General features: G+C 37.0%; 1 long non-coding RNA gene across 1 annotated transcript; it reads left to right on the forward strand.

The window, feature by feature from the left end:
- The first annotated feature begins 12,289 nt into the window (after positions 1-12,289).
- On the forward strand, positions 12,290-67,014 carry LOC147828423 (uncharacterized). The gene is made up of 5 exons (XR_015450830.1): positions 12,290-12,371; positions 19,926-20,013; positions 37,571-37,681; positions 50,142-50,324; positions 61,056-67,014. It is a non-coding gene; the product is annotated as an uncharacterized LOC147828423 (long non-coding RNA).
- Positions 67,015-144,179: the final 77,165 nt, after the last annotated feature.

Consider the following 144,179-nt stretch of genomic DNA (forward strand, 5'->3'; position numbering starts at 1 on the left):
ACATATAATGATTTTACTTTTACCTTGCCATTCCTAGGCTATTTGTTTCTTTATATTGCCAGACTATTTTGGTTTGGGCCTGTGTTTCAGTTTAATGGACAGATGAAGAGTAAGTGTATCTGCCCTTGTTCCCCACCTTAGGAAGAAAGCATTGTATCTTCTCCATTCATTTAAGGCATTTTTGCTGGAAGTATGGAGTACATATCTTATCTGTTGAGAAGGTTCTGTTCTACTTCTAGTCTCCTGATAGCTTGTACCATGAACAGCTGCAGAATTTAGTCCAATACTTTTTCTGCAACTACTATGATAGAATCATATGGCTTTTTCTTTTTGGATTTTCCAATGCTGAACCAACACTGCCATCCCTATAACAGAAACACTTTCTACATACTGCCAGATCTGACTTCTAATAGTTTGCTTTGCTAAACAAATTTTTATCTATGTTCATACTTTTTTCTTCTATTATCTTTATCCAGTTTTAGGATTAGTACAATGTTGATTTCCTAAAATGAGGGGAGAAGTGTTCCTTCTCTTTTATGTTTAAATGTTCAATATAATTCATCAGTTAAAATGTATATGAGCCTGTTGTCATATAGATAGGTTTTCAAGCTAGGAATATACTTTCTTTAATAGGTACTATTTAAATTTTATATTTCCCCCAGAGTCAGTTCCATTAATTTGTCTTCCAAGGTACTTCTTAGAAGTTGTCAAATTTACTTCAAAAAAGATTTTTGTAATATGTTTTCTATATCCTTTTAAATTCTGTAAAATCTATGGTAATGTCCTCTAAATCTTGATATTGTAATTTAAAATAATGTATAATTAATATTGTGTAATAGAAAGGAAAGGTCTAAAGGACTAGGGAAAGTGGGAGGGGTGGGGGAAAGGAAAGAAGGGAAAAGAAAAAATATGAGAAAAGGGAAAGAAATGGAAACAAGGTCTTTGCAAATAGGGAAGAGTGGAGGGGTGAAGGGAGGGCAGGGGAAGGGGAAAAAATAAGAATCAAGAGACTCATGTAAAGGTACAAGATCTCAATGACGAATGTAAATGTATTTTATACCTAAAATGTACCAATAAACTTAATGGGAAAAATATTACAGGATAAAACTGAAATTTAAAAAAATGTGAAAAAGATAATCTCTGCTTCATTCTCAATGTCTTTCTTAAAAAAATTAAAACAAAGTTGAGAGGTTTGCTTTTCTTTAGAGTTGTAATATGTTTTCTAAAATCTTTTTGTTTTAAAGTAATTCTGGCTGATAAACCAAAATTCTAACATTTGGGTACTGTATGCATTATTTTGGCCACTGAATAACCTCAGAAAAAAAAATATTTTGGTAACTGATCTGTAGGGAAAATGAAGTGATTGCCATTTTTACATTTCTCTTTGGATTTCCCAAACAAGCCTTCCAATACCAAGTGAAGGTACTTTGGAAAGCAGTGCTGTGATGTTAATTTAAAGAATATTACGGCTTTTCTCACTCAGATCCAGTGTCCCTGAAGGAAAGCCTTCTACTCACCTCTCTTGATCATAGATGTAGCTGTGCTTAATGGTCTCAGGATTCCTTCTTATAGGAAGAAGGCTTATCTCATCAACCAGTGGACTAAATTAGATGTAAAAATTTACTCTCAGTTTAATAAAAAAGATATCAACTTAACTTATACATGTTCATTCTAATGTAAAGTGATTCAGCATCTTAATAAAATTAGAAACAATCTGAAAGGTTGTTCAAAGGTGAGAAGTTAAGAATTTTAAAAAAGCAGTATTTTATGATCTTTACCCAAATTTCATAGCAAAATGCTTGCCAAACTGTATGAATCTAAGTAAATCCCCTTGGTGTTAAGAGTTTTAGTCAGCACATGCCCAAACCATTTGCATCCTAGGAAACAAATGCAGAGCACATGTTCTGAAACATGTTTATGTGAGAGTAGCCTGGGCTCCAGAGCCAAGAATCTGAAACTTGGCCTGGAAACAACCAAGGGTTAAAAATGTCTACATACAGAAATGTAACATTTGTCTTTAATGTCTAAGTTTGTTCCTTAAAACAATGTGAAATGGTTTAATGAATGAAAGAAACATGCCAGTTTCCAGTACTAAGTCACAGCAGTTTGGCTGCATGTGTTCAACCATGTGACAGATTTTATAAAATAGAAAATATTGTTACAATTTCAACAGTAACTAAAGCCATAAGGCAAGGTTTCTGGTTTCAGTCATGGCTTAATGATCAGGGTAATGGGCCAAATGCTTAAAAGAAAACAAAGTAAAACAAAAAAAAAGTTCATAGCTATGGAAATGTTATCTGTTCTAATTAACCCCCAAAGTAAGAAACATTAAAAAGTATTCAGAAGATTAAAAGTATATCTCTCTTAAGTTTGATAGAAGGGTTGATGGTGAGATTTATTTATAACAGAAATGCTATATTTAGGCTATTTGGGAAACATTATGATACAGTAAAAAAACCACATTATTGGGTGTATTGAAATCTCAAAGAATCTAGTTGTGTAGGTACATGAGTAAAATTAATATTTGAGAAAAGGAAACCTTTTTCCACCTTAATCATTCATTAGGTGTGAAATAAATAATCTTGCAGATAAAATTTTGCATTGTATCATCAGACATATTTAAATTTGTAGTTTGGGTAAAACATTGCTAATAAACCTAAAATCACAGCTTCATTTTTCATTCAGTAAGCCACATGTGTTGTGATCCATGAATGGTATCCTTAGTTCTGAGTGGTCTTTTTAAAAATTAAGTGAGCAACACTGGAGAGGACAGATATGGAGTCAGGAAGACTTGGATGCTATTCTAGCTGAATTGTGTACCGCTTCTGTGAATATGGGCAAATAATTTGACCCTGAAGCCTCACTTTTCTCCCCTGAAAATGGGATTATACTACCAATCCCTTTTGAGATTGAAGCAGGAAGATCAAATTAATGTTCCAAGCATTCAGTGCTCAGTGTTAGTTTAGTTACCTTCCTGATGACTATGGTAAGATGGGATGATTAAAAACAAAGTAGGTCAAGGGGCACACATTGCTTAATGGAAATTCCTGGCAATGTCTGCGCACTTGCTGGACAGTGAACTCTGGGGAGCTATGGCCAGGGTGAAGGGTGGGCACACCTGGCCTCTCCCTTCTTCTTCTACCACGCTACGCCACGCTCCCTCAGTTTCCTCCTTGCTGGTTCAATTCTCAGTGGCCCCAACTTTCTGTTCTTCCAAGGAACTCAAAACAAACTAAACAAAAATAGATTGAGGCTACATTAGAAGAGACAAACTTTGCTCTAAACCCTAGTGATGCCAGATTCAATCTAATTATATTGTACAAATTCAATATGATTTTCCCTTTAATTTAAAATTAAATTATTCTGTCAAGACATGTCTATTTATATTAAAAATGTTTATAGCCAGTGGAACTATTCAATTTTTCATGTTTATTTTAACATGGTAATGGGTTTCTCTGCAATCCACAGAAAATACCATTTTTCATTTTCACATAGAATAATGAAAAATAGTTATTCAGAAATTTACTAAGCACAAGTGGCACATTTTCCAAGTAGTTATACTTAGTTAATTACCTAAAGCAATTTATTGGAAATATAGAAATGTGGATTACAATAAAAGGTGTAACTACACCAAACTCTTTACTAATATTAATATCAACCTCTGAAGAAAAATATATATTTTTTCTTCAACATTTATGTGGCTCATGAGGGCTATAATATAGATGCCAAGATTCACAAGTATGGAATACTTTGACTGCCCTGCTGAGACTGTTTTCCAGTCAAACAGTGTGTTAGATAAATAAAAAGCAAAAGTGTGATTTTAAAGATAATTCTCAAAGTGTAGATGCCGGGGATCTGCAATTCCCATAAGGAATAACTGTCTTGAAAAATTTATACCCTTTTCTGCTTTTGCTGAATGGAGTATATTGTGAACAAGTAACCTGTCTCTCAGAATTTTGTCACCTATGTTACCAGCTGGTCCCAATCAATGTAAAAATGAAAATCCAAAGCACAAACCATCCATGTGTTCATAAAGATGCAGAGCAGTTCTCAAGCTGTTATTAAGAGCTAGCCATGTGTTAGGTGTCAAAGAAATGAAGGTGAATATCTGAAGAGAGTAGGTTATACCAAAGTTTTCTTTGAGGGAACACAAAAATGAAAACCCTAATGTAGTTCAGCCAAGGCAGGATGTTTGCCTGGGAAAGAGTGATAGTTGGATAATCTGTCTGTGCTGACTGGGACATGGCCTGTATGGTTTGCACAAAAAGGCTGATGGATCTGATAATGCAGTTGTCAAGAAGCCTCTCTAGTTTCCTCTGATGCTTCCACACTGTTCCAGTTCCTGTACTGGGAATGAAACTGCACCTACAAAAGCCTCATTATGTTTTTTTCTTTACTTGGTCTCTGGAGTTGCTTATCATTCAACTCTTACAAACATTTCAATCTAGGAAGAAATAACAAAATGTCAGTCCTCTGTAGGGGAAAATTGCCTTTGGTTCCATGGCCTTATGGATCTTGCATTTGCTTTCTGTCTGAAAAAAAAGAAGACTGTAATAACTGTATTGTAATAACAAGGGTAGGGGTGGGTGTTGGGGATCATTTTCTAATAAAGCTGACTCTGTATACAATTATAATATTCTCCCCTTCACATTAACCCTAAACCAAACAAAAACACTTCTGAGAATTCCAGCCCATAAAACATACCAAAATTGTTTCAGTCACTTCTTATTTTATTGACTCATATACAAACATGAAAGAGTGACATGCCTGAGAAAATTGTTAAATACCGGGAAGGTATAACAAAATTTAAAATCTAGCATGACAGGCTTGTTTATAATGCACTAGATAATTTAAATTAGTGCCAGTGGTTTTAAGCTTTTCTCTATGGAAAAGAAAATGGCCACTATGATAGTTGAGTCAGTTACCCCACTGTGATATTGGGTCAACTTCAGTAGGAAATGCCCAACCAAATTTGATCAGCATAGTTCTGAGTGTGGCTGAGGGATTTACTAAAGACAGAAGACATACCCTAGGGTGGCTTGTTACCTCAATGGTATGAAGGAGAAACCTTTACCTTTGATGTCATCTCCTGGCTTCCAGCATAGATACTTTGGGATCCTGATATGGACTTGCACGAGGCTCTGCCATGAACTCTAGACCTTCCACTGGATTCCTCAGCTCTCCAGCACACAGACAGATATTCTACATTCTTCCACACCTGACTCTTTGGGTGGCCACTGTAAACCAATCTTGTAAATTTTTATATATTAGATAATCTTGCATTACATGTGTTTCTCTAGTGAGCACTGACTGATACAGCCATTAAAATGGCTCTCAGCAATAAAAGAGATTAATTGCTTATAGTATATGCTTTTTCAGTTTCATATTGATTAAGAATTTGATCTCTGGACTTCAAAAGCCTGGAAATGAACTCCTTTTCACCATGAAACAGCCAAATGACCTTGGGTAAGTTATCTATCTTTTCCAAACCAGAGTTTTATTAACTCTTAAAATAATAAAAACTCTGTGGTAAACAGCTAAAACAGTCCCAGTGACCCACACCTCCTAGAATTCATACTTGTGTAACTATCTCTCCTGGAGGGTAGGTTGGACTAAGGGACTTTGTTCTTAGCAATAGAACAAGGTGATAAGTCAAGGGATCACACCCAAGTTTAGCCTGTATAGATTTCACTTGCTCCCTGGGAACACACTTTTGTTCATTCTCAAACCCTTTGTTCTAAGGGGAATAAGCTGCAGTGTTGGGCACAACCCTGCCAAGAGGCATGTGTGGCATGTCTCTGGCAAATCGGTGGAACCTCCAATAGCCACATGAGTGAGTGTGGAAGCAGATTACCTGAGGGTTGCTAGTAATCAGGAACCTGAGCCTGAAGCACCCAGCTTAACTATGCTTAGTTTTCCCAGTTGACAGAAACTGAGAAATCATAAATGTTATTGGTTTATGCTGCCTAGTTTGGAAGTGATTTGTTACACAGCAATTGATAACGAACACAAACTGGGATAATAACTTTGTAGGAAGATGTGGTAATTAAGTGTGATAATATACGAACAGAGCTTATTATAGAACGTGGTTCATAGCACAGTCACTAGAAATGACAGTTATTATTCTTTGTATTGACAAATAATTAAAATGTCTTAGTTTTAGTTTTAATACTTTAAAACAGGAGAAATCTGAACAAAATCTGTGAAATTAGGATAACTTTGTCATATGTAATTGTTCTTTTTCTGTTTATAAACCATGTCTTCTACACTGGAATCTTCTCAAATTTTTCATTTTTTAAGAGGAGAAAATGTGGTTATTCTCATAAAGTCATCTTTATATCAAATCATGCAGAATGCTTTTTTCCCCTAGGGAAGCCTGTAGTTATCTACATAACCCACGACCTACATGTACTGCCCAATATTTGTAGTTACTCCTAGTATACTCTCTGAGAATGAAAAAAAATCGCTATAAATTGGAAACATGATTGTGGAAATATGTGCTTTTATTTATTTTTGAATCTCTTTGCATGCAGTTTTATTACAGCCACATTGCATAAATGTTGTTGAAATTTTGTCTGGAGATAAATTAATGAAGGTGACTAGTATCTTTACAAATACATTCATTTTTCTAGACGTCTTTTTCACAGAAAAAGTCAAGCTTTCAGAAGACAGACAGCTCTGGCAATTGAGAATTATTATGTGGTACTCTGAGTATGTCTAACTTCTCTAAGTTCATATTTAAGATAGGAATAAAGTATAGACAAAGAATTACCCTCTTTCCCCATGTCCCTGAGCCTATTCTCTTAGACAGGTGGAATAAATGCCTTTCACATGAGGTGGAAAAATTTGGTACAAGACAAGAATTGTTAAAACTCCCTCATACTCTTTAAAGTGCAGCATCATTATTCAAGTGCTATAAAAGTCAGGCATGTGTCTGAGCTGTGGTACTGTAAAGATTTTAACCACCTTGTGGATTCTACAGACATTAATAGTGCAATTGGAATACTATTAAATAGGTCAGGGACTCTTCAACCAGTAAGATTTTCATGCTTAGTTGACAAAGAGCGAAAGAAAGCCATTAGTGCACTTGACCTGTCCCAGGGAGGGTTGAAAACTATGAAGGACAAATCCTGGAGATGTTTATCTGCCAAGTCCAAACATATTGTTTCATTCAACAGCAGTGGCTGAATACTCATTAAAAGTTCTAATTTGCTCTAACAAGATTTGGCTTAGGAGTCTCATGTAAACATCTTACAATGTAGACCAGTGGCTTCTGGTTGTATTAAATAAATGGAACTATATTGGAGAGGCTGTGGAGGGTAAGAGAAAGATAGCAATGAACAGTTTTCACTTCTGACTTGGTATTTCCTTTTTGTGTGACACTCAGGTGGTTCCATGGGGCACCAAAGTTTGGGAACCACTTACCTAATCCAGAGGTTTCAAGGTAGGATAAGTAAGACTGTCTAGAAAATGGAGGACCATCATATTAAAAATTCTCATTTGTCCTGTATATGATCAATAGTACTCTATCACCTATAAAAATGTTTAAGTAGATATACATATTGTAGGAATGGAGGCCCCTTGTAGACAGGGAAAAGATAGAATGAAGGCCTCATTGAGCTTTGTTAAGAGATTTACTAAGGGGAGCTGGAGGCAACTTCTGCCTCTGAAAACTAGACTTGGGCAGTTAGAAAGACAGAGAAAGAATGAGGAAGAAAATCAGGACCAGGAAGGTCCTAGGTACCATGATTAACATAAGAGTCACACATTTCCACTTTACCTAATCCTTAAACCTAAACCACCTTTAGTAAGGCCTCCACCTATAATCTTACTCCTACTCAAGGACAGGGCAAAATCATAGGCAGGAAAAATCCAAGGTTGGGTTAAAAGACAAGCCAGGGAGCCAGTAAGTTTCCAGGAGACTTCACAGGGAGAAGGAACTCAATAAACAAAGCCCACCAGCAATTCACTTTCAAATTATCCCTACTCATCCAGAGTAGCTGACTGTCATTTCTCTCTTCCCACCACTGAATAAATCATCTTCTTTTACTTTCAACTTGGGTTCTTTAATTCTTTACTGATTCTAGGTTTAGGATCGCTGGAAACTGTTTTCCAGCAGTGCAGCTTTGCCATACACCCCTGGATGGTACAATATGGATGTTCATTTAAAGTATTTGCTCTTGGAATGAGTAAAACAGTGGCTAGTTAACTATTACTGTTGTGGAAGTAGAACAACATCAAATGAAAAAAATTCCTATTAATTTTTTATCAAATGGCATCTGAGGACACTTAAGGATACAACTCCACTCTCACGAACATGCACATAATGGGCCACAGTTATTTAAAGAAATACTTTATTGTCTCTGTAAATTTAATGTGACTTGTTGATCTTCTTGTAATATTTTCTACTTATTTTTTGTTTTCAGAAGAGCAACTATTATAAGCCTAGGTGTGATTTCTTTTTAGTATTTAGCCTGCATCGAGTTCTCTAAGTTTCTTGTATCTAGGGATTAATATCTTGCATTGATTTTGGGAAAATTCTTTACCATCATGTCTTCAAATAATTCTGTCTGATTTTCTCTCTTCACTCTGACTGCAAGTCCAATTACATGCATATTAGACTGTTTGTTATTTTCCCACAAATCTCTGAGGTTCTCTTGTTATTCTTTTTTAAAATCAGTCATTCTGATTATATGATTGCTACTGACCTATGAGTTTTCTCATTTTTATTTTACTGAATTTAGTGACTTTAGACTGTTTAACAAATACTTAACTCAGACACCATAGTTTTTTTTTTTTTTTTTTGGTACCGGGGATCAAACTCAGTTCCTTGCGCTTGTGAGGCAGGTGATGACAGTTTTAATATCTCAGATTTTCACCTGGTTCTTTTTAGAATATTTCTCTGCTGAGATTCCTTCTCTTTTAGGTTATCTGAAATTTTATGATTTATTTCAGGTTGTGTTCGGCCGGGGATGTAGCTCAGTGGTTCCACCGCCTGCCTCACAAGTGGCAAGTGCAAGGTTCTGAGTTCAATGCCTGGTACCAAAACAAAAACAGAACACACACACACAGACAGACACACACACAGACACACAGACACACACACACACAGACACAGACACACACAGACACAGACACACACAGACACACACACACACACAGACACAGACACACAGACACACACACACACAGACACACACACACACAGACAGACAGACACACACAGACACACACAGACACACAGACACACACACACACACAGACACACACAGACAGACACACACACAGACACACACACACAGACACAGACACACACACACACAGACACACACAGACACACACACACACACACAATTGGGGTTGTGCTATGATAACCCTATCTCTGGACCATCTGCGATTTGGTTCTCTTCGTTTTTCTTTTTCGGTACCGGGGATCGAACTCGGGACCTTGAGCTTGCAAGGCAGGCACTAGAACCACTGAGCTAAATCCCGGCCCTATTCTTTTATTTTTTAAAATCTTGATTGTGGGTCACATCATGTTTCTTTGCATATGTTATTATTATTTTCTGTTGTATGATGGGTAGTATGTTTGAAGAACAGGGGATAGAATAAATCTTCCCTTCTTTTCCACTATTAGATAGTTACAGAGAGATCCTTAGATCCAGTTAGGAGTTGAGCCAGGTCTGAGGCTGGGTTTACCAAAATTAACACACTTCTTGTGCCAAGTATCTTGAGGTCAAGTTCCATAATATGGGTATTAAAGACACCCTTGAAATAGGGCGGGGATTTAGCTCAGTGGTTTCACCGCCTGCTGTGCAAGTGCAGGGACCCGAGTTTGATCCCCGTACCAAAAAAAAAAAAAAAGACATCCTTGAAATGAGACTTCAGGGTCTGTCTTAGTCATTTTTGTCTCATTAGTGAGTCAATAATGAGACAAGATAACTGACACCCAAAGTGAAAGGGAGAAAGGGTTATTTGGCTCCAGTTTGTAGAGGTTTCAGCCCATAGCTGCCTGGCTCCAAGGCAGGGTGGCCTGGCAGAGGGGCATCACGGAGGAGAAACAGTTCATGGCAGGCAGAAGACCATCAAAGCAGAAAGCAAGTGACTAGCAACAAGCTTTTTTCTACCCCTTTTACATTCTATCTAGGATATCTGTCCTCGTGTGGGTGCCAAACCAACCAGTGAAGTAATTTAGGAATCATACACCCTTAATCCCAGCATCATACATTCTAGATCCAGCCACCACCTCTGAAAAAGCTCCACCTATGACTCCATGAGGCTTTGGTGGGGATATTCAGACACAAGCCATAACAGGCTCTAAGCACCGCTAGACTTGGCATTCCAGCTCTGTGTGCATTCTGAATCATCATAGACTTGTTCAGGAGAATTATTTCTGCACTGGGGATTGCTCCAGATTCCAAATTTTCAGCAAATTGATGTGATTATTAAAAGCTTTTCTTATTTGTCCTTAGCATGGCACACCAAAACTCTCCTCCTTTTGGGGCATGGAAGTCAAGATGCTTATGTAAACCAATATGAGTCACTTGAACCTATGGAAGAAAGTAAGTGCGCTCTAAAAGGATTCACCCCTTTCTGAAATTCAGTTCTTTAAGATTACATTGCATGCATAGCTCTCTAGTGGCTCAAAAAGAAATAAATTTCTCTCTCTTTCACTCTCTTTCCACATATCAATGGTTTTTTGTTACTGTCTGTATTTGTGAACTCAGTTTCAAAATAATAATTGTTATAAAATATGAAATATTAATGAACTATTTCCAATCTTTCTTATTTGTGCCTATTCAAATCTTTAATGAGAACTCTTACATTATTTTCATTTTCTTTGTAGGCCTTGTTTATTTACCTAAACAATATGGAAAAATAATTCTAGAAATATTTTTTTCTAATTCAGTCCATATATTTATTTTCTATAGACTTTTCTCCTCCAAGCTTCATTGAGGTATAATCAACAAAAATTGTGTATATTAATGTGTACAATATGCTTTGATATATGCACACATGTGGTTGGAAAGGATTACCACTATCAAACTAATTAAAATATCCATCACCTGGCATAATTACTATTGTGTGTGTGTATGGTGGTAACATTTAAGATCTACTCTTTTAGCAAACTTCAAGTGTATAATAGAGTACTATTAATTATAGTCACTATACTGTACATTTGATTTCCAGATCTTATTCATTTCATGTAACTGAACCTTTGTATCAATAACTAAAATCTCTCAACCTCTCCTTCCTGCTAGCCCCGAACAACACAATTCTACTCTGCTTCTGAGTCTGAATTTAATTTAGATTATACAAAAAATGAGATTATGTAGTATTGTCTTTCTGTCTTATTTCATTTAGCACAATGTCCTTCAACTTCATCTGTGTTGTTGCAAATAACAGATGAATACTATATTGTGAATATATATCACATTTTCTTACCCACTCATCCATCCATGGACATTTAGCCTGTTTCCATATCTTGTCCATTACAATGAATATCATAATTAATATGAGAGTACAGATATCTCTTACAGATAATTATTTTGTTTCTTTGAATATATTCCCAGAGTGGGATTTCTGGATCATATTGTAGCTCTATTTGTAACTTTTTGAGGAAACTCCATTTTGTTTTTCATAATTGCTATGCTAATTTATATTCCCACCAACAGAGTACAAGTGTTTGTCTTTTTGCTCCTCTTGTCTCTGCCAGGCCTTATCGTCATTCGTCCTTTTTTTTTTTTTTTGCTATGGGGATTGAACTCAGGACCTTGTGCTTGCGAGGAGGCAGGCCTCAGGCCTCAGCAGCACCACTGGGCTAAATCCCTGGCCCATCATTTGTCTTTTGATACTAGTCATCCTAACAGGAGTAAATTGATACATCACATTGTTTTAATTTACATTTCTATGTTGATGTGTAATGTTTGAATCTTTTCCACATACCTGTAGGCCATTGGTATGTTTCCTTTTCATAGATGTTTATTTAAGATTTTTGCCCATCTTAAGAATGGATTATTTTCTTGCTATTGAGTTCTTTATATATTTTGCATATTAAATCCTTACCAGAGATTATATTTTGGGTCTAGATGTCCCCCAAAGCTTCATGCGGTCATAAGTGGCTTTTTCAGAGGTGCCTGAATCTAGAGTGTGTGATGCTGGGATTAAGGGTGTGTGATGACTAAACAAGTACACTGAATGGTTTGGCACCACCCTAATCCCAGTAGCCTGGATAAGATAAAAGGGCCAGAAAGGTCACTTGCTGCTTTTGCTTTCTGCTGCCTGCAAAGGCACTGTTCTTCTGCGACAGCCCTCTGCCATGTAACACTCAGCCTTGGAGCCAGCCACCTGTGGACTGCCCTCTACAAACTGTGAGATCAATAAACCTTTCCCCCTTTAAATTTGGGTTTTGGATAGTTCAGCAACAAGAAAAAAGTAACTAAGATACCAGATGTATGTTGGTGAATATTTTATTATCTTTTAAAATTAATTTTAATGGTAATATATATATATGTGTATATATGTATATGACACTCATCATCTGGAATTTGTACCTGTACACGACAGATCTTGATTCTTCCCTTTTTCCACATTCCCTCTCCTCTCAACTCCTCCCCTTCCTTCAACCCATTTCCCCTCCTTATTTAAAAAGGTTTTTATCCATTTTATCCTTATATTCTCTTCTTTTCCCTGTCTCATTTCTTCCTTTCCCTATCCCCCCTCCCTAGTTCCTCTTCTCATTTGAACATTTTCTTCCTATTTCTCAATCTTTACAATATATTTTGGTTGTTATTCACACTTTTCATTTCTCACACCAGAGAAACCATGTGATATTTGAACATATGTGTCTGATTTATTTTACTTAGGAGTATGGTCTCAAGGTGCAACCATTTACTTAGAAATGTCTCAAGTTTATCCTTCTTTATGGCAAAGTAGTACTTCATTGTATTTTTAAAAACTCACATTTTCTTTATCCATTAATTGCTTGGTGGGAATTTGGACTATTTCCAAGATTTAGCTATTACAAACCATGTTTCTATAAACATGGGTGTGCGTATATCACTATGGTATGATACTTTTAATACTTTCAGGAAGATACCAAGAAGGGAAATAGCTGGATCAAACGGAACCTCTACTTTTAGTTTTTTGAGAAATCTCCATTCCGATTTCCACAATTGTTGCACCAGTCTACACTCCCACTAAGAGTGGGAAAGGGCTTCTTTTTCTCTACAAGCATGCTAGCATTTATTATTGGTTGATTTCTTGATAATAGCTATTCTTTCTGGAGTGAGATGGAGTCGCAGTATTATTTTAATTTGCATCTCTAGAATGACCGGTGATGTTAAATATTTTTTCATATACTTATTTGCTGTTTGTACTTCTTTATCTGAGAAGTGTCTATTCATTTCAGATGCCCAGTTTTGGATTAGATCTTTAAATTTGGGTGGATTGATGCTTTTGAGTTCTTTATATGTTCTAGATATTAGTCCTTTGCCTGAGAAAAAGCTGGCAAAAATTTTTGCACTCTGCGGGTTGTCTCTTCACTCTGCTGGTCATTTCTTTTTATTTTATTTTATTTTATTTACTTATTTATTTAAATTAATTTTATTGGTACATTTTAGGTATAAAATATAATGGCATTCATCATTGGAGATTTGTAACTTTACATAATATATAATAATACATAATATATCTTGATTCTTACTTTTTCCCTGTTCCCCTGACTTCCCCTCAACCTCTCCACCCTCTCTATTTACAAAGACTTTGTTTCCATTTTTTCATTTTCTCATATTAATTCCATTCCCTTCTTTCCTTTCCCCTACCCTTCCCACTTCCCCTTCCCCTCTGCCCCTTTTCTTCCTGTTTCACATTGTCTGTTATACATTTTGATCCTTATTTATGCTTTCAGTTTCTTACACCAGAGAAATTATTCAGTATTTACACGTGTTCTATTTATTTCACTTAAGAGTATCACCTCAACGTGCATCCATTTAGCTTTAAATGTCTCTAATTTCTCATTTTTTATGGCTGAGTAGTATTCACTTTTATTAAAAAACCACATTTTCTTTATCCAGTCTCCAGTTGATAGGCAATTGGGTTGTTTCCAAATTTCAGCTATTACAAACTGTGCTGGAAAGAACATGGGTGCACATATATCGCCGTGGTATGATTCTTTTAATTCTTTGGGGAAGATACCCAGCAAAGGAATAGCTGGGTCAAATGGGACTTCCAATCCTAGTTCTCTGAGGTATCTCCATACTGATTTCCAGAGTGATTGCACCAGTCTACACTCCCACCAGCAGTAGAGCAGAGTTCCTTTTTTCCCACAGCCCCACCAGCATTTGTTATTGGTTGATTTCATGATAGCAGCCATTCTTTCGGGGCTGATGTGGAATCTCAGTGTTGTTTTCATTTGCAGCTCTGGAAGGACCAGTGATGTTGAACATTTTTTCATATGTTTATTTGCTGTTTCTACTTTTTTGTCTGAGAAATGTCTGTTCATTTCAGATACCCACATTTGTATCGGGTCTTTAAATTTGGGAAGTCTGTTTTTTTAAAGTTCATTATATATTCTAGATATAGACCTTTGTCTGAGGAATAGCTGGTGAAAATTTTTTCCCATGTTGTGGGTTGTCTATTCACATTGTTGGTGGTTTCTCTTGCTGTGCAGAAGCTTTTTCATAAGAAGAGATCCCACTTGTTGATTGTTTGTGCTAGTTCATGTGCAACTGAGGTTTTGTTCATGAAATCTTTTACTGTGCCAATGTCTTCAAGAGTTCTACCTAACCTCTGTTCCAACTGGTTCAGTGTTTCTATTTTAATATTTAGATCTTTGATCCATTTTGATTTCAGTTTGGGGGATGGTGAGAGATAATAGGTCTAGTTTTAATCTTTAGTAAGTTGAAACCGAAATTTTCCAGCACCATTTATTAAAGAGGCTTTCTTCCAGTGAGGGTGTTTGGCTCCTTTGTGGAAGATGAGGTGGCTGAGTGCATCTGGAATTATTTCTACATCTTCTAATCTGTTCCACTGTTTCTTGGGTCTGTTTCTTTGCTAGTACCATGCTGTTTTTATACTACAGTAGCTTTGTAATATAGTTTCAAGTTGGGGATTTTGATACCCCCTGCCTTGTCTTTGTTGCCCAGAGTTGCTTTTGCTATTCTAGGTCTCTTGTTCCAAATGAATTTTTTAGATTGTTTTCTCAAGGTCTGTGAAGTATACTGCTGGGATTTCAGTTGGAATTGCATTGACTCTATATAGTAATTTTGGAAGTATGGCCATTTTTACTATATTGGTTCTTCCTACCCAGGAGCAAGGGATGTCTTTCCATTTTCTGATATCCTCTTCAATCTCTTTTTTCAGAGTGCTATAGTTTTCAGCGTAGAGGTCTTTGATTTCTTTCATTAGGTCAATTCCTAGGTATTTCAATGTTTTGGATGCTATTGTGAAGGGAGTTTCTCCAGTTTCTCTTTCAGTGAGTCTGTCGTTTGTGTACAGGAAAGCTATTGATTTTGTGTGTTGACCTTGTATCCAGCTACTTGACTGAATTTGGTTATTAAGTCTAGAAGACTTTTGGTGGAGTTCTTGGGGTCTTCTATATAGAGTATCATGTCGTCTGCAAATAATGACAATTTAACTTCTTCAGTTCCTATCTTTATTCCTTTTATTTCTTTCCCTTGTCTAATTGCTGTGGCCAATGTTTCCAAAACTATATTGGACAGGAGTGGTGATAGTGGACATCCTTGTCTTGTTCCTAATTTTAGTGTGAAGGATTTCAGTTTTTGACCATTTAGTATGATATTGGCTGTTGGTTTTTCATAGATGGTTTTTATCAGATTGAGGTAGAGACCATTTATTCCAATTTTTTGTAGAGTTTTTTAAATCATAAATGTATGTTGGATTTTGTCAAATGCTTTTTCTGCATCTATTGAGATGATCATGTTGTTTTTGTCTTGGGCTCTATTGATATAGTGTATTACATTGATTGATATGTGTATGCTGAACCATCCCTGCATCCCTGGGATGAATCCCACTTGATCAGGGTGTATGATCTTCTTGATGATCTTCTGCATTCTATTTACCATTATCTTATTAAGGATTTTTCCATCTATGTTCATCAGTGAGATTGGCCTATAGTTTTCCTTTTCGGTTGGGTCTTTCTCTGCTTTGGTGATCAAGGTGATGCTTGCTTCCAGGAATGAATTCAGGAGTATTGCTTCCCTTTCAATTTCATTGAAGAGTTTAAACATTAATGACAATAGTTCTCTAAATGTTTTGTAAATTCAGGAGTGAAACCATCAGAGCCTGGGCTTTTCTTAGTTGATATGTTTTTAATTACATTTTCAATTTCATTGGTTGATATTGGGTTGTTCAGAATTTTTAGGTCTTCTTCGTTCAACTTTGGTAATTCATATGTATCTAGGAATCTGTCCATTTCTTCTGTGTTTTCCATCTTATTGGCGTATAGGTTCTCGATGTAGGTATTGATGATCCTCTGGATTTTTGCTGGGTCCATTGTAATTTTACCCTTTTCATTTGTAATTGCATGGATTTGGGTCTTTTCTTTCCTGTTTTTGATAAGCTTGGCTAAGGGTTTGTCAATTTTATTTTATTTTCAAAGAAGCAACTTTTCAATTCATTTATTCTTTGTATTGCTTCCTTAGTCTCAACTGCATTCATTTCTCTTCAAATCTTTAAACGGTGGACCCTTGATTTATGAACTTAATTCATTCTAGAGGCCTGGTTGTAACTCATATTGGTCAATTGAAACCTCAGGCTCCTCTACACAACCTTCAAAGCCTCTCTCCTGTATACAGACAGATCTCAATGTCTTAGAGGCTCAATTAATCTCACACAGGATTTCTCAATTAATCTCACACAGGAAAGGATGTTGTAATGTTCATTCCAGAGTTCTTTAAGGGTTAAATCTGTATCTGAGACCATCTGGAAACACAAGTAATGGCATTTGGGTCATAACTCAAAACTTTGTTCATAAGTTATAACTAAAATTCTGGTTATAACCCAAGTTGTTCGTATGTCAGGGCAGTCTGTAACTTGAGGGTCCACTGTAATTTCCTCCACCATACAAGCTTTGGGCTTGACTTGCTCTTCTTTTTCTAAAAGATTGAGGTTCAAGATTAGATTATTTATTTGAGCTCATTCTGTTTTTCTGCTGAGGGAATTTACCACTATAAGTTTCCCTCAAGGACTGCTTTCATTGAATCCCATAAATTGCAGTATGTTGTATAGGCATTATCAATTATTTGTAAAAACTGTCTGATTGCTTCTTTAATTTCATCTGTGGCCCATTGGTTGTTCAGGAGTGTGTTATTTTATTTCCATGTATTTACACAGTTTTTATGATTTCTTTTGCCATTGATTTCCAATTTCATTGCCCTATGGTCTGATAACGTGCATGGAATAATTTCAATTGCTTTGCATTTACTTAAGCTTATTCTATGAGGTAGTATGTGGTCTATTTTGAAGAACATCCCATGTCCACCTGAGAAGAATGTGTATTCTGATGTTGTGGGGTGGAACATGCTGTAGAATCTACTAAATGCATTTGTTCATTAATTTGGTTCAGTTCTGATATTTCTTTGCTGATGTTTTGACTGGTTGATCAGTATATTTGTGACAGTGGGATATTGAAGTCCCCCATTACAATTATATTAGTGCTTATTTGATTTTTCATATCTGTTAATATTTGTTTAATATAGTTGGGTACACTGGTATTTGGTGCACATATATTTATGGTATTTATTCCTTTGACAAGAATATAGTGACTTCTTTGTCTGTCTTGACCAGGCTTGAAATCCACTTTGCAAATGGATTAGCTATCCCTGCTTTTTTCTGGATTTCTGTTGCTTGAAGCATTGTTTTCCAATCTTAGATTTTTATTTTATGAATTTCTTTTTGAATTAAATGTGTTTCTTGTATGCAGCATATTGTTGAATCTTGCTTCTTGATACATTCTGCCAGTCTGTTTATTTTGATTTGTAAATTGAGACCATTTACATTGATCGTTCTATCTGATATGTTTTGAGTTATCCTTGTCATGTTATTTTCCTCTTATTGGTTCTCTTTACTTCCCCTCTGTTTAATTACTTGCCTTGCCTAGTAAATTCAATTGCACCTCACCCTTGTATTTGGAGCTAACCCACAGCTTGTAGAAGGAAACCCACAGCTTGTAGAAGCTTGTAGAAGGAGCTAACCCACAGCTGCTCTGAATTCTGGGATTCATTGGCCCCTTTCCAAAATGGCTAGTAGCAAATTGACCTCTCCTGGGGGACATTTGAACCCAAATAACTCATCAGCCACTGCAGTTCGCAAAGTTCCCTGCTCCGTTCCACTGGTGCATTTCTCTGTGTTGACCTCTAGGTTTGCCAGTAGTCACTGTGCTTCTGCAAGTTCAAGCTGCTCCTCTCATGCTGCAAGCTAGGGCTCAGGGAGAAAGTGCTGCTTGCCACCTCTCTCTTCTGTATTGTGGTCCCTCTCTTTGCTCTCCCTGTGGGCTCTAATTCTCACTTCAGATCATTCCTGAATCCCAGGGCCCTCCTTCTTTTCTTCCTCAAGTTACTACATTCCAGTGTCTGGGTTCCAAATATTGGACAGGCTTTTTCTCTGCTGAGCACCACTCCACAATCTTCCCAGAAGTCCTAGAAACATTTTTAAATTAGGAATTTTAATAAAGTTTTTGGTAGCAGTATTCACTTTGAAAGTTTTTGCCTTGACTGTTTCAGTGGAATTTATTGATCAGTGTAGTTTCTATATTACACTTTCAAGGAAGAAAAATAATTAAAATTTGATTCTAAGATACAGAAACAACTGAAATTATAAAATTAGAATTAATAAGGGAACATTTTAGGGACCTTATAATAATATTTGACATAATTACTTGGAAAATGTCTGCTGGTAAGTTTCTGTACATACCTTAGTTTTCAAATACATTCCCTTTGAATCTAGTAGGAAAATGCATGAATATATTCTCCCACTGTCACTGGCTATCATGGGTCCTTGCTTCAGTGATAATGAAAATTAAACCTGGGGCAACAACACAAATTTATAACCAAAAGCTTTCATTGGAAATTAAGAGAGAACAGGAAGAACTTTAACTTGAGGGAAATATAAGCTGAAGAGGGCATAGCCTTGACAGAGATCAGGTCAACCCCCTCAACAAAGGAAAGTTAAGGAAAAACAGGAAAGTGAATTCAGATGGAAGAGCTGAAGGGGACACAACTGTGACAAGTGACACAGGCACACCATTTTAAGGGACTGTAGGGTATGACTGATTATTATTTTAGTCCTGATTTTTCAGCTCTGGAGATATTCTTATGGCTTGAGGGACAATTTGGCTCCCATGAAATAATTGCCTCTGTTTGGGGAAAAGGTATCTCAGTTTGCAGATGATTTGCTGAAATCCCAGGTGACTGCAGGTTTAGGGCAATGACTGGAGATTTTAGATAACTATTCCATGGGGAAAAAAGCTCACAGTTGAATGTCCCTGCAAAGCTCTTATTTTGGTGTGCTTATTGTTAAAGGAAGATGAGATAGGTTAGGTAAATTTAGAGCTAATAATCCTCATATCAGCATTTTTTGAGAGACACTCTATAAATGATTTATCCCCCAATTCACACATACACACCCACGATACAGGGCTGAGCAGGTAGATGTTTGACCTAAAGTTATAAGGTGATAAAAGGGAATGGTATAAAATGAAGGCAGAGATGCCAAACTTTGTCCTGCTTTAGTTACTCATTGAGGATCTGTAGGCACAAGTGAAGAGTCACTGTTTTAGTAACAGCATCTTTGGGTCCCTGATTGCCTGAGAAAAAACCCACAAATACTGTTTTTAAGGAGAAACAGGTTAAAGACCTAGGAGTTTGTCTTCTGTCTCTCAGCAACAATTTTGTTTTTTCACCCAGTTTATTATTGGAGATGCTGTAACAGTGGAATCCTAGCTCTAATGACACACCTGATGTTTGAAGTTGTTAAGATTTTGGGAGAGAAAAGGTAAGGAAGAATACAGATCATACTTTTAATTGATAACAGTTAACGCCCAAGGGTGCACCTGTCCTTTGTTGTTTTAGATCTCTTAACTTTGCTTCCACACTAGTCATGATTTAGACTCATAGCCCCAAGTTATGGCAAAAAAGAGATTTTTTTAGTACCATTAATTTGGAAACTCACTGTAATTTACTTCTTTAAAAATTTTATTTTTAAGATGAAAATATCAGCTAGATTTTAGTATATATGTTGTTCGGAGCAAGGCTGTATAATAAAGACATTGGGTAATATCTGAATTCTTAGCAGAGTGACAGAATAGGGAGTATAATGAAGTTGGAAAAATATGAGTAGAAATGAAGTAAAGCAAATCATAATTTTAAAACTGTTCTTTTAATAAAAACTGCAGCTTCAAGAATAAAAAAAATTTTTTCAAAAGTCCTTAAAGACACAATACGCTATAGCCATTCCCTTCTACCTGTAGATGGGTCTTTTGCACCTGCACATAGATTGTCAAGTTTTGCCTTACAGTAAAATGAGCAAAATTTTCCCCTTATGGATAGACTACTGCTCTATCACCTGTGGTAGCTATCACCTATGGATGGGCCATTACCCTTGCCCTGTGGGAAGGACCATCACCTTTCTCCTATAAATTGAATCTCCTGTTTTCATAGATGCACAGCTTCCACAGATTTCCATGCCAAATTCTCATAAATACACCCAGCCCCAGACTATAATGCATCTCATTTTCTGAACACCCAACTCTACTCCGAGTGTGTACTTTTCTTTCCTAAATAAATCTTTTTTTGTGACTCTTACTGACTAGTCCTAAAAATTCTTTTTCTGTGATAGGGTTCAGTGAACTTATTTTGAAGGTAGAGCGAGTCTTTTCTTCACCTTCTCTTCAGGAACACCTTTGGACTCTGTCCAGTGACAATAGTACAGCTTGCAAAGTCCACTTTGTTCTCTTTGCATTATTTAATTATCTTGTGGGCTTTAATACTCTGGCCAGCAATTATTGTCCCACCCCAAATCAAAATCATTCACGAACCAACCAGAAAAAGCTTCCTACAGACCTAAATTTTGCCAAATTACAACAAAGCTTTCTTAGAATAAGAGCAACTGAGAAATATATTAATTCTCATTAGAGGAGGGTACTTGGTCTCACTTCTATTTATCACAATAGCAACTTTCTTCATGTGTTGATGCCAGTGTATATACTCTGAACAAAGCCTCTAGTTTGGGTTTTCCTTGGATTTGATGCAGAGTTAAGTAGTGCAGATAAAAATGAAAATAGAAAGCCTTGGGAAGAAGAGACACAAGGGAATTGTGGTTCAAGTTCTAGAATGCTTTGCCTGAAGGCCTAGCTACAGATCACGTGAGGGAGAGAAAAAAGTTTTGACTTAAGGATGAATGAGCAATTGGGTGAATGCATATAGCCTGAGGAAACTAAATTTTTTCCAAGCACTACTTTTCCAGCTTGACTTTCATTTGATGATTATACCCTGCAATATTTTACGTATCATTATCTTATCTCTTTGCTGACCAACAGAGGCATGCTTAAAAGCTAAGAAAAGAAAGTGTGATGCTTTTTACATTAAACAAAAGTATCTTTCCTTTTTATTAACATGCTTGAAAAAAAATTATACATGTAACAGGTTAAGAACGTGTGGATTTATTGTTAAGGAGACTGTGGTCATTGTCCTTTTCCTTGGAGTTCCAAGATATTTTACTATTGTTGTTTTAAGGACGAGGACAGCATCTCAGAGATATGCTTTAAAATAAAGCAGAAAACTCTTAACCCCCCATCGGGGAACTGGAGTAAATTTCAATTATAATTCATTGGCAAAAACTATGATACAATATTCCATTGTGTCCTAATACCCTGAACTTGGTTAAGTATTTACTGAATGTAGCTATTTTGAAATATTTCTACTAAGATCTAAAGACTGTCATTTTTCAAATTGGTATTTTCTAAGAACAAGACTTCAATTATGGGGGCTGATCAGAGGGGAGCAGGTGATGCTAAAGAATTTGAAGATGATCTCCTTGTAGTTTTAAAATATAAGTTTTAGAATCAAGAATTTTTCTTTCTCTTCCTGATTTTTTAAAAAAGAAACTTCTTAGCAAAATAGGGTGACTTGAAAATAATAGCTTAAATTTATTGCATACTTTAAAAAATTATTGTATGTTTATAATGCTTCAGGCATTTATTAATTCATTCAACTTTTACAGAAGAACTAGAGGTAAAGGCTAATTTTTTTTTTTTTATACAATTGAGAGACTTGAGACTCAGTGATTTGGCCAAGAATTCATACCCAGGCAGTCTGGTAGCTTAGATCACACTTTGGAACTTCTTAGTAGCTACATGCGAAAACTAGGGGAAACCTGAATAAACCCTCAAGCTTCACTTGTCTTCAGTCACTTGTTTTCATTACTGATTTTAGAAGTCACTTAGCTAAACAATAAAGTATTGGTCACCCACTACCTTTGTTGTAGATAACACATCTGACATATGGATATTAGTATCGCTTTTCATTTTTTCAAGAATTTAGAGATGGCTTTGTCTAGTTGAAACACGTTGCAGTTACTGACCCCTTCACTTAGGCTTCTGTAGATGTCTGATGGGTGTCCTTTTGATAGCAGAGGGCCAGAACTCCACCTGAGTATCTCACTAATGCTGTCATTTTCTGACATGCATCCTACATGTATCCTAAGAACAGCTGTGAAGTTTGATTACCCATGGGCAAACTACAGATTATTTCACTCCTCATAGTTTCTAATCCCCTTCCCCTATGCCTTATGCCACCTTTGACTCATCCCATAACTACCTCTAAACCCTATCCTTGGGGAGCCAGATTTGATACTTGTTCTCCTGTCTCCATGTGGTTGGCTGCCCCAAGACTAAACATATTCGTATGCAAAACTTGTGTTTCAGTGATTGGCATACTAAATGGTGGGGACATTGGGCCTGGTTGAGTAACTTGTGGCAGTAATCATAGCTTATTTCTTTTTATTTGCAATATAATAAATAAAACAGATTTAAGGAAGTGTTTCTCTTCAGGCCCCAGGAAGCAACAGAAGGGCACATTCATGAATATAGAGGCAATTAACTACTAGCAAAAGGCAACTCCTGCAACATAGTTTTAGATCTGAGTGTCAAGAAGCTGGATACTTGCTAGTCTTTTTTTCCATTTCCTTCTCTGGCAACCACACCCATTTAGTTAAGAAAATATCTTGTCAGTAGTTGTGGTTCACAACCAAATTCTAGCCAGGAATTAGATGAATAAATAAAGTGGTTTTTAAACTAACAGACCTGTAAGTGCAGCCTAGTTCTCCAGTGGCTTTGAACCAGCCCAGTCTCTCTCACTAAATTTCAATGTATTATAGTTCTCAACAATAGCCATACGATATGCTGGGGATGCAGCAAAATAGGGATGTGCAAAATAGGGAGAACTATCTGAAATAGCCTGGGCTACCTTCTTGTTCTTCCCCGGGGAATGTGATATTTGAGATAAGGAGGAAGGACCTGGGACTGCCAGGGTTTTTCCCCTCTCTCTTCTGGAAGCAAGATGTCTTTCAAAGCTTTAGCCCAGGGATTCACATTGCCCCAAAGCATATAACCCAGGCTGGGCTTCCTTTTGGAGTCACTCAAATATGGAATAGGTTAGTGTGTTAGTTACTTTTCTCTCATTGCTGAGACAAAATACCTGATATGCAAAGTTGGTGGGGAAGGGGTTTATTTGGCTTATCATTTATAGAGGTTTCAGCCCATAATTGGCCAACTCCAAGGCAGAGATGACAAACAGGCATTGCAGAGGAGAAACAACATGGAGCCAACAAGGCAGCAAAGATAACGAGAGTTTAACAACATCTTTCTGCTCCTTTTTTCTTACTCAGACTACCAGGATTAGGGTGGTGCCAAACTAATCATTCACATGGAGTAGTTTAGTAATCACACGCCCTTAACCCCAGCATCACACATTTCAGATTTAAGTACCTCTGATAAAGAAAGTCCCAGACCCGAGTTTGATCCCTGTTACCAAAAAAAAAAAAAAAAAAAAAAAAGAAAGTCCTGCCTCACCTGCATGAGGCTTTGGGAGGACATCTAAACACAAACCATCACAGTAGGGCACTACACTTGCCTCGGGTAGCTTTTCCTGAGCTTTAGGGGGCATTTCACAGTGGATCCTAGGCTTCTTTTGTCCCTTACTGCCATATGTAAACAACAAACTGGCTTTATATAACACGTTGCTTGTGAATGTGTTCTGTTTCAGATAAGTGGATAACTAGTGCACAGTGAACTTGTTTCACCATAAGAAACCGAGAACTAGATCAACTGTAGGGAAGGTAGCCAAAGGTAGGATTATGTTTTAAAATCCACATTTGAGGGAAGGTTTCAAAAAGTAGCTTTCGATAACCAGGCATACTTTGATGATTGAGATGTTGGGATTCAAAACCTGGCTTCTGAAATCCACTTGGTACCATCAGGGAAAAGATATTAAACTATTTTGTGGGAGGTGATTTGAGACCTGCTGGCTTGGTCTTACCTTATCAACCACAATGCTGAATGTCTGTTTCAGGAGTTGCCATGGATTGAAAATATGCCCTATCTAAAAATACTTTATAAATGTCTTATCCTCTAAGACTAGACTTGCTCTTAAGATACTTTGCACATCCTAAAAAGATTGATAGAGTAGATTATGAATGTGTGCCTTGAGAATATCATATTTTAATTTTACTGAATCAGATTCAATTTAGTAAAGCAACGTGGGCTGAAAATCATTCCAGTAAACTCCCAGATTTAGTGAACAGATAACCCCTCTCATCAATAAAGGAGGTCTTAACTGTAAATCTTGTGCTTGTAATAAGAGAACTATAGTAAATTCACAGGGCTCAGTAGCTATGGCAACTGCAGATTTCAGTCAATACCCTTTGATCTTCAACATTAGATAGTCATGTCTGGTTGCTACACATAATCCTTTTCCCCAAAGAGGTCAATATATTCTTGCTGAAATACTTCAAAGTGTTCTAGTCCCTAGAAATGCCTAGGGCCTTTATATTAGTTATTCCCATCTTTGTTCAATAGTTCACTTGAAAAGTTATATGATATTTTTGCAAATACAAGCACACACAAATCTACATAGATAATATAACTCCTGCCCATGTACAAGTTCCTTTGTAGAGAAGATGATTGCTGAATATATATGCATATGAATACAAATCTAATATATACAGACATATAAATAGAACCACACCTGAACATGAAAAGCTGAGGAAAATAGTACTAGTTTTTTAAATAACAAAAACATATTTTAGATAATGACCTTAAAACAATTGATGACAATTATAATGTTATTATCATTAATATTGATTTAGATAACAATGACATGCATTTGAATAATTCTAATTAACAAAAATAATGAGGCATAAAAATAAGGCAGTAAAAGTATGTATCTGAACTTGCTTGTTACTCATTCTATTTTCATCTAATTAATCAATAAATATTTTATCGAATTCTCATTTTATGAGAGGTATTTCTAAGCCTTGTGGAGTAAATATGTAATCTCTATTTAGGGGATAAGGGTCACCTAAAAAGATGATATATACAGACAAATATGGTAAGATGAAATGCAAATTGAAGACCTTGGGTCCTAGAAAGAAGTGGTATCTTTATGTGGGAAAGGTCAGAGAGGACTTCAAGTAAGAGGTGGCATCTTATCTGGTTATAGAATATATGGAAAATATCAACAATGCTGAGTGGCAGCTACTCCCATGCTGGTCATCTCAGAGGAGGGTTAGTGTGCATAAAGTAGAAGTGGAAGCTAGGAATGGAAGCTCTCCTAGAAGTCTGGAAGTTGAAGCTCTTGGCAGCCAGTGGAGTGGCCACAACTTCTAGGTTGTAGAGTGGGCTTCTGACAAGGGAATCTTGGGCAATCATATCATCATATTTTAGAAAAGACAAGACATAAAATTTTAGACCCAGGGAACTATAATGCCATCACAAAAACCAAAAGATAGAAATAAAATATTTTTCAGTATTTTATCCTATAATTAGAATTCTAAAAAATAAAAGGTGAGAAATCTTTTTCTCATCTTGAAATGTTGAAACATTTTGATAGGTAACATAGAAGAAAGTAGATGTGTCTTCCTGTTCATGAAAATAATTTTTAGTAATAGTTCATTAAAACTTCAGCTCTCTTTTTTAAAAAAATGAGATAGTATTTGATGCAAAAGGGAGGTGAGGAAGGAGGATATAGGGATGTCTGTGGGAAAAACTTTCCAAGGGACTGAGCCTAGAGTGTGCGTGGGACATCCAAGGGTCCAAGGAGACCAGTGTAGCTGGAGCAGGAAAGAAAAGGAGAGGACAGAAGTTGTAGGGCTTGCTAGGTAATTATGAAGACCAGATTTTCCTTTGAAAGATGCCAGGATAGGAGGAGAAGAGGGCCATTAGGGGCCTTGCTTTTTAACAGGATCACTTTGGCTGTTGTATGATAAGCAGGAGACCAGTTAGGAGGCTACTGAGTGAAGGTAGGCATGAGATGGCAGTGGCTGAATTGGGGCAGTACTGAAGGCAGGTATTACATTTCTGTACAGAAATCTTGGATATTTTTTGGAAAGAAAGTGACTTGATTTGCTGGTGAACTATAGGGAGATGTGAAAAAAGCACTCAAGGCTAATACCAAGTTTTTGTTTTAATTAATTATTTTTTTGCCTGAGAGACTGAAAGGAAGATACTAACAATAAATGAGAAATTTTGATGAGGAAAAGTGTGAGTGGGCCACGTTGCCAGAGGGAATAAGAGTTTCAGGCGTGAGCGTGATAAGGTTGACATAATTGTTGCTGGATGTAGCCAATGAGCTGTTGGATAGAGGAGTGTTAAAACTGATCTTGATTCAGCAATATGAAGGTCATTGGTGATCTTAGGTAGAACAAGTAGCGTGGTGTGGTCTGATTATGGTGAACTTGGGAAATCTCACTGGATAAATAAGTGATGACTTTTGAACTCTCTTTTTCTTTTCTTTTTCAAAATTTTAACTCCTGGGTATATTATGTTTCTAAAAATTAAATTACCATTATATTTTCTGTAACTGATCATTGCTTTTCAAACTCTCTTTTTCAACTATTAAGAATTTATGAATTTATCCACATAAAGTAGGAAGTTTTAACAAGCAAAAATTATGTCATTTGGGAAGATATTGGTCAAAGCACAGAAACCTTCAGTTTCACAAGGCATAAGTTCTTGGGTATAATAGATAGTGTGATGACTACATCTAATAATATATTTAAATTTAATAAGAATAGATATTAAAGATTCTCAACACACACGTGAGTTGATGGATGTGTTATTTTACTTGATCGTGTGACCCTTATAATGTATATTTACATAAAATCCTTACATTATACAAGTTAAACTTATATTATTTCATCAATTATACCTCAGTAAAGCTGGAGAAAATTATACATGCAAGTTTGACCAAAGATCATAGCTTAATAATAAGCAGATTGATATTTGCTCTCCCTAAACAGTTTTGTGAGTCTCTTATGCCTGCAAGTGGTTAATAAATGATTGTTATGGTTTGGGTCTTAAATGACTTGCAAAAGCCATGTACTAAAAGATTTGACTCCTGCTGATGGCAGAGCTGCTGAGGCCTCCTGGGAGAAAGGAGGTCACTGGGACATGGCCTTGAAGGATTTAGTGAACTCCAGACTCTTCCTCCTCTTCCCTCTCTCTCTCCCCCTCCCTCCCTCCTTCCCTCCCTCCCTTCTAGATCACCTCTATGCCAGCAGATTTCCTCTGCCATCCCCTTCCACCATCATGTGCCTTGTCTCACCACAGGCCCCCAAACAGCACTGTCAAGTGAAAATGGACTGAAACTATGAGCCAAAACAAATCTTTTCTCCTTAAAATTGTTTCTCCTAGGTCTTTTGTCACAGCAATAGAAAGGTAGCATAATGTTCATAAGGAATTCGTGGCAAGTTACTTTGTAGTAGTTTTTTCCTGGTGTTGCGGATTGAATCAGGGCCTCACACATGCTGGGCAAGTGCTCTAAAACTGAGCTACAACCTCAGACTAGCTAATTAGTTTTTGTCTTTTTCAGACTAAATGTCTGAATCTTCAACCACAAAGATAAGTATGGGGAAAATATTAATCAGATGTAGGATAGACAGTGAGTAGGGAGAAATTTATTTACTACTTGCTTATGAGTAGCAAGGCAACCTTAGTTAGACTCTTTCGCAACAAAACCTGACATCCTGACCTTAATCAGAAATGAAGTAGAAGATGCCCTTGGTAAAACCTGAAATAGTCACATATGTATAATTTGTATACATATGCATACCTATAAACACACTCGTGTATATGTGCCATGGTTTGGAGATGGATTGAGTGTGTTTCTCAGGGGTTCATGTGCTTGGTCAGCAGTGTGGTGTGAAAGGTAGTGGAGCCATTAAGAGGTAAGGCTTAGTGGCATGTGATTAGGTCACCACTGATGTAATTATCATGGGTACCCAGTTAGCTTCTGTGAAAAAATTGGTTATAAAAAAATCTTAATTTCTCTGGCTTTCTGCCTCACCATGTCATCTGTCCCTGTTGCATATGCTCTGGTCATGATGTCAATCACCATGTTGTGAAGCAACCCAGAGGGCTTTCACCAGAGGCTGAACAGACACTGGCACTATTTGTAAACCTTCAGAACTATGAGCTAAATGAACTTCTTTTTATTATAAAGTGCTTAGGCTCAGGTATTTTATTATAGTAACAGAAAACCAACCATTACAGTATATGTATGTATATCTAACTAGGATACTCAATGAACAGAAGCTTATATTTGAATGTTAAAATTCAAATAAGACTATGAAATTCAAGTAAGACTATGAAAAGTGAATTAAGTAAGACTATGAAAAGAGAATACATTAAATAACTCAAATAAATCTTAAAGATATTATTCACTCCATGCACACCAGGGAAACCCTAAACACCAGAATACATGGAGTTGAAGCAGGGTTGACATTTTATTTGGTAAGGAAGAAAGAGGAGTATATACTCTGTGGTTTGGCTAGCATAGTGGTTTTTGTCTTTAATTGCTGTGAAACTTTCAGTTGGAGATTGTTCTAGTTTTCATGCCCATGGTTCAGTATTGTTGTTGCACTCTCATTTGATAACTGTCAGAGAATGCTTTCAGAGTGCTGTTTTTGCAAGCCTTGTGGTTTGTTGGTTAGTCATGGTTCAGAGGTAGGTGAAGTAGCAAAAAAAAAAAAATGTGTGGTTGAGTGGGGAGAGTAAAAAGAGCCAGGGATGAGGGTCAAAGACAAAGGAGAAATTGAGAATCTTCTATCATCTCTGCTTCACTTATTTTATAAGATGTCATCATTTACATTTTCTGTTAATGTCTAACGAAGAAGCACACATAAGCAATGTTATGCACAGTTTTTTAAAAGATGAAATTAAATTTTAATGTGTTCTTACTAGATATTTATTGCATTCCTTGTTATTCTACTACAAACACTTCTAGATGAAATGGCTAGAGGTCAGTGAAAGGAGCACCACTCTTTTACTTCCATATAGTTTGGATAAAAACAAATGATTCTTACTATGTTGGATTAAAACTTTATTATAGAGCATTCATTTTTCTTTCTTTTCTTTTTTTTAATACCTAGGGTTTTTGATTCCTTAAATATCCCCACCATTGTATATTCTCATGAGTTAAAATGTACTCTCGACCAGTGCAAATGCAAATGTGCTGAAGAAGGGCAACACACAAAGTGTTTAGCAGTCAAACACTTTGCTAAGAATGTATTTATCTAATTGTTATCTTATCTCTTTATTTCCAAATTGTTATCTTCTAATATAAAAGACGTTTACTATTACTTGGGTGGTGGTTACTGGAAGCCAACTTATTCTGATGAGGGCCGAGGAGTGGAAGGAGGTAGCTTTAATAAAACAGAAAAAAAGGAGTTCAGTGCTGGAAAAGGAAGGTCAAAAGGCACAGAAAGAGGAAAGAGATCATTTTGGAAATTTTTTGCTTACTTTGTGCATAGGCTTGTAATTTTATTTTTATAATAAATTTTATTTACATGAAAGGAAAAAACCCTTTCTCTAAATCTCCATAACATTAACTATACTTTTGGTCACATGTTGCTTGAATTTAAGGAATTATCTTGCTTTGACAATAAAAATCACACCCTCCTCTCTCAGAGAGACACCTGATTTAATGTCACTTGGAGGCTGACACTCCTATGTTGGCCATAATCATAATTCTTTTCTGTTCTAAACTTGTTTATTTTCTTTGAATTTACCACAATTCCATCTATAACCACTATGTGAGCATCTTCTTATGCTAGGTAGTACTAAGCCAGTTACAGGAGACACAAAAATCATTGTATAGAAAATTCCACCACTTTTTAAAATACTATTTGGGAATACAGACAATTGGGCGGCTCCATGAGCAGCATGTCCCTTGCACGGCAGTCCTGTGGTCTGACCAGAGACCAGGGTACTTTCCAACTTTCAGGAGGAGACTAAGATTCCATATCTCAAAAAAGTGCAAATTCAGAGAATTTTGTCACATTCCTAGAACTCCCATAGATGACCTCCTAAGCCCCCTGCTATGGACCAGATATTTTGAAAGAAAGCTGAAAATTGCTATGACTAGTAGGAAACTCATATTTTGATTTATCCTGAGCAACTAAAAAGAGGATTTGAGTTGCATTTCCCTATCCCTATATGTTTCCACTGAAAAATATTAAAAACATATAGTGGCAAAAACACATAAGTAGCTGAAGTTTAACTCAGCTAATGCTCAGAATAAGTTCCTGTTTATTAGTCTGATCTCCCATCCTGGAGACATCCTAGCTTGCTTGCTTCTTTTCTTCCCTCTTTCCCTCCCACTCCGTCTCCTCGTCCTCCTGCTCTTCCTATTCCTCCTCCTTCTGCTCCTCTTCCCTCTCCCCAATATGTTTTTCTGTTTTAGTTACTTTTCTGTCATTGCTGAGCCAAAATACCCAACATCCACTGTTAAAAGGGAAAGGTTTATATAGCTCACAATTTGTACAGGTTTCAGTCCATAATTGGCTGGCTCCAAGGCAGGGTGGATTGACAGGCTTCACAGAGCAGAACAGTTCATGGCACCCACAAAGTAGCAAAAAAGCAACAAGGGACCTTAACAGCTTCTTTCTACCCCTTCGGTCTTACCCAGACTACTTAGGGTGGGTAGCACTCACACTCCGAATACTAATGCCCTTGAACCTAGCATTGCACCATGGATCAATTCCAGCTTTACACTCTCTAGATTCCACCACCTCTGAAAAAGCCCCACCTAAAACTTCATGAGGCTTTGAGGGGACATCTAGACCCAAGCCATAACATTTCACCCCTCGCCCCTCAATGACTCATGCATCTCCCTTTATGCAAAGGGCATTTAGTCCTTCTCCAAGAGCTGCCAAAGTCCCAAAAGTTTCAGCACTGCTGAAAAGTCCAAGTCCAGAGTCTCCTCTGAGATTTAAGGCCAACTCTTAGCTGCAGGGCCCTGCACACATGAAAAGAAAGTTAAACGCTTCCAACATTCAATGGCACAAAAAGCTACAAACAGGGATACAAAGGAACGGGATCAAAGCAAGTCCAAAATCCCGCAAAGCAAACCTTAAATCCCACCATTCCACTTCTAGCATCTCTGTCAATTTGTGGGAAATTGTGAACTCCAAAGAGCTTGAGTGGCTCTGCCCCTACAGCACTTCCAGCGGTAGACGTTCCCATGGCTTCTCTCTAGGGCTGGCACTGCTCTGGCCTAGCAGTTTTCCTCAGATCATCCATGCTTCTGCCTTCTCCAAACTTCTGTTGTCTGCACTGCACCCTCAGCTTTACACAGCTGCACACACTGCCCTCTCAGGGCCACGCTGCCTGCCTCCCAGGCCTCTTCTGAAATCTGGGCAGAAGCCTTCCTGACCCCACGACTCTTGCATTCTGTATGCATCTAAAACCAGCACCACGAGGATGATGCCAAGGTCTGCTGTCAGTTTGATCAGTAGCCAGGCTTCATTCTCTCTTGGCTGTAGGAGTCCAGATGCTATGAACCAAATTCTGATGAACAACTGCCCTAGGCCACTGCCGTTCTGAAACATGGTGCTCCGGGGCTGTCTTCTCAAAGCAGTCTTCACCTTTGCAGTTTTGAAGGTGGCGTCCTGCTGCTTCTTATAGTGCCCTTACACCATCTTTTCTATTCTTTTGGTCCTTCTCAGTAATCAGTATCTGCTCTGCTCTATCTTTGAAGCCCACAGCCTTACTGGAGCTTCCTTTCTGGCCAAGCACAAAACATTTTAAATCATTCTGCTGGCCTCTTTCCTCAACATAAATCTGGCTAAAATCCCCCAACTGTAGCCATGTCACCGCCTCAACATTAGACCATCTTGAAATTTCTTCTGCCAGATTGATTAGTCCACTACCCTTAATCTCAGTCTCAGGCAAAGTCTCTGGACATGAGCAAACTCCAGATAAACTTTCTACCAAGGCATACCACACATCATCTGGAGTCCAACAGCCAATGGTGTCCTTTCTAGGAGAAACCTCCCAAGCCTCATCTTTACCTGCAGGATTTCTGAAGCCTTCAGAGTTCTGACCAGAATATTCCATAGAGTACAACATAACACATTCCACCTCTTCTTTTTCATCTGCCATCTGTGAACCTTTCCAAGCTCTTTCCACAGTCCAATCCCAAACGCTCCTAAACCACATGGGGAGGTGTAGTCATAGCAATGGTCCCACTCCTGGTACCAAATTCTGTCTTATATACTTTTCTCTTTTTGCTGAGACAAAATAGACAACATTCAAAGTTAAAAGGAAAAGGTTTATATAGCTCACAGTTTGTAGAGGTTTCAATCCATAATTGGCTGGCTCCAAGGCAGTGTGGCTTGGCAGAGGGGCATCACAGAGGACAACAGTTCATGGCACCCACAAGGTAGCAAAAGTAACAAGGGACCTTAACAGCATCTCTCTGCCCTTTTTGTCTTATCCAGACTACTTAGGACGGGTAGCACTCACATGCTTAATCCTAGTGCCCTTGATCTTAGCATTGCACCATGAATCAATTCCAGCATCACACACTCTAGATCCAGTCACCTCTGAAAATGCCCCACTTATGACTGCCTGAGGCTTTGGGGGGGCATCTACACACAAGCCATAACACTCTCTCTGTTCTTTATTTTTGTTTTACTGTTTGTATCCACTTGTTGCTGTGGCCTTTTGAGAAACCTTGCTTAAACTAAGTGAGCTGATAGATACGTAATGGAAAATTTATTTAAAAACTATTTGTAGCCACTATTTGTACCCCTACTATTTGTAGAGGTATGGTATATTTTATCACAATAGAGTAATAAATCTATAATGCTACTCTTCTCTTCTGTCTGTTGGGAGAGAAAAATTTGTAATAAGATCTTCCCTGGGGTCACCCTTCTCCAAATGTGAGGATACGGTCGATTCAAACTCTGCTATATTGTTTTATAGCAAGTACAATGTCTTCAGGATTTTTGAAGATATATTTGTGCTGATCACCTACGATTCTAGTTTTTTGCTTTTGTTGAACTTTCATTACTCTATGTCTTGAAGCTGTTCCCTTATCTCTTGCCATGGCTTCCAGTCCAACGTGGGAGCATTTATTTTGTGTCCTCCTTATCTGCACTCATCAGAAGCAGTGGTGTGTGTGAGACATTCACTGAGACTTAGGGTTATATAGCAAAGGGAAAGGGCATTAAAAAAACATATAACTTAAAATTGGGTATTAGATTTCTCTGCCTCTAAAATGTCTTCAGCCTATTTTTTTTTTTTTTTTTTTTTGTAAATCAAGCTCTCTTTTTATGTTGTTTTGACCTCTTTTTACTTCACTTTGTGTCCCAAGCAGCACCAACAAATAATTGTTTAAAATGCAGGAGAGTGTAGCTCTCTTCAACCTAGAAGATGGTCTGTACTGGTACAAAATCTATGCAAACTTGAAAACAATGCATATTCTGTTGTTGGGCAGAGTGCTTTGTAAATGTCAATATGGGTTAAGTTTGACAATGTTTTTTAAGTCTTTTATGTCCTTGTCTTTTACCTACTTGTTTTGTGAATTATTTATTGGAAGTGGCAAAATGTCTGACTACAATGTTGGATTTGTTTATCTCCTCTAATGGGTTTATGAAGTTTTCCTCATGTGCTTTGAAGCACTACTCTTAGGTGGAGAAATGTTTGAGATTCTTATGTGCTCTTAATCCCCCTTTACCTTTAGGATATTATCATTTTTAGTCCTGTAACATTTGTAGATTTAGCATCTCCTTCGGAATTGGCTTTTTTTCTTAATGACATTATATATTTTTTGATGATCAAATGCTTTTTATTTGTTTACAAAGAGATTTGCTATGTTTATAGACTATTCTTAGCACAGAATTTTATGGTAGGCACTTTTAATTTAATCTCTGGTTTCCTATTACGTCCCCTTATTTATTGACACTTTTTAAAATGTTACTTTAATTATTTATACATGTAGTACTTTTCTTAGATTTTATAATCAACTCTTCTGTACCTTTACACTGTGTCCTTTCCATGAAATCTCTAATCAACTTCTCTATAGAAAATAAGCAGAATGCAGAAGTTTTTAGATGCCATGCTCCCTGGTTTTAGTGAGGTATATCTTCAGATACTCTTCTCAGGCCATTTCATACTTTTTAACCCTGAACTTCTTTTCTTGTCACTTTCTTGACTCTTTTTAGAGGATTTTAATCATTTTTCTCCCCTTTCTCTACTCCAGCCTAGGATTGGGGGGCATTTCCTAATATGGAGTTGGGAGATAAGCAAAGATTAGCCTCCTCATCATGCCTTTCTTCTCATTGGTGTGGACACCCTCTTTCCCTTCTCTGTGTTTCTGTGATACCTTCCTACATAGACATGTCTACTTTATGACAGTTAACATCCCATAATTCATCATTTGCTTACTTGTTTGCACTACTCAGTAAGCAACATAGTTTTTAAAGATCTTTTAGAGAAGTTTTAGTTTAGCAGGAAAATTGAGTGGAAAATACAGAAGGTTGTCATTACACCCCCTGCCCCTACACATGCACAACCTTCTGTGCTATCAACTTCCTACACCACAGAGGTGCACTTGTTACAGTGGATGGACTTACATTAATAAAACATCATCCAAAACGCACTGGTTTATTGTAGGGTTCATTTTTTAATGTACATTTTGTGGATTTGGAGAAACATATTCTATATATTGATCACAGAGTAGTTTCATTGCCTAGAAATCTGTGCTCAAACTATCTCTGTCTCTTTTTCCCCCTGGAAACCACTGATATATATATTTTTTATTGTCCCCATAGTTTTGCCTTTTTCAGGATGTTACACAAGTGGAATACTATAATATATAGCCTTTTCAGATTGGCTTCTTTCATATAATAATATGCACTTTATGTGCCTCCATGTTTTTTCATAGCTTGATAGCTCATTTCATGCTAATATTATAATTTAGATATAAACTACAGTTTATCAATTTACCAACTGAAGGATGTCTTGGTTTTATTCAAACTCTTACAATTTTGAATAAAGCTAAGCATTCATGTGCAGGTTTTTTTCTGAATGTCAGTTTTCATCTCATTGGAATAAATACCAAGAAGCATGATTGCTGGATTGTATGTCAAGAGTATGTGGTCTGTAAGAAACTGCCACATGGTCTTCCAAAGTGGCTCTACTTTGCATTTCCACCAGTGATAAACAAGACCTCCTGCAACACCAACAGCTTCATGAGCATTTTACACTGTCAGTGTTTTGGATTTTGGCTAGTTTAATAGGTTTGTAGTGGCAGGTCATTGCTTTAACTTGCATTTTCCTAAAGACACATGCACTAGAAAATATTTTCATGTGCTTTATTGTCGTCTGAGTGCCCTCTTGGATAAGGTGTCAGGTCTTTTGACATTTCTAGATTGGGATGTTTGTTTTCTTGTTGAGTTTTAAGAATTCTCTGTATAGTTGATAATAGCCCTTTGTCAGATGTGTTTTTGCAAATATTATCTCCAAGTTTATAGCTTGTCTTATTTTCTTGACATTGTCTTTCATAATTTTTAGTTTTAATGAAGTCAGCTTATCAATTATTTCATGTATGACAGTTTTTAAGGGAAATAATTTTTTCAAACTCTTGACCTTGCACTTGTGAGGCAGGTGCCAGAACCACTGAACTAAATCCCTGGCCCAAGAATGTTATATTTTTATTTCTATTTCTTGCCTTTGGCACAGTGACAGTACATTTTAGGTGCTCAGTATTGAATGAATGAGAGAACTAGTCCCTTTTTCCGGATCACCCAGATTCTTACATTAAAAGAATATAATGAACTTAAAAATCTCTATTTTTTTCCTTGTTTTTCAATTCTAGGAAATGTACCCGAGGGTGATTTATTACTGAGCTACACTCCCCAGCCCTTTTTACTTATTTTGATGCAGGGTCTCACTAAGTTGATAAGGCAGAACTTGAACTTGTGATTCTCCTGCCTCAGACTCCCTAATCTGGTGTGGCTGAATTTTGAGGATTTGTTTGTTTTTCTTCAGAGATTTTTCTCATTTTTTATTATTCAAAACATACATCTAGATATCAAAGCTCCAAATTACATTCACATGGCATTATTAACTGAAATCTATTCTCTAAATCTTTATAATGTGTTACTATAAGTATCAAAAAGGATGAAGGCATAATAATTAATCATAAAATATTTTGAGTGTATGCTGTTACTGATTTATTTCTAAATAGAACCATAAGCCTTGCTAATTATCTTGTGATTGAACCCAGTGAGCATGAATATTATCTATTGAAAATGAAATATTATTCAAGATAAAGATTATGTTATAGGGATTGAGTTTTAAATATTATTCAAGATAAAGATTGTTATAGGGTTTGTGTTTTGAACACTCGTATGTGTGTTCACAAGTTTAAAACTTAAATCCCAATTAATAAATAGCCTAATAAATAGTATATAAATTAGCTTTAAAATTCAAGATATATGCTTTCTGAATATGTATAGTATAAAACTTTTTATTTATGACACCATTAATTAAAAATGTATGAAGACTTAAAAAGGGAGCATCCAAATACAATTTTGTTTTAATTTTAAGCCTTTTCTCAGCACAAAATGCAACCTAAGTAATTATCAAGACATATAATTGAAATTATAAGAACAAATAATTTCAACCTCTGTATTTCTGGAAATTCACTAAGAGGCAATATTAGCTTTTGCTTACATTGCAATTCCTTAACAAATTGTAATATTTCTAACTTTTATTCATGTGTGCATTTGAACTTTTTCTGAATTTCTTGATTCCTTTATATGATTTGCATTTTACAGCTTTTTCCAAATATAAATTTTGATACTATTGTTTATTGTCACTAAAAGAATAAAAGACATAGATATGTGCTTGTATGGTATTTTCCTTCATTTGTTGAACATTTTATACATATTAAGTATGGCGGAATGTGTGAGAACACATGGTACAAAGATGAATTCAAGTGTCTCATATTTACTTTCCGTATAATAATATCTAGTAATCTGACAGGGACCAGGACCATTCTGTGCAAGTAACTATGATAACGGGAAGAAGTTGAGAATCCTCAAGCAACACAATGGAATAAACCTGGGGTCAATTAATAAGTACTTTGGAATTAAGGTAATGAATAATGTTTAAAGATGTTGCATCTTATTTCTTATAAATGGCTTTATTTTAAAAGAGAGCATACACTACTCAAAAGTAAACTCCTTCACATAAGCAAAATTTATTAACAACAGAAACTGACTCTTTTGCAACTACTAACCAATTTTTACTTCCCTGAAATCTTATTAAATGATTCATATAATTTTACTGACAGTATTGAACCTTTTTGGTAACTATTGTGATTATTAGTCATCAGAGGCTAATGAAATATAGCAATTTCCATACTTTACACTAAATAGACATAATAGACATAAACTAGTCTACTCTTGGAGTTCTGATCTCTGCTTTCTAAAGCTGTTTTTATTCCTTCCTCTTCTTTTCATGTTTCTCTTTATCTGTAATCATAGTTTGCTGCCATTATTATACTTGTCTCAAAATGAGATCCTCTCTGAATCAAGCTTATTACTTATAATTTACTCTTGGGAAGTAAACTAGTAAAGCAAGCTCGTTGGATGCTTCTAAAGTAGGAGTTAATAGAATCTGATTAGGATTTTCGTAAGGGTAAAATGTCTGAGCTTTAATGGTTATTTTTAGTAGTTAATAAGTAATGGATTATAAATTATTTATTTGCATTTGCTAAATTTAATATTTAGTTTTATATATGATGCTATCATTATAACTTGCCTGCTCAATATTTATAAAATGACCCATAGAAATGTTTTTTGTGAAAATATAATAGCACATTTACAAGTCTGTCACATGACATTTTTTCCATTTCAAAAATTATGAACAATTTCTAGTCATTATATTGGTACACATCAAAGCTGGTATTAATAACTCCAAGTACATTAAAATATTAGACCAGGTTTGGGCAGGTTAAAAGTTAGCAGCATTGTGGTTGAAAAATTGTCTCATTTCAAATTTATGGGGCTAAAAATACCATGTGGAATTCAGTCAGTTCTCCCCCTTAGCCATGATCGAAGCTGCCATTAGTAGTGCAAAGTCTGGAGCAAGAGACTTTTACTGCTGAGTTCCTCTAAAGCAGGTATTATGGTGGGGGTTAGTTGTCTGCATACCTTAGTGCCCACATAGAGTTCTTTCACTTGAAAACCAGAGCAGGATGTCTGCTAGCTCACAATGAGCTGTTGTTGACTTCAATTTTTTGGCTGATGTAAAAGTTTTCTGACTGTTGAATCATAATGTTCAATTACATGTGTTTCTTTTTTCCTCCCAAGTAGATTGTTATGGCTTGTATCTAGGTGTCCCAGCGGAGCCTCATGAGGTCACAGGTGGGGCTTTTCAGAGGTGGGTAGATCTAGGGTGTGTGCTTCTGGGATCAAGGATCTGATACTGGGGTTGATTCATGCTAGAATTAAGGCTCCCTTGCCTTAAGGGTGGGTATCCTGAATAAGATATAAGGAACAGAGTTTCCCTGCTTGTTGCTTTGCTACTTTGTTGCTTTTCTACTTTCTGCCCACTATGAACTGTTTCTTCTCTGCAATGCCCCTCTGTCATGCCATCCTGCCTTGGAGCCACCCAATTATGGACTGAAACCTCTACAAACTGTGAGCCAAATAAAACTTTCCTCCTTTAACTTTAGGTGTCAAGTATTTTGTCTCAGCTATAAGAAAAAGTAACTAAGACATAGATATTTTTGAAGTTTTGATTATCACAATACATTTCTATTTTTCTACGTTGCAATGGCTCCTATCTTGTCCAATCATAAAATGCTAATTTTTCCCCAGGGCTTAAGTCTGAGCCTTTATATTTTAGTTTAAGTCTTAGGTGATCCAACCAATTAAAACTGGCATCACTTATCCATCATTTCTTGGGATTTCCAGTTTCACCATTCTGAATTTCAGATCCATTACTCAACTGCTTTTGGGATTTCTGTTTCTTTTTCAAATTCCATATATTAAAAACTAAACTCATAGTGTTCTCCTCCCTAGTCTGCTTCTCTGCTCCTCAGTAGGATTCCAGCTAATTAGTAATTCAGCCCTCAAAGCTGGGATATTTCTTTACTAAACTCTTTTTTTTTTTACTAAACTCTTTTCTTTACTAAACTCTTTGGTACTGGGGATCAAACTCGGGTCCTTGCACTTGAGCAGCAGGCAGCGAACCACTGAGCTAAATCCCTGGCCCTCTTTACTAAACTTTTGACATCACTCACCCCCACCCCACCCCCGCTCTCAAAAAATACACCCTGAGTCTTGACTCCACAAACCCAATAAATATGTTTTAAAATCTATCTAGTTTTTACAAAACTAACATGAATAATGGCCTGAATTATCTTTGGATATTGCTGCAACTTCCTCATCTCCCTACTTTGAGATTTAACCTTCTTTGATAAATATTTTCTATATAATTCTCTTTCTCTAGTTTTAAATTTTTAAAAACTTTTAGGTAAATTGACATATGACAAGTTGCATGGGTTTAAAGCATACAAATTATGACATGTATACGCAAATGAAATAACAACCAAAAAAGTAAACACATATATTATTCACATAAGTTTTCTCCAGCTTCTTCATAATCTTCCATTTTACTTCTATCCACCTCATCAATCCCCAGGTAATCATTAATCTGTTCTTCTGTCAGTATAGGTTATTTTGGACCTTCTAGAATTTTATATAAATATAATCATAGGCTATATATTCTTTTTGGTCTAAGTCTGTTCACAGCCCTAATTATTTTACCATTCTCCCATGTTGTTTATATATCAATAGCTCATTCCTTTTTATTGTTGAGCAATATTCTATTGTTTGAATATACCACAGCTTTGATTATACTTTTTTCTGTTGATGGACAATAGAGTTGTTTCTATCTTTTTGTTACAAAAAAGCTGCTATGAACATTCACACATTGTACACAAAGTACACATTTTTCTAAGGATATTTGCTTTCATCTCTCTTAGTAAATACCTAACAGAGAAATAACGGGATCATATGTAGGTACATGGTTAACCACTCACAAAATTACAAAATTGTTTCTCAGCAATTAAAATTAGACAGCATCATATTCTCACCAACACTCGGTAGGAGAAGTTGTTTTAATTTTAGATATTATATCTGTAGTAGTAACACAGTGTGGTTTTAGATTTCATTTTCCTTAATAATTAATGACATTGAGCATGTCTTCATGTGCTTATTTATCATCGGTACATGTTTGGCAAATATGCCTCTAAATTTTTTTTGTCCATTTTTATTAGTTTTTTATTTTCTTATTTGTGAATGTTGAAAATTCTTTATATATTCTGGATACAATGTTTACACAATATTTGATTTTCAGGTTTATTTTTAGTCAGTGGATTATCTCACCCTTCTATTTTTTCTTATTACTGACATTTTGAAATTTTAAAATACCGTGACTATTTTTACCAAGAATGCCTATTTTTTTTAAAGTCTAGATATTCATTTTTGTCCCAGAAAACGTTCTTATATTACATCTCTAATTTCTATCCCTCTCTCTTGTAAGTATGGTACTCATGTAGTTAAAATATAGGGCCTTCTAAATTTTCCCTCTTACCTTCATATCTTTTCCTTTCTTTTTTCCCCTTTTATATTATTCTGTTTCTTACTTATGAGAGTTTTCCAGCTTGACTTTCATATTTTTAATAATTTTTCTCAGGTTTATTTTCTTATATTCTCTTACTTTTCTATTTTTACAGTCTCCCATTCTTATCTCATGAATGTTAACATTTTATCTTTTTGAAGATATAAAATATAGAAGGCTATTTTGAAATATTTTATTCTTCCTCTATTTATTCCTTTTCCCCTGAGTCCTCCCCTTTTCTGTCTTTTTGCCTCATTTTAAAATATGAGCAGATAGCTAAGTTAGGGATTCCAACACATAAAAGAGGTAGTGAAGCCATAAAAGTTATATTTTGTGTGTATATGTGTTGTGGGGAAAGATGTGTGTCATTTAGTTATAGTTGCTATCATTTACTTTATAGTAGGATAATTAAGGGAGACTTGACCAATTAATTGGGAGATCATAACTGCAACATCTGTAGTTTTTCTCTAGTCTAGCCAATTTCTCTAGAGAAAAGTCCATTTCCCAGAATGAAATGAACCAAACAAGAGAGTTCTCACAATTAAAGATGTAGACTTGCACTGTTCCTCCTGAGTTCTAAATAACATCTCACTCCACCTTTTCCTAAATCATATGCTGCTGATTTTCAAGCTTTTCTACTTTTATTTCCCTGCTGAGTAAACATCTGGTTCTCCTCCGGCTTGGGAACAGAGGTGCCTAGTGATATGAACTAGGAGAGCTGAGATCTGATGGATCCTCCTAAAGGCTTTCAATCAAATGCCTCACTAAACCGCACCATTCTCCCCACCATCTCAGACATGTGAAGTTTACTTGCTGAGTCCAGGGTTCTCTGAGTGAATCAGACTCACTCACATCCTTCTTCACAGGATTTGAGTTTTCTCTGGACTTATTAAATGCGGTTCCATTGATTCTTTCCTTGTCCTATTTTCTCTTTTATTGTCGTTTGATCTCATACTGTGTTTATTACATTGATCATTTTGTGGCGTTTTGGAAAGAATCAATAAAAACTTATGTATTTGAATGTGTCTAAAGGGAAGTCCCTCATATATATCTTTCACACTGTGTGTGACCAGAGTGGTCTTTCTAAAGTGGAACTCTTACAAAATCCTATAACCCCACTACTTAGACCCTCCTCATCTTCCCAGGTCTATAGTCACAATTTCTTTCATGTACATATGTCCCTGCATGCTCTTATCTTTGGTATATTCTGCAGCTCCCCGCTTGTGGGCTGGCACATTTGTGCTCTAATTGGACTAAAACTCTTGCAGTGCTACAGACATGTAACACCTTCATGCTTTTATTTTTCCTGAATATTATTATCCCTGAACCATTTCTCACTGGAACTCAGAGATTACCAAACTCTCAATTAACAACCCTTTCTTTATAGTCCCTCTGTAAGATATTTTTTTCCCATTAAGTTTATTGGTATATTTTAGGTATAAAATACAGTTACATTCATAATTGGGATCTTGTACCATTACATGAGTATCTTGGTTCTTTTTTTCCCCCTTCCCTTGCCCTCCCTTCACCCCCTCCACCATTCCCTATTTGCAAAGACTTTGTTTCCATTTTGTTCCTTTTCTCATATTTTTTCTTTTCCCTTTATTCCTTTCCCCTACCCCTCCCACTTCCCCTGCACCTTTAGATCTTTTCTTCCTGTTACACAATATCAATTATACATTTTTTAAATTACAATATCAAGATCTAGGAGACATTACCACAGATTTTACAGAATTTAAAAGGATATAGAAAGCATATTTCAAAAATCTTTTTTGAAATAAATTTGACAACTTCTAAGAAGTAACTTGGAAGACAAATTAATGAAACTAACTCTGGAGGAAATATAAAATTTGAATAGCACCTATTACAGGAAATATATTCCTAGCTTGAAAACCTACCTATATGACAACAGCAGGCTCATATGCATTTTAACTGATAAATTATATCAAACAATTAAAACAGAAAAAAGAAGGAACACTTCTCCCCTCATTTTAGGAACTCAACATTGTACTAATCCTAAAACTGGATAAAGATAATAGAAGAAAAAAGTATGAACATAGATAGAAATTTGTTTAACAAAACTAACTATTAGAAGTCAGATCTGGCAGGAGGTAGAAAGTGGTTTTGTTATAGGGATGGCAGTGTTGGTTCAGCATTGGAAGATCCACCCCCAAAAGTCATCATTTTAACAGAGGAAAGGAAAAAAACCGTATGATCCTGTCACTCATTGGAGAAAAAGTATTGGACTAAATTCTATAGCTGTTTGTGGTAAAAGCTATCAGTAGACTAGAAGTCGAACAGAAACTTCTCAATGGATTAAAGACATGTACTCCATACTTTCAGCAAGAACACCTTATATGAATGGAGCAGATACAATGCTTTCTCCTTAAGGTGGGGAACAAGGCCAGATATGCTTACTGTTTATCTGTCCATTAAACTTTGAAACCTCAGCCCCACCAAAATAGTCTGGCAATAAAAGGACCCAATTAGGATAGGATTGGCAAGGTAGAAGCAAAATCTTTATATGTAGATGAAATGATCATCTACAGAGAAAATACTAAGAAATCTCTAGAAGCCCCTAGAAGTTGTATTTGAATTTAGCAGGATTAGAAAACACAAGGTATATATAAAAATTCAGGTCTGTGTATACTTGCTATAAATGAAGAATTGGATATTGAAATTTAAAAGTTATGTGGGAGTACAAAGGACCTAGAAAAGTTAAAAAAAAAACAAAAACAAAAACAGTGTTGGAAGACGTTTAGTACCTAATTTTAAGACTTCTTCTAAAGCTACAGGAATCAAGGCAGTGTTGGTATAAGGAAAGATGTATAGATGATTTGAATAAAACAGAGAATCTAGAAATAGAACCACACATATATGGTCCACTGAGTTTTGAAATATTATTTAAGGTTAGCATTTTATAGAATATAAACTCAATTCAAGAGGCGAGGAAGAGATAGTGTTTTCAGCAAATGGCATTAGAACACCTGGTATCTGTATATAAAAAATTAACCTCAATCTTTTATTTCCATACCTGAAAATAACTTGAAGGAATCTATGAACCTAAATATGAAAGCCTAAAAATATAAAATTTTAAGAAGAAATTATAAGGGAAAATGTTTATGAATTCAGGGTAAGCAAGAACTACCTAGGTTACAAAAATATGATGTCTAAAATAAAAAAATTGATAAATGAGATTCCATCAAAATTTACAACTTTAAATGACATCATTAAAATGAAAAGTAGTCCTTAAACAGAACATATTTACAATGCATATAACCTATGATGAGAATATATAAAGAGTTCTTAGAGCTCATTAATAGACAACCCAATTAAAAAGTAGACATAAGAAGATGATAAATAGCCAGTATAGCACAAGGAATGGTGTGCAACTCTAGAATCAGAAAAATACTAATCAGTACAATAACAAGATTGAATTATACACTCACTAGGGAGATGAAGTTAAAAGTTTTAAAAGCCTTGTCATGACTTTTTCTTTTTGTTGGATTCTCCCCCTTTGCATTTAATTTCTTATTGTGCCTGGTGGATTCATTCTGCTGGGTTTCCTGGGGTTGTGATCCTCATTGTCTTTTCCTAGGGTATGGTCTAAAATTTTTTGGAGTGCCGGTTTGATATTCATGAAGTTCCTGAGGTGCTCTTTATAATGAAAGTATCTTATTGTTCCATCAATTTTGAAAGATACTTTTGCAGGGTACATCAATCTGGGTTGGAGGCCGTTTTCCTTTAGGGCTTGAAATACATCACTCCAAGCTCTTCTTGCCTTCAGGATTTGCACTGAGAAGTCTGCTGTGATTCTGATGGGCTTTCCTTTGTATGTGATTTGTTTCTTTTCTCTCACTTCTTGTAGAATTTTGTTCTTCTGTTGGATTTCTGGAATTTTAACAATTATATGCCTATGTGTAGTTTTTTTTGATCAAGGCTATTTGGAGTCCTATATGCCTCACTTATCTGTATGTCAAGTTCTTTTCCCCTCCTTGGGAGGTTTTCTGCCATCACTTCTGTGAAGAGTTTTTTTTATGTCATCTGCACTCTCTGCTGTTTCTTCATTGACTCCAATCAGTCTTATGTTATTCTCCTTTGCATTGTCTAGCAGCTGCTGGATTGATTTCTTATGTTCCTTTACAATTTTAAAGCAGTTTTTCTTTTCCTGGTCACTAATTGCAATTTTTTCTTCTATATCTGAAATTCTGTCCTCACATTGGCTCATTCTGCTGCGTAAGCTTTCAATGGAGGTTTTAATATCCTGGAAATCTGTTTGCATCTGTTTTATGAATTCCATTTGTTTCCTATGTTGGGATTCCATCACGTTCCTCAGATCCTCTGTTTTTTTATCTGTGTCCTCTCTAGATTTATTAATCATGTCTTGCACCATGAGCAAAATCTTTGCTGTTATCTGAGTAATTATTTCTGATTTCATTTTTCCCAGATCCTCTTTTGTTGCCAGTTCAGAGAGTCCAGGTGGTTGAGTATCAGATTGTTCCATCTCGTTTCCCTTTGAGGTTGCTGTAGGTGATCCAGAAGTCTGTTTTTGAAGTTTGTTTATGTGTCTTCTCATTTCCACGGGGTGGGGGGTGCTTCTGGCGCCTGTGCGGCTCACCTTCTCTGCCCTAGGAACTTGGGATGGTGGTGGGGGAGCTTCCTTCCGGGTGCTGGGATCAGCTCAGCTTCTCTGCCCTAGGAGCTTGGGATGGCAGCAGGGGAGCTTCCTTCCTCTGTAAGATATCGAAAATGTTCAGGTGCTTGTAATTTCACACTGACCACACATAAATAGTTATAAATAAAGACTACATATTTTCACAGATATACCCCCAGCAGCTACTATAATACTCGGCATAGAATTGCCAGATCCATAATTAAATTCTGAGGTAAATTTACTTTTATTTATATAGCAGAAAATTAGATGGCAGAATAAACCTAGTAAATGGATGATAACTTTTTAGAGTGGTTGTGTCTCTAGACACAAAGATTAATTAATTTTCAGATTTCTTTAAACTTACTAAATCTACATACTATGGATATAGTTAACCTAACATAAACATCAGTTAATTAACACTTTAAATGAAAGTTTTGTGCTATTTTCTCTTTTATTTAGGTTTAGTTTTTTGAGATAGGATCTCACTAGGTAAAGTAGTATTTGAGGCAGTTTTTTTTTTTTCTTTTTCCCTCTTTTCCCTTCAATGTGTTTTATATATTTCTGACACATTGTGAACTAGATCCCAGATAACCTGCTCTGGTTCAAAGATCAAGCTAATAACTTTGTAGAGCACTTTTGATATAAAGCCTAATATTTATTTGTTTATTTATTTATCTTTTTATTGGTACATTTTAGGTGTACAATATAATGACATTCATCATTGGAGATATGCACTTTTACATATTCTCTTGGGTCTTATTTTTTCCTCCTTCCCCTGCCCTCCCTTCAACCCCTCCATCCCTCCCTCTTTACAAAGGCTTTGTTTCCATTTTTTCATTTTCTCATATTAATTCCATTCCCTTCTTTCCTTTCCCCTACACCTTCCACTTCCCCCTCCCCTTTGCCCCTTTTCTTTCTATTTCACATTATCTATTATACCTTTTGGTCCTTATTTACACTTTCAGTTTCTCACACCAGAGAAACTATTTGGTATTTACACATATGTGTCCTATTTATTTCACTTAAGAGTATGGCCTCAATGGCATCCATTTAGCAATAAATATCTCTGATTTCTCATTTTTTATGGCTGAGTAGTACTCCATTTTATTAAAAAAAACACATTTTCTTGATCCAGTCTCCAGTTGATGGGCATTTGGGCTGTTTCCAAGTTTTAGCTATTACAAACTGCTGCTATGAACATGGGTTCATATATATTACTGTGGTATGATTCTTTTAGTTCTTTGGGGAAGATACCCAGCAGGAGAATAGCTGGGTCAAATGAGACTTCCAGTCCTAGTTCTTTGAGGTATGTCCATACTGATTTCCACAGTGCTTGCACCAGTCTACACTCCCACCAACAGTGGAGCAGGGTTCCTCTTTCCCTACAGCCCCACCAACATTTGTTATTGGTTGATTTCATGATAGTAGACATTTTTTCTGGAGTGAGGTGGAATCTCAGCATTGTTTTCATTTGCATCTCTCACATGATCAGTGATGTTGAACATTTTTTCCTATGTTTATTTGCTGTTTCTATTTCTTTCTCTCAGAAATGCCTGTTCATTTCAGATGCCCATTTTTGGACTGGGTCTTTAAATTTGGGAAGTCTGATTTTTTAAAGTTCTTTATAGATTCAAGATAGTAGACCTTTGTCTGAGGGACCACTGGTAAAAATTTTTTCCCACATTGTGGGTTGTCTGTTCACACTGCTGGTGGTTTCTCTTGCTGTGCAGAAGTAAAGCCTAATTTTTAAAAGAAACAAGGCTTTATGAACTATCCAAAAAAATCAGAGAAGGTAGCCTGTCTGCAAGTCAGTGAAACCATTCATCACAAATTTTTGAGAGAAAACAAAGCAATAGTGTCAGACAGCCGTTTTAAAGATGCCTAGCCAGTAAAATATCATCAACACTTATTACATTATCGCAAGCTAACTTTTTAGTGTCTTTTAGTTTTGCATGCAGTCATTAAAGCATAAAACAACACAAGACACCTTTTGAATGACAGTTCTCAAGTATACTTTACAACTATCCAGAATAAATGCATCTGTGCTCATCTGTTGCATGGGTTGATAGAGAACATCAGAGAATACAGGCATTAATTCTTTTATTTGCTAATAAACTATTACTAGAAAATATGATTTAGTATATCAAGAAGAAAAAGAAGAGATACAGCATGCCAGCTGGGACTTGGGGTGGGGAGAATATGGAGTAAGTTGCCACAAATTTTACCGTAATTGATTTTTTTGTTTTTAGAAGATTAGGATAGAGGCAACTAACAAAGGTAGTGACAATGGCAGTCTCCAAGGAGAACAAGAATACTGGTGAGAAATAGACAAACAGGGCCAGGGATTTAGCTCAGTGGTGCCACCGCCTGCCTCGCAAGCACAAGGTCCTGAGTTCAATCCAGGGTACTGCAAAAAAAAAAAAAAGAAAGAAAAAAAAGAAAAAGAAATAGACAAACAATGAGGGGGAAGGAGGAGAGAGAAAGAGAGAGAGAAACTGAAGTGGGATGAGAGAGAGAGAGGGCGAGAGAAGCTGCAGAGTGATGATTCCCTTTAAAAATAAGAAACATGTGGTCACTGATCAACAAGATGGTGTGAGAGGTCTCCCAAGGACAGATCTGCATTAGTCCTTGTGAGAACTTAAATAATTTCACAGATAATTGCTAACAACCATTGAATACCCTTTCACCTGTATGTGTATGGAACACAGGCTGTACAAGTGTCTGTTAACATGAATTATGCTTTGTAGGTAGGGAAGGGGAATGGTCCTAATTAGCCTTGCCTAACTGCTGAACAAGTTTGGTTACAGAGGTTAGAACTCTTGCTGAGGATATTCGAAGTTCAGTTGCATAACCTGAATTGAACAAGATCTCTGGGAAAGTTGTCTAGTCTCTCTTCCTTCTCTTTTCTCTTCTTTTTTCACTTATATGGAAAATCAAGCATATAAATCCTAAAAGAATTTTTAATATTCAATTGATAATCCATTTCATTTTTAATATTTAATAACATCCATCACAAAGAGTGGAACAAGTTTTATTCTATTCTCTTCTTTTTACCTGGTTAGCTTTAATCAAGACAGATAATTTCTTTTGAAGCTTCTTAGCTGCTCTTATCCCCTGCCCTTTGGATGGGGAATGAGAGAAAAAAATTTAAAAAAAATTTTCTAGTTTGGTTTGCTTTTAGTTCTGGGGTTCTTTTTCTTCTTTTCAAAAATATATTTTGGATTAATTTACCATTGAGTCCCAAGGTAAAAATCCCAACTCAGACCTACTGATTATCAGTAGTCAGCTTGTTTGGCTTTGGTCTTTGATTTTTCCATAATGGCTGGTTGTTTAGACTAGCATTTGTCCCTGCTGGTACAAAGTAGTCATTTAGTTCTGACACATAAGTTCTGTTATGCTTAGAGGAGATATTCAGATGGACATTTTTCTCTCTCTTTGTGTCCAAGTTCTTCATCAGACTTGTGCTAAGCTCCGCCTTGGGTAGAATAGTGCAGAGATTCTGTGGTAAATTATTTCATCATAGAGCTCATGTTCTATGATTTGTACTATGTTCTGGGTGACTTCAAAGAAAGAAGAGCCATATGGTGTGTAACAGCTTAAACAAAAGGCAACAAAAATTGGCAGAGGAAGTTAACTGGAAAGCAGCATTGAAAGACAGGGTCAAAGCAGGGTTGAGGATGGAAGCATTGCAGAGACAAGCAGGAGTGGGGCATGCACGGGGCCACACAATAATATTCTCTAGAGGAGAGAGATATTTTCAAGCCTTTGAAAAAGATGCAATAAATATTTCACAAGCCTGCCAAGAAAAACAAAAGGTGGGGAAGTTACTTATGATCCAGAGACCTTCATATGGTTGCTTTTCTTCTACACCAGAAACAAACAAAAATAATCATTTAACTTACCTTTATGATTTTTTTGTTGCTGTGATTAAATTGTGCCTCAAATAAGGAAAAACATAGCTTCTAAGGTCTAATAAATAAATAATAGATGTCTATCTCTGTAGTTTCAGCCCTAAGCATTTGTAAAACAAGGAAAGAATATGAACATTATCTGGCAGCCAGCCAGTAACTCAAAAAACAAAGATATTTAACCATGATTGGGTGAATGCACACTACTATCTATCTATCGACCTATGTATCATCTATCTAATCTGTCTATCTATCAATCTATCTTTGGCTTTACAAGGTCCCCCTAGTTGTGGATATCAGCATTCTCTTCACTGTTTGTAGTCCCAGGTTGCCTACTTGACTCCTTTTTTCTTTATTTCAGTCAATGATCACACCTTTAAAGTCAGAAGAAGGGGATCTCATCATTCCAGTGGCAGAAGGCTGGGCAAGGGTAGAGGACATAACGGCGACCTTTCAGAAGGGATGCAAGCTGAATCTTAGAGAGTATATAGGACAATGGCTGAGGTAGAAGAAGAAGGAATCCTAGGTGAAGCAAGGTGCCCAGGTGAGAAGGTGCTGATTTCTGTGCTGTTGGAATCACATAGAGTGCAGCATGGGCAGTGTCAGTCATGTTACAATTCTATGTAGCTGAAGGCTATGGTTTAAATTGAATATGTTTCCAAAAAGTTCCATGTGTTCAGAGGTGAGGCTTTTGGAAGGTAGTTGGAGCATGTGGGTACTGTACTCATCAGTGGATTAATCCATTGATGAGTTCATAGCTGAATGTGCCATTAGGAAAATGGGCCTGGTTAGAAATGGTGGGTCACTGGGGGCCCAATCTGGAAGGGTGTATTCTACTCAGATCTCTCTGCTTCTTGGCTGCCCTGGGTCCCTTTATACCATGCTATTTCTGCCATGTGGCCAGACAACCATGAAGGAATCCCTCTGAAATCATAATCCAAAATAAACTTCTTCTCCTTTAAATTGCTGGTGTCAAGTATTTTGTTCCAGTGATGAGAAAATGACTAATATAAATACTTAGAGCTCAGATTACTTGGGTTCAAAACCAGGCTCTGCTGATTCTCTCTGTATTATACTATGCAATGCACTTTACCTACATCCTAATCTATAAAATGAGATTAATAATAGTATTTCCTCTTGTGTCTTATTATGAATTTAGGCATTTAAAGTGCTCAGAACAATGACTGTCATGGCATAAGTTATTGCTGTGAACTCCTATTTCATTATAATTAATAATTCCCAATTTTTGTATTAAGTAATTCACTTCCATAATTACATGTGTATGCTTTGACTTTAATCATAATTGTTGCTAAATTCCCCTGTTACTGCTACTTTATAGAACTCCAGTTTCTCTCTGTTGGCTCTGGAGACTTCTCTACTATTCCAGTAAGATTGATGTCTGCATTACAGTGGTTATTTGTGAACTAATAAAAGAACATAACAGGCTTTGTATTGTAAAGGATTCACTGACCTGGGCCTATAAAAGGCCTTTATTAGTGTTTCTGTAATGCTATTCAATCAATTCAGCTGAAGAAGGGACTCATATTTTATCATTTGCAACCCTCATAGATTGAGCAGTCATGCTTCCTCTGGTGGAGATAGGTTGAATGGAGTGTTCACTTGTCACTCTGAGTTGGAAGGACATTGTAATTTCACAGGCAGACCTGCACAGCCAGAAGATGAAGAAGTAACACTTTAAAAATGCTAATAAAATGTTTGAATTTTTCTGAGTGTAAAGAACAGTAGTCATATTTTTAAAAAGAGGAAATGGCGTATAGCTGGCAATTCTAGTCTGCTTGTGTGAGGCTACAGAAGAAACAGCAGAATGTATAGAGGTGGCAGGTCTTGCTTACCTTATGATTTGAAAAATTTAATAAAATATGAAATTTGTTTCTAGTAGTGAGCAGTATGGGGAAATTTTTCCAGGAAACCATCATCAATTTAAAATAAGCATTATTCTCCCACCCCAAGAGTTTTGGAGAAATTAGAGTATGTAATACTGTACCTGTAATGTGCTTAACATAGTGCATACAACGTGTGAAGGCTTGTTAATGACATAGCTTGGTTATCACTACAAACTGAGTACCAGTGGGCAGCAGCTTAGCCTCTCTGTGCATATGATCCTTTATCTTCTGAAGATAGGTATATATCAGTATCTACATTACTAAAGGCTCTGAGGACTACATAAGTATCTGGTCCATAATTAATAAACTTAATATGATCACTTAGAAGCAATAATTTTATTACAAAAATAATTTATACTTTCCTGAAAAGCTCAGGATTAATTAGCAGTATTGTAGAAAGAAAGCAAAAATCTGAATTCTATACTGACTTACCACAACACATAATTGTGGAGTGTCCAAAAAGATTGGAACTATGGAATTGAAACCGAGAATTTCTATCTTTCCAGTAACAGAGTTCCTGAGGAGATGTGGAAGAGGTGAGTTTAATCCGGCCGTGGGGGAAGCTCTGTAGAGAAAGAGGTCAGGATGGATGATTGTGTCAAAGAGAAGCCCTCCAGGCAGGAGATCAAGACTTATGCAGGACAGAGTAAGGCTGTGTCTTCCCCATGCTAGAAGAAAGATCTTTCATGAGGTGATAATGAGTGAAGCATGAAGTAGCTCAGGAGAGCTAGCTGTGCAAAAGCCCAGAGAACTCATCATTACATGGGCCTTTGCTATTCCCGGACATGTACTCCCAGCCAGGAACAAAACTATCCAGCACAACTAAGAAGATTGGCAGTATATACACTTCTGACACTGAGTCATGAACAAATTGGATTCCAATCATTCATTCATCCATAAATATTTATTGAACAGCTGCTATGTTCTAAGGACATAGTATTCTTCAGCCTACATACACAGGGAAGAAGAAGAGAAACAAGATTCCATGTAACTTATAGTCTAAAGCAATAAAACATTATAAATAAGCAAATAATGGCTTCAGAAATAATATTAAATGTGAGGGAGAGCACCTAGAGCATCAAGAAGGCTCTCTGGAGAGATGAAGTGAAACCTGAATGAGAAAAGCAGCCGTCTTCTATTGGCAGGTCTGGAAGCACGATATTCTGGATGAAAGGGTCAGCACGGCCAGGGTGCTTGAGGTAGGAGTGGTCTAGAATGCTAGCAAGGCTGGAGAGAGTGGAGGAGTTGTACTCCTAGAGGTAGAGAGGTTCCAAGTGTCAAGAGACGCCACTGGGGATTTGGAGCAGGAGAGTGTTCTAAGTGAATACATATTTTATAGAGTTCTCTCTGGGTGCTGTGGGGGAAAAGATAGAGAATGAAAGTTGGTCTCTCTTGTGGGAGGTGATTCCTGCTAAGGGATGATGCTTTTCTGGGGAAAGGTGGTTGCAGTGGAGTTAGGGAGAAGTCTTTGGTTCAGAATGGATTTTGCAGATAAATCCACAGGACTTGACAATACATCATATGTGAAGAGTAAGAGAGGAATCAGGAAATTTAGCAGGTTTTGCTTGAGCAGTGGAGTATACAATGGTGACATATGAAACTGGATGACAAAGGAGATAGGGAACAAAAAGATATCTGAGGGATGAAAGGAATTTGTATTAGTCATGTGAAGTTTGTGATGCCAATGGACAACCAAGTGTAGATGTCTGTAAGACCGAGGGCCTTACCAAATGCTCTGAGGAGCTGACTGCAGTGAAGAACACCCAGGAAGGAACACACCCGACAAGTTGGAAAAGTAAAACAGACCTTTATTAGTCTGGCCAGACGGCACTCTCCAAGCAACAGGCTTAGAGAGGTCCCTGAGTTCAGGGGATTGGAAGGTTTTATAGGGGCTGCAGGGGTGCTTAGCAAGCAGAACTACAGAAGTGGAATTTTTGTGGTTAGGGGATGGTTGGAGGGGTTGCAGATGTTCTTTACTTAGCAAACAGGATGGTCCTTATACAGAAACAATGGTACATTCCCAGTGTCTTAACAGATAAACAAGTACATCCCGGGAACTCTGTGTCCTGTAGTGAACTCGAAACCCACAGGGACAAGATGGAGGGCCTGTAACAAGATGGTGTTACTTGTGCTAAGTCTCATCTGGGTCTTACATTCCCCATTGATTTTATGCAAGCAAGTAATCTTACATGCTGCTTTCTTTATCAAGAGGTACTGGACAGTACCTAGCCTGTTGGTTTAGAACCATTAGGTGAACAGATCCTACCCGGGCCCTTACTTAGGCCATAAGTTTATTAATAATGCATAGGCTGAGAGTCAAAGCTAGTAACAGGATTAACAGGGGTCCGGCAAGGGCAGAAACAAGGGTAGTCAACCAGGGAGACCAGTTAAACAAAGACTGATACCACCCAGAATTTTTTTTTAATCTGTCATATTTTTTTTGTAGATGTTTGTTCACTGTAGCCAGGGTGTCTCGAATAACTCCTGATTTATTGGCATAGTAACAGCACTGTCCTCCTAAGGCTGCACACAGCCCGCCTTCTTTCATGAACAGGAGATTGAGACCTCAGTGGTTCTGGAGGACCATTTCCACCAAGGAGTCCACTTGTTTTTCTAGATGAGATACTGATTTAGTGATCAGGCCCAAGTCTATCTTTACCTGTTGAATTAGGGCCTTAAAGTTGGCATCTTGTACTTCCAATGCTGTTGTTCCTAGGGCTGTGGATCCTGCAATCCCTCCTATAGCCAGTACTGGGATGAGGGCAGGATGACGCTTTAGTTTTATAGGGTGGACTTTTCTGGTCAAATATTCCCATTCCTGTTCTCCACCATATATAAATACCTGGGGCAAGATATGGACCAGCACACAAACCTCGGGCTCCCTTTGTAGGATAGCAACAGAGAGGCAAGGGGTTATGCCTCCTGTGCATGCCCACCATGAGTTGTTTTTTGTCCTTAGGTACTTATCAGGTTCTGTAGAAGCTGTTTGTTAAAATCAAGCACTGTCCAAGTAAGATGAGGTGACCTTAAGGTTTTTAATGCATGACCCTCTTCCATGTATATCCCCTATTGACAACCTTGTCTGTTTCCAATCACACCCATCTTGGCTGGTTTTAGTGTAAGTTCCATTGATTGTTATTTCTATATAATATGGGGGCTTTGGGTTTAGACACATCCAACATTCATTAGTAACATTATTGTTTCATCCATTTAACACCATAAACATAGCATCCAGCATTTTTAAGTATGGTTGGATTGGCGACTCTGGGGCAGTTACGAGCACCTTGTTGGGTAGAGTGTTACCCAGGCAGCCAGCGGGGTGAGTGCGTGTTTTCTTTTTCAGCGGTGAGGAAGTGGAATTTCCTTGGTGCCTGTGGGGTTGACCACTGTCTTTTTGGGGGCTCAATATCTTATAAAGGTTTCCCACTGGTTTGGGTGGTGTCACTACCAGACTTCGCTGAATGATGATGTCTGTCATTAGGTCTTGTCAATTTGTATTTGTTGTCACTGTCCAAGATTTACCTTCCCCCCATTCTTTGTATGGATTTTGTCATTGTTTTAGCATTAACCGAATGGGGTTACAATGTCCCAGGGAGGATGAGCTACTAGCTGTTTGCTGCTCCGAGGCTAAATACTGGTCATTATTTTTCCATGGGGCTATGGACTCACAGCCCCAATAGTAACAGTGGTATCCTGGCCCCCCCATTACATTTTGGGTCTTTACCTATAGGACATGCATAAATATCTATGGTCTGGAGACCCCTTTCTCTGTTAAGTGTAGACCATCCCCATTTTCCCCCAGGGGTTGAAGGGGGATCTGAACATGGTCCTGGAATGTCAGACACTCCCACAGTCCCAGTAACCAGACCTATATCACACAAGTCAACCTGGAAGATGAGCTGTCTGTTGTGACAATGGCAATCAGGGCTCCAGTAAGTGAATTTTTGAGAGACCATGTCCAGTTTTGGGGGGCTTGGCTGGAAGGCGCCAGCTGTTGAACATCTCCTTGTACCCGAGCAGACAGGACCAAGGTTCCTACAAATCCCCACATTAGCCATCTCAGTCCTTGATTAATCTTATCTTGAGGGGGTCTTCTTTGTTTCGGTCGACATGGCGGATCGACCGAAACAAAGTGTTGACATCGCTTCCTCAGGGGGTGCCACCTTCAAATGGCTGTGGTGGATCCAGGCAGAGTGTCCAGCTACCTTCACCACCAAGGGAGTCACCAGGACAAGGGGAAACGGTCCCTTCCAATGGGGTTCCAGGGCCTTGGAGTTGAACCTGTGGATAAAAACCAAATCTCCTGGCTTATAAGGCAAGGATTGTAGAGGTTTCTTGTTGGGGTTAGGCATGGTCTTTCTCAATTTATCATGTAATTTTGACTGAGGCCGATGGACAGTCTTTAAAGACTTAAAGAGCTGGAGGTGGGAAAGCTTTTCCCCCAACTCCAAATCAACCAGGGGGACAATCGGGGGAGATTGTCCATAAATGATCTGGAAGGGTGACAGATTGAAGGGCAGCTTAGGAGTGCACCTAGTGCGAAGAAGAGCAAAGGGGAGAAGCTCTACCCAACCTAGTTTAGTCTCCAGGCATAATTTAGTCAGGGCCTCCTTTAAAGTTTGATTCCCTCTTTCTACTTGCCCTGAACTCTGAGGCCTATAGGCACAATGTAAATTCCATTTTATCCCTAGAGCTTTACCAATCAATTTAGATATTTTAGCCATGAAGCCTGGGCCATTGTCAGACCCCAGGGCTAGGGGCAAGCCAAAATGAGGAACTATTTCTGTCAAGAGCTTTTTGATGGTTACTTTAGCTGTCTCTCTCTTAGTGGGGTATGCTTTTATCCATCCTGAAAAGGTATCCACAAAAACTAGTAAATATTTATACCCATACATGCCAGGTTTCATTTTAGTAAAGTCCAATTCCCAATGTTCTCCTGGGGTTAATCCTCTGTGTTGGACCCCGGGGGGTCCCCCAGATTGCATTTACCTTGAGGCAGGTGGGGCACTGTCTCACTATGTCCTGGGCCTTTTGGACCAATCCCTCGTTGATGAAATGGGGTCACAAGGTAGCCATCCTTTTCTCACCAAGGTGGGTGGACTCATGCAGTTTGCACAGCAACATGTCTGCTACAGCAGCTGGGAGCACCACCTTTCCATCATCAGTCATCCACCACCCATGTTTACCTTGAGTCCAGTGTTTCCTGTTTACTTCTGTTACTTCTTTATCTGTGTATTCAGGTTTTTCTGGGAGTACTGGCATGGGAAGCAGAACCATTTGTTTCCCCACTGATTTTTGGGCAGCTTGTTTTGCTGCCTGATCAGCAGCATTATTACCAATCATCTCGGGGCTAGACCCCTTTTGGTGCCCATGGCAATGGATGATGGCAATCTCTTGGGGCAACCAGATGGCTTGTAACAATGCCAATATCTCAGTCTTGTTTTTAATTTCCTTTCCTTCAGAAGTCAGCAGCCCTCGGTTCTGATAAATCTCCCTGTGCACATGGGTGGTGGCAAAAGCATAATGGCTGTCAGTGAAAATATTTATCCTTTTGCCTTTCTCCAGTTCCAGAGCCTTAGTCAAAGCAATCAGCTCAGCCCTCTGTGCTGATGTCCCTTGGGGTAGCCCCTGCTCCCATTCCACCTGCTGGTCCTGGTTGACCACTGCCACCCCAGCATAACGCACTCCATCATGCACAAAACTGCACCCATCAGTGTAGAGTGCTGTCTCTGCATGGGGGAGAGCCTGGTCCATTAAATCCAGACACCCTCCCCTCAAGTTTTCAAGAGTCTTGAGGCAATCATGGATGGGCATCTGTTCATCAGATTCCAGGAGTAGAGTGGCCAGATTGAGGCTAGTGGTGGGGGCAAACTTAATGCATGGCTGTTCTAACAAGAGTCCTTGATATTGTAACAGTCTGGCATTAGACAGCCATTTGCTAGGCGAGCTATTCAACAAGGGCTCAATGGCATGGGGAGTGATTAAAGTCAAATCCTGTCCAAATGTCAGTTTCTCAACCTCTCGGGTTAGAGTGGCAGCTGCTGCTACTGTCCTCAGACAGGTAGGCCACCCTCGGGCCACTGGGTCTAGTTTCTTTGAGAGGTATACCACTGGCCGCTTCCACAGTCCCAAAAGCTGAGTAATCACTCCCTTGGCTACCCCATTTCTCTCTGCTACATACAGAGTGAAGGGCTTGTTTAAGTCTGGCAATGCCAGGGCTGGTGCCAATGCAAGTGCAGTCTTGAGCAATTGAAATGCCTGCTGGCAAGCCTCAGTCCATTCAAGGGGTGTATTTCCCCCCACAGTGGGTTTGTGCAGGGGTTTGGCAATCTCAGGGAAGCCAGGAATCCAAATTCTGCAATACCCAACCATCCCTAAGAATTCCGGCACCTGTTTCTTTGAGCTTGGCTCAGGAATCTGGAGAACTGCTGATACCCTCGATTCTGTCTGCCTCCTCTTTCCTTTCTCAAGAATATAGCCCAAGTAGGTTACCTTGGTCTGACAGAGCTGAGCTTTTTTTCAAGACACCCAATATCCCAGGTCTTGGAGGACTTCCAGGAGGCTCTCGGTGGCTGCAAGACACTCTTCATCAGTCGAAGTTGCCACCAGGAGGTCATCTACATACTGAAGAATAATTGCTTGGGGAAAAACTCTCCTTACCTCTCGTAGATCTTTGCTGAGAGCTTCTCCAAACAGAGTGGGGGAGTTCTTGAATCCCTGTGGCAACCAGGTCCATGTCAGCTGTCCAGTAGTCCCAGTGTCTGGGTCAGTCCATTCGAAGGCAAAGAGGGGCTGGCTCACTGGTGCTAGGGGCAGGCTGAAAAATGCATCTTTGAGGTCTAATACTGAGTACCACACATGAGCAAGAGGGATGAGACTCAACAGAGTATAGGGGTTTGGTACTGTTGGGTGGACAGTCTCCACCTGGCTGTTTACCTCCCACAAATCCTGTACTGGTCTGAAGTCTGAGGTGCCAGGCTTCCTCACAGGAAGCAGGGGTATATTCTAGGCTGACTGGAAAGGGACCAAGATGCTGGCTTCCTGGAGTCAGTGGATGTGTTTGGAGATCCCCACCTTGGCCTCCAGCCAGAGGAGGTACTGTCACACACAGATGGGGGTAGCAGAGGCCAACAATTGAACCACCACCGGGGCATGGTGGTTGGCTAGCCCAGGTGGATTGGTTTCAGCCCATACTTGGGGAAACTTTTTCTGAAGGTAGTCCCATTTCTGTTGGGGGGCTCCACACCCTCCTTCAGCAATTTAAATTCATCTTCTAGGGGAACCGTTACCATAATGGCAGAGGGTGGCTTGAGTTCAAAAGTCCCTCCTTCAGGCTCAAAGGAAATAACAGCTCCCAATTTTTGTAGCAAATCTCTTCCCAGCAATGGGTACGGGCACTCAGGGATAACTAAGAAGGAATGGGTGACGGTGCCTTTTTCTAGATTTACAGTTTGTTTAGTGGTCCAAGGGTAGGAGGCCGAGTTTCCTGTGGCTCCAGTAATGGAGGTTTTTAAGGAAGTGAGGGTTCCAAGGGGGTCTTCAGGACAGAGTGGTCCGTGCCAGTGTTCACAAGGAACTGGACATCTGTTCACCCATCTCTGAAGTCACCATAGGCTCACTAGGGTTGAGCGGCCATGAACCTTAGCCCTGTCAATCTTTTATGTCTACTAAGAGGATTCCACCTTTTTCCTTTTGGGTCTCCTTTTCTCTTTTTCTTTTTAGCTTTTCACAATCCCTTTTAAAATGGCCCTTTTCCTTGCAGTAGGCACACTGATCTTTTTCTAATAAGGGTCGGATCTTTCCCTTGTTCCCTCCTTTGTTTTCAGATCTTTCTTTTTGGACAAATCCTCCATCAGCCAAGGCGGCTATGGTTGCTTTTCCCAGTCTCTTGGTCATCCTCTCTTCCGGGGGATCCCTGTCATTAAACACCTTCATGGCTACAATCATTAACTTTTCTCTATTCTCTCCCTCAAATCCTTCTAGCCTTTGCAGCTTCTTTCTAATGTCTGGGGCCGACTGGGTAACAAATGCCAAATTTATTGCCTGCCGATTTGCAAGGGCATCTGGATCAATTGGAGTATACGTACCGTATGCTTCCAACAGGTGCTCCAAGAAGGCAGAAGGAGATTCCTCTGATCCTTGAAGGACCTTGCTTACCTTGCTCAAATTGGTAGGCTTCCAATCGGCTCCCCTCAGGCCTGCCAGGAGACGCTGACGATAGTTCTGGAGAGCCTCTCTCCCACCTGAGGAATTAACTTGCCAAGGGGGTTGGGTGGATGGGAGTTGTGCCTCAATATGGGCCTGCTGCTGTTCATCTAGGGGGCCCTCTGCTCCACCTAATACCAACCTTACAGCTTGTCCCTGGATTCTTTCTCTCTCCTCTGAGGTAAAAAGGGCCTGGAGGAGTTGTTGGCAATCATCCCAAGTAGGATCATGGGTATGAAAGATAGACTCCAGAAGAGAGATTAGAGCTTGGGGCTTCTCTGAAAAAGGAGGATTCTGGTGTTTCCAATTGTATAAGTCACTGGTAGTGAAAGGGATATAAACATACTGACCTTGCTCAGTCTCCTGAAGGGGCAAGAGAGGAGCTGAACTAGTTTCCCCCATGGGGACCTTGCTAGGTCCATACACAGCCCCAGCTCACTTGTGTGGGGAAGAAGTCACCGAGTCTGGGGAGTGGGGCCCCTCAGGGAGAGGAGGATAGAGAGAGGTAGGAGCCGAAGGTTGAACAGATGGAGGAAGGAAAGGAGTTCGGGGTCTAGAACAGGATTCATCTGAGGAGGTGGAGGGTTCCACATAGGGTGGAGGCCCTCCCAAGGGATCCAGGGGGTCAGGTTCCTATGAGAGTACCAGCTTGGGAGCCCAGGTTTTAAGTCCCCGGGAGGTCCTTTCGGGGCAGCGACTAAAATGTGAGTGTCTGTTTGAAGAGAACAGCATTGCAGCCAAGCCGAGGGCTCCTCACAAGCCTGAACCCAGATGTCTATGTAGGGAAATTGGTCGGGGTGGCCAGGGCGACCGGTGACTTTGCCCTACACCTTCCGGCAAATACTGGGGTCAAAAGTCCCTTCGGCTGGCCATCCCACCCTGAAGGCTGGCCATTCCAGTTGCCACAGGGAGCGAAGTCTTTTGCGAGAAAAATTTTCCCCGTATTCATCTTCTTGTTCTGGAGAAAAAGCCAATTTAAAATTAGTGAGAAAGCAGTCAAGCAGAGTGGACCCAGCAGAGCAGGATCCTCCCATCACTCTGCTCCTGATGAGGACTGAAAGGAATGTAAATTCAGACACACAACAGACACAACACTAACACATAAAAGATGAGACAAATGGGTGCCATGATAAACTGAAACTAAATCTTCCTTTTTTCCTCGTCAGGAACCTCGGGGTCAGGGGAGGCTTCCCGGCCCATCAGCCACCTCACTCCTGACTTAACAAATGGTTGCAACCGGCCGAAAACTTACCTCCGGAGGTTTTCTGAGGTCTGTACCCGAGAGTCTCCTGCTGGATCCCACCACAGAGTCTTGGCTGAACTGGGGTTCCTTACCTGGGGATCTCGCTGGGGCCTTCAAATGTAAGACCTCTGTCCTTACCAAACGCTCCGAGGAGCTGACTATAGTGAAGCACACCCAGGGATCCCAGCGGTGCCTCCAGAATGTAAGACCAAGAGCCTTACCAAACGCTCCGAGGAGCTGACTGCAGCGAAGAACACCCGGGAAGGAACACATCCAACAAGTTGGAAAAGTAAAACAGACATTTATTAGTCTGGCCAGATGGCACTCTCCAAGCAACAGGCTTAGAGAGGTCCCCGAGTTCAGGGGATTGGAAGGTTTTATAGGGGCTGCAGGGGTGCTTAGCAAGCAGAGCTACAGAAGTGGAATTTTTGTGGTTAGGGGATGGTTGGGGGGGGGGTTACAGATGTTCTTTACTTAGCAAACAGGATGTTCCTTACACAGAAACAATGGTAATTCTCAGTGTCTTAACAGATAAACAAGTACATCCCGGGAACTCTGTGTCCTGTAGTGAACTCGAAACCCACAGGGACAAGATGGAGGGCCTGTAACAAGATGGCGTTACTTGTGCTAAGTCTCATCTGGGTCTTACATGTCAAATTTGAAGTTTGCAGTTTGAAGATCCAGCTCAGTAGAGAGGACAGAGATAAAGGTAGAAATTTGGATTACGTAGATATATAGTTAAGGTCAAGGCCCTTGGTAAAGTCCCCTGGATGGTCTTGTTTTTGAAATGACAATCTCTAAGTAAAAGCAAAAACACACAGCAGAACAAAAAGCCCAAGATATTTCATATTCATTTTGGTCATTGTTTTACCTTTAGACTTTCAGGTATTATTCTCTGTCAAGGCTATTGCTGCTGAAAAAGTATCTCACTGAATGTTTTTACATCCTCTGTCACTATCATGGATAAGTTCTTTACTTCCTGTCTTGTTCAGATTTCTCTATCTCTGCACCTTCAGACCCTTAGACAAAGGCAGTTGATAACTCTGCAATTCCCCTAAGCTATGAGTGTCTTAATGAGGACCCAGTAGAAGCATCAGAAGAGTTAGATAATAATTTATTTGAGCATGAACAGGAAGATCCATATTTAGATAATTCTCTTCCCACAGAGTCATTATCTCAGAATGCTTCTGCTGACAGCCTTAGAGATAATAGCATTCAAAATGTAAATAATGAAACAATACACATGGTAATGAGGGAGACTCAGAAAATACAGTAGTAATGAAAAAATAACAAGACAGCGGTTCTAATATTGTAAATACACAACTTTCCATTAGTGAGATTATCTCTGTAATGCCAAGCTGAAATAATTTAGAAGCCAATGTAACAACTGCTGAACAACACAGAAGGTGTCAATCCAATGCTAGTTAATGTGTTCAGAGAGTTAGAGAGGCTTTGAATAATTAGGAGTGTTTGTGGCATGAGCAGGTTGCTGTGAAGTATGGGAGTGGTGGAGGTGACATAAACGAGCACCTAGGAAGTTCGGGACAGAAAAGATCAAAGCCAGTAACTGGGCTACAGCTGCCCTAACTATACCTAAAATGATTGTAACCACTTTGTTGAATAGACCGAAACGTGTGATGTACAAAAAGGAAAGGTTAATTATTTTCCAGCCCTACTCTTCAAGCATACTGTGTTGGTTCTTCCTTCTCCTACACCTTGGTTACCTGGCAGGCAGAATCATACTTTGCCAATATTAGAACTGTCACATTTTATTAATGACAGTCATGTTGCATCAGAGGTCAATCAATCCTCTGACTACCTAGAAAGGGAGATGATGAGGGCTAAAGAAAAAGACAATAGAGACTTGCATAGTTTCAAAGTATAGGGGGTGGGGTGGGAGGTCAGTGCCTCAGAGCGGGGAAAAGACAAAGACACTCTGAGCTTGCCACTATTTATTGGGTTCATAGGGAATATCAGATGACTCAGAGGGCAGTGAAATCCTAAATCACAAAGATCTTATAATTGGAGGGAGTAACAGGTGTCTCAGAGGGCAATGGTAACCCTATGAGGAAGAGGATCTTATTCTGATGAGGATCTCAGGTCGATGAGGATCTTATGTTGATTAGGATGGAGAGATAAGCAAAAGGTTCTTACAACAGTAGGTGGGACGAGTTAAGTTGATAGGAATTTGTTTCTCAACAGGTGAAACTTTTCTCCTTTTGTATTACTCCTTGGTTCTTAAGGAACCAGGCTGTCTTCAGCTGATGTAATCTTGCCCTTGCACAGCACCATGGGCCTCAGGTAGCCCTAATCATAATTTAATTGAGAAATGATTTTTTCCCCAAAATTATATAGAATGGCCCCCAACAAAGTTGGGGCAGTAAAAGTTTTGGTATTATCTAAATTAGGATATCAATCCCATAATGTATTCACAGATTCTCACTTCCTGCTGGCTTAGGGCTATTGTACCATGAGGTCAGGATTAATTTTGCTCTTTCATTCTTTCTTGCAACTCCAAACATCATCCCTAGGTCTTCCAGGGTGAAAAAGGGAGAAGGTATACTAAAGAGAGTCTTAAATTGGTTGGAGCCTTGAAATTCAGCATTGTTGCCCTCTGCAAAGTACAGATATTGGCTCCTTCACCCAACACATCCAATAAGTGCTTTGTAAAACCCCTGGGAACTCTGACTTGAACATGTTCTTCCAGACTGTCTTGAGATATACCTCCCTTTCAATAAGAACCTTATAGCTTCCTGTGGCTGGGGTCACATGACTCAACAGGTCTCCTTTTAGGGTAAGGTGTTGTCCACATTCTAATACCCAGAATCCGAATATTTGAGCTACAGCTTGTGGTCAGTCACATAAAAGAGTAATGTGCACCTCATTTTCTTGTTCTTTCAATTATGGCAAGTTGTCTCTGGAATAGTCCTTCCTTTGTTTTGATGGAAATAAAGATCTTCAGCTGGGACCTATTCATTTAGGTTAACCACCTACATAATATAGTATTCTTTTAAAATGCAGCAAGGTGAGCTTGTGCATGACTGAACAAAGGTCACTCTTTCCTACCACTCTACTTATGAAGCTTACCATGGTGATATTTCTCTAGTGTCCAGCACAGAGCCTGGCACAGAATGGATGCTTAGCCTAGATTTGTTGAGTTGCTGAATAAATAAGTGTATCATTACATCCATTTTTGTGTAACTAAATCACCTCAAGCATCTTGGATAAGGTATAGTATCTAGCTTGATCTGGGAAGGCTTATGTAGGAAGGGCACTGACATCAGTGCACATACCAAGTGATAGAGAGACCAGAGGACATGGATTGCTGGAGGAGAGCCTCTGGGAATAGACTCAGAGGCCAGAGGCTTTTTGAGTGTTCTGACTCTGGCTGTCATGAATATGCAAATGTGGATCAGTACATTTATTGTATCTTGAGCACAGCAGTGATGGGAAGATCTTTGTTAAAACAGAACTCCTTGGGCCGGGGATTTAGCTCAGTGGTTCTGTGGCCTAAGGACCCGAGTTCGATCCCACTTACCAAACAAAACAAAACAAAACAAAAATCAGAATGCCTTAAGAATAGTGGTTTTCTTTCCTTCATATGGAAAACCAAATCTGGACTCTGTCTTGATACAGCCATTCAGCCAGTTGAGAGTTATTTAGGTAGAAACTCTGTGAAGATCATAGATTAGGACAATGCAAATTGTGGCTGAGGTTCCAGAGACCACATAGGATCATTTGGAAGCCTTTATTTAGTTTCATACATGAGATCCCTGCTTTATGTTAAAAATGAAGCACAATAGATGTGTTTATCCATTTTTTATTTTTACTTGTTTTTGGTCTTGCCCATGTCACCTTCCAGCTTACCATCTTTGATGTTGAGATTCCAAGGATGATTAGAATAAGCAGCAAATGCAATGTGGTGAAGGTTTCTAGTAATCAAATAGTTTAATTAGGTCATTCAGAGTGTTCAGTCAATGCTTTGGTTAAATTTTAAATTTATAAGGATGGGAATAGAATTAACACATAAGAGCCTGGCAAATTTAGATAGATAGATAGATACATAGAGATATTTATGATTATTTTGCTTTAGAAACTTACTCAAGCTGTGCTCTGAAGATAGAATTTTATGATAATTAACATAATAAAAAGTATTTTCACTTATTGTTTAATTGTTCCATGGGAAAAAAATCTTCGATTATATCAATCATTTAGTGGTATAGAATTGGGTTTAATTTTCTTGATGTGGCATAAATATAGATTTAAATTCTTATGTCATGTCTCTTAGATCTAATAATATATTCAGTATAGTTACATTTTGGCTTAGACACTAAGCAATACTAATTTAAGACTATTTGTACTCAATAAAATAGATGTGTCTTTAGAATAAAACTCATTGCAACATATACTTTCTTTGAAGATGAAAAGGTCCTAATCTTTCTTAAATATAAGAATTATCTTGTGAATCCCTTTGGTATTCATATTTGCACAACAAAAATGCATTATTTAACAGTCACTTCTGGATGATACTACTACAGAGAACGGATGTTTAATTAGTTGAAATCCATTTAGAAGGTGATTTGTAGTGCATATTTTAATGATACAAATAATTTTTAAATTACTCTTCACAATTACTCTTCACAGTGATATGTACTATTTATCTGAAATAGTGTAGCTTTATGCCACCAAATATTTTAATCACTCAGGGAGCCAAAATGAAGTAAGTAAAGCATATGAAAGTTTTGAAGGAGTGGGTCAAAAAATGATTTAGTCTTGCAGATTTGTGTGGATGAAAGAAGACTATAGGAAAGAGATTAAAAGTGAGGCAATGTGTTTATCAAGGGAATTGAGAGCTTTGCAGTTTTACAGATGGCTTTTCATCTTTGCTGGTCCTTTTCTAGCTGTAGATTTTTGGCAGTTTATTACTAGCTCACTCCTTAGTTGTCTAAACTTTAAAGTAATTAAAAGGGAATATGTGGCAAGGTGGGTGTTGGACAAAATAAATGAAAATGGTGGCAGCTAAGGGAAGCTATAAAGACTAAAGTTGTGCCACTGCATATGTACTATCAAATTGAATCCTTACAATAATCTCTGGAGGTAGTATTATTGCTTATTGTTATAACTCAACCACAATATCCTGTCAAATACATATTTATTATCTGAATGAATTATTGAATGAATAGATGAATGAAATTCTGTTTGCTTTACCCACATCATTATAGTATTTATGGTGTCCTAGGTAAAATAAATCCTGCATTTATGCTTTGTCAGGGTCACATTTATTTGCCTGGTACATTTCTCTTGAACTATTTGGTTTCTCACACAGATCTTCCTTTAGAACTGAAGTTTCAAACTTCAGTGCCTTTAGGAACCAGTCACATAGCATAAATGAATAAATCAAGTATAAAGTCACTATACTGTGGACAGTGCAGGTGTTGTATACGATCATTCAAACTGAATATTTTCACCAAACAATAGGCATTAGGCCAAAGTAGGCCTTCACCTATTTACTTTTCCCTTTATCCAATTTTCATTTTTGATATTATTACAAGAAATTTAGATTTCTATGTCAACAATAGAAAGTTTTTTTCCCAAGCAATAATCAAGATTGCTGAGCATTAATCCTGAATTAACATGTACAATAACTAAAATGTTGTAAAGCTTTATAGGAATAACATCCCTGACATTCTTGGCCAGACTTCATTTCTATTCTCACTGAACTTTGTCGCCACAGACTTGGAGCTTGGGATCTAACATATTACCAGTAAGAGGCATTAATATGCATATTAGAAATATGTAATGAATCTTAATAGCATTCATTTATTATCTAGAATGTTCAGTCTTATTAATGCAGGTTTGCACCTGCATACACATGCTCATAATTAAGGAAGGGATATTTCTTTTCCCTCCTGTCTGGGCTTCTCTGATAAGTTGTTATGCAGCTGGCATTCAATGCAAATTGGAGTTTGCTGGCTTCTGATATGCATACTTGCACTAATCAGCAGATTGCTTGTGTGGTGGCTACCCACTTCTAAACCTATGCTGTCACATTTAGAATAAATCATAGAGTTTGCTTTGAATACTGAGTGGCCTAGTTGAGACTCTTGAGTAGAGCACAAATAATATGGTTTTCATGTGAAAAAATGGACACTGGCTAGACACTGTAGAACCAGGAAAATGAACACTACCATATTGTTATTACAGTGATCACTATGAGCAAAATTTGGCATAAAGAGTTTATTGCAACTGAAACACAGAGTAGTTATTAATATAATATGGTTCCTATGGCCTGGACTAATAAAATCCCTTATAAAAGTGCTACATATTCCTATTAACAACTAGGGGATTGATACTAAATTATGTTTTTAGGTCTATTTTCAGTTATAAGTCTTCATGGAATGTTCTAAATTCAGACTGGTGACTTCAGTAGTACAGTATTAATTCCTTAATGATGATAAAGGACTACTGGCAAAAAAGCAACAGAGCTCAGTATAAATAACATGGAGAGAAAATATTTAATAAGCATTATTGAACTTTTGGTGAAATCTGGCATGAGCTGGAGAGATTTAAACAATTAAATTCTACCAGATACCTCTGCCCTATAAATATTAATAAGAACAGGCAGTATATAGTTAGTCAAAACAATAATAAGGTATAAATTTGTTAAGTAATCTTCATCATGATGCTTAAGGAAATTATCATCCTCATTATGACTCATCAAGGGAATTATTTTCTTTTTAGAAAAATGAGAAAACTAAGTCTCAGGTATTCCTAATTTGGCTCTATACCCACCAGGCTTTGTCATAAGGGTAAGTTAAGAGCAGTGTTAGGTGAACAGAGAAATTTGGTGCAAGACTCTGAAACATGAAATGATTTTTCTAATCATTGCTTGCATGCTACAGCTTGATGTTGAATAAAAGAAATATGTTTTCATAAGCTTTTAAAAAGTGACTCTGCTTCTGGATTTTCAATAAGGACCCTCTGATAAAGCAATTTAACAAAAACTAGAAGATTGTTCAGCACAAGTGATAGCGATGCTGAAGTTCACAACATGGACATGTGAAAATTACATATTTACTAACAGACATCAAATTTCATCCCTAAGAACCAGTTTTTTAATCTCTTAGGAAGAAAATTCTTATTTACCATAAGCACATTTATAGTGTCACTATCATGTAGCATCATTGTTTATTCTTTGTGTCTTCAACTCCTGAGGGGCAATCCCTACCATTCTGATTTAAACAACCAGGATCACTAATGTATTGATAGGTTTATGGTGCTTACTATAAATTTCAACATACAAGTGTCAGAATAAAGGAAGACAGGTAGAAATTTGTGGGAAACCCTTTTTAGAACAACACTGTCTTCATATTTTTGAATAATCTTATCTGGTAACCTTCGAATAGTAAAAGAGAGACATTTAGCCAGGCATGATGGCACATGCTATAAACCCATCACTCTGGGAGACTGAGGTAAAAGATTGTAAATTTGAGCTCGGTCTGGACAACTGAGTGACTCAGCAAGACTCTGCCTTAAAAAAACAAAAATAGGACTGAGGATGTGGCTCAGTGTGCAAGTCCTGTGTTCAGTCCCTACATATCATGGGGGTAGGGGGTGGAGGGTGCTGTGTTTATTCAAATGAAGGCAAGCAGCATTGTCAAAGTTAGCCTTGGACGTGTAACACTATTGTTCTTGGCAGTATTAGTTTATGATTGCTGCATAACAAATTATCCCATACATAACTGCTTAAAACATCACAGATTTACCAGTTCTATTTTTTTTTTTAATGTCAGAAGTGCAGTAGGACAAAGTCGAGACATCTGCTCAGCGTTGCACAAAGCCAAAATCAAGGTGTTGGCAGAGCTAAATTCTCTTTTGTAGGCTCCAGGGAAAAACACGACTCCAAGCTTATTTCTATAGAGAGAATTCAGCTCTCTGTGGCTGAAGACCTGAGATCCCCTATTGTCTTGCTCTCTGCCAGCGTTAGGCTGTGCCCAGCTTCTAGAGGCTACTTCTGTATGGCCCCCTTCATGCTCAATCCAAGAACCTAGTTGCAACTTTTTCTCATGCTTGGTGTCCACTCCTCACTATACAGAGAAAGTGTTCCTTTTTAAGGCTTATCTGATTAAACAGGGTCAACTGACTCATGAAGTTAATAATGTATGAAAAATGCCTCTGCCCTATAATGTAGCACTTTATGGGAGTGATACCCCACACAGTTAAAAGTTTAGCCCATGCTCCATAGGAAGAGATTTTAATGAGCAAGAGTTGTAGGGGATAACTTAAGAGTTCTGCCTACCAGAAAGGCACAAAGTTTATCCTGGTGTTAGTTTCTGTTTCCATTTTTGACCAAATACTAATGAAATAAATTTCATAAATATCATTGGCTTTTGTATGACTGAATTTCTTTGCAGAACAAAGTTTTTCTTTGTGGTATATACGTTTGAAGTACAATGTAAATATCATTTAATCAATAGGATTTCATGCAGTATGGTATAAGGATAAAATTATTTTAATTCTATTCTCCACTCTCCCTTTAAATATTTGATCAAGGCTAGTTGGAGTCCTATATGCCTCGCTTATCTGTATGTCAAATTCTTTTCCCCTGTTTGGGAAGTTTTCTGCCATCACTTCTGTAAACAATTTTTTTATGTCATCTGCACTCTCTCCTGTTTCTTCATTGACTCCAATCAGTCTTATGTTATTCTTCTTTGCATCATCTAGCAGCTGCTAGATTGATGTCTTGTGGTCCCTTACAATTTTAAAGAATTTTTTCTTTTCCTGGTCACTAATTGCAATCTTATCTTCTATATCTGAAATTCTGTCTTCACATTGGCTCATTCTGCTGCATAGACTTTCAATGGAGTTTTTAATCTCCTGGAAATCTGTTTGCATCTGTTTTATGGATTCCATTTGTTTCCTATGTTGGGATTCCATCACGTTCCTCAGCTCCTCTACTTTTTTATCTGTATCCTCTCTAGATTTATTAATCATGTCTTGCACTATGGGCACGATCTTTGCTGTTATGTGAGAAATTATTTCTGATTTCATTTTTTCCAGGTCCCCTTTTGTGGCCAGTTCAGGGAGTCCAGGTGGTTGAGTATCAGAGTGTTCCGTCTCGTTTCCCTTTGCAGTTGCTGTGGGTGATCTGGAAGTCTGGTTCTGTGGCTTGTTTACCTGTCTTCTCATTTTGACATGCGGCGGGGTGGGCGTAGGATGGGTCTGGGTTGCGGGGCTCACCTCCTCTGGGCTCAGAGCCGTCGCACGCCTACCCGGAAGTTTCTCTCCCATTAAATGTTATATAGATGAGCTTTTTCCATGGTCTTGAGTGAAATTTTAATAAGATCTAACAATTTAAAAAATGGTTACATAATTTTAATTATAGTATAAGATACATACAGAAAAGGGTTGATCGACTTGTTTTCATAAAACAAATCCAACTGTTTAATCAGTGATTTGAAGAAGAAACAAAATATTACTAACACCTTAAAAGCCAACTTGTGTCCTACACATACCTCCAAATAAGTAACTATACTCTTACATTTCTGACTACAATTTCAGGCCCTGAACATCTACTTTGTTCTCCTAAAATAAATCTATCCATTGGAGTTTTATTCTGAATCCAGATGAGCTTCTTTACCTTCAGAGCAACTTTCTCCCAAGGGTCCGTTTAATCCACAAAAAACTCATGCTAGTTGAATGATGGATAGAACTGATGTTGGTTCCCAGTGTAACCGTCTGACTTTGCTTTACCATTCTAGGCCAAGCCATAACTTCTTGCTTTTACCGTTTGTGCTGTCTTTAAGCCAAAAGGGACCAAATATCAGGTTTTCTTGAAACTCTACTGCTTGTCTTGGGGTGAGGGAAGGGGAATTATATCCTCTTTCCATCTTCCTGGGAATGGGAGGTGGTCAGTCACATGGACACTGACAGCTGTCACCAGAAAGTCTTTCCTCTGGACTACTTCAGCTTTGGCATTTTTATGCATTCAAAGTGGATGATAGGTTAAGGATAAAAATAATCAGTGTTTGGTGTTTCCTTTACCTATCTCATGTACAAATTCTCACAGTCCACTTTAGAATGCAGGAGTAGTTCAGGACCATTATTTGGTTTTTAGGCTTTAGTGAAACAACAACAGAGTCTACTTTTGAATTCCTGTTGCAAGGATTTACTATATACTTAGGAAACAACTTAAAAAAAACCTAAATTCAAAATGGTATTTTACCCTACCTCTATATAATTGCAGAGAACACAGTATTGGGGATTTTTGCAAATATGTTCAAGAAAGATATTGGTTTATATTTTCTTATCTTTTCCTGTTTTTGCTTATTAGGACAATTCTGTCCTCAAAGAACAAGTTAGGAAATATTTCTTTTACTGTTATCTTTAGGAAGAGATTGTAGAGAATTGATAAAATTTCTTCCTTAAGTATTTGGTGGATTTCACCTGTGAACATATCTGGGCCTGATTCTTTTTATTTTGGGGGTTTATTAATTATTGGTACAATTCTTTAATAGATCTTGGCATGTTCAGATTATCTGTTTCATTTTGTGTGAATTTAAGTAGACTGTATCTTTCAAGGAATTGCTCCATTTCATCTGGTTATTAAATTGGTAGGCATAAAGTTGTTTACAGTAGTATGTCCTTATTTTTGTGGTAATTATTTCAATGTCTACTACAATAACCTTTATTGTTAACTGTTGATCATCTTGAAAGAGATCATAAGGGAATGGTTATCAATAAGTCAATCTTCTTCAGCAAGAATAGATAGGGAGTTTTCATGGACTGAATTACATATAACAGTGAATTTGTACTATCCACAAATATTTGCCTTACCATTAGGTATGCTTGTTTATTTATCCAGTCATGTATTTTATAGTCTTCAGGTCAGTCTGTTGAGAAAGGCAAGCTCCAGGGACAGTGTTAGGTTTAATAGAGTTGGTACCATCCACTAAATATAAATGTTGCACACTAGGAAACCAGCATCTTTTCTTTTTGGCCTAAATATACATCTGTAGCTTTCAGGCAAGGCTAGTGTCTTACTTGGATCTAACTGTTTTATCTCATGAGTGGTCTTATTTATAAAAATAGCACCAAAAAAGGGGAAATTTTCTGCTGTCATACTGTATAACTGTCTTATTTGAGCAGCAGGTCACAACTATACACACATGGGTAGAAGAGAGATTTTCACTGAAAGCAACAGAGCATTGTCAGTGTGGGATCAGGAAATAATGTTCTCCATGTTGGCCCTGCACTTCTTTTCTCATGAAGGCTTAGACATGGATAGGTCCAGATCTGAGCTGAGAGTCTTGGGGCATTTCGAGTGGTGGAGGTGAAGGTAGAGGATTTGAAAGTGGCCAGCTACCTTTGGGATCTGCACAGCTAGAAGCAAGGAGAGAGCTGCAAGTAAGAGTGCCTAGAATGGCTCTGGGCCTGAGAAGTTGAGGTCTTAGCATCATCACAAATATGAAATGGAATAAAGCAATAATTTATAGCCCCATCAATACTCCATATGATTAGGGTGTAAGGATTCTCCAAAGAAAAACAAAGGCACCATGACCCAAAGGAATAGTATGCTGGCAAAAGCAACAGGTACCCACTACAAAAATTGTCAAAGGTCTACAGGCCACAGCAAGGATTTCAATCCAGACTAAGCTGCCACAAACAGACATTTTCCTTGGTGAGAACCTCACTGTTTTTATTTGGAAATATCCTGAGTTTTTCTCCAATACACACATACAAGTAAGATCAAATGAATAGTACAAGTCAGGCAGTTAGTTGGGTTTTAGGTATTCAAATCAACATTCTTCCTAAAAGGATAGCTGCTTTGTCCTGTGTTCTAAAATTATATTTATAATGCAAGTGTGAGCAGTATTGATTTATTCATTGCCTCCTACTGTTTGTTAAGTAAAGAAGACAGCTTATTCATATCAGTTTCTTATGATTCAGGCAACATCTTTAAGTATAGAAAATTAGTTTAGCACCTTTGGCATGTATTCCTGGCAACAGAATATATTCTAATTAAATCTCCAAAAGCTGTTACCTTGATTACCAGATACACTAATTATCTTGTCAGTCATTGATCTTATAATTATAAGGGAGGGTGCTGTTATTTTCAAATGATCTGGACTAAATTCTGCCCTTGAGTTCAGGGGCTCTAATTGAATCCCAGCCCAGTAGATGTTTATATTCTTCTTGTACACACAATAATTAGCTGCATTTCTTTATCTTTAAGACTTTAAAATTAAAATACTTTACAATCACACAAAAGGTTCAAATTACCTAATCCTACCACCCTAGCATGACAGTTTAAATTTAAATTCCTAAAAGATAAGAAAAGGAATTATGTTCAATCTCTGATTAATTAAATTAGCTTAATTTTAATCAGTAGACATTATGTGTATATTTTTCCTGTCTATCATAATTTGTGCAAAGTACTTTATGCTGTTGATTGAGAAGATAATGATTGTTTTTTATCTTTTTATGAGCTTCATAAAGAAATATACCTCACTCTGTTATGCAATGGATTTGTGTTTAAAACATATAATACATGCAATCACTTTCTATAGGTATAGATTATTTAATATTTTATCATATGTGTCTTCAGGTTAGGAGTTGCATTTTTTTTCATTTTTTGTGGTCTTCACAGACCTTAGAAATGTAATTTACATTAGCAGATACAATGTATATCTTTCCCCTCTTTGTTGAGTAAGAGTGGTGGCTGGACATGAAGAAACCAGTTGTTGCAGCCACACACCTAATCTTTAAATACCTTAACCACCTCTTTAGCTCTTACTTTCTCTGGCCCATTGGATTTTATCTGAATATTACCAGTAAACAGCCCATTCACAAAAATTTTTGTTGTTCAAGTAGGCTTTTTTTTTCTTTAGCTTAACTTAATTGAGGTAAAAATCTGATTTTCAGTAACTTTTATCATTAGACTAACAGACCTTATATGGTCCCTCAGAAGGACACAATGAAAGTTTAAATTCTCTCTCACAATATATTGCTAATGAGAAAAAGTCATAAAAGTACTTATATTACATAGAAAATGCAACATCACAAAGGAGCTCAGGATGAGGCTCCATTGATCTGGATTTAAATTCCATCTCTGCTGCTTATCACCTGGGTGGTTTTGAGCAGATCCCTTAGACTTTTTAAGCTTGAGATTATTCATCTAGAATTTGAAAATTATAATATTATCACCATTTAGTTCTCCATCAAAGTTTACTTTAACTCACTTTGAAGATTGTTTATTTTTCATATTGAAAATTTCACCTTCTGTGTCATCTTTTGAGCTTTGAGAAATACACTTTGAGATATACAATTACCATCACCTTCTAGACGTTATCTCAAGACATTCTCTCCTGTGTCTTTGTGATCAATTCCCCCTACCAAGCTCCAGCCCCTGGAAACCATTTATTTGATTTCTATCATTATAGTTTGTTATCTCCAGATTGTCATGTAAATGTAATTATACAATAGATAACTATTTTTATATCTGGTTCTGTCAGTTACTTAATGCTTTTGAGACTCATTCCTGTTGTGTGTGTGCCTATAAATCACTCCTTTTTCATTGCTAGGTACTATTCTGTTGAATGCATGAGCCACGCTGTTGACTTGTGTTTACTTGCCAGTTTATGTAGCTTTGAATTTTTTCTTTTTTTTAAAAAAATTAACTTCTTTTATTGGTACATTGTAGGTATACAACACAATTACATTTCTCATTAGGAATTGTACCTTTACATAATGCATCTTGGTTCTTATTTTTTCCCCATTCCTAGCCCTCCCTTCATGCCCTCCACCTTTCCCTATTTACAAAGACTTTATTTCCATTTTTTCCATTTCTCAGCATTTTTCCTTTCCCTTCTTTCCTTTCCCCTGCCCCTCCCACTACCCCTACCCCTTTGGACCTTTTCTTCCTATTTTACATTATCGATTGTTCATTCTAATCATTGATACATTTTAGGTATACAGTATAATGACATTCATCATTGGAAATTTGCACCTTTACATAGTCTCTCTTGGTTCTTATTTTTCACCTTTGCCCAGCCCTCCCTTCGACCCCTCCATTCCTCCCTATTTACAAAGATTTTCTTCCTATTTTTCCATTTTCTCATATTAATCCCACTCCCTTCTATCCTTTCTCCTAGCCCTCCCACTTCCTTCCCCTTTGCCCCTTTTCTTCCTATTTCACATTACCTATTATACATTTAGTCCTTATTTACACTTTCAGTTTCTCACACCAGAGAAACTATTTGGTATTTATTTATGTGTGTCCTATTTATTTCACTTAAGAGTATTGCCTCAATGTGCATCCACTTAGCTATAAATATCTCTAATTTCTCATTTTTGATGGCTGAGTAGTACTCCATTTTATAAAAAAACCACATTTTCTTTATCCAGTCTCCAGTTGATGGGCATTTGGGCTGTTTCCAAGTTTTGGCTATTACAAACTGTGTTGCTATGAACATGGGTCTACATATATCACTGTGGTATGATTCTTTTAATTCTTTGGGGAAGATCCCCAGCAGTGGAATAGTGGGGTCAAATGGGACTTCCAGTCCTAGTTCTTTGAGGTATCTCCATACTGATTATTTTTTCTAATTTTTAATCATAAACATTCCATACAGGTTTTTTGTGGAGATATTATCTTTTCTCTTGGAAAATTATCTAGAAGTTGGACTTCTGGGGCATATGGAAAGTATAAAAAGTATCTGATTCCATTATTTCATGCTTGACCATAGTCAGCTTTCAAACCTCAGTCTATTCTCTTCCCATCTTTTTCTTCTGGGAAATAATGAATAGGGAGGGTGTGGAGGTAGAGCATAGCCTAGAGGGAAGTGCTGAAGGAGCTCTGTACCCAGTAAAATCTCTCCTCTACTAACACAGAACTTATGATTATCTGTCACAATTGTGAGCAAGGTTAAAAGTAAATGCACCAGAAACAGGTTGATACGGGCTTGAGTCCCATTCTTTCCATTTTTCAGCTATGGTATTTTAGCCAAGTTATATATTGTCAATAAGTTTTTGTTTCTTCATATGTGAGATTGTGATAGTAGTATATACCTCTCAAAAATGCTGCAAGAAATACATAATCACATATGAAGCAGTTACTACCTTACTTACCAAAATGTAGCACCAATAAGGGAAGATGGCATAATTTACATTTCTTCAGCACTGTGTAGCAGGTTTATATATGTCACACAATTAGATTTCTACAATAATGCATCAGAAAGAGGCAGTCTCTCTATTTGAGATGTTTGCTTTGAATCAGGGATTCATGTCTAATATTTCTGATATTGATATTATATATATATTATCTTTTTGGTCTTTGTTTTCTCTTAGCATAATACTACCTGTTTTAACATTGCTGTACTACTAAGATGACTAGTGCATGACTGTACCTAATGTACAGTCAGTGAGAACAACAATTACTTTTTTTGGGAAAAAGCTAAACATAAGCATAATCCTATTTGCACATACATCTTGAATATATATGTCATTAAATATGTCTAGCCATAATATCAATTCAATTCAACTCATGTGGGTCAAAACCCCCCAAGTGCTGTGAGGTGCTTAAAGAAGTGATTCTGAAAGGCAAAAAGGGAAAGAAGGGAAAAAAGAGGAGGAGGAGGAGGAGAAGGAGGAGGAGGAAAAGCGAGGGAGAAGGAAGGAAGGAAGGAAGGAAGGAAGGACTGCAAGAAAAGGTAAAGTATATATAAGTGTTAACAGTAATTCTACCAGAGTGATCTGATGGGGAAACATTTTTGGTTTCATTATGTTGTTGTCTGATTTTTTCCTACATTTTCTGAATTGACTAGTTTTTCTTTTATAATGGGAAAAGGGCAGTGGAAATGGAAGTAATAAGTAATGTTTGATTTTCAGAAGATGAATATTTTCTATTGTTGACACGATTACTAGATCCAAGCTTTCCACAAAACTTCCCCTCTCTTTTGATAACTTCCAGCTAGCCAGCTAAGTCTAGCCATTTGATCCAACATGGTCAACGAAACAAGAACAAAATCTGGGGGTGGGCTTTTAACAAAGCTTTTGTTTTTTGATGCAGGGGTAGATTCAGCAACCACACATCTTCACATTTGAATAGCTTTCTTGAGATATAACTAACATACTGTAGAACCCAGCCATTTAAAGTGGACAAATCAATGGTCTTAAGGCAATCATCAAATTGTGCAGCCATAATCATGATCAACCTCTCAACTTCTCACCCCAAATTCCATACTAATTAGCGATTTCCAGCCTTAAACAACCAGTAATCTACTTTCTGCTTTAGATTTGCCTAAAATGTGCATTTCAAATATATGGAGTTATATAATTAAAATAAATTTTGTGTGATTAAGTAATAGTGTATTTAAATAGTTTCAAACTATGTTCCCACAAAATACTGATTAATTAAATGGAAAAAATAGTGATGAAAAAACTTGACGGATACTTCCTTAAATGAATGAGTAGTTGAGATTAGGAATTACGGGAAAAATCGGTATCATTTGCTACTTAATATATTACACTGAGAATGCAACATCTTTTCTATGATATTTCTGTCCCAGAATCATATGCTGAAACTAATCATTGGGAAATATCAGGCAAACCCAATTTGAGACACACTCTACAAAATATTTAAGAAATAAAAAATTGGAGAAACTGAGATTAAAGGAAACTATATAAATATTATAACAATGTAATGTAAAACCGGAGATTTTCTATTGCTATAAGTGACTTATAGGGGCAACTGTTAAAACTGAATGAGGGGTATGGGTTATCTGATAGTATTGATTAAATTGTTTATTTTCTGACATAGGTGATTTATTGTAGCTATGTAACAGAACAATGTAGCTTTTAGGATACATACATATAACATTTTAATGTATGTATATATAAATGTATATATACATTATACGTGTACATAATATATGTAATATATATGCACATATCATAGGACACATACATATATTCAGTATATGTATGTATAGAATATATATACATTATATATTTATATAACATGTAGTATATATATGCACATTATATATGTAATATACATATACATTAAAGGGATATAATAAAGCAAATATGATAAAATACTAGCATTTAGAAAATCTGAATGAAGGATATATAGAATTCTATTTCTAGGTATTATTCTTGCAAACATTTCTGTAAACCTGCATTTATGTCAAAAATTGACAAAATAAGAAATCTTGTTTTTATTACTAAAAGAAAATATCTGTATTCTCTACATATGAAACAGATAGCAATAAACACAATACATTTTTGAAGACAAAGTTATGAAATGGTAAAATACACTTATCAATTAATGTAATGTAGCAATTTTAAATAATATTATAAAATTCCTATTATACCTTTGCCACTTTTAATAGAATTATTGAAGCAGGACTTTATTTATTGCTTAATATATCTTGTATCTTCTTGGTTCAACACATTTATTCTTTCATTTTATTCCACACCTTTCAGTGATAGGTATTGACACTGGGTCAAAAATCTATGGATTTTTTTCTAAAAACTCTGGGCTCCATTTTGAAAAATATATCAATTTTAGCACCAAAGAGGCAAATGAATTGCTTAGTTGTTAAATAATCTTAATGAAATGTCAACAGCAGAAAAATAGTCTCAATCCTCAGCAAGGTCTTCAGGTAATGAAACATTGATTTTTTTAAAAACCTCTAAAGCCATGTTGCTTACTGTACAAGAAGTAAATGAAAAATAGTTATTTGTTTCCAAAGGCACAATCCATTTTTAGATACTTAATTTAATATTTAAAATTATTTATAATATTTCTAGCTTCATTAGCTTTTTGTTTAGTTTGCATTATTACCTTTTTGAATAAATATCCTGAGTTCATTCTCAAAGCACGTTTTAAGGTAAGACTCTAATTTCAATTAATCATTAGCAAAATTGTGCTTGTGGGGAGAACATTTATATTTTAACCACAAAATACTCTATTAATCTAATAAATGTGATATAAAAATATTTTGGCCTAACATTTATTTTTATTTCTTCATTTAGTTGAATGTTGGAACAGTGGAAATCACTTTTACAATTGGGTCAAAGGCTTACAATATTCATGAGAATTATTCAAATGTCAAGTTGTCTGCTAATCCAACTTGAATTCTTTGCCTTTGATCTAAGTATTAAAACAAATAATATGAAAAATATCTATTATTTAGAAAGTTGGAATAATAGTACCCAACTACTGATTACAAATTCTTGTTAAGTGAGTGAGAAGCGTCCTATGTAGGGGAAATAGCACAGAGATTCTACATGAGAGGTGCAAGTTATCTAAAATGAGGTATTTTCACAGTAGTAAGGGACCTCTGGCCTGCAAATATTTAAACACCTCCAGTGTCCAAGCTTTGGTGACTGCTGTTTAGAAATAAGTGGGGAGTCAACTTTTTCTCAGCAAACTCAACAAATGTTGGCCACTTTCCTCTATTTTTGTGTTCAAATAGAGGAAATTTTCTTTGTGTTTGAGGATGATACCATGGTGACTTAAGACAGAATGATTTTTTAACTTATTTTAGACTCTAGGGAAAGTCCTACATGCCATCTTTAGTGCCTTGCTCCTTGTTTTGAGCTCAATGTATCAGTTAACTCTTATGAACTAAGAAATTATTTCAAAATTTAGTGACTTTAAATGAGAGTCATATATTGTTACTTGTATTTGTTGGACATCTCGAGGAGTTTGACTGATCTAGACTGGGGTTGACTGGGCCCCGCTTCAGATTCCAAGGTCTGGAGCCATACTATGCCTTTGAGGAAAAGCTGAGGTGATTCGATTCTTTCCGCCTGTCTCTTACCTTCATTCCTGGCTTGTTTTAGTCAAAGCAGCTCTTTTTTTTTTTTTTTTTTTTTACAGTAGTGGCAAATATGCAAAAATGTAACTGGAGAACTGCACTCCTACTCACCTCATATTGGCCAAGATTGGTTACATGGTGAATCCCAAAGTCAAGGAGCAGAATTGTCAAGTCCCATAATAACCTGTATGAATTCTGGCAGTAATGAAGAATTGGGGTCCATAATGCAACCTGTAATAATATGATTTCTTAATGTTTTAAGAATCCTTTCTGTTCCACATATTATTCCATGTCAGTGCTTTGTGATGGTGGAAATAACATTGGATTTGAAAGTTTTCAAATATATCACCTTAAAAGGATGATTAACTTTTATGAAATTATTAATTTTTAAACAATGTGACATCTGGTTGTTACTTAATGTATGATGTTGATCTAATGGGCAAATTTTATGAAAGATTCAATTTTAATATGTCTGAAAATAAAGAATCCTGTAATTTGGGGCAAAGAGTATGAAGCAGTAATGAACTGGCAGGAAAACAACTAGAAGGAAGGAAACATTGGGTTCTAAGGAAGGTTGGTCTCCTTACATGCAGAACATGAACATTCTATTTTAGTGATAAGAACTATGCTCTCTGGTATAGTGGGAGAGGAGAACACATTCTTCCCCCCCAAAAATCAATGACAAAGTTAAATCTCTATAAAGGGCAAGATTCTGACAGTGCTTTGTATATGGAGAAAGGTAGAAGAAAATATTTCTTTCACAAGTTAGCTGTGCTTGTCATATTTAAATATATTGCAAAATAAAAAATTAACTGTCTCATTTCTCTTTCTACTCGATAAAATGTTTTAAATGCCTGAGATATTTTTGCATTCTAGTAAATATGTCTGCATTATTTTTATTGCTGAGAGTTTTCGTGCTTCAGATGCTTGAATAGGAGCTGAATCCTTATGAACTTGTTATAAACACCTAAAGTCAGGCTGTACAGTGACAACACGTGAAGAATCTTATCAGTGGTGCTAATGCTGCAATGACAAACCGCATCCATTTAGGGCAGTTGTGATACTACAGGCTCCCAGGATCTGCCTGGGTGCTATTAACATGTTATCTGACAAGTCTGCACCACAGTTATAATTATTCACCAGATTTGTCTCATTCTGACAGAAGCATTTATCACTTTTCATTTGGAAGAGTCTGATTTAAGTGCACACAGTTGTTCTTTAGTAACTTCAGGGGATGGGTTTCCAGAATCCCACCTGGGACATCAAAATTCACTGATGTCCAGTTCCTTGTATAAAATGATGTGGTGTTTATGTGTAACCTCTGCAAATCATCTATACTTTAAGTGATTTCTAGATTACCTATAATACCCAATTAATATAAATGCTATATTATAGAAATAATTGTTCTATTGTATCATTTAGGGAATACTGATGAGAAAAATCTTTATACATGGTCAATGCAGATTTGTTTTTAGGAGTTTCAATTCATAGTTGGTTGAATCCATGGCTGCAGACCCCCTGACCCCAGATACAGAGGGTCAACTGCATATTATGCTGTGACTACTATAACTCAGGATTGCTGGGATCCGGGGTGTAATCTTTACTCTTCCAATATCTACCTAAAGGACCTTTGGCAAGACAGTTTTCAATTCCTCCTTCATATAAAGAGAGTGTAGATAGACCATTTCCCACTCTGATATTCAGTAATGAACTGTGCTGACTCAGTGAGGATGGGACCCCCCTCTTCCCTGCACAGGAAACTTCCAGAGACTTGGGGTTTCTTCAAGTGATGCAGAGTCAGGATAATATTTTGATAAAAACATGAAAAATATTTCTTTCTTTTGTTATCGAGGATTTCTTATGGTCTTTGAATTAGAGTTTAATAAATGAAAGTTACCCTCTTCAGTGATTGATAACAAAGAGAAAGATTAGTGTCACTGAATGTGCAGATCAACAGAATCATTTCTCATTTTTTTCTGGATGACAATGACACTAGATATGAAACTCTTTACTGATATGTAGAAGAGTATCATTTGTGCATCTGGTGCTAGGGCTGGCAAATACAAACATGCATGTTGGATGTCACACAACTCTAGAGTTCACAGTTTTCTCGGGCTCTGACATGAATGTCCTTAGAAGTGTGAAGGCCAGAGGCTGTTCAACTGTACATGCAGGCATTTGTGAATCTGCTTGGGTAGGATGGAAAAGCAGAGCTGGATTCTTGGGAATGTAACATGCCTGCGGAACTTAGAAGGGCAACGTACCTGATTTAATGCACTACTGTCACCATCTTGAAATTATTAGCAATTTTGAATAATGAGCTTCATCTTTTTGTTTTGGACTAATTATAAAAAGTGATGTAGCTGATCCAGGGTGGAAGTGAGAGTGATTTTAAGACAATAATTACAAAAGTTTAAAGAGGAAGAAGTAAGTACTTTCAACTTCTGATATCCAACACTGAATTTTTACAAAAAGTAAATAACTTGAAAGCCAAGATTTGAGATAGTAATTTTCTCCTTTCCTTTATGATATCAAAGATCAAGTCAGCAGCACTCAGATTATACAGTTTCTTCATAAAATGGAAGAAATACCCCTTACATACATGAGTAAATTTGTATTGTTAATAAGTATGATTCATTTATTTTAAGTCTACTTTTCATTTTTCATTGCAAGTGGTAACTGTCTTGGACCAGGGAATATCTTGAATTTATTTACCTTTGATACAAATTTACTTGGATTAAGGTTCCTGCCACTTGTCCTAGTTGACATAATGCACAGATGTCAAGCCACATAGAAAAATTTTCTATGTACTTACTTTTCATATTCAAAATTGTTATATTTTTACATGAGTGTACAAAGACACTAAAACCCATTTTCACCATTGGCTTGAATATTTCCTCCTATTTTTGACCTAGAATAATCCAAAACCTAATAATCATATTGAGTTGTCAAATGGAATAATAACAGGAGCAAGTCTAATAGTTTGTAACCCAAACTGAATTTTTATGCAGGAATGATTCATGTTCTTATTCAAGCCACATTTAAAGAATGACCAATATTAGTTATATTTCTAAAGAGGAATTAACCATGATTACAATATCTGAATCACTTCATTTAGAGGCCAAATAGCCTGTCTTTCATATTTCAAGCTCAGAGGGAAAAAGAGAGAAAGAGAGGAAGAGAAAGAGAGAGAAAATGAAAGAGAATGAATGAATATGGAGATGATAAAACTGAGCAAGTCATTGTCCCTACCCTATATCTGTTGGTAACATGCCAGATTTCATGGGCTATTTGGAGATTTCCCAACTCCTGTACTACTGACATTGACATCTGAGGGTGGATAATTCTTTGTTGTGGATGTAAGTGTCCTCCATTTTGTAGGTATTTAGGAGCATTCCTAGACTCTACCTACTTCATGCTAGTGGCGTACCTCCTCCTCACTTGTGATAACCAAAAATATCTCAGATGTTGACAAATAGTGTTTCTTGGGGTGGGAAGATAAAGTGGACCCAGTTAAGAATCACTGGAATAGATCAAACTAAGGATATTCTGGGGGGACAACTCTATAGCTAAAGTCTACAAGCTGGACAGTGGTCCTCTTGATTACTTTTATAGGCTGATATATTGTTATTGTACTCAAAATGTAGAAGTAACCTCTTTATGACCATAAATCTTGATATGTCAACTTTATTGGATTAAGAAATGCCTAACATATTAGTACTTCATGCTCCAGGGTACGTTTGTGTGGGTCACAGAGGCAGGGCTGTAGTCCCTCATCTGTTCCTCTTTGGCATTGTTCCCCTGATATTTTCCTTGGTGAAAAATGCTCCACTGTACTGTTCTGTCATAATGTTCTTGTATTAGAGCCAGCTGAATATTGACTCTAAGATGTGAGCTAAATTAAACATTTCTTCTTTTAAATTGTAGTGTTGGACATTGTGTTTAGCAGCAGAAAAGCTGACTAATACAGAAAATTGATAATGGAGAAGTACGTATGTTGCTGTGCCCATACCTGGCCATGGGCTTTAGAAGTCTTTGGAACTGGTTGTGAAGAGTTGGGGAGGTTGGAGATGTGGGCTTGAGAAGCCTTGACAACAGTAAGTATAGCCTAATGGCTGATTCCTGCCTGAACTCAGAAGACTGTAAAGCTGATAGGAATGTGGGCATAAAAGGGAGATTTCAGTTAGAAACAAGGATTCCACTGGCATTTTAATTAGAGGCCACAAATTCTACACTTTGGCAGAAAATTTATCTACATCTTTCCCATATCCTGAAACCCTGCATAAGATTGAAATTAAGGGTAGTGGACTACTTACTGTGGTGGAGGAAATTTTAAAAGAGTCTTAGGCTGTGGCTGATTTTTAGAATGAGAATCATGGCAAAAAGTAGAGCAGAAAAAAATGAAAAACTTAAATTTTGTCCTAGAAAAAAAGCACTTGTAAAGTTGGGGCCAACTTTTCATTGTGGTATGGCTGCTAAAGAAATTAGCACCATTAAAAAGAAAGCAAGTACTTTATACAGGGACAAGAAGAAAGATAATTTGAGAGCATCTCAAGAAAAGCAAAATCCTAACAATCATAGATTTAAAGTTACAAAAGTATAAACATTTCATTTGAGAAGATAGTCCTGGGATGCCTGCTTGAGAAGGGCTCCTAATAAATTGGTATCCCATAATTCATTTCACTGTGTTCAGCTATCCAGGTATTCATAAACTGCTGCAGCCTTGGTCCAAGGGAGTCCAGTCACTGCTAAAGCAGATGGACAACCTCAGTGTTATCCATATGATGCAAGTTTTATGGGCATGCAGAGTGCAAGAGTTTTGTGATCAGGAGGCTTCCATACAGATTTCAAAGTAAGGTCTGGGAGCCCCTGAGAGGGCGGCATGTGAAACTATGAGAATGAAGACAAAGATGCAGAGAGACAGGAGGAAGTCAGAGATGCCCGGAACATGGAATATCTGCTGAGGAAAGCTGGATCTCAAGAGTGAAGGTGGTCCAGCAGAAAGGCATGTGGGCTGTAACCAGCGAGTTCCCCAGAACTCACATCTCAGCACCATGTGCCCTGGATAACAGATATGGAGTTACAGGACTTAGTATTTGCCTTGCTGTTTTCTGATCTTGCTTTGGCCAGATTCTTTTCTATCCTCCTCTTCCTCCCTTTAGAATGAGAGTGTTTATTCTGTGTCACTGTACCTTTGGATTATGTAACTTGTTTTTGATTTATACAGAAGTTTAAAGCAGAGTCTGCCTTGAGTCTCAGAAGAGAGTTTGACTTGGGCTTTTTAGCTTGAACTGTTGAGACTTTGTGGAAGGGATTATTCCATTTCTGGTTGAATGTGGGATAATTGCATTATGTTAGGTGAAATTATAAACTTGCTATTATCTTTTTTGGAGATTAAACATGGTTAAGGAGATATGTTTGAGTTGACAAGGGGTTGGATTGTGGCCATTAATCCTGATATGTCAAGTTCAACTTCATTGGCTTAAGAGATCCCCATGAGATTAATAGTGCATGTTCTAAGGTGGGCCTTAGATTCCATATATGGTCTCTGACCTGTTCTTCTTTGATTCTCTTTGCCTGCTTTCTCCCCCAGCTGCCATGAAGTAAGCAGCATTGCTCTACTGTGCCCTTCCACCATAATGTTTCTACCTTGGAGTCAGCTAACTATGGACTGAATTCCCCAAAATTAAACCTTTCCTCCTTTAAGTTGTGTCAGATACTATGCCCAGAAACAGGAAAATTAACTAATACTCCTTTTATCAAAGGTACACATTTTCTTGTGCCTTAAAATAGCTAAACTGTACTATTTCTGAACCTTCCCAGAAATGTGTCTCTCAGTATGATTGCTGGAGAAGACTGAAATTATTTCAAGCTATGGACAAGTCCAGGTCATGTGCTCCTACTTTATTTACATGGAGAAGTAATAAGCAAATGACCATGATCTCAGGAGAACTAAACTACTAATGCACTGAGAGTTGATATCATATCAACATAGGTTTTAATCTTTGTTAATAATTAAATAAAAGGACCACTCCCTAGTATTTTGGTACTGCCTATATTGCTGTCCTTTCTGTGCAGAATTCTGGACTTAGAATATTTGGAAGAATGTGAGGGTCTGCTAGACACTAGCATACCTGAGAAGTAGAAAAGATAGATCTACTTAAGAAAAGTGAATCTATTTCTGACTTAGAATAGCTACAGTTAACACAGCTGTGAACAGCTGTGAACAGCTGTCTGGAAACTTTGGATGTTCCCATCTCATTCATTCAAAGCTTGAACCAATTTGTTTGACTTTGGGTTAGCAGCACCATCATTTATGTTTAGGGCCTTTTACTATTTAATGTTGGTTATGATTTTTCCTGACACTGGGACAATGTACTGATCAGACTGCTAAAACTCAAAACAAAAATCACTCTCCTGGCTGATGTACAAAAGAGATGTAGTGTAGATGCTTTTAAGTTTTAGTGTAAAAATTTTCCTATAAAAATAACACTTTTCAGTGATTTAATTTGAGAGGAAAATACTTGTATACCACTTTTGTTATTGAAAAGAATATATATTTTAAATTATCCAGCCATTTATACTAAAGTATTTGAGTAGCTGCTTCCATTTCTTTGGGAAAAATGCTTTCAAAATACATGATGCAGAGTAATTACTGACATATAGCAGGATCATACAAGGGCATGCTATACAATAAGTTATTTCTAGGTATATGTTCCTTCTTCTTTTACTTATATATGTAGAATAGATTATTTTAAAATAAAATTTTATTTCTATCTATAATTTTGATTAAAATGTTTGCTTCAAAACAGAATAGGCTCCTTGGTATGTGAAAGATACATACATGCAAGAATAATGCAAACAGAGACAGGGGAAAGACTTGCTTATATTTGCAAAATGGGCATGATGGCTCTTTGTCAGATAGATTGTGCATATTTATGCCCATTTTCTTGTTTGGCATCACTCCTTTGAACTATGCACTTCTCAAATAGCATGAGGGAAGGGCCTACCAAAGTTCTACCATTCTTCACTTGATGGAACAGTGGGGTATTCTTTCATTACATACACTTCCAATTTACATACACTCTACACTTGACTATACTGCCTAATATTAGGGTCATAAAATTGAAATAAGTAAGGAAGCTTACACAATAAAAGTAACTAAATTTGATTTAAAGATAAAATTTTCATAAATTCATAAATTTTAATAAAAATGAAAATAATCACACATGTAGGCTCTTACTTAGTGTCTTCAAGTCATATTCCAAAACAGAAGTAAATATTACAATTTCTTTCCTTATTCTGGCATTAATAAACTATATGGCCTTAGTAAGTGATTTTTTTCTTCTGTGGTTTTCTCCATTCTTCAGTCTTGTCTCCTCTACGAAGAATCCCAAGACATATTAAGACCATTATTAGAATGATAACTACTTGGATTGGTGAGACTGCTAAAAGAGACACTCTCCTTCATTCTTGTCTGGGGTATAAACAATCCTTCCTAGAAAAGTCACCTGGAAAAACTGATTAAAATTTAAATCTACACAGCCCTCTGACCAGTGAGTCCATTTCCAGCTATTTATTCACTAGATGTGAATATATCAACATTTAAAGACATATGTAATGGTCAGCTGTCCCATTGCTGGTACAAAATACCTGACACCCACACTTGAAGGAGAAGGAGTTTGCTTTAGCTTATAGTTTCAGAGGGTTCAGTCCATGATTGGCTTGGCTCCAAGGTAGAAACATCATGGTGGAGGTGCGTGGTTGAGCAAAGATACTTAGGTTATGGTATCTGAGAAGCAGAGCAGGGGAACAGTGCTACAGACCAGATGTAGTACCCAAGGAGACCCCTCTATGATCCACAGACACATGCAGAAATGTGCTTTATTAATCCCTTAGGAAGGTTTCAAGCCAATTAAATAAAAATTTATGTAAGAAATTTATCACATTATTATTCCTGGTAAACTAGAACTGAAGACAACCTCGAGTGTTTGATAACATTATAGGTGTTTATATAGGTAATTCACTTGGTAATTTATATTCTAAAATACTATGTACCATTTGAAAAAGGATGTAGGTCTATGTGAAATGACTTTGAAAGGTATTCATGATACATTTATAAGATGAAAAACAATTTACAATTAACCTGCTTAAATGTTTATGTTTTCATATGTATATATATATATATATATATATATATATTTTTTTTTTTTGTACCAGAAATCAAACTCAGGACTTTGCACTTACGAGGCAGGCAGCAGAACCCATGAGCTATCCAAGCTCCATATGCAAGTTTTATGCTTGTAATAAGGAAGGAAAAATGAATATATCCCAAATTAGTAGTAGATAAACAAAAGGAAGGGAGGAACTTATTACTTCTCAAGCTGTACTTTTTGTGTGTGTATATACATGAAATACATTATTTTTATTTTTTATTTTATGAAAAAATAAAATTTCATAACCAAGTAATAAGGGAACAATTATTACACTATGTATCATTGTGTTCAAAGTAGTCAGAGTACAAGATACAAACCAAAAAGATTCTTACAAAAAATGAAAGAAAACACAAAACTTTCTTTCCAATGAACTAAGCAAGATGAGTAGTATAAATGAAACCAATTAGAATACACAATAACACCTTGCTTCTTAAATGTTTCTATTTGCAAACAACTCAGTTGGCATACAAAAACCCTCAGCAAAATGGTGCTTCCATTTGGAAGCTCCGACAAATCTGGTGACAAACAAGACCACAGCCATTTTCCCCACACAAACACAAATGAGCCATCTTCCCTGAAATCGTAAAACACAAGTTCAAAGAAGTTGAAATACTTTTAAAACAATGAAATACATTACTTTTAATACAAATATTTTTGCATCTATTATGAACAATTTTAAGCATATAGCAAAGCTGCAATAATTAAGTGGTCAGCCATCTATACATACCACTTGGATTCTACTCCAATAATAAATTACTATACTTACTTTATCATATGTCAATTTGTCCATCTTTCTACCTATCCCTCATTCCACTTTATTTTCTTCATGCATTTCAAAATAAATTGCGTACATCAGTCCACGGTCTTCTATATATTTTACCTTGCATAGGAAATTACATTTTGATAGAAATCTAAATACATTTTGAAAACAGTTGCTGTGAAAAGTCTGTTTGTGGTTTCATTTACTAAGCATTTTGTGTCACTCGTCTCCCTATGCCTTCAACCCCTTAATGGGGTTCCTTGAAGTCTAAGAAAGGAAGGTAAAATTGGTTGTTGAGGTTTGAGAAGGGATCTTGGACATAGTAAGAAAATTAACTTTTTTTCTGTACTTGGGAGATCCACAGAGTAGCAAAGCTCTTAGTAAATGTTTTCTTGGAGTTCAATGTAAATTATATATATATATATACAGAGAGAGAGAGAGAGAGAGAGAGAGAGAGAGAGAGAGAGAGAGAATGTGAATGAGGCATCTTCAAGTAGATTTCAAGCTTTTAGAGACATAGATGGTGCATTGCCATGAATTCAACTGTCAAGAACAGAAGTCAGTCATCCTAAGCAGATGGAGTTATTAAAAGGAATTATAAGAGTTACAGAATCTTTGAGAGGGCTGATGATAAGCTCTTTGTTGAGATTTTTTTGAGAGGGCCTTACCAAGTCCACACAACAGAAATGGATTGGGAAGGTGCATTCTTTGCTCTTGCCAGAAAATGTTACAGAATACAAAATACATCATCATGGCTACTGCTTCCAAAACGTTACTTCAGCCTTTGCCAAGAATCTTTCCAAGGAGAAAACTCCCTGTGGAACCAGGAAGCCATCAGTAATTGTAATATTCTAGAGCCAATCTACCTTTGCCATACTCTACACCAGCAACTGGGAAGGGCCACACCCTGGTTCCTCCCTGAAATGATCAGTACTAAAATCAAGGTAATGTCTATAGCCCTACTAGAGGAGACTATGGAAGATGTTTTATGGGAAGCACTAGTTTGTTGTTACACAAATCAATTTTTTCTTGTGTATATGGCTGAACTAAGTTATGCTTTCAAATTTCCCTTGACTGGACAATGTTGGTCAAGGTAATATATGTCTATGACAATGTTCATAACTCAGCTGGATTTCCTTAACTTTACCATAACTGAAATCTGGCCTGGTTTCAATCTCACAAATGACAATGCCAGTAAATGTAGGGCCACTAAGGTAAAGCATTGATTTCTCAGAAAAAATAACAAATATATAAAGTAGGAAAGCAGAAGGACAAATTTCAAGGCTATTTTGAAGGTAAAAAGAAAAAGAATATCTAATTTATTGGGTGATAAAGCAGAGGAGACTGTCTCCATTTTGCAGATTGCATTGAAAATGCTATTTTGTTTTAAGAGGAAATATAAACAAGGAAGTGAATTATGTTTATGGGGTGAATTAAGTAATAGAATTTGTCTTTTGGACCCACAGCATGTTAGGCAATGGAAAGTCCTAAGTATCTGTTTGCAAATATGGATCTGGAAGATAGGTAGTGGTAATTTAGACTTGAGGGTCATGACCAGTACAGAGTACTATTTCTTAAGGACAATCTGAGAACATTAGCATCATACTTGCTTCGGGATGTTTCTTAAAAATAGAGGTTCCTGGGCCTTATTCTGGTTATATTCAATCAGATCTTTTAGAGAATGGGGCCCAGAAATCTGTCTTTACAAAAATATTCTTTATTTATTGTAATGTTAAAAATTTTTAGAACTGCTGATAAAGATGGTAACTAGAGTCAAGTCGTAAGAAGATTACTTAGCAGGAAATATATCTGGTAGAGAAAGAGATTGTGGATAAAGACATGTAAGAGAATAATGGCAGATTGCAGAAACTGCAAAAAGATTAAATAAATTTCTCAAAGAGAAGATTCTTGGCAGAGAAGAGAAGTAGTAATGGGAAGATAAATGTTTTACAGAAGCAGTGGAGACTCCAGGGAAAGCAGCAGCATATTCTTCAAAGAATGACGTAGAGTAAAATGATTGGCCTTGAGTGTTTGTTGACCATCTTTGACCCCTGGTTATGATTTCAACAAATTGATAGGAGTAGAGTAATATAACAACAAGGATCATTGAAGACCTGAGGCTTCAGGGATGGATTATGATGAGAAGAACATTGTTCCTTCCTACGAAATACGTATTTGCAGCTTCTTCATACACAGGTTTGACCAACTGGAGATTAAAAATACTTGAAAAAAAAAGAAACCCTGCCTCTGTACTGAACATTTACACCCTCTTTTGTGCAATTATTTCTTAATCAATAAATGTAACAATTATTTACATGGCATTTAAATTGTAATAGGGATTATAAGTGATCTGTAGATAATTTAAAATATATGGGAGGGTACATGTAGATTATATGCAAATACTGTGCAATATTATATAAGGGACTTGAAAGTCTGGAGATTATTTGTTCTAGAGTAGGGGTGAGGCAGGATCCAGAACCAATCTTTTGTGGAAGCTAAGGAGTGACTATTTTTTAATGGGGGCAATAAATATTATTTATAAACTAATATAATTTCTATTTCAAATTTCTATACGTTTAAGCAAGAGAAAATGTACACTTAGTTGGAAATGAACTCATATGGAGTACTTCTTTTTCCTGTGTCTGAAACCTCCTGTTCCATGCTCAAGAAGCATGGATGAGGCAGCTTTGGACCCATTTTCAATGATCTTTCCTATCTGGCAGCTTTCTTATTCTTCCTTCTCAAGAAAGAAAATTCTATGGATCAGGCATGGCTCAGTACACATAGATATATCACACAGCCACTGTTCTTGGAGTAAACCTTCTTTTGGATATATGTTCCTGGGCTTCACTCATGCATTCTTCAGTTCTTTGTGCACCAGGGTTATGGTGCGATGCCTTTCAGAAACCAGAAATGCTCCTGCTTCTTCCTTTGTGATGTTCTTCCTCTGTCTCAGATGCTTTCCAAATGCCTCACAAACATCCTAAATACACACTATCTACCTCATCCTCCAAACACTACGTGATCATTACTTGGTATTTCTATGCAGAAAGAGTCACAGCTGGAGCTTCATTTATCTGGAAAATGAGGAGATGGCAGGTGAGAGAGGTCTCCTCGTGAGGGGACAAATGAATGTGAAAAGAAGAGCTCTCGCTAAGGGAAGACTCAAGCTTTAGTTTGTGTAGAGCATGCAAACATGATTTCATGGACAGTGCAGTGTACACCGAACAGTCCCTGGGTCGATGACTGCGCGGCCCTGCCAAGTTGTGGAGTGGGAGTATAACAACAGAATTAATAGAAGTTAAAAAAAGGTTTCTTTCCTAAAATTCCTATGGTCAAATTGATGTACAAATTGTAGCCTTGCTACTGATACAGATACCCTCCAGTCTTGGGCACTTACATTTATACAGCTTTTGGAAGGCAACAGTGGGCAATGTTGGCATAGATGCCACTGTCAGAATCTTCAGAGAACATTGATGCTACACTGGTGGGTTACATTAGGTGAGGGAAACACAGCAGCATGTGTGTTACAGGGAGGAAGAGTTTTTGGAGCACAATGAGATAGGAGACGGATTTCAAAAGCCTTTGAGAGGGGATAAAGGTCCCACAAAGAAGGCCAGAGGTGTAGTCATAAGGTTACTACCTTTGTACCAGTTATTTTTATTCTACTATTCCTTCTCTCAGGTGCAGTGAACAAAATACACTAAAATGATGAGAAAACTGAGGCTCAGAGGGTTAAGCTGAACATATGCAAAATTCTATACACGACTGGAGAGAAGTGGGTTCATTTGACCACTCATGCTGCCATCTTCATATCTGAGGCAAAGAAGATGTCATGAGGAAAAAAGTTTGCAGTTGTCTAAAATAGTAACATTGTCCTGGATAAATTTGGAAATGATAGGATTAGGCATATAGTGGAGGAATTAAAGATGTTTGGAAAATGAAATATAAGAAACTCAACCAGAAATACTTCAGGCAAAAATTATAAACATATGGAATTAGATAATGAGAAACCTAACTGAATCTGCATAGAGAAAAAGTAGTTATAGAAAGACATTTGGAACAAAAAAGAAGAGAGACAAAGGAAATAAAAGTCGGTTTGAGATAAACTGGCATGTGTTGGTGATTTTTCTTTCTTTTACTTTGCTTGACATAAAGTATATCTTTCTTAACCAAACCTCAAATATTGCACTTTTCAACATATTGTATTTTTTTCTAGAAATGTCTAAGTATTAGGCAAATGTATCTATCCAAGCAAATGATTTAAAGACAATCAGCATAATCTGTTTCTCCTGGCTGACAGCAAGTGTCTAGCTTTCAACCAAAGTCTAAATCTTAGTTTGTGATTACAAATATGTGATCACATATTACAAAACAACAATAAAAGTAGCTATTTGGCATGGTTTTCTAGAATAAGAGAAAATAATATCCAGTAGAGCAGTACTGAAATATTTATTATCATGCTTTTTTTGTCACATTAAGATATAAAGTAAGGCAATTTTGATGATGAGGGATGAAAAGATATTATCATTTTGTTTCTTCTTAATCAAATGTGTTTACATGATGAGGCCACCTTGTTTTACATGGATTCCTCTCATTTATGTTTGAAGTGTTATTTCAACCTGTGGAAGGTCTTTGCTCACAGTGTGGACTATGTAGCCATGCAAGTGGTTGCTGATATTATGTGATTTTGGGGGAGGCATTGAAAAAAGGCTTTTTCAACCCCAAATGTTTTCCCCACTGGCTGATTAGATTTTGCATCCACAAGTTATCATCATTTTCCAGAAGGAAAAGAGAATCAGTAAATAAATAATTTAACTGTAAAATATCCATTTATTCTTGTTTAGGAATGTATTGTTTATTCACAGGCGTCTTCCCAAGACCTTGGATGGAAACTATATATAACTCAATTCTCTGGGCATGAAAGCAAGCAGTAATATAAAATAAATATAAAATCCCTGTAGTCAGTGAAATAGCCTTGCAACAATTATTGGTGGTTGTGCAATCTGTTATTTACTGGTAAAGTATGTGCAATAAAGCTAGCTATAATTCTGAGCAAGCTCTTGTCCTTAGATCAGTATCAAATAAAGATTTGTTCAAAAGCATCCTTGACACATTGAGGTGATACTCTTAAGTGAAATAAGTAGGACACACACGTGTAAAGACCAAATAGTTTCTCTAGTTTGAGAAACTGAAAGTGTAAATAAGGACTAAATGGTATAGCAGATAATGTGAAATAGGAAGAAAAGGGGCAAAGGGGAAGAGGAAGTGGGAGGGGTAGGGGAAAGGAAAGAAGGGAATGGAATTAATATGGAAAATGAAAAAATGGAAACAAAGTCTTTGTAAATAGGGAGGGATGGAGGGGTTGAAGGGAGGGCAGGGGAAGGGGGAAAAATAAGAATGAAGAGAGATGATGTAAAGGTGCAAATTTCCAAAAATGAATGTCATTATATTGTATACCTAAAATGTACTAATAAAATAAAATTTAAAACAAAACAAAATCATCCGAGTGTGGATTGGTGTAAATTATTTTCTCTATAACCTCCCAAAGACTGAAGATCTTGGGAGAACTGAGAGGATTTTAAATTCCAGTCATTACAGTTTTTTTATTTAGTTAGTATTTACTGTGAAATTACTAAGAGCCAGATTCTTTGTTAGGTAGTGAAAACATAAGAACAAACACACTGTGTCTCAGGAGAACCTCCCCCACCCCACCCAAATAATAAAATAAAACAATAAAGTCTTAAAAGTAGTGTAGACTATCTGTTCAAACTATTGCTGGAGTACAGAATAAAGAAACATTAATTATTCTAGGAGAAATCTGAAAATAGTGAAAGAAATTACACTGAGTTGGGTAAGTTGAAATTTTCAATAAGCAAAGAGTTGACTTTTTTTTCAAGAGGGAGAAGGAGCAAAGTAAGAGAGCAGGACTCAATAGCTTATCAAGAAAGGATGTTAAAAACAGTAATGCGCTGTCATTAAGCAGGGGCAGAGAGATGGCCACGCATGGTTGGTAAGTTCCCCTGGGCTTGAATGTGAAGCTTTTTCCAAGGAGGATGGTGCAACATTAAAGAGTTCCTGAGGACCATGAAGGCAATGGGGAGCCTGGCAAGCGAGCAGCTGGCACAGGAGAAAGGATCCTGACAGAAGAACAGGTGGAGCCCTTTAAAATACATTTTACTTTTTAAATAAGTTTTCTTAGCATCCATCCTAGTCAGTTTCAGCCCATCAGAGACCGTGTATACAAATCAATATAACATTAAAAATGTGGAAAGATTCAACTCAATGTCTATGCCTCTGAAAAGAACTGAACTCAGCATGTACCAGAAAAGGTATCAAGATCCTACTCTGGACCTTGTAAATTCTGTAGTTGTGAGCTTTGAAAGTGTGCTGTACCTGCTCTGGAATTGCAAGTAATTGTTGTGAAAGTTGGAGCATACTCCTTCCACTCTATGTTTGCCTAAATTCTCCATATTCAGTGATAATTTTTGAGGCCAAATATATATTTTTTCCCTCTTTGTGCTTTTTTGATGGCATCTGCTCTATAGTTGTGAAGAGTCACATAGAAGCCATGGAGATTTTCTCTTAGAAAGGCAGCTACTGAGCACTCAAGGATGGGCAGGCTCTCAGAGAAAGTCTGAACAGCAGCACAGTGTTAAGGTATTGTGAAGAATCAGGACGCTAAACATTACATCTCATAAGTGACACTTAGATGCTGAATACAAGATTGCATTTCTTGGAATTAAGAGAATTGTTAGAAGCTTCTCTACAATAATAGATGTGTGCAGTCATTCTAATGAAAACTTTTTTAGTATGAGAATCTGGCTATGTATACGGAAAATAAATGAAAATATGAAACAATTAGTAGTTTTGTAGAGGTAAAGGAACTTTTCCAGTAGACATAAAGAAATAGTCTTCTTGTTCAGAAAGATAGATAATGAATCTATATCACAGAACATCCACTTTCTGCATAATAAAATTTCTCTATACCATGGTATGAAGGAAACCATTAGGTTATGTGATCATGCCATTAATCTTAGTTTCTGATAAAGGACTGCCTTACTTTATTGAGGACTCTGCAGAGGCTATTTTGGAGGAAGGGATTGTCTTGGGCCCTGGAGATTACACCATGAAGGTCAGCATTCATACTTGAATCCTTACAACAATCCTCTCCTATATATGAAGTTATGGGTTCCATTCCAATCCGTATCAGGAATGAAGGGTCTGCAGTGGAAGCCTAGAGATGAATGTTCAAAGGTGATGATGAAGACGAGAGCTCCTCCCAAGGAGTCAAAGGTGAGATTTCCTTCTATTTTTCCTTTGTATTCTTTCTAGGCTACAAACCTAATGGTTGGTGACACCCACATCCATGGTAGATCTTCCTTCTTTAGTCATACCCAGAATTGTGCTAAGCCAAGCGACTAAGTGTTTCTTATTCAAGTTGATAACACAATTATCTATCACAGGCACATATATCATGCCTGTTTTAGAGAACTTTTCCAAACTTATACAACTGTTAATTAGCAGAGCTGGCATTTGAAAACAGGTCATCTGACTCCAAAGCATGTGCTTTTCACCATCATGCAATACATATGTACATACACGTACATATACTTACATATATAGATGTACATGTAGGTAATTATTTCTATTTTCTTCACCTGTAGCTGCCTAACCAGTTCTCAAGTATCCAATGATTGCTTGAGTATTTTATGGATTATTGTATTAGCTTGCTTTTCTCTTAGCATTCTTTATTAATCTTGTGAAAATTTCATCAGAGAACATATTACCTAGACAATTTGGGGAAAAGTAACACTATTGTTTTTGGTAAATAGTTAAAGAGGACCTACTCTGACCACAGCATTATTCTTAGAAAAGAAAAAAATACAAAAGATGTGGATCAGTGTCTCTGACCTTAAATTGCTAAATATCTAAAAGAAAGATCAGATAAGATGTAGAGTAAGAAAAAGGGCATAGGAAAGGCATACAAAATGTTTGGAGTGGATTGCATAAGAAAGCGACCACACTTCCTACAGTAATTAAGAACAGGGCTCTGGGAGGCTCTAGAAAGTCAGAAGGATTTTGACAGCAGAACTGAGTGCGTGCATTGCTGCTGCCACTTTACCATGACCCCAGCTTATTTTTTTCTGAATAGTCTGCTCAGGTTCCCTTCTTAAATGTGCTTGTAGCTCTAAGAGTCTTTTTTCCTACGCTTATCAGAGTTTCAATTTTATGCAAGTGCTGGAACTATGTTAGTTTGGATCACATCTGCTGTCTACCCAATATGCCTGACTCAGAAGAGGTCCAGGATAAATACTGCATACAGCATGAAATCCTTTTTCAAGGGAAAACATCTGGGTGACTAGAATAGGTGCACAAAAGGAAAAGTCAGTTTAGAGGGAGCTATGGCTGGGGTACAAGTTGGGATTCTAGTAAGGAGAACCATGAATACTTGTGGAAAGTGGCTATAGTGAAGTTGAAGAGACTTTTGAGGAAAGACCACCAGAAGCAAACAAACAGAGCTGAAGTCTTATCAGAAGGCAGTGTAGAGGCTTTCTCAATAAGGAGGACCAGTAAGACCCCAGAAGAGTCTGACCAAAAGCATGTTTTTGTCTCCTAGTACTATATAGGTTGTCAAAAGACTAGGGGCATGTCATAGCTTTCCTTCATTTCCTTCCTTTTAGTCCATGTGGACTGACTTTTCTTTATAAATTTGCCAAAGTCAAAAACTAGTGATCCCAACCACCCAATTCTTAAGCAAGTAGGGATGTATATTTTGCAATTAAAGAGCCATTGTTATAATAAAACACCATTTATATCAAAGAAAGAGAAGATGCCAGCAGTGTCATTGCAGATCATGCAGGTTGATTTGAGTGAGCCCTCTTTTGTTACTGTTATACATGTCATTGCTTCTCTGATGTCTAGCTTGCAGCTAAGAAAGGGGCGTTATTAGCAGAAGCTCTGTTAGTAAGACCTAAAGTCCCGGAGACTCTAATTCATTTGTTTCTTCAGTTCATTGTTTGAATTTCTTCAGGGCTAATGTGCCTTCTCTCAAAGTGACTTCTGTCTACTTCTTCATTGGTCAGTCCATTGAGGGATAGCAAGTACGACTATAACACTAACATCAAGGAGGGAAGGCCGAGTTTGCTTTTTCTTCTGAATTGGGCTCAGAATGGAAATCCAAGAGTTCACTGCTGTTACCGTGTCTATCAGTTGTTATCACAAGTAGGCATGGGAGAAACAGGAAGTAAAGGCTTTATTCACTGTAAGGAATTATTCACTGACCAAGGACTTAACGTAACAATTACCAGTGTTTCCATTTTCACTGGTAATCTTCCCAGTATCAAGAGTCTGAGAGTTGGGGCTGGTTGAGAATGAAGGTTGTTTTGTTTTAGATAAAGAATATTTGCTAGAAAAAGAGAAGCAGGATGAAAGTGCCCCTGTAGACACTGGAAAGTGGTAAATCGCAAATAGCGAAGATATAAACAGAAACTTATGAGAATAGACAAGGTTTTAAATGAGAATGATGACCACAAGCATGGAAAGAAGAAACAATTGTGAGAACATTCCTTGAGACAAAGCAGGAAAGACTTGCCAACTGGCATAGTACGGCCTAAAGGATGCGAATATAATTTGAGTCTCTTTGGCTGGAAGACGGTCATATTGACAGAAAGTGAAGACAGAAGAAGGAGCACATTGAAATGAGAGGATTTTGGCATTGTATTGGGTCAGACTGGATTCGAGGCCATGACCAGGAGTCTAGGGACAAATGGTTAGCAGGTGGCTGGCAGTATGGCTTTGGTCGGGAAGAGACTTTTGAGGGAAAATGGCAAGCCAGGAAAGGAGACTGGAAATTACCCAAGGGTCACACATAGATGAATTGGACAGCTTTAAGCAAGAGGCCAACAACTTCAAATTCTACAGACAAATAGGGGCTTAGAAAACATTGCTGAATTTGACCACAATAAAAGAACCATACAAAGAAAGAAATAGGGGCTAAGGAATGAAATGGAGACCTCAGAGGCCATAAATATCGAGTCAATTTTCTAGAATTTTGGCAGTAAAGGAAATGAGTTCTGTGCCAATTACTTGATGGCTTAATCTTTTGTACAAAGAAGGATTTTAGAATAGAGATGATATGAACATGTTACAGGTAGGGGAATGGGGATATAAAAAGGAAGAATAAGAGGGCCAGGAATTTAGCTCAGTGGTTCCAACACCTGCCTCACAAGTGTAAGGTCCTGAGTTCAATCCCCAATATCAAAAAAAAAAAAAAGAAGAAGAAGGAGAAGAAAATTCAAAATATTCATGTGGAGAAAGTGGGAGTAAATTATTCATGCAGTCTTACTTTAGGACTGGCATTAAAACACTAAAAAGAAGACCTATATTCACAATTAGGGTAGAGATGATTGTTCTTCTGAGTCAGGAGATGTGAGAGATAAAAATGATGAAAGTTATAAAAAGAGATTGTGGAGAAACAAGTTAGTATATAAAAGGTTGTGCTGAATTGTTTTCATCTTATCAGCAACAATCCACACCAAAGCTGGGACACTCGTTCATAGTGGAAGGAAATGTACTCAACGTTCTGTAACAAAAATAGGTGAACACTGGTATTACCTAGGTTTCTAATATTTTTGTATTCTGATACTTTGACACCTGGTGTCTTACTCAACTTGGAGGAACTGTCCCCCTCTGGCAAGCAACATTATCAAATATTCTTTTCAAATGCAAACTCACCCATCCAGAGTTCAGGCTCTAGAGAACCTTCTTTGTGGGTTTTCACACTCTGGACCACTGTCTACTTTCCCTAATCACCCCAGGCCTAGATACCAGACTTCTAAGAACAGCCCCTGTGCCCCAGTGTCCATTGAAACTGCTCATATTAGTTTATCTAAACTGCCCTGCTTGGCCCATTCCTGCATGAAAGCATCACAACAAGGCTCTTGCTTACACTTACACCTTCTTTCTCTGTCTCCTGACCTTGAACTTTGGGCTTCCCAAGTGACTCACCAGGTGTGGAGTGCCTCCTGGCCTGGAAAACTGTGATCCAGAGCCATCATTTCAATAGCAATAATTTGTAGGACTGTTGGGCTTACCATACCAAAAAATATTGTTAAAAAAGTTAAAATACATTGTAATTATACAACACACTGAAATATCTACACCTAATTATAAAGCAGATAGGCACAAGCGGCATTTTGACATATCAGAAATCACCAACTAGTTTTTTTTTTATGAAATTCTTTGATTGGTACATTGTAGGTATACAACACAATTACATTTCTCACTGGGAATTGTACCTTTACATAATGCATCTTGGTTCTTATTTTTTCCCCATTCCTAGCCCTCCCTTCACCCCCTCCACCCTTCCCTATTTACAAAGACTTTATTTCCATTTTTTCCATTTCTCAGCATTTTTCCTTTCCCTTCTTTCCTTTCCCCTGCCCCTCCCACTACCCCTACCCCTTTGGACCTTTTCTTCCTATTTTACATTATCGATTATTCATTCTAATCATTGGTACATTTTAGGTATACAATATAATGACATTCATCATTGGAAATTTGCACCTTTAATATACATAATCTCTCTTGGTTCTTATTTTTCACCCTTGCCCAGCCCTCCCTTCAACCTCTCCAGTCCTCCCTATTTACAAAGATTTTGTTCCTATTTTTCCATTTTCTCATATTAATCCCATTCCCTTCTATCCTTTCCCCAGCCCTCCCACTTCCTTCCCCTTTGCCCCTTTTCTTCCTATTTCACATGACCTATTATACATTTAGTCCATATTTACACTTTCAGTTTCTCACACCAGAGAAACTATTCAGTATTTATACGTGAGGGTCCTATTTATTTCACTTAAGAGTATTGCCTCGATGTGAATCCACTTAGCTATAAATGTCTCTAATTTCTCATTTTTGATGGCTGAGTAGTACTCCATTTTATAAAAAAACACATTTTTTTATTCAGTCTCCAGTTGATGGCCATTTGGGCAATTTCCAAGTTTTAGCTATTACAAACTGTGCTGCTATGAACATGGGTGCACATACATCACTGTGGTATGATTCTTTTAATTCTTTGGGGAAGATACCCAGCAGTGGAATAGCAGGGTCAAATGGGACTTCCAGTCCTAGTTCTTTGAGGTATCTCCATACTGCTTTCCACAGTGGTTGCACCAGTCTACACTGCCACCAGCAGTGGAGCAGGGTTCCTCTTTCCCCACAGCCCTGCCAGCATTTGTTATTGGTTGATTTCATGATAGCAGCCATTCTTTCTGGAGTGAAGAGGAATCTCAGCATTGTTTTCATTTGCATCTCTCGAATGACCAGTGATGTTGAACATTTTTTCATGTATTTATTTGCTATTTCTACTTCTTTGTCTGAGAAATGTCTGTTCATTTCAGATGCCCATTTTTGGATTGGGTCTTTAAATTTGGGAGGTCTGATCTTTTTAAGTTCTTTATAGATCCGAGATAGTAGACCTTTGTCTGAGGAAGAGCAGGTGAAGATTCTTTCCCACATTGTGGGTTATCTCTTCACACTGCTGATGGTTTCTCTTGCTGTGCAGAAGCCTTTTAATAAGAGGAGATCCTGCTTGTTGATTGTTTGTGCTAGTTCATGGGCAACTGAGGTTTTGTTCATAAAATCTTTTCCTACACCAATGTCTTCAAGAGTTCTACCTAACCTCTGTTCCAACTGGTTCAGAGTTTCTATTTTAATATTTAGATCTTTAATCCATTTTGATTTTAGTTTAGTGCATGATGAGAAATATAGGTCTAGTTTTAATCTTTGGCAAGTTGAAGCCCAATTTTTCCAGCACCATTTATTACAGAGGCTATCTTTCCTCCAGTGAGGGTGTTTGGCTCCTTTATCGAAGATGAGATGGCTGAGTGTGTCTGGCATTGTTTCTGCATCTTCTAATGTGTTCCACTGGTCCTCAGGTTGGTTTCTTTGCCAGTATCATGCTGTTTATATCACAGAAGCTTGGTAGTATAGTTGCAGGTTGGGGATTGTGATACCCCCTGCCATGTGTCTGTTACCTAGAATTGCTTTTGCTATTCTAGGTCTCTTCTTGTTCCAAATGAATTTTTGGATTGTTTTCTCAAGGTCCATGAAGTATGCTGCTGGGATCTCAATTGGAATTGCATTAAATCTATATAGCAGTTTTTGAAGTATGGCCATTTTCACTATATTAATCCTTCCTACCCAGGAGCAGGGGATGTCTGTCCATTTTCTGATATCATCTTCAATCTCTCTTTTCAGAGTGCCATAGTTTTCAGAGAAGAGGTCTTTGATTTCTTTTGTTAGGTTGATTCCTAGGTATTTCAGTTTTTTGGATGCTATTGTGAAAGGAATTATTTGCCCTATTTCTCTCTCAGTGAGTCTGTCATTGGTGTGGAGGAAAGCTATTGATTTTTGTGTGCTGACCTTGTAACCAGCTACTTGATTGGATTTGGTTATTAAGTCTAGAAGACTTTTGGTGGAGTTCTTGGGGTCTTCTATATAGAATATCATGTCATCTTCAATTAATGACAATTTAACTTTTTCCTATCCTACTTTTATTCCTTTTTTTTTTCTTTCTGTCTATTTGCTATGGGTAATATTTCCAAACCTGTATTGAACAGGAGTGGTGATAGTGGACATCCTTGTCTTGTTCCTGATTTTAGTGTGAAGGATTTCAGTTTTTGATCATTTAGTATGATATTGGCTGTTGGTTTTTCATAGATGGCTTCTATCAGTTTGAGGTAGAGACCATCTATTCCAATTTTTTATAGGGTTTTTTTTAATCATAATTGCATGTTGGATTTTGTCAAATGCTTTTTCTGCATCTATGGAGATAATCATATGGTTTTTGTCCTTGGCTCTATTGATATAGTGAATTACATTGATTGACTTGTGTATATTGAACCATCTCTGCATCCCTGGGATGAATCCCACTTGATCAGGGTATATGACCTTCTTGATGATCTTCGGCATTCTGTTTGCCATTATCTTATGAAGGATTCTTGCATCTATATTCATTAGTGAGATTGGCCTATAGTTCTCTTTTTCAGTTGGGTCATTCTCTGCTTTGAGGACCAAGGTGATGCTTGCTTCCAGGAATGAATTTGGGAGTATTGCTTCCCTTTCAATTTCACTGAAGAGTTTAAACAGGAGTGGCAGCAGTTCCTCTCTAAATGTCTTGAAGAATTTAGCAGTGAAGACATCAGGGCCTGAGCTTTTCTGAGTTGATAACTTTTTAATTACATTTTCAATTTCATTGCTTGATATTGGGTTGTTCAGAATTTTTAGGTCTTCTTCGTTCAACTTTGGTAATTCATATGTATCTAGGAATCTGTCCATTTCTTCTGTGTTGTCCATCTTTTTGGCGTATAGGTTCTGGAAGTAGTTATTGATGATCCTCTGGATTTCTGCTGGGTCCGTTGTAATTTCATTCTTTTCATTCCTAATTGCATGGATTTGGGCCTTTTCTTTCCTTTTTCTGGCAAGGTTGGCTAAGGGTTTGTCAATTTTGTTGATTCTTTTGAAGAACCAACTCTTGGCTTCATTGATTTTTTTGTATTGTTCTCTTAGTCTCCATTGCATTGATTTCTCCTGTGATCTTTATAATTTCCTCTCTTGTATGAGCTCTGGGGTTGTTCTGGTCTTCTTTTTCTGGAAGCTTGAGGTTCAGCATCAGGTTGTTTAATTGGGCTCATTCTGTTTTCCTAATATGCGTATTCACTGCTCTGAATTTCCCTCGTAAGACTGCTTTCATTGTGTCCCATAGATTCCGATATGTTGTATTGTCCTTGTCATTTAATTGAAGGAACTGCCTGATTTCTTCTTTAATTTCCTCTGTGACCTATTGGTTATTCAGAAGTGTGTTGTTCAATTTCCATGTGTTTATGAAATTGTTTGAGTTTCTTTTGCTATGGATCTCCAATTTCATTGCACTATGGTCTGATAATATGCAGGGGATAACTTCAATTCCTTTGCACTTACTTAAACATGTCCTATGTGTATGTAGTCTATTTTGGAGAAAGACCCATGTGCAGCTGAGAAGAATGTGTATTCTGATTTTGTGGGGTGGACGACTCTGTGAACATCTGTTAAGTTCATTTGTTCAAGAGTTCGATTGAGTTCTAATATTTCATTACTTATTTTTTGTCTAATTGATCTATCTATTTGTGACAGTGGGGTGTTGAGGTCCCCCACTACAATTGTATTAGTGCATATATTACTTTTCATGTCCATTAGTATTTGTTTTATATAGTTGGGCACACTAGTGTTTGGTGCATAGATATTTATGATTTTCATCTCTTCATGTTGGATTTTTCCCTTTACAAGGATGTAGTTTCCTTCTTTGTCTCACTTAATCAGTGTTGGTTTGAAATTTACTTGATCTGCAAAGAGGATAGCTACTCCTGCTGTTTTTCAGGTTCCCATCCCAAGGCGTATTGTTTTCTACCTCTTAACTTTCAGTCTATTAGTTTCCTTTTGAATTAAGTGTGTTTCTTATATGCAGCATATTGTTGGGTCTTGCTTCTTGACCCATTCTGCCAGTCTATTTCTTTGATTGGTGAATTGAGACCATTAACATGGATGGCTATAACTGATATATGTTGACTTGACATTTTCATGAGTTTTTCTTTTTGTTGGGTTTTCCCCCTTCACATTTAATTTCTTCTCACACCTGACAGGTTCATTCTGCTTTGATTCCTGGGGTTGTGATCCTCATTTTCTGTTCCTAGGATATTGTGTAAAATTTTTTGGAGTTCTGGTTTGGTATTCATGAAGTTCCTAATGTGCTCTTTGTCATGAAAGTATCTTATTTATCCATCAATTTTGAAAGATAGTTTTGCAGGGTACATCTATTTGGGTTGGAGGCTGTTTTCCTTTAGGGCTTGTAAAACATCACTCCAACCTCTTCTTGCCTTGATGGTTTGTGTTGAGAAGTCTGCTGTGATTCTGATGGGCTTTCCTTTGTATGTGATTTGTTTCTTTTCTCTAACTACTTGTAGAACTTTGTTCTTCTGTTGAGTTTCTAGAATCTTAACAATTATATGCCTATGTGTAGATTTTTTTTGATGAAGGCTATTTGGAGTCCTATATGCCTCAGTTATCTGTATGTCAAGTTCTTTTCCCCTGCTTAGGGTGTTTTCTGCCATTACTTTTGTGAAGAGCTTTTTTTTGTCATCTGCACTCTCTCCTGTTTCTTCATTGACTCCAATCAGTCTTATATTATTGTTCTTTGCATCATCTAGCAGCTGCTGCATTGATTTCTCCTGGTTCCTTATAATTTTGAAGGAATTTTTCTTTTCATGGTCACTAATTGCATCCTTATCTTCTATATCTGAAATTCTGTCCTCACATTGGGTCATTCTTCTGCGTAAACTTTCAGTGGAGTTTTTGATCTCCTGGAAATCTGTTTGAATCTGTTTTATAAATTTCTTTTGTTTCCTGTTTAGGATTCCATCATGTTCCTCAACTCCTCTGTAGATTTAATAATCATGTCTTGCACTATGAGCACAATCTCTGCTGTTATCTGAGAAATTGTTTCTGATTTCATTTTTTTCCAGATCTTCTTTTGTTGCCAGTTCAGAGAGTCCTTGTGATTGAACATCAGAGTGTTCCATCTCATTTCCCTTTGGGGTTGCTGTAGGTGATCTGGTAGTCTGGTTTTGAGACTTGTTTACATGTCTTCTCATTTCAACCCAGGAGAGGGGGTGCTGTGGTGGCTACACAGCTCACCTCCTCTGAGCTGGGAATGGTAGGCTAGTTGCTTGGAAGCTCCTTCTTCTGGGCTGGGACTGGTGTGGTGGATGGCAGTCCAGAAGCCTTTTCCTCTGGGCCAGGAGTGGCAGGACCAAAAATGTTTGTTTTTGAAAATGCTATTAAAAATTCTGTGTGTTGAAACTTTAGCTAATTTATCTGGAAATACTTTCTTCTATAAGGACCAGTGTTCTTCCAAATGCTGAGCCCAAGATCTACTTAGGGTTGTCATACATTTTCATTTAACATGTTTTGCTTGATATTCAGAAAGGACCTTATCATTGAAGAAAATGTAGACAAGGAGCTGAAAAATTAAGAGTGGACTTTACTACTTCCTCTGGTATTTATCTAAAGAAGATAGTTTTCCTTTGGTTTGTTGATATTGGCAGCCTATGGAAATAAAAGTGTAAATGTGAGAAGCATAACTTGGGATGTACCCATTATCATCATTTATTTACCAAACTTATTTTACTAAATAGAGATAATAACAACAGGATGATAATCTGAGGTGTTACAGCTGTGCCTGCCCCATCCCCTTTAAAAGTTCTAAGTCAAACTAACACATTTACATATTTCTCTTTTGGGGATGGAAATATAGGGGAGCAAAAAGAGTGAAGAATTTAGGAGGGACACTGAAAGGGAGTGAACTCTTGAAGAGAAGCATCTCATTTCTTTCAGAATGTTAGTATCAGTGTAGAAAAATTGCCTTTTCTCTTTCAATAAGCAATGCCTTACATCAAGGATTAGCAAATATTTTCTATTAAGGAATAGACAATAAATATGTTACTTTCCATGGACCAAACAATCTGTTATTTTCCTTATATAACTCTTCATTGTAGAGTGAAAGTAGCCACAAATAATATGTAAATGAATGAGTGATTGATTTCCAATAAAATATTTTTATGGACTCTAAAATTTGAATTTTATTATTTTTGTTTGTCAGAAAATGTTATTCTTTTGATTTTTCTTTTAACTATTTAAAACTGTAGGAATCATTCTTTACTTACTTGATATAGAAAATCACGGTACTCGATTTGACTGTAGTTTGCTGACCACTGCCTTAATATCGGTGCATTCCAATGTTTTGTTATGGTTTTACCTAGAGATTCAGGCATAAATTACACTTCTGTTTTCCTTGAACATAATTCTTAAGAATGTGTCTCAGCCTGAATAGTGACTATAAACTTTCCCCTTGATGGGACCTCAGTAAAATGAAGACTGATAGATTAACTTGGTGTTTGGAAATTTCCCAGGCCTTACCTGTGTTTCCATACAGTATGCATAAACTTTATTTATAGTTGTATTTGTAAAATTTTAATTCATTAAAAATATATAGTGTATTGAGGATATAAGAAAACGGAAAGACATCTCTTGTTCCTGGATAGAAAGAACCAGTATAGTGAAAATGCCCATACTTCCAAAACTATTATATAGGTTTAATGCAATCATAATTGCAATTCCAATAATATATTTCACAAAACTAGAGAAAACAATCTAAAAATTCATTTGGAACCAGAAGAGACCTAGAATAGCAAAAGAAATTTTAGGCAACAGAGATGTGGCTGGGGGTATTACAATCCCCAACTTGAAACTATACTACAAAGCTACTGTGATAAAAACAGCATTGTATTGGCAAAGAAACAGACCTAAGGATCAGTGGAATAGGTTAGAAGATGCAGAAACAACTACAGATATGCTCAGCAACCTCATTTTTGACAAAGAAGCCAACCATCCCCATTGGAGGAAAGATAACCTATTTAATAAATGGTGTTAGAAAAACTGGATTTCAACCTGCCAAAGATTAAAAATTGACCCATGCCTATCACCATGCACTAAATTAAGATGAAAGCAGATTAAAGATTTAAATATTAGGACAGAAACATTAAATTTACTGGAAGATAAGTTTGGTAGAACTCTTGAAGATATTGGTGTAGGAAGAGATTTTATGAACAAAACCTCAGTGGCATGGGAACTTGTAAAAAGAATCAACAACTGGGATCTTATCTTATTAAAAAGCTTCTGCACTGTAAGAGTAACCAAGAACAGAGCTAAGAGACAACCTACAATGTGGGAAAAATTTTTCAGCAACTGTACCTTAGACAAAGTACTACTATCTAGAATATATAAAGAACTGAAAAAAATCAGACCCCCCAAATTCAAAGACCCAATTCAAAAATGGGCATCTGAAATGACCAGACAGTTCTCAGACAAAGAAGTAAAAGCAGAAAATAAATATATGAAAAAATGATCAACATCACTGGTTATTTGAGAGATGCAGGTGAAAACAACACTGAGATTCCACCTCACCCCAGAAAGAATGGCTGGTATTAAGAAATCATCTAATAAGAAATGCTGATGGGGGTATGGGGAGAAATTAACCCTTCTCCATTGTTGGTCGGAGTGCAGACTTGTGCAACCACTGTGGAAATCAGTATGGAGATATCTCAAAGAACTAGGCTTAGTGGTCCCATTTGACCCAGCTATCCCCTTGGTGGGTATCTTCACAAAAGAATTAAAAGAATCATACCACAGCAATATATGTGCACCCATGTTCATAGCTGCACAGTTCATAATAGCAAAAGCTTGGAAACAGCCCAAGTGCCCATCAACTGGGACTGGATAAATAAAATGTGTTTTTTTAATAAAATGGAGTACTACTCAGCCATAAAAATCGAGAAACTAGAGGCATTTATAGCTAAATGGATGCATGTTGAGGCCATCCTCTTAAGTGAGAGAAATAGGACACATATGTATAAATATGGAATAGTTTATCTAGTGTGAGAAACTGAAAGTGTAATTAAGGATACACATGGATGAAATGGTTTAATAACATATTTCTCGGATTATGTTTCCATTGCATGTCATATGACTGTATTGAAATTTAAATTAAGGAGAAGTTTGGATTATGTGGAGTCTGCTAATTAACTGGAGTTTTTTTCCAGATCATTATTTGTTCAGTGTTGGTTTTGGGGACCTTTCTGAAACAAATCACATCCTCTGGTGTCTTTTTGGTGCTTGAGATGCTTTTATTAGTTATATGGAAAATGTTTAAGTGCTTTTCAGTTTTGTTTTGGTTGAGTTCTACTGTGTTTGAATATTATTGTAGTTTTTTTTCCCCTTGCGCTGTTCTTCTTTGAATGGTTTCAATTTTTTGTATGTTTGTGTGTTTGACAATAAAGTTATTTAATTAAAAAATAAAAAAAATATATAGTATATTGTTGGGGGCCAGGCTATGTGACTTGGGTCCCGTAGAGTCTGAGGGTGATATAACTTGCTTCAGGAACAGAAAAGTTAATAAAGAAAACCACAGGCTTTCTGGCTGTGTATGGGAAAACTCATAAGCACAGCACTCCTAGGGCAAAATAACTTCTGCTGAGAACAATTCACAGAACATAAGTATCTGGGTAGAGGGAAGGACCTGTTAATCTTGTTCTCCATTACTCATTAGTTACACCTTTACTGACATCTACTAGCAGTCACTGTTCCACCAGTGATGCATAAGCCCTTCCCCCATACTTCTTGTTAGCTAATAAAAGTGAGTCCACTGGAGAGATTGTTGAGAGTGTCCATTAGAGGCATATCTCCCTTCAGACCCTCTTGAATTTTAAATTACTGTTTCTGTCTCTTTTTTCCTTTGTCATACTCTTGCTCAGGCAATTGGAGATCTACTCTGCCCCAGATAGTATAGTTCCTTAACTTTCTTACCTTTTTCCTCTCCTTTCTCTCTTCCATAGCCTCTTTCCTACTTAGGTGATATTAGAGTTTACGGGACAAAAGAAATTTCATTTTGATGAAAGAAAGCAAGAAATGACAGAGAAAAGAGAACTAATAGGGCCAGAAAGGTGAGAGACAAAAAGAAATGATAAAAGAGAAGCACAAGAAGAAAGTGCTGTTTCTGTGCCTAAAGTTTGAAGACTTTTGTCAAGCTAGATACAATCTAGCAATTTTTGGTTCTGCCACTCCCAGTCCAGAAGAAAGGGATTTGGGGCTGCTGTCCATCCCACCACTCCTGGCCCAGAAGTAGGGGCTTCTGAGCCACTGTCCCACTGCTCCTGGCTCAGAGGAAGGGGCTCCTGGGCCACCATCCAGCCCATTGCTCCTGGTCCAGAGGAAGGGGCTTCCCAGCCACCATCCATCCCATCACTCCCAGCCCAGAGGAAAGGGCTTTTGTGCCATCCTCCAACCTGCCACATCCAGCCCAGAGGAAGGGGCTTCTGAGCCACTGTCCCACCTCTCCTAGCTCAGAGGAGTTGAGCCACACAGGTGCAACCAGCACCCTACCTGCCCCCCAGGGTAGAAATGAGAAGACATGCAAATAAGTCTCAAAACCAGACTTCCAGATCACCTACAGTAACCCCAAAAGGAAATGAGATGGAATACTCTGATACTTAAACACCTGGACCCACTGAACTGGCAATAAAAGAGGATCTGGGAAAAAATGAAATCAGAGATAATTTCTCAGATAAGAGCAGAGATTGTGCTCCTAGTGCAAGACATGATTAATAAATCTAGAGAGGAGCTGAGGAACATGATGGAATCCCAACATAGGAAACAAATGGAATCCATAAAACAGATATAAACAGATTTTCAGGAGATCAAAAACTTGATTGAAAGTCTACACAGCAGAATGAGCCAATATGAGGACAGAATTTCAGATATAGAAGGTAAGATTGCAATTAGTGACCAGGAAAAGAAAAATGGCTTCAAAATTGTAAGGGACCATGAGAAATCAATCCAACAGCTGCTAGACAAGGCAAAGAAGAATAACATAAGACTGATTGGGCTCAATGAAGAAACAGGAGAGAATGCAGATGACACAAAAAAACTTCACAGAAGTAATGGCAGAAAACTTCCCAAGCAGGGGAAAAGAGCTTGACATACAGATAAGTGAGGTATATAGGACTCTGAATAGCCTTGATCAAAAAAAATCTACACATAGGCAGATGTTTGTTAAGTTTCCAGAAACTCAACAGAAGAACAAAGTTCTGCAAGCAGTTAGAGAAAAGAAACAAATCACATACAAAGGAAAGCCCATCAGAATCAAAGCAAACTTCTCAACTCAAACCATCAAGGCAAGAAGAGCTTGCAGTGACTTATCCCAAGCCCTAAAAGAAAACAGCCTCCAACCCAGATTGATGTACCCTGCAAAACTATCTTTCAAAATAAATGGAGAAATAAGATACTTTCATGACAAAGAGCACTTTAGGAAATTCATGAATACCAAACCAGCACTCCATAAAACTTTACACAATATCTTAGGAACAGACATTGAGGATCACAACCCCAGGAGGCAAAGCAGAATGAACCCATGTGGCATGACAAGAAATTAAATGTAAAGGGGGAGAACCCAACAAAAAGAAAAAGTCATGACAACAATAAGTCAATATGTTTCAGTTATAACCATCAATGTTAATGGTCTCAATTCACCAATCAAAAGAAAGACTGGCAGAATGGGTCAAGAAACACAATCCAACAATAGGGTGCATAGAAGAAACACACTTAATTCAAAATAAAACTCATAGACTGAAAGTTAAAGGGTGGAAAACAATACTCTATGAGACTGGAACCCAAAAAAAAGCAGGAGTAGCTATCCTCTTGGCAGATCAAGTAGATTTCAAACCAACACTGATTAAGAGAGACAAAGAAGGACACTACATCCTTGTGAAGGGAACACTCAAACATGAAGAGATGACAATCATAAATATCTATGCACCAAACACTAGTGAGCCCAACTATATAAAACAAATACTAATGGACATGAAAAGTAATACATACACTAATACAATTGTAGTAGGGGACCTCAGTACCCCACTGCCACAAATAGATCAACTAGACTAAAAAAAGGAATGAAATACTAGGACTCAATCGAACTTTTGAACAAATGAACTTAACAGATGTTTACAGAGTGTTCCACCCCACAAAATCAGAGTACACATTCTTCTCAGCTGCACATGGGTCTTTCTCCAAAATAGACCACATGCTCACTCACAGAACATGTTTAAGAAAGTGCAAAAGAATTGAAGTTATCCCCTGTATATTATCAGACCAAATTGCAATGAAATTGGAGATCCATAGCAAAAGAAACTCAAAAAATTTCCTAAACATGTGGAAATTGAACAACACACTTCTGAATAACCAATGGGTCACAGAGGAAATGAAAGAAGAAATCAGACAGTTTCTTCAAATAATGACAAGGACAATATAACATATTGGAATCTATGGGACACAATGAAAGCAGTCTTCTGAGGGAAATTCATAGCGAATACACATATTAGGAAAACAGAACTAGCCCAACTAAATAACCTGATGCTGAACCTCAAACTTCTAGAAAAAGAAGAGCAGGGCAAACCCAAAGCTCATAGAAGGGAGGAAATTATAAAGATCAGAGGAGAAATCAATGCAATGGAGACTAAGAGAACGATACAAAAAAATCAATGAAGCCAAGAGTTGGTTCTTCGAAAGAATCAACAAAATTGACAAACCCTTAGCCAATCTTATCAGAAAAAGGAAAGAAAAGGCCCAAATCCATGCAATTAGGAATGAAAAGAATGAAATTACAACAGACCCAGCAGAAATCCAGAGGATCATCAATAACTACATTGAGAATGTATACGCCAACAAGATGGAAAACACAGAAGAAATGGACAGAGTCATAGATACATATGAATTACCAAAGTTGAAAGAAGAAGACCTAAAACTTCTGAACAACCCAATATCAACCAATGAAATTGAAAACGTAATAAAAATATTTATCAACTAAGAAAAGCTCGGGCCCTGATGGCTTCACTGCTGAATTCTATAAGACAGTTAGAGAGGAACTACTGCCACTACTGTTTAAACTCTTCAATGAAATTGAAAGGGAAGCAATACTCCCCAATTCATTCCTGGAAGCAAGCATCACCTTGATCCCCAAAGCAGAGAAAGACCAAACTGCAAAAGAGAACTATAGGCCAATCTCACTGATGAACATAGATGCAAAAATCCTTAATAAGATAATGGTAAATAGAATGCAGAAGATCATCAAGTAGATCATACACCCTGATCAAGTGGGATTCATCCCAGGGATGCATGGATGATTCAACATATGCAAATCAAAAAATGTAATACACTATACCAATAGAGCCAAGGACAAAACCCATATGATCATCTCAATAGATGTAGAAAAAGAATTTGACAAAACCCTACATGCATTTATGATAAAAACCCTACAAAAAATTGGAATAGATGGACTCTAACTCAATCTGATAAAAATCATCTAAGAAAAACCAACAGCCAATATCACACTAAATGGTCAAAAACTAAAATTGTTCACTCTAAAATCAGGAACAAGAGAAGGATGTTCACTGTCAGCAGTCCATTTCATTATAGTTTTGGAAACATTAGCCACAGCATTTAGACAAGAGAAAGAAATAAAAGGAATAAAGACATGAAATGAAGAAGTCAAATTGCCATTATTTGCACATGACATGATACTCTATATAGAAGACCCCAAGAACTCCACCAAAAGTCTTCTAGACTTAATAACCAAATTCAGTAAAGCAGCTGGATACAAGGTCAACACTCAAAAATCAATAGCTTTCCTCTACACGAACAACAGAGTCACTGAGAGTGAAATAGGGCAAACAATTCCTTTTACAATAGCATCCAAAAAAATGAAATACCTTGGAATCAACCTAACAAAAGAAATCAAAGACCTCTTCTCTGAAATTTATAGCACTTTGAAAAGAGAGATTGAAGATGATATCAGAAAATGGACAGACATCCCCTGCTCCTGGGTAGGAAGGATTAATATAGTGAAAATGGCCATACTTCCAAAACTGCTATATAGATTCAATGCAATTCCAATTGAGATCCCAGCAGCATACTTCACAGACCTTGCAAAACAATCCAAATATTCATTTGGAACAAGAAGAGGCCCAGAATGGCAGAAGCAATTCTAGGTAACAGAGACATGGCAGGGAGTATCACAATCCCCAACCTGCAACACTACTACAAAGCTACTGTGATAAAAACAACATGGTACTGGCAAAGAAACATACCTGAGGACCAGTGGAACACATTAGAAGATGCAGAAACAACACCAGACACACTCAGCCATCTTATCTTTGATAAAGGAGCCAAACACCCTCACTAGAGGAAAGATAGCCTCTTTAATAAATGGTGCTGGAAAAGTTGGTTTTCAAGTTTCCAAAGATTAAAACTAGACCTATAGTTCTCACCATGCACTAAACTAAAATCAAAATGGATTAAAGATGTAAATATTAAAATAGAAATACTGAACTGACTGGAACAGAGGTTAGGTAGAACTCTTGAAGACATTGGTTTAGGAAAAGATTTTATGAACAAAACCTCGGTTGCCCGTGAACTAGCACAAACAATCAACAAGTGGGATCTCTTCTTGTTAAAAGGGTTCTGCACAGCAAGAGAAACCACCAGCAGTGTGAAGAGATAACCCACAATGTGGGAAAAAATCTTCACCTGCTCTTCCTCAGGCAAAGGTGTACAATCTCGAATCTATAAAGAACTTAAAAAGATTAGCCCTCCCAAATTTAAAGACCCAATCTGAAAATGGGCATCTGAAATGAACAAACATTTCTCAGACAAAGAAGTAGAAATAGCAAATAAATAACTGAAAAAATGTTCAACATCACTGGTCATTGGAGAGATGCAAATGAAAACAACACTGAGATTCCACCTCACTCCAGAAAGAATGGTTGCTATCATGAAATCAACCAATAACAAATGCTGGCGGGGCTGTGGGGAAAGAGGAACCCTGCTCCAGTGCTGGTGAGAGTGTAGACTGGTGCAACCGCTGTGGAAATCAGTATGGAGATACCTCAAAGAACTAGGACTGGAAGTCCCATTTCACCTCACTATTCCCTTGCTGGGGATCTTCCCCAAAGAATTAAAAGGATCATACCACAGTGATATATGTGTGCCCATGTTCATAGCAGCACAGTTTGTAATAGCTAAAACTTGGAAATTGCCCAAATGGCCATCAACTGGAGACTGGATAAAGAAAATGTGTTGTTTTTTTTTTATAAAATGGAGTACTACTCAGCCATAAAAAATGAGAAATTAGAGATATTTATAGCTAAGTGGTTGCACATTGAGGCAATACTCTTAAGTGAAATAAATAGGACACACATGTTTAAATACTGAATAATTTCTCTGGTGTGAGAAACTGAAAGTGTAAATATGGACTAAATGTGTAATCGGTAATGTGAAATAGGAAGAAAAGGGGCAAAGGGGAAGGAAGTGGGAGGGCTAGGGGAAAGGATAGAAGGGAATGTGATTAATATTAGAAAATGGAAAAATGGAAATAAAATCTTTGTAAGTAGGGAAGGAATGAAAGTTTGAAGGGAGGGCTAGGCAAAGGTGAAAAATAAGAACCAAGAAAAAGTATGTAAAGGTGCAAATTTCCAATGATGAATGTCATTATATTGTATACCTAAAATGTACCAATGATTAGAATGAATAATTGATAATGCAAAATAAGAAGAAAAGGTCCAAAGGGGTAGGGGTAGTGGGAGTGGCAGGGGAAAGGAAAGAAGGGAAAGGAAAAATGCTGAGAAATGGAAAAAATGGAAATAAAGTCTTTGTAAATAGGGAAGGATGGAGGGGGTGAAGGGAGGGCTAGGAATGGGGAAAAAATAAGAACCAAGATGCACCATGTAAAGGTACAAGTTCCCAATGAGAAATGTAAATGTGTTGTATACCTAAAATATACCAATAAAAGAATTTAAGAAAAAATATCTAGCAACTTTGTCATATATAAAATGAAAATGACAATACGGACCAAATAGAATTTTTATAAATATTACCATTAAATGAAAAAATGTAGGTAACTTAACAATGCAGTTACTGGCATGTAGGAAGAGATCAATAAATCTTAGCAACGATGACTATCAATAATTATAATAACCATGATAATTATTACATTTTTCCATCACTGATATTTATTAACTATAGATAATTTACACAGCTTCTAGACTCAGTTTCATCATTTGTAAAATGAAGCCATTGTTACCTCAATAAACCAGATTAAAAAATGTGCTGTTGTGAGAATTAAATGATAAATTTAATCTAAACTACTTAACATAGGAAATGCATAAAGGTAACACATAATGAAGTCTAAGACTGTCCTAAAGCTAAGGTTGCATTAGCCTTGGGTTGCTGTTATCTCATATTGAACTTCATCTACCTCTTTAGTGTTTCTTTTACATATCTTTGCCACCCTATGCATGAAAGTTTTTGTTTATGCAACTCAATATTTGATTTCACATTTATTGTTCTCTTTCACTTAATAAATTTATACACCATATCTTAGAATACCAAAGTTTTTTTTAAACTTAATTCTAGTTCTAACATATTGGTTAGTGTTCCTTGCTTGATCATCCTTTGAAAATGAGATCCACATTCCTTTGAAGGGTGAGCTTTGATTTGCTGTTTTCGTAAGTCAGAAATGGTCACATATTGGCAGATGTGTATGGTTCAATCTAATATTTATTAGAGAGTTGAACAAAATAGAGTCAAGGACATGTTGTGAAAGAACTTTTTATTAGTAGTCTTGACCTTTAGGGGTCATGAATCTCTGAAAAGTCTACTGAAAGCAATTTACTTTCTTTCCAGGAACACACACACACACACACACACACACACACACACACACTCCATCTTTTTATTGCTTTAGGTATTACTTTTTTTATAGAAGCAGAATGGAAAACTATTTTCTAAAAATTTTATTAATATAAATTTCATTAAAACTAAAAATGTAAACCTTAATCATGCTCAATTTTAAATTTCAATAAGAAGACATCTATTTTTGGCTTGAATAAGAAGTAAATATTGTGGAATGAACCTACATGACCTGTGAAAATTATTTTTTAACAATTAATTTTGAGTTTTCATTTTTGTGCCTATCAATGCTAGCAACTCAAACTGACAAATATCTGTAATAGTAAACCAATTAGAATCAGATCTACTCACTAATGGTTTACTAGATGAGAATCAGCTTGTTTCAAGAAGTGGAATTACTAGGTCTTCAGGAAGAATTTATATCATGCAACGTCCTATGCTCTCTAGTCAGGAAGGTGAACTTTCATAACGTCTGGAGGTCAGCATAGTAAGGATTCTGAATCCACATTCACTTTCAGGTCATCTAAGAAATAATCTAAAAAATTCTCTGGTGTTTTCAGGTGTTTGTAGATTTTGGCTTGGATAAAAATTGACAGAGAATTCTTGCTTTTGATTTCAGCTTACAGTATCACTTCCTCCAGTGAAAGAAAAGTCTTCAGAGCTCTTTGTCTCTAGTCTTTTGTTCCACAAAGTCTATTTGGCAAAATGTCTTACAGTTTTACAGCAGTATCAATAATGCTGACTATAGGGTTTTAATGGAAAACTTGACACTATTCCTGTCACCAAATTTTTTGTCAGGTGACAGGTGAGCCAATTCAGAATGACATCCCCCATGCCATTAATAGTTTTGAAAGTGTATGTCTTCTGTCAAATAAAAATGACAGTGAGTAAGCAAAAATTGGAGATCATCATGGTTTGGATTTTAAATGTCCCCCCAAACTCATGCATTTAAAGTTTGGTTCTTCAGATGATGGCACTATTAGGAGGGCTGGAAACTTCAGAGAAGGGACCTAGTTAGGAGCAGGTCATTGAAGGTAATACTCTTGAAGGGCATATTTTTCTACAGCTTTCTCTCTCTCTCTCTCTCTCTCTCTCTCTCTCTCTCTCTCTCTCTCTCTCCTCTCTCCTTCTTGGATGTCATAAAGTGAGCAGTTCCCTCCATCATATACTACCTCTCTAATTGCCAAGAGTTGACAGGGCCAAGTGACCAGGGACTGAGCCTCTGAAACTATGACCCAAAATAAAACTTTTCTTCTTTTAAATTATTTTCCTCAGATATTTTCTCACAATGATAGAAATCTGACTAACATAGGGATTTTGTTCAACATTATTCAAAGTTAGTTTGGACTCTTCTGCATCATGTGAAAGAACCCCATATTCTGCTTGTAAGACCGAGGGCCTTACCAAATGCTCCGAGGAGCTGACTGCAGTGAAGAACACCCAGGAGGGAACACATCGGACAAGTTGGAAAGTAAAACAGGCCTTTATTAGTCTGGCCAGATGGCACTCCCAAAGCAAAGTAGCTTAGAGAGGCAACTGGCTCAGAGTTCGAGGCTCTTTTATAGGGGTTGCAAGGGGAAGTTAGCAAGCAGAGACTACAAAACCGAGATGCTGATGGTTAGGGGATTTAGATAGCATGTTCCAGTACATTTAGATAGTAGAGAGCATGTTCCAGTACATTTCCTGTTTATGGGGAGTTGGGTAATTTTAAAGAACACTGTGCATTTCGTGAACCTTTGTTTTTCTTTCCAGAAATGACATCACATGGTTTACTCAGAAGGGGAGGGGGAGTATCAAGTGAGGCAACATGGAGTAACCTTTGTTCAATTTCATATAGTCCCACACTGCTCCTCTATCTCAACAAAACCTCTTGGTAAAATGATTTCTGTCCCTAACTATGGGATTCTAACAGAATGCCTAACAGAAAACATGAGGTAGAATAACTTTAAAGAAAAGATATTTTGGGCTGGGGATTTAGCTCAGTGATTCCACCACCTGCCTTGCAAGCACAAGGACCTGAGTTTGATCCCTGGTACCAAAAAAAAAAAAAAAATATATATATATATATATATAAATAAAATATAAATATATATATATTTAGCTCATAGTTTTGGAGATTTACAGACCAAACAGCACGACACAGTCTCTGGAAATGCCCTCATGGTGGATGGTGTAATGAATTGGTGAGGAATGGTGACATTTTACAAACAGGAAAACAGGCTGGATGGAGTCAATCTCAGGCTTTCATAAGACCTTTCTTACAGCTAACCAGAATCTCATGAGGAATATCTTAGTTCCTTCCAAGGGCATGGCCTCAGTTGGCCTTAGGACTTCCCACTGAGCTCTATCCCTTAAAGGTTTTACATCCCCTCTCAAAAGAACCACCCTGCTCTCCACACCTGAAACTGTGGAGCACATTGCACATCCAAACCATAGCACACTCCTCCTAAAAACAGATCAACAAGAGAAAATGATAACATGTTAATTTAACCAAAGTTTTATGTGACACAGGAGTCTTCAGAAATTTAAACCCAAAGATACAAGGGAAACTTTTTGTGCAAAGTCTAATGAAAGAAATGGGTAATTGTGGATAAACATGAGTGGGAAAAGAGGGGTATGACTTAATAAATTAGAGGCACGGCGACTCAGGCCTGTTTTGTTATGATTCTTTCTTATCTCTCTGGGTAACAGTTTTTCCTCCCAAGGTAGGGGACAGGACAACTCTTACCTGAGAATCTTCAGGGTGGGAGGAAGGAGGTCAGACTATCACATTCCTAGATTTTATATGTTTTAGAGGAAAAGAATTCTAATTTGTTTGACTCTCTTATGGGAGAAAAGGGGGCAGGAGAAAGTCAGAGAGACCTTTCTGCTTCTGTAATTTCAGTATTTTCAACTTCTCTGAGGAATGCTTCCCAGAGATCTCCAAGAACAAATTGGATGCAGAAGTAGCATTTACTTGTCCTTATGCATTGCTTCTTACAGGGAGAACATAGTGTGAGCATCATTCACTTTTTCAGACTACAAGCAGAGCGTAATTGTTCTATGTTTTATTATAGCTCTAAAAAGATGAACAGAAACAAGCATGCTTCAAATAATATCTAATTGATACAACTGATAGTATTCCTTTATTTATAATAAATTGTTTTGCAAGTATTTATCTTATTATTATAAATCATTTCAATTGTTGGTTAAATATGATAGCTATAGCAAATTTGCTCAAAAGTTTTCTTTTAATTTCTTCAAATTAATGGCACGTGGCCAAGTCGCTTTTTGGCTTAACCTTTATGGGCATAGTTGTACTTTCATTCTGTATTCACTTTTATTTATAATCTCAACTTTCATTGCCACTATATTTTCCTTCTAGATTCTTCTCATAGGCCAAACTAATGTTTATATGGTTATCGTTTCCATCTGGTTCTTAACTGAACATCTGTATTGTAGAGTTTATCCTTTTTTTTAAGGCTTTTTTCTTCTACATACTTAAATGTGTCATTACCTTTCTTTGAAGCACTCCAAAAAAAGGCATTGACCCAGATTTCTACTGGCCGACTGTCTATAGTTCACTCTAATAAGGGAGTGTTTAAATGAATCTCCATTCTCAAGTTCCAAGATTTTCCTGAAAATAGGAGTTGATGTATAATACATTAATTATCCCCCCCAAAAGATCTGTTTTTGGTTTGTTTGTTTGTTTGTTTGAGACAGTGTCTTACTATGTAATTTGGGCTGACCTTGAAGTCACTATGTTGCCCTGGATAACCATGAACTCACAGCTATCCTCCTTCCTCAGTCTTCTGAGTGGTGGGATTATAGGCATGCTTCACTGATCCATTTCTGCCTAATAATGATAATCTTTCATTTTGCATTTCTAGCTGTGCATCCCTACTACAAAGAACTGCATTACATAAGATAATATTTACTTGTTAGTATCTAAAATTTAATTTTAGTTTAAAATCTTAGTAGCTTATAAAAGTCTTAGAGAATTAGAATTTCTTGTTTTCTACTTATCTTGAAACTTATTTGCATATTATTTTATTGCCATCTTTATTTGCATATCATTCTTATTGTTCACCATATTTCTTCTTTTTCTCTTCCCTGAAACTATTAATTAAAAATTTTTTTAATTAGTTTAGAGAATCTCCTGGAACCAAAAATTTTAGCCTTTTTAAAATATTCTTTGTCCCTTTTCAGAGGATCAAATTCAATAATTGTAAGAATAAAGTTTTTAAAGGTGGTGAGCCATAGAAAACTTGTTTCTCATTAAAGAAATCTTATTCAGAACACTTGTGTATAAAACACATAAAAGTGAAGATCTCTGAATTGGGCATGTGTGTGTGTGTGTGTGTGTGTGTGTGTGTGTGTGTGTGTACAAAGGAGGCCTTCTCTAGCTCACATCTCCATAGATTCATAGAGACCCTACAGAGCATAGCTTCAAACCACTCAGTTGAGTTGAATATAGTTTTGCAAGCCAGGGTGAAATTAAGCAATTTTTAAAATGGAAACTTCTTTTCTTTGTTATCTGAGCATTCATTGTGTTCCCACCACTTGGAAAATGCTGTGTTATCCATTACTTATATCCTACTTTCATTTCCAAAATGATACCTTTATATTGGAAGAAGATATGAAAACATTATTTCTCATTTATCTCAGAAATCAGCAGGAACACATTCCGGGAAACTTCTGGTGATCATGTTGCTAAAATAAGTAAAAAATACACTCGATAACCAGTTTCCTTTAAAAAATTTTGGATCCAACAATTAAATATGAATGTCATTGAGCTGAAGGCATGGCACATGAGGTGGAGGACATGATTGCTTTTGCCCTGAGGATTGCTCAGTTCCTTTAGCTATGTTTCCTCTAGGACTCCAACCCTGATCAAGAGCCCCTGGCTTGCCCTGAACACAAGGTTCCTCTTCCCACCACACATTTTTATCCATGCTGCCCATTCTAAAGGGCCTTCTGCTGACCCTCTTCTCTTTGTTTATTAACACTCTATCCTTGAAGTCTCCTCAGTCCAGTCAACCAAAAATAATTGTTTCCTTTTCTGTGGCATACACTGTACCCTATCCTAAAACTACATGTTAATCTTTTATTACATCTATTTTTATATGTTTTATGTTTGTCTTCTTCCAAGTTGGTAAATGCACCAAGGACAGAAAGTATTCCCTCAAGGGATTCATTGAAAAACTTGATTTCCACAGAGGCCTTGTTTGTTTGTTTGCTTCTTTAAACTAAATGAATTAATACCTAGATACATGGAAGAGAAATAAGGGCAATAGAGGCATCACGTTAGCATCACTGGATAAAATAGTGTGTCTTAATAATAGGGACAGCCATTTCCTCTCCTCCAAATGCCAACATAATCTAAGAACCTCAGGAACGGGCACATTTGGGAGCATTGTGAATGTAGTTTCAGGAAGCCTTGGCATTCTCATGATGACAGGAGTCAGGAGGAAAATCCCAGCAGGAAAAGGCACTGATCAGAAGGAACTAGCATGGGGCTCGAGGAATTTGCAAAGCACTGTGTGGTCCACAGGTGACCGTGGCTGATGAATAAATTTGTAACTCATAGGAGAAACCTGCATTGCTTGATGGGGTAGATGGAAAAGGATTTGTAGGGGATTAAAAGTCATAGTTAGCAGAAACAGATTAAAAAACTGAAATTTGAGCTATAACATTTGATGTAAACTACCCCATATCTAAAAACTGATGAGATATTGAGATATTAGAAATACAACTATTTTGTAGAGAATGAAAAGCATTTTATTTTTCAATTATTAGGTAAAAGACATCAGAAGTCAAGGTGTGTGATTCAGTGGTAAAGTACAAACCTAGCACATGCAAGGCTCTAAGTTCAACCTCCAGTATTGTCAAAAATTTTAAAAAGACTTTAAATACAATTGTATTTAAATATAATTGTATATACACATTGTGTATGTCGTGGTTGTACATCTGTGTTTCTCTTCTCAAGAACAGATTTTGCTAAGAGGGCAAAATTGGCTAAGCAAAACTGGAGACAGATATAAAAAGGAGATAGAATGGATTTTCTAAGAATTCTTAGGAAGTAAATATACCCTATTTTCCAGCTTTGACTGTGATCACCCATCGTGGTAAGCTCTCTTTCATATTAATTTAGCACTTTGTCCAAATTTCTAAAAACAGATTGGCAGGAACAAAGAAAACATGCCTGGGACCAAAATTTGAAAAATAGTTGTTCTAAAACTATGGAAATAGTGAGACCATAAGGATGACTACAAGCAGATGTCTCAAGTGTAAGGCCCACAAAAATTCTAATCTCCTGCTATTGCTGGCACACTCCTCTTTGGTTTTCAGACTGTCAGTTTCAGATGGCCAGGTGGAGTTGGAGAAATATATAAATAAATTTCTCTTTTCTCAAAAGTGCAAATATTTGGGGAATAGTAGATGTCTGGATCATCTCTATGGTCTCTTTCACCCAAAAATTGTTTTGGATAAAGTTAAGCCAATGTCTGCAGTTTACTGCTATGTTAGTTATTTCTTGCCCTAAAATTTTATTAAACTGTGTGGATCCTTTTAGATTTCATGATGAAACATCAGTTTATTATTGCCTCATTCTTCTCATTGATTCAATCACTTTTCAACATGTTTGGAAGAGACTTATTTAAATCAGTGTTAGTTATGCTTTTAGGTGACTGCTTGAACAAAACAGAATCATAGACAGATGCCAGAGCCAATAAAACCAGCTGGGGCTTTATGTTTTAACACTCAAATCTTTGTGAATCATGCCAATAAATTTCAAACTATTTGGATTGAACCAAGGGGGACAAAGACCTAAGTCTAGGTCATTGTTTTTCTTTGTAAAGTACATTTTAAGCTGTTAGTACTTAGGTTAGCGTATTATTCCGTGAATTAATTCTTATTCATTGCTACACTGCCTTTGAAAGTTGCACGATTCAAGATGAAAGTATTTAAAAACTGAAGAAATAAATAATAACATAATATATACTGGCAATTTTTAGTGGTATTTCTAATTTGAATTTCAGCAATTTGCCTTGGGATTCATCTCACTACTTAGGACCAAGAAGGCAAAGACCTCTCTAATAACAAAATACTCATCTGTAGATGGGATATGGCTTCACATCTTCAAAAAATGAACTGACTACGTGTCCCTAATACTCAGGGAAAGTAGATACAGCAGGAGTTATTGGATGCTTACCAGGCTCTCCACTTCTTTCTAGCTGAGACACGCCCAGTTGTTTGGGCTCCATCACTAGAGACAGGGAGAACTGACCCAGCTTCCACCTCTCTGAACATTATGTGGGATGGCCCGTTCTTAGGTCATTGCCCTGAACCAGTGATTGGATTGATACAGTACCAGGATGCAGGTCTGTCCAATGAGACATTTAGAACAATTCAGCCAACACTGTGGAAAATTTGATAACAAACTAAAGATTTAAAATTAGTAGAACTTGTTCTTTACTAAGCACTCACTGTGGGAAGGAGGAAAGGAAATGTTTTATCAGATAGTACCCACATGTCCATTAAGCCCCACCTCTTTAAGACATAAGATTACAGACTTTCTTTTAGACACTGGCCTTTTATAAGACATCGTTCAAGAATTCCATTTTGGTTAGTAGGCGAGGAATGGCTGTATGTGACTCAGTGAAAGAGAAGGAGGAAACCATGGGAGAATAGGTAGGAACAGACTTTGCAAGGAAAACTAGGAAAACTTAAGAAAAAAAATTAAATAATATGATGATAAGTTTGTGAATAAGGTGATGGTTGTCCCAGTAAAATACTGAGAATCAATCATTCTATTGAGATTTAAATTTTATTTCTCCTGATACCAACATGAAGTAAGATTATTGAGTGTGTATTTTTTCATGTCAGATGTTAAATCTCAAAGAAAGACCTTTCCCTGTGCCTTACCTCTCCCTCTCCTCCTTCCTCTGTTTCTTCTTCCATATGTGCCATGTCTGCATGGTATGTTTGTGTCCACGAGGTTAGCTGGTGGCTGCCAAGATGCTAATGCTGAAAGTAGAAGAACAGAAAGGAAGATGTCCAAGCTGTTACTGATGCTGTCGAGCTGATGACTTAATCAACCCAGTGTTGCTCTGCCTCAAGATTTCTTGCTCTATGAAGTACTGAAAGTTCCTGTTGCTTAGGCTACTTTGACTTGACATTTCTTTTATTTGTATTCATAAACTCTCTTATTCATTGTTAAATATAAATTTCTTTATTATTTAATGAAAATAATAGTACTTAGCCTAATGCCTGGTATATAGAAAATATAGAACAAACAAGATTAAGCATTTCAGGTGAAGAAATTATTTTCTGAAGGAGCAGGCAAAATGAGTGAGATTATCATTAAGAAACATTTATGGTAAAGCAGTACTACTTTTAGACAAATGTTTTCAAGAATGTGTGGTTTATGTTGTTAATATGCATTAATATCTTAGATTCAAGAGATTTCCAGTCAGTTAAATAAACTTGGTAAATAATGCTTAAAATACAATTAAACAAGTTTCTTTATGGTAGAAATATGTTCCATTCCCTCATTTTGAAAATCAGAATATTTCATAAAAATATTGAAGAAGATGAAATTACTAGTTCCTTTAGTGGAGAATGAACAGTATCTAAAGGCGCAGCAACTGTACTCACCAACATTAAGATGAGTGTTAGAAAGAGCAGCCTACTCTTTGCACCAATTTTGTCTCTGGACTTAACCATTGAGAAGTGAGTTTTCTGCAGGAGTCAGTTGGCTTGTGCACAATGAATAGGGTGGGAGAAATTAGGATGAAATTTGGGAAACTCTAGAAAGGATAAAAGGGGAGCACTAGATTCTAATTGGTTTCAACTTAATTGGAAACAGGAATTGGGAGTTTTCAAGCTTCTGGAATTTAACATTTCCTCATGTTCTTCATCTCTGATTTCTTAAACTGGAAAGAACTTTTTTGCTTGTGTTCAAAGTCAGGGATGAAGCGGAGGATGCTTAAGTCCTGGGATGGAGTCTACAACTATTGTGGGAATGCAGAAACTAATGGATAGTGAATCTGGGAGAAGCCTGGAGGAAGGAAGAATGGAAGAAGAATAGAAACAAAAGGGGCTCCCTGAGTGCTTTTCCACAGAACCGCCCATGCAATTTGTGAAGAGAAGGTGCTGGTCAATTAAGACACAGAGGTCAAAGGGAGGACAACAGATATGCAGGAACATAGTAAGAACTACGGACTCTTGTCTTATTGGATTATCTATCAGGAGTTGTCATGAGCCTCTAAAAGGCTACCTCAGAAAGGAAAGAGCCAATTGTTCCAGATTGGGAGACCATCTGGGTGGCGGAGTGGACATTGAGGCCTCAAAGCACATCTTGGCTATGTGCCTTCACCCTTGTTTCTTTCACAGCCTTGGGCATTCCACAGACAGTATCCACCCTCCTTAGCTGCTGATAGACCTTGAACTTGCTTCTGAGTGTATTGTTTAGTTCTAGTCGCTTAAAGCAATTGAGAGTTTTTTTAAAAATGACTTTTTTTCATTCTTTTATTCTAAGCAACAACCTTCACTGCAAATTAAACAAAATGCTTTAAAGAAAGCATCTCATTATCCAACTCCAGTGTTGTCTTAACTCAGTTAATGAAGGCCAGACTCTGTTTTGAATACCAGTAAAAGGAGCACTGGGGATGAACTGAAGGTAGAGACTATAGAGGAGACCCAAGAGATTGGTTCTGAGGGGAAGAGAACACCTTGGACTGCTTTGTGAATACTTTGGCTTCCTTTGCACATTCAAGGCACAAAAAGTGCTCAGTTTGTGTGCTGCTGACCCTTTCACATGTAGTATCTGGTACTATGTCCTTAGTTGAAGGGAACAATTTCAGTGCTGCTGGCCAACTGAATTAACTAGAGAACAGCTCAAGTTTGTTTCGTTCCAGGAGCAAATTATTTTTTACTTTAATTGAAGGGAACATACTCTAGATTTTTTGTGGTAAAATGGCTCCTGCTGTCATCTTTCCAAAGTCCTAAGGTTAGATTATGTTTCCCTTCATTTTTATGTGAAAGACTGAATAAAAGAGGGAACCTGAAGGTGTTCAGTGGAAGTTGTCTAACTTCTTCATATGGTGGAGAGTATTTTTGTGCCAAACAAAATGACAGGAAACTCAGTGACATCTGTAATCTGCTTTCAATTTGCTAGGTCTTTCATATACGACTTCATTTCGCCCTTACAGAAATCTAGTCATGTTACTATTATCTCCATTCTACTGAGAGAAAAGTTAGGTTTCCTTGCCCAAGAACAGAGACAGGAAATTAGGCAGAGATGGTTGAAAGTCTTGAAACCATGTTCTTAATGAAAATGAATGTTGTGTAGTGGTGCTTCACAACTATTTTCTCCTTTATCTCCAAAAGGCTGATAAAGTAGGTTTCAATCTCATTCCTATTTATGAGTAAGAGTATTTAGGTTTAAAATGTTAATCAAATTGTTCAATGAAAAAATTTTGTTAGTAGTAAAAGCCTTATCGGACCCCCAGCATTTTAACTGCACACTTACACTTATTAGCACATACAGCCTTACTTCTATGTGAGGCTGACTGCTGCATCTTACTAGAGTAAGGATGTCTGGGATATTTTTCTAGCAAGCAGTATAACTCTCTGTCGGCCTTCTTAGAAATAAATTCAAATTTATTCACAGATAAAATTTTAAAATCAAGAATAATTATGAAATCATAATTCATAATTTCTAAATCATTTCTAATTGCTAGAACCATCATCAGAACCATAGTGTTAGGGTGAACTGTGGCATAAATAAGGCAGTACTGAGGCACACAGCAGTCCTAGAGCACACTCTTAACTCCTACTCTGGACTGTTAGGAAAAGTGATATTATTATAGGGATAATGTTGCACTCTAAATATGTTATTTGGGAGAAAAAAACTTTTTCCACATTTTGGCACTTTATTATTGATGACATTATGTGTGTATGTGTATTGTATGTGTAAGATAAAAATTAAAACTAATCAAAACATGCTATGATATCTCATCTTCAAAAGACTCCTCCATTCTAAAATTCTGTGAGTATGTGTAGCTGATAATGTTGATCTGCTCAGATCCTCCTGGATTTCATTTTTATCTGTTTTACCATTGGTGGATTTTTATGAACCTCTGGGGCCTTTGTTTCTATGTCTGAGAGCCAAAGTGCTGGATACTTATATCCCTCAAGGGTGTCCCACTACCAGTGACTTCCATGGGCTTGTGACAACCTTAACCCTCTTGCCACGTGTGGGGACTACTCAGTGGAAATGCTCACAACTGCAATTTTATGCAGGGTCAGACTGCTGCTAGCTCTGGGTGGCTCTGCCCAAAGACAGCTCTTGCTTGCATTCTTTCCTGTTCCCATTCTACTTCCTACACCCTCTTTGGTTTCTTCAGGGAGCACAGGGTTAATAAGTCTCTTAATATAGATTCATATTCTCAGGTCTGTGTCTGAGGAGCAAAGCTAAGGCAATATATCTCCTGGTTCCACATACAGATAAAAAGGTAAAGGAAAGAGAAGAGGGAGAATGGGGGAAGGAAAGAAGGAAACGAGGAAGGGAGAGGGAGAAAGAGAGAAGGGAGAGAGGCAGAGAGAGAAACAGGCACTACTGAGGGACACAGCAATCCTAAATCCAGTTATAATGGGGGGGGGATTGCTTTGGCAGCACATATACTAGAAGTAAAGACAGGAAGAAAGGAAAGAACTGATGAACTAGCAAAAGCATGAATAAGGAAAAAAAAGACAAGAAAGAATAGAAGAAAATATGTGGCTCTACCCAGAGTGGGGATATGTGTGGTCCATCATTATTTTTCCAACCACTGCTTTCAAATCCACTTTGTCAGTCTCTCTTTTTCCCCTTAAAACATCTTGGACAGTTATCTACATTCAGTCCAGTTTAAAAATCAATCTCAATCTTGATTTAATTGCATCCTTTGCCTTCCCTCCAGGCCAGGCTCTGGCTAGAGTAATGGCTGTGGGGAATGTGTGGTTGTGGCAGTGGCTGCTCTTAAGCTCTGTCTTCTACACTTCCACCAAAGTGGAGCCCTGTCGTGTTGTTAGTTGGAGAGTAAGAGGAAAGAGCTAGTGCTGTATTACTCAGCTCAGATTGCCACAGTGAAATACCGTACCGCAGACTGGGTGGCCTAAGCAACCAAAATTTATTTTCTCACCGTGCTGGAGCCTGCAAGTCTAAAATCAAGGTGCCAGCATGGTTGGGTTCTAATGAAGCTTGTCTTTCTAGCTTGCTGATGGCCATCTTCTTGCTTTGTTCTCACATGGCATTTCCTTTGTGCTTGTGGAGAGGGAAGAAGGGATGGAGGGAGGAAGTGAGGGAGGAAACAAAGAAGAGAGGAAGAGGGAGAGAGGGAGAGAAAGAGAGAGGAGGGGAGAAAGTGCTGTCTATTATGTCTTCTGCTTATATGTCCACCAATTTTATTTGACTAGGATTCTACCCTATGACTTCATTTAGTCTTAATTACTCCCTAAAACCCCTTTCTACAGATATAGTTATACTGGTGGTTAAGACTCCAAAGTATGAATTTGAGGGGCACAGCCCATCTGGGCAAGCCTTCTCAAATTTACTTAACTCCTGCTGTGGTTCTCATTCTTTTGGTGGCCACCTCTTCTCCGAGTAGCCTGACCATGTGTTTTACCCATAAACATATGGGTGGGTGTTTTCAAGGGCTATGCATAGCCTCCCACTCCACAGTTCTCCACGGAAAATCTGACTTCAATGCTACCTCTTTATTTTCATCACTTCTCCTTCTTCATATACATTTAACAGTTTTGTGCTTCTAGGTCCCAGGTGGGGTGTCAATATCATTGTGGTGGATTAACTAATGGTCAACTTGGAATGCCCAGCTGAATTGAGTCAACCTGGTTCTGTGCATGGAAGACCAATCTGAGGATTGCTGCCAATAGCATAAAAAGAAAACTGGATAGGAAGATTGTATGCTGTTGATTTTCCTGCAGCTGATTTTCCTGATATGAACTCAGCTGTTGTCATCATTGGAGGAGCTGGGGATGATTGCTGATTTCTTTAGGAGAGCTATGGTCTTCACCTTGATCATTGCTTCCTGGCTCCAGTGCAGATCCCTGGGCCTGGTGGCACAGATCCCTCACCTTACCAAAGCAGACTTTCTAGCTTCTACCACTGGCCTTTGGTCCTTCTCATTGAAGATCCTCGATATAGATTTGCATGAGACATTCCCAAGGGCTTTAGGCCTTCAGCTGGACTGGTGGGGAACATAATTGTGGGATCAAGGCCCTCAGCTGGACTCTTCAGGTCTCTAGCATGTGGACAGATCTCTTGTACTCCTCTGCATTTGACTTTCTGGGTGCGTATTATAAAATAATCCAATAAATTATGTGTCCTGTATTAAATCCATTCCCTTGCAAACCCTGAGTGCAACAATCATGACTCAACATGGGAATTTCATCCATTTCTTTTTCCAATCTTCTTCTCCTATTGATATAGGCTCCAAGTAGATTAGTAAGTCCACTACCTAAGTAGATATACAAATGGAGAAAAGCATAAAATAACTCTCTTTTGTAAAAGAAGCCATTTTGTAATCACTATGAGACATTCTCTTGGAGTCTCCACGCACAGCCATTCCTCACACCTTACAACAGGGACAGGTATGAAATAATATCTGAATTCTTTTTTTTTTCTTTTTTCATTTTTTTGGTGCTGGGGATCGAACTTGGGACCTTGTGCTTGCAAGGCAGGCGGTGGAACCACTGAGCTAAATCCCTAGCCCCAGTAATCTCTGAATTCTAATATAGCATCTCTTCTGAGGCCAAAGCTAAAGACAATAATGCCTCCTTCCTCTTTCTCCATGTCTGAGATTTTAAATAGGTAGCTAAATAGATAGATAGATAATTGAGAGGTTTTGCTCAATTATATATGATACCTAAATCATACACAGGTTACTGGTGATACATGATAGATAGATGCCAGACAGATAGACAAATGATTAGGTAGATAAGTACATAGCTATTTAGTTAGCTACATAATTGTGCTTTGCCCCCTCTAATTACACCTTGAAAAAGTGAGTCTGACCTTCATTGTTGGCGGTTTCTTTCAATGAAAAGTACTGAGCACATATTGTTTTGTCTGCTCTGTAGAGCAGGGATTAGCAAAAACTAAGGCAAATGATACAAATATGAACAGTGATCTATTTTAGTATGTTTTGACAACTAAGGCTGCATTTTTTATTTTTAAAAGTTTGTGAAATTTAAAATGGCAACAACAATGGCAAAGTCTAAAATACTTACTTGCTGACCATTTACAGAAAAAGTTGATTACTCTCTGATCTGAAACCAGTTTCAGGATAACAGGAAAAGTTTCTCTTAGCATCCTGTTAGACATTTCCCCCATTTTTCTAAATGAGGGGAAGAGATACTGAAGTGGAGATTTAGCATTTCTCTTTTGTCCACGGAAAAAAAATTCAAAAGCATTTACTAAGCTCCAATTGTGAAATCTGAATGTGATAGTGACAGAGTCATACAAAAAATATGTTATAGGAATTGAGCTCCGAGAGCTTCAAACTCAGGAAAACTTACATCACACATGTAAAATGTTAAGTGATAATATAAACCAGTCTATGACTAAGTATCTAAAGAAATGCCATAACAGTAATTGCTATGTGATTAAGATTATTACAAAATCTGGATAGGTTTAAATAACCAGGGAAGAATTAGCCTTGATTTATATGTCAAGACATGTTTAGAGCCATATAACTCCCAAAGGATTGAGAAGCCAAGATTTTAAGTGCTCGTAATTTCCTAGGACTTGAGAATACCAGATATCCAATGACTTATAAAAATAGGATACCATTTTTCTAGGAGTCTTAGAATTTTATAAATGATTACCAGTAATGCCACTTGAATAATGATTTGATGTTGTTTGAGATATGTACTGAACCTTCAGTGATGATGCAGGAGCCCAGCCCAGGGATGCAGCCTGGATTCTGAGAATCATAAAAGATAATCACAGACCTCCCAAACCTTCATGGGAGAGGGACAACTGCTTTACAATGTTTAACAATGGCAAATCCAAAGGCACAGCAATGGTGCAGTGCATCCCCAAGATACTTAGGCTGTGCAGTCTGTTTTAATTATGTGCTAGATGAAGCCAGGTCCCAGTAATGCTGGACAAATGATATTTCATTCTTTTTAACTGGTGGCTACCTCTATGTATATCTTTCAGGATTAAATACCTACTATTACATATTTATCTAGTGAGGTTCTAGGAAAAACCAACACTTGTAGTCTTATAATCATGGGAACACAAAGTTTGATTTGTAAAGTGCTGGGTGAAAAATAATTGTCAAATAGTTCTCTATAGTTTTATCACCACACGTCAACAAAAACAGCAGGCATATGGGCAAGACCTGGGGGACTTGCTTTCTTATTGAGGTTTTAGGTTTCTTATTCTGGGATCATTTCATCCTATGACTGATAGAATCATTCTTCCTCATGTTAAAGGAAGTGTGTGGCTAGTAAGGCTTAGATATGTGTGTGCTGCTGCCTTTGGGATCAGGAGATGAGTTCCAAGTTATCAGGTTGTGCATGTTGGTTGTCATCTGTGTCTGTACCTGACTGTCTACATCAGCAGCTATAGATCTAACTGTAGCTCTGTCTGCATTCATATATATAACTATATAGATACCATTTCAATACTATGCTGGTAGTTTTTCAGACTTAAAAAAAACTGTTTTAGCTTATAACTAAAGATAACTTGAGGGAAATTTTTCTTTTAGCCAAATATGCATTTTTAAGACTGCTGGGGAGTAGATCATTACAAGCAGAACCAGGATCAGGGAAACATGATCACATCTGCATCTTATAATAACTTTGAGCCTAGATTCCAGTAGAGATTTTTGTTTATTCTGCCAGAGGTATTAATGTACTGACTTTTCATGAAATAAAAAAAAAAACACAAACAACCAAAACCAACCACTAAGAAAAAAGAAAGAAAAAAAACACCAGGCAAGGCTAAATAGGCTAGTTTCCTTAATTTCCTTGGCTTTTAAAATCCTCTCCTGAAACCCTGAATTGACCATCATTTTCTTTGGTGTATAATCACAAACAAATGGTTGAACTATTGTGTCTTGCTAATATAACTCCATAAAAGCAAGACAAAAAATAAAAACACTTTGAGAACATTCATTTGGGGAACTATTGCTTAAAGCCATGGGAGAGAGAGGTATCCAATTTTTGTTGACTATTCACCAAATCACAGCACTTAGGGAAAAACATCCCCATATATTAGGCGCGCCAGAATATTGACATGATATCTGTGAGACAAAGTTCAGAAATCAATCTTACAGAAAACCCTAAACAGAAAAAAACTGATTTGTTTTAATTTAGGGAAGATTTTCAATAGAATTCAATTAAGGAAAATGATATGAAGTGTATAGGTTTTGAAATCACATAGACCTAAAGTTGAATCTTGTTTCTGTTTTTGTCCTTGAGAAAATTACTCCATTTCTCTGATCTTGTTTGTTCTTTTATAAGATAAGAACCCTACCATATCATTCATATATATATTCTCAAAACATTGTAATCAATAAGAAATAGGTCCTCTTTTTTCCTTCCTATTTCCCCCAAACAGTTCTTAGAATATGTCCTAAATCTATCAAACTATAGATTGGATATCATTTGAGAATACATGTATTTTAGAATAACTTATGCATCTAATCTTCCCATCCCTAAATATTAGTTTGTCTTTTATACTAACGTTGTGAATAACAGAAACCTGCCAATCATCTAGCTCTAGAGAATCCTTTCTCTGTTTATAAAAAGATGAATTTTTACATTGGATCCAGACTAACTCATAGAAGACTAAGAGTGTTTTGCTGAACTTCTTTTTCCTGTGTCTGGTGATTAGGGCATCTCAGGAATAGTATCTGTGTTCTTGCAGAGAAATCCATAGCTCACACTTGCCACGAGTCTTTGCTTCTTTCATCTAAAACCATATAGTAGGGAAACTAACAAAAGTATTAACACAAACCCATTTCCCTCTCCCCTACCATGTGAACTGTGAGGTGTTCGGTGTAAATATAGATTGCCCTGATTCAGAGGCAGCTTATGGGGAAACAGAGACAAGATCTGATGATGTAACATTATGGCCTTTTTTCAAGTCGCAGCCATGAAATCTCCCTTGATAAATATTTAGTGAATTCTGATATGACAATACAGAAAATAGTGGAAAAAGCACTCCTGTTTTTTACATAGATATATATGGGTGTCACTCCCTAGGCTTCTGAGGGGGAGCAGGTGATAATCTTTCTATTGATAGACAGTGCACAGACAAAAGAGGTTTGGAAATAATTTTAATTATATAAATAGTATAGCTACATAATACAAAATTTAGAAGGGATAAAAAATGATTATGAAACTCATTACTTTAAAACAATCACAATACCATCAATGAGCTTAAATTTTATACAGTCACTGTAATTGTGATCATAATATAAAATATCCTCACTTTTAAAAACATGTATTAAAAGATTAACTTTGGCATATTAAATTTTAAAGAGTTTATTTGAGCAGTGATTCATGTTCAGGCAGACACAACCCAGAAGTGGAGCAGGACTTTGCTGAAGAAGCATAGGAAAGATTTTTATATGCCATATGTGGAAACAGAGCAAGGAAATTACTTGGTTGGTTAATGTCTGGGCAACCGCTTTATTTGAACTATCCTTGTGGGCAGTTCAAGGCAATACAACACCCAGTTGGCTACAACTGATAGGTTGAGCTTAAATTTCATTTTCTTTTAAATTCTGACTTAGGTTTCCACTGGTTTACATAGAAACCAGGATCTTAGAGCCAGCCCTGTCTAATGAGTTCCCATTTAAACAGTTTTAACACTTGCCAGTTTGAATATAGACCTCATACTTAACTGATTTTAATACCTGTATAAGATTCCATTTAATGGATCTAACACGATGTAATTACTTCTCTACATTTAGATGTTTAGATGGTTAGAAGTTCTTTTAGAGACTGCAACAAATACATATTTTTAAATGCCCAAGGTGGAGGGGGGCAAAAGATAAAAACAACAATAAAGAAAAGATAGAGGCTTATTTGATGACAGAAGAGGAAATGTTGCCAAGGGCCGTCACTCACCATGGAGGTCTTCTGTGGCCCTCTTGCCAAGGCTGTATCAACTCTTACTAAATACTTTCAGTGGGTGAAAAGGACCACATATAAGACACCAACCAGCCTGATGCTTAAGGTCTGGTAGTTCCCTGGAGCTGAAGCCACTGTCTTCCAAATGGCATCCATAAAACTGTCCTCCATGAGCTAAGGAACTGTTGAGTAACCCCGCCCTTTGTTTAGGAAAATAGGATAGTCTGAACATTGGGATTACTTTTTTCCACAGTGAAGGGAGGTGTTTATGTTCATCAGCAGATTGGTGTACAGAGCAGAAATCTCCAGCTGGCAACCCAGAGACTAATTATGGCTGTAGATCTGTTCTGTTGGACCCAAACAGGGTTAAAATTACATGTTAGGTTAGTTGCCAACTTCATATGCAGATCTGAACTTCTTGCATCTTTTGAGCTACTGGAAGATTTGGCAAGACAGGACCTACATTTTTACTTTCAAAACAAAGCCTAACCTTGACTAGTGTCTGTGCTTCAAAGAAAAGGCATAAATTCTCCAACTTTTCCTTTCCTCTGGCCTGCGTTATTTACCTGGCCTTTGTAGCATCTGAATTTACAACTGCTTGTGCTAGACATCCTTGTATTTCTGTCTTTGTACATCTGTGAAAAGACAGAAATAGAAAAAAGGAACCAACAAAAAGCAAATTGCTTTTCAGTTAGTACAGAAAACTATTAAACATTTATAACTATTCTCTGAGTAAATGCAATAGTGATCTTTACAAGCGTAGATGGTGAAGATGATTCAGAGTCATGACTAGGACAATGATTCAGTCTCATGCCAGAGAGGAGTTTATCATTCTGCAGAAAGAAAGGGTTGATGGTCAAGGCGTCCTTGTCTATCTGCTCCTAAATTAGTATAAAGGGATTCGCTGAAGAAAGCCCATCACATGTAGAACTCAGCTCATCTCAATTATTTCTTTTGTTTTATTCATTTTAATTGACCTAATATTTGCATGTTTTATTTTATAGGTGAATGATCAAATTGAGATAATGATCATTTTCACCTCTTAAAACATTTATTACTGTGAATTAGAAAGCTTCATACTCCTTTTTTCCAGTTGTATTGAAATATGCCACAAATTGCTGTAGACTATGATTACCCACGTTATGCTCTAGAATACCGGAACTTATTCTTTCCACCTGGCTGTATCTTTTTATACATTGTCTAACTCCTCTCCATCTTCATTCCTGTCTCCTCTTTCCTGTCTCCAGTGACTACTATTTTCCCCTCTTCGTCTATAATATTTAGGGTTTTAAATTCCACAAATGAATTATAATATGTGGTATTTGTCTTTCTGAGCTAGGCTCATATCCTTTGACATGATGTCCTTCAGTTACATCTGGTGGCCACAAATGACAAAATGTAAGTTTTTAAATGTTTGAGTAATATTCTACTGTAACATTTTATCTATCTTTCTGTCTGTCGTCTGTCTGTCTGTCTGTCTACTTAGCTATCTATCTATCTTCTATTTAGTTTCTTTATCCATTCACCAGTTGATGAATACTTAGACTGGGTTCATTTCTTACCTAATATCAATAGTGTTGCAATAAACATAGGAGTGGAGGTATCTCTTGAATATAATGATTTCATTTCCTTTGGATGTATATATCATAGTGGAATTGCTAGACCTTTTGTAGTTCTTTTTTTAGTTTTTTGAAAAATCTACACATATTTTCCATGATGGCTGTGAGAGGCTGCTCCTCTCAGGCATTAATTTGTAGGAAAAGAAAAAAGAAAAGACATCAAGTCATACATACAGAATCAGCAAATGAATGAATATTCAGAAATCGATGCTATGTTTTAACTAGATTCTATTAAATTAATCATAAAATCAATTTAATGAAACAGATTTTATCAATTCCTATGAATTATATATGTAGAGTAGATATATAAAATTATAGAATAGTATGATGAATTCCAAGGTACCCAGCACTCATTTTAAAAATTAATCTATTTTAAAAACAATTGGGGTCTCCCTAAGCCCCACCTCTGTCGTATTTTTTCCTACTCCTATTCAAGCTTAATCATATCCTATATTTAGTGTTTTTTAGTTTTACATGCAACTTTATAGTAGGTATGTAAGTGCACTAATCAAATATATTTCTTTTCATACTTTAAAATGGCACCATAGTAGCATATTATTTTGTCTTGCTTTTTTTTTCACTCAACTTTTGAGATTCAACTACTTTAATACTTGGACTTCTAGTTCATACTTTTTGGCTACCATGTGGAATTTTCTTATAAGTTTGCTGCTTTTCTAATTTTTTCATTAATATAAATATTTCTGAATTGGACATTTTTTTGCCCTAGTTTTTTAAATATATGAGTGCATTTGCTGCCAGGTCATTGACTATGTATCTTTCCTACATTGCCAAATTTTGTCTAATTCTTTCCAATTAAGAATATGGACTTATGGCCCTATCAGTGTTGCAACAGTTGCTATAGCCTTGCTAATACTTTATTATTTAACAAAACTGATGGGTGTGAAATTGTGTTTTAACATTGGCTTAATTTTGATTTCTCTGATTGTTGGTAAAGTTTAATACCTTTTTTAAAGTTTTTGGTTTTCTTATGAACTGTTGCTTCAAACTAATTGTCCATATTTTTTCTTTTTTCTCTTGAACTGTTAATTTTTAAGAGTTCGAGTTTTGAAAACCCATATGACAATAAACTTGTTATACATACTGATGTAGTCTCAATTTTCTAGGTCTTTTTAAGAGTGATTATGAAAAATAAAACTAGGCATATATTTTTACTGCCATTGAAAATTTACAAAAGTAAATAGATCTGTTTACCATTTATGATCCTTAAAATGATTACAAGTTCTCTTCTTATATGATAAAATATACTTGATTTTTAAAATTGATCTCAATGACATAGAAAAACATTTTAGCTTTCTATTTCTTTCTATTGGAAATTTTTAGAAAAACTGCAGTTTAGACTAATTCATGTTTACTTTAATTTTATTATAAAGTTACTTGATTTTATCCTAGGTGGTTTACAAATTTTGTCTACTTCTTGCTTTTAAAACTTAATACTTCATTTGAGTACAGATGGAGACAGGTCTTTTGAAATAGTTAATATCTGCTTTCTGCTTCAATCATTATTTCTAAAGCTCATTCTTTGGATCATAAATCATCTGTTTTTGTTACAGATGAGATTTTCTTTCTTGTTTTTCTTTGCTTTTCCCTTTGTAATTCAGTAAGGTGGTGCTTGCCATTACTGATAAAGTTATGTTTCTCAATTGTACTTTTTATTACAGTATAGCTACTCAACAACAAGATGGCATAAATCACCTCAAATTTTTTTCCGATCTAATTTTGAATAATAGTGACATGGTTATTCCTCATCATTGCTCTGTACTTAGAAAGCTGTGAGATAATTTGGATAAGTGTACAAAATGAGTTTAAGCCATTTTATTTGTTTACCAATATATTTTGCGATAAAATGTATTAAAATATCGATATGAATTCATTAGACATCAATGTTTATGAATTACAAGGACAAACGGAAGTCAAATCCAAAGTAAACATTTCAAACTCAGAGGACAAGTTCAAAAGATTGTAAAGCATACACAAATATATATATAGTCTAGTTTAGAGACGTGTAAAATTTTAAATGTATAGAAATCAGAAATTATTAAAAAGAAAGAGAGCTGCTTAAAGCCACTTTCTGGATCAGGATCAAGAAAAACACATATAAATACAGCTAAGGTAACCAAAGTGCATCTTTAAGAAGCTTGAGAGCCAGTGATTAGTGATCATAATCATATTGCCACTTAAAAATTGACAAGATTTTTCTGATCTTGCAGAACATTATATAATAAATATCATCATGGTGGAAGTCAAAATGATGGAAGTCAAAATGACAGAGAGCTGCAAAGCACAGTCTAAGTGCTTTAGAGGACAAAGAAAGAATTCCACAATGAATTGCCAAAATGAGGCAAGATATTTGATCAAAAGAAAAGTGTTTTATATAGGTTATATCATAGGAATAATTTTAGTTAGCAATTATCATAATACACTGATATAGCAGAACAAGGGAGAAATATCCAGAAAGTACCAGAGGACAATGTGGGAATATATCAGTTAGCAGGATATTGGACCACTGGAGCAGAATTCTGAGCAAGTAATTGCAATATTATCTCTCAATTCAGGCAGAAGCACATTTTTAAAAAACACCACTGGGTCAAAAGAGCTGACGCAAGAGGACTTGGGACATCCTACTATTTATGATCAATTTTATGAACCACTAAGAAGCGCTTCACTCAAAGTTTTCTTATGTATTAGAAACCTTTGAATCTTACACATTATCATCATATACATGCACATATAAAGGTGCATTATATGGCTCCTGTACATTCTCTAATTCTCTTAGGTTTACTTTTAAAAGAAAGTAGTGAAAGCAATCTCTTATATGACAATATAATTGTTATCCTTGAACTGAAAAATGCATTTCTTCATATGAATCTGTGAATAAATATAAATACACTCTGTATTTTCTATCTACTATCTCTTAGGACCCACAACAGAAATGACATAGATCCTTGGGGAAGTAGAGAATTGAAAAACATCACCTTACCCCTTGACATTTATGTAAACTTTACTTTCTCTTTTCTTTGTTTCTTTTGTCTGTCCTTCCTTCCTTCCTTCCTTTTGCCAAACACGAGTTTGCTTTCACAATATGGCATATTTTAAGAGACTGATAATCAAATAAAATTTGTTTTTCCCTGAGGTGCGTATACTGAGTCTCCTTAAATCCTCTTGGGCAGTGGCGGTGAACCTATCACACATGTACCACAATGGGCTGCTCCATCATTAAAAGGTTCCCCATCACTGCTCTATGGTATAATGTGCCTCTCCCTGCCCCAGAGCGCTGTCTGCACCAGATTGAAAAGTGTAAGCATAATGTACCTGGTCCTACCATGTAGAATCATTCACTTTACAAATCATAAAAGACAATATGCCTGCCGCTAGGGCTACAGAAGTGAACAAGACACAAAATTTAGAGTTTAGGGGTAAGCACTGTGTACCACAAATGCTTCTTCCCAGAAAGTAAATGGTACAGATCAGTATTTCTGTCTAAAGTTCAGTGAATGTACTGCTTACTACAAAGAGTAAAGGTTAACTTGGGAGCCTAAAGAGGTCTACAAGTAATAGATGCATGGTATAATATTATATGCACGTGAGTGTGTCAGTCACTAACAGGGTTAACAGTTCATGGTAACCCCTTTTAGGCTTTAAGTTTCTCCAAGCACTGGAGTATGCCTTGGGCTGTCACTTTATGCTGATACCACACACCCTGAAGTAACCACATTGGAGATAGGGTCTTCAAGGAGAGAAGTAAATTAAATGAGGTCATAAAGGTGGGGTCCTAACCCAGTGAGACCTCACTATAAGAGGAGGAAGCAGTACTATAGCTCTCTCTTTTTTCTCTTCACATAAACATGGAATAAAGGCCATGCAGGGTACAGTGAAAAGGTATTTGTCTATAATACAGATAGAGAGCCAGAAGCCAACTTGAATGTCTTGATTTAGAACTTCTAGACTCTGGAACTGTAAGAAAATAAATGTCTATTGTTTAAGTCATGCTGTGTATGATATTTTATTATGGCAGCCTCAGCTAATTCAGATAGTTATCACTACATGATTCAAAAGAGAATGAGTATCGCCCAGTATTTGTCTAGCACTGGAACACACCAGAGTGTATCGGCTTCCCATTGCCATGTCAACATGTCAAAGGTAAACATCTTAAAGGAGGAAAGGTCTACAGTGGCTCATGGTTTCAGAGGTTTTGGTCCATGGTTAGCCAACTCTGTTGTTCTGGGGTTTGTGGGAGGCGGAACAGCACTGTAGGTAACAGATGGTAGAGCAAAGCTGCTTAGCTCAGGCAGGGCAGAAAGCCAGGGGACTGAGAGGAAGAGGCCAGGTTCTCAATCAGCTCGGTAAGGGGAATGTTCTCCCTTTCCCACCATGGGCTGATTCCCTTCCACCACCTCCTGAATTGCATCGGCTGGAATCAAGTCTCTGACACATGAGCCTTATGGTGGCTAAGTGATATGGAGAAATATAAAAGGGAAAGAGAAAGAAGGAGTTTCAGAAGCAGAAGATATAAGAGGGTTTTGAAGAAAAAAGTGAAGAAATATAACTTCTATTTTTAAAAAGGCAATCTTGTTTCTATGTGAAAATATAGCATAAGAGAGAAAGGAGTTTGACTTGACTGTAAGAATCAAGGCAAAAGCATGGACCAGAGTCATAGTGCTGGGAGTGATAAGAAAGTGTTACATTCTGGATATTTACACACATCCAGATTGAGTTCTGATTGGGAAAGATAGTCAGGAGGGAAAGATAGCTTCAGGGTTGCTGACCTCACCAACCATAAGGAGGAGAAATGTTTGAGATGAAGAAGAGAATGAAAGACAAACAGCCCAGGAAGATAAGGAGTTCAATTGTGGGCGTTAGTTCGACTTGGGTATTTGTCATCCAGGTGGAGATGCTGAGATGATATTAGATACATATGCCTGGGGTCTGGACAAACTTCTTGTTTATTGGTAAAAATTCTGGTGCTTTTGATACATGTATGATATTGATTTTAACTCCCACTAAAATCCGGAGGAAATTAAGGATACAAAAACGTAGAAGAAAAAAGACACAAGGTTCAAATTTTGAGATGTCAGTAATGAGATATTGAGGAGATGAAGAGGCATGAGGAAAGAGAAATGAGAAGCAATTTAAGTCACCATGCAGAGGTGTGAAGACAAAAAGAAAAGAAGGATGAGCATTAAGTAGAAAGGCTGGGGCTCTGTGCATTAGAGTCACAATCAATGGATTGGTGTTTCCAGTAGAATAGAAAGATTACTGGAATCAGTGTTCAATCACAAGTTAGGAGAAAATTGCACAGAGGTAATAGGATATATGTGCTTGAAACTGAGTTGATGAGGGGGTTGCTGTTAGTTGTTGGTTACGACAAGGCATAGCTGTGAAGATAGGAGCAAGTGGCTGAAGGAGTATGAAAAACAAGGAGTAATTTCCTGTATGCTGCAGATAAGGGGTAGATAACCTGGGAGTTCAGACAGAGCATTAGAATGTGAACATTCAAGGGTGAAAACGTATACAGTATTTGTAGCCTCTGAAGATGAACCAGCCACTAAAACCATCTGGAAAAGAAGGTGAAACCTGTGAGCAAAGTTAAAGATTGATGAGATTATATACCAAGCTTGAGTTTTAAGAGAAGATTAGAAAGAGAATAACCTGGAGCTAGCATGAGGAGCAAGGCCAACCTACAAACCATTTGAAAGGTCCATAGTAGGTGGGGGAGGGAGAAAAAAACAGCTGTTACTCTACAGGGACTGAAGTGTTAGTCAGAGTCCTCAATAGGGTCAAGTTTCCTCTGTAGCAAGAGGATGAAGAATCTTTCAGAATTTATTTGCAAAAACATCTGTGTACTGTGAAGGTTGTGATATATTTCTATAATATTATGTCATTTTGATTTAGTAATAAAATTGTCTATATATTAACGTCTGTACTAATAAAGCAAGATATAGATGTGGGTCAATTACTAAAATTCAAAAGTAAATTCTAGTACATAAGAGATAGAAGGACTCTAAAGTAATACTTGAACAAAAATGCACATTTTATTTTAAGTGATTTGGGTAAATCCCTCAAATCTTTGCTTTCTGTGTTGGTATACAGTTACCCATATCTCTATGAGTGATTTATGTGATTTTTCCTTAAATACCAATTAGAATATTTTCATTATTTATGTTTTTTTTAAATTTTAAGACCCAAAAAGTAGAAATTTAACATCTCAATTTTAGGATTTCAGAAGGAAAAAATAAGCTAAAACTTCTAATAAACAAGACATTGATTGTTACGTTGTTTGTAGAAAAATATTTAATCATCAACTAGATATTGAACAACCAATGTACAATTTTAAATCTAGGACTATTTTCATTATAAAAGGAAACTAAAAAAAGGGGGGAAGATGTGAGGATATCATTGTCTTATAGATGTTTAAGCCAAGAGTTCCAGAAGGCATTGCAAGGATTTTAAGGGTTGCCCAATTGGGAGATTCAGAATCCAAAGGAGGATGTGGACATCTACTCGTAGATTTGATTCTGTAGGATGAAGGATGATTTGGGAGTCTTGGGCTTCCTCAGGTGGCTAATATTATAGGAACAGGAAATATAAAAGAATTACTCAGATTGTCTCAGAGCACATAGTGAGAGTCTGTGAGCATGGGGAAGAAAAACAGATGGGAACAAGCAGCATCTTGCCAGAAGCCTGACCAGTTATGGTCCCTTCCAGGGAGGCATGGAGCCTGGAGGAGGCTGATCTTCCCTGGAATGTGTGGAAGGGCCTGCATTGTGCCTGTATGCTTGTTGCTGCCATCTTTGCCAATTCCTGTACATCAGGAATCTTCCTTCTCACCCCGAGTGATGGCTGATAACATTTAGAAACAACATTATTTTGGAGATTTATTTATTTGAGGATGAGTAAAAACATTGGGCATTATTTGGGGATGAATGAAAAAAAAAAAGAAGTTACTTTGATGCACTTAAGCCATGTCTTCCTTAGTAAGGTACAAACTAAAATTGTATTGTTTGGATAATTAAAAATTACCATTCTTAGGAGATTGTATTAAAACATTCTGTTATTGTGTTACCTATTGCAATCAATCCTGTGGTCAGTGTTGATTTCTGAACATGGTACTCCAGCAAAATCTGTAAACCTATCTCAAACAGACACACTTGAGAAAGCCAGAGAATTCAACGTCCTTCAGTTAAACTTGGTTTTTATGCACAAACTGTAACACATGGTCAGTTTAAGTATTAACTTGGGGGAATTTTACAAATGCACTTAGGTATACTAGTTTAAATCCTACTTTAGACGTGGAAAGCACTCTTCACTCCAGTGACTATCTCATATAATTTTGGGGATTTTATTATCAATCTACATAACTAGCTGATGTAGCTGGCAGACATGTCTCTCACACAGTTCTGTTACTTATCCTGAGTCTATATGCCCCCAAGCAGCTGTTTTATTTCTTTGGCAAAGTTTTCTTTCCCACAAGTAAAGAGATAGTTTTGTTTTGCTACATTACCAAGTAGGTTCATTTAAAGAAGAATGTCCTTTTCCAAGTTGGGATAATTCCCCTAGCTGCAAGACATCATTATTTACAAGGGTCAAGAATTTCTCCCTGTTGAATATTTTGAGTAGTCCCCCAAACACAAAAAACTAAGCACATTTAGCCATTAAGGCACTATTCAGAGGTTCTGGGGACTAGGAACTAGATGTATCTTTTTTCTCGAAGGGAAGAGCATATCATAGCCTACCACATGCTACAAAATTTGTACACATCAGAGACAAGGAGCTTCTTTTAAGACCACTCCACCAGAGATAAATTTGATCCAAGTGATCAGTTAGTTCTTGTTTAGAGGAGACATTATGAATTTAAGCCTGAATGCATTCTTCATGAGTTTTATAATTATAGGATACAAAGAAAAACATGGTTATTATTTCATGGTATGTCTCATGCTCTTTTGTCCAAGAGACACATAAGGCCTTGAATCTTGAGGGCTAATGTGAGAAAGTGAAGAGACAGAGGCACAATGAAATGGCCTGTTGTTATGGAGATACAATTAGCATTTCCTTTAATGTCCCTAAGAAACCCTGCAAGTAACCTTT

The sequence above is a fragment of the Heterocephalus glaber genome, unplaced genomic scaffold, assembly GCF_053883595.1.
Source record: "Heterocephalus glaber isolate CG9 unplaced genomic scaffold, H.glaber_assembly_v1.0 deba00001097, whole genome shotgun sequence".
In the NCBI taxonomy this organism is placed as follows: Eukaryota; Metazoa; Chordata; class Mammalia; order Rodentia; family Bathyergidae; genus Heterocephalus; species Heterocephalus glaber.